The sequence below is a fragment of the Diabrotica virgifera genome, chromosome 6 (assembly GCF_917563875.1).
Source record: "Diabrotica virgifera virgifera chromosome 6, PGI_DIABVI_V3a".
NCBI classification, from domain to species: domain Eukaryota; kingdom Metazoa; phylum Arthropoda; class Insecta; order Coleoptera; family Chrysomelidae; genus Diabrotica; species Diabrotica virgifera.
In genome coordinates this window covers 188,536,821-188,658,716 of record NC_065448.1, presented here as the reverse complement: position 1 = coordinate 188,658,716, position 121,896 = coordinate 188,536,821, and the positions used below count along the sequence as shown (strand labels likewise).

General features: G+C 32.4%; 1 protein-coding gene across 1 annotated transcript; it reads left to right on the top strand.

Annotated features, from left to right (window-relative positions):
• Nucleotides 1-4,244: 4,244 nt before the first annotated feature.
• Nucleotides 4,245-106,047, top strand: LOC114328049 (uncharacterized). Its single transcript, XM_028276792.2, has 6 exons — nt 4,245-4,527; nt 24,720-24,868; nt 45,104-45,253; nt 85,502-85,643; nt 96,898-97,092; nt 104,692-106,047. Exons 1-6 carry the CDS (start codon nt 4,407-4,409, stop codon nt 104,946-104,948), a joined length of 1,014 nt encoding a protein of 337 aa, XP_028132593.2. The 5' UTR covers nt 4,245-4,406; the 3' UTR covers nt 104,949-106,047.
• Nucleotides 106,048-121,896: the final 15,849 nt, after the last annotated feature.

Below are 121,896 nucleotides of genomic sequence, written 5' to 3'. Positions count from 1 at the left end.
GTAGCACCTCCCAGTCTCTCCTGTAGCAACTCTAAAGTCTCTTTTCAGAAATCATGATTTGTCCCTTGGTACCAAAATCTCTTTCATCATTTGCTATGTATTTTCTACGTTATTGTACGGAGTGGAGGCCTGCATACTTTCCGCTCATTAGATCACCGATCACTATTTCCGCCTGCATGTTCATTAGGTCACCGGCTAAAAGAGTAAGAACCAGTATAATTAGTCAAAGTTCATTAGTTAATGCAAAAATGTCGTAATTATGCTTGTAATACTGCTTGGGATTTTGTTATTGCAGGAATTGCACTCCAGGTGCATACGTAAGATTGTGGGAGATACTCCAGCATACCATGTTACCTAGGACCGGCTAAAATCGAAAAAACGGAGCAAATATCCTGACCATATCCTTAAAAAATTGACAAACACGTGATATTTTAGTTTCATACATAAAAAAGCTGAAATAGGTAAAATACTCAATTATTATAAATACATCAAGGATGAAAGATGAATAGTATCTAACAATTTAGTATTTTCTGTGGGAATAATCCACAATAAGTTTAAAATTATGTTTATTTCAGTGTCGAATTCCACTCAAGATATCGTTATCAAAATACAAAACCATTAATAAATTAAACAATTTTTTTGTTGGTAAACAAATTTTAAAATCTGTTTTAGTAAAAAATGATTATCCTTTCTCTTTCTTAAATAGGGACTTTTCAAGAATATACCAAATGAAACAGAAAAACTTAAAATAAAATGATTATCGGAATAATATTGGCATATAAATATTCATAATAAATATATACACTATACTGTAATATACTGTACCTAAGTTGTAACCATATGGAAAACTTTTTTATTGTTGATATTACGAAAAAAAGTTATTGTTTGAATATTATACGAGGTATGTCAAAAAGTTTGAATTTCACTCAAGAATAAAGTAGCTTTATTTTTCACAATATTGAAAATTTCTATTATGAAAAGTTGTTTGGAATTAAAAACTATATTCTAGTAGGCAATTACATCCTTCTTTTTGAAATTTTTTTTTTTGAAAAATTATGGATAACTCACATTATTTTCAGTTAGGTACTTCAATTCAGATAACTCTTTTATTATCAATTTTACGAAAAAAGGTGATTCTTAATAAAAAGTTTTGCATGGTCTAAAACCGAAAATACAACCATCTTACATAATATGTCAAATTTTATCAATTTTATACGAGGTATGTCAAAAAATATGAATTACGCTCAAGAGTAAAATACGTTTATTTTTCACAATATAGAAAATTGTTATTACGAAAAGTTATTTAGAATTAAAAACTATGTTTCAGTATGTAATTACATCCTTCTAATTGAAATATTCTGAACTATAAAGGTACTTTACTTTTGGTCTAAATTTATCTTTTTTGACATACCTCGTATAAAATTTATAATATTTGATATAAGATGGTTGTATTTGAGGTTTTAGACCATCCAGAACTTTTTATTAAGAAACACTTTCTTTCGTAAAATTAATAATAAAAGAGATATCAGAATTGAAATAACTGAACATAATGTTAGTTATCCATAATTTTTCAATTTTTTTTTAATTGGAAGTATGTAGTTGCATATTAGGATATAGTTTTTAATTCCAAACAACTTTTTTTAATAGCAATTTTCAATATTGTGAAAAATAAAGCTACTTTACTCTTGAGTGAAATTCAAACTTTTTGACATACCTCGTATAACATTCATAAAATTTGATATCTGATGGGTGAATCTTGGGTTCCGGACCATGCAGAACTTTTTATAAAGAATAACTTTTTTTCGTAAAATTAATAATAAACAAGCTGAAAATGCGAGCATTATCATAACGAAAACTTATTTTATTTACGTATTTTAATTCATAATATGGAAAATTGCTATTATGAAAAGTAGTTTATAATTAATAATTATGTTTTAATGTGCAATTATATCACTCTAATTTAAATGTTATAAACTATAAAGGCAGTTCACTCTTGATCGAAATTCATATTTCTTATATACCTCGTTTAAAATTAATAAAATTTTACATATGACGGTTGCATCATAAATCTTAGAACATGAACAGCTTTTTATGAAGAATAACTTTTCTTCGTCAAATTAAAAATAAAAGAGTTATAAATGAAAATGTTGCTGGTATCCATAATTTGAGAAAAATCTTCAAATATTTTTTTCCATTAGAAAGATGTAATTGCACATATGCACATATCAGACCATAATAATTGTTTATACCAAACAATATTCTTTCATATACTGTCGGTTCGCTAAACTCAGACACAACTGGTTAGTGATTTTAGTCAATAATTTTGCCAATTTGGCAAAAAAATAATTACTAATTAGTTAATAATTACTAAATAATTAGTAATTTTGTCAATTTTGGCCAAATTCGCAAAAACAAAAAAATTACCTACTAAAATCACTAGCCAGTTGTGTCGAGTTTAGCGAACCGACTATATTTTAATTTCATAGCAAATGGAACAGTCCATTTACCATAAAGGGGAGGCCGCAGCATACTCGTATAAACCTTTTTGAAGCTGTTAATAAATTATTGCTTTTAAAATATACCCAAATTGTATTTTTGAATATCTTATTTATTTTATATAATAATTAAATTCGCTATCAAATGTCATTAATGTTTTATTAACACTTAATTTAAAATTTAGTTTGACATTCACGAAGTGTCAAACTCAATTGTAAATAACCTATTATGCTTTGCTTAACAAATCGAGATTAAAAAACTAGCCTACTTAATAGCAACGATTTCAGCTGGACGTGTAGTGTGTCGGAAGAAAATAACCCGATTGTGACGTCACATTTTACACTTTGGGGTCGATTATCTCGAAGACGGTTAGAAATACCGAAATGCGGTTTTCAGATTTGGATTCAGAAGAAAAAGCTACATAAGGATCCATCGATAAATCTGATCTGAGTATTGCAGGAGCGGCAACGCAATAACACACAGACTTTTGCGAATTTATTAACGAAATGTTTTCGTTGAAAAGTTTTCCATATGGATACAACTTACAGGGTCATACTGTATATCGGCAAGTCATAAATATTGACATCATTTAAAGCCATCTAATATAAAAAGTAAAATATATGTCTGAGTTTTCAATAGAAATAAGTCAGATAAAATTAGAGACTGAATAATAGGGAAAAAAGATGTGACTAAGAGTCACTAAGAGACTAAGTAGAACGAAATAATAAATTTAAAAAAAATTAAATGGAGAAGATGTAGTAAAGAAAATAGAAGTACAAAGAGCCAAATGACTGAGTCATATATGGAGACATACGGCCCAGAATCAGTATCAAAAGCTATGATATTATGACAGCCATGAGGAAAAAGGAGACGTGGTCGACTGTTATCGAAATCGTTAACTGAAGTAGAGGAGGACCTAAGAGAGACAGGAATTACAAAATGGAAAGAGAAGGCAATAGACCGGAAGAAATGGAGATATATTACTTATATTAGTGAACAAAAATACAATGATAATGGGGACTGATCCACCCCGTAAAATCGATGGATGGGGTGTTAAGCCAAGTTTATACTATACTATTTTAATGACTATTTTCAAAGTGAAAATCTAAAGATCAAATAAACTTAATTTTATCCCAAAAATTGTGGCTTATTCCCATCAAAAATACTAAAGTGTATTAAGATACCATAAGAAATGCATGAAAAAAATAATTTGGAAAATATATCGGAAGGCAAGCCCAGAGGTAAAAAATGCCTAAAAATATATATTTTTTTTAATAATTGCACGAAAGTAAAGGCAAACAAATCATACCATCAACCGGTAACTTAAATGCTTAACATTTGAAGTGAAATAAATAAAAAAAAAATATTTAACAGTACGGAAAGAACTAGTTTTTTAAATATGTACACTAATGATTGATTGCTAGAATTTAGAAGTGATAAAATAATTTATGAGTATTGGATTACATAAAACTCGTATGCATAATAATATTATTATGTAAGAGATTCTCCCGCCAAAACGGATTCTGATATAGTTCTCAAGTTTACTACCAAGAATAGAACAAGGTTACTGAACGAAATGATACCGCAACAACAACACGCTGCATCACTTTCTCTGGGTATTGCCCCTCTTACCTAACTATTACCTAACTGGAGAATCCAAGACCAAAAATTGCACACAAAATTAAACCCCTCTAATATCTATATATAAAACACGAACGACAAGACACCGAATTAATGTTACTGGAGTACTCGGGAGCGCCTAATTTGGGATCTCTTGGTAGACAGTACTGGACAGTACCGTTAGTCGTACCCGTTCGCGAATTCTTGAATCGACACGCGTCTTCTGAAACTCTCTTTAGAAATAAACACATTTTGGGTGTTAATTGGTGGTTCTATTAGTACTTTCAGTGATGTTTGGAGTGTCTAAATGGGTGTTTTTACTATCATATATGTCGCTAGTGGCGCTACAGTCGATCGGCCAAGACGGCAATTTCCGATCTCAAGAAGTTATCGATAATAATGGACCTCAAGGTGAGTGAACTTGACCAGTGGCGTTACGTTTGACCGATAGATTTTTATTGATATAAGCATCGTGTAACTATTTTGTGATAAATTCGTGTAGAATGTAAATCTATTTGTAGTAGGTATATATGATTTTATTTAATATTGAAAAACTAGTTTAAAAAATACACACTAATCACAAAAAGTATTGCATGATTTTTAAAACAGAAAAAACTTTAAAAATAATTTTTAATTTTTAGCAGAATGTTATAGTACTCGTCTATCGTCTTCTTCTTCTTTACGTGTCTACTGGTATACCCATAACTGGTATGGTATACCCATATACCTTCTATATATACTGGTATGGTATACCCATAACATTCCAAGTAAAAGTGTGTTTTTTCAGAAAAAAAAACCCTAAACAGAACGTTGTTAAAAGAGAATAAATACATTTATTTTGGACATTTATGTTCAAGAATTTGATCTGTGCACTATGTCTGCTTGAGTTTTCAATGATGAGGTGCGTTCACACAAAAAATGAGTAATATAACGTCAGAACAAGCAGCCCAAATTGTAGGTTTAATTGGAGATGAACGATCGCCGTAATATCTTGCTAATTTTATGGGAATCGACTCATCCAGAATTTCAAGAGCTTTAAGAAAGTATAGAGAAAGTGGATGAAGACCAGGTCTAGGACGTCACAGGTGCACGAACACCGCAGATTAACGTTATTTGCATCTGAAAACTTTGCGAACACATCATGTTACAGCTAGACAACTGCAAAATGATCTTTCCACATCGTTTGGAAAGTAATGTTCGGTTCGTGTAAAGTGCCAATTCAGTTAGATACAAATTAAGGGAATTTGGAATCAGATCCAGAATGCCTGCGACTGTTACACTGGCAATGAGGGTACACGGTATAGCACGTTTAAGTTTTGCACCGGAATATATCGATTGGGATATTAACGACTGGACTATTATACTTTTTACTGATGAGTCAAGAGTTGTACGTTGTGGATGCGACAGTCACTTTGCACTGTCGGATCAACAAAATGCAAGTCTTGACTCGTCAATTCCGTCAATAAAAAGAACCTAGTCGTTAATATCACAATCGCATTGTTCTGGTGCAAAACTTAAACGTAACATACGGTATGCCTCGTTAACAGTGGAGCAGTAGCAAGCATTCTGGCTCTGATTCCAAATCCCCTTAATCTGTTTCTAACCGAATTGGCATTTATTCAAACATTAAGTGCTGTCAAAAGAACATTGCGCAGTTGTCTGGATATAACATGATGTGTATTCAAAGTCTGCAGATCCAAATACCGTTCATCTGCGGTGTTCGTGCACCTGGGACGTCCTGGAACTGGTCTTTTTTGTATCCTCCACTCTCTCTATATATTCTTAAAGCTCTTGAAACGTTTGGACTGAGGGATTCCCATAACACCAGGAAGATAATGCTGCGATCGTCCATCTGCAACTAAACCTACTTGGGCTCTTAGCCAAGTCGGGATAGCATTTGGCCTTGCATTACGTGTTGCCCCAAATTTTATTTTTCTAATCTTTAGGGGGGGTCAATAATAGTATAAATTTAAAATCTCGACTGAATTTGACCGTTGCGTTAGCCGCCATCTTAATTTTAAACGAGAACCGTTTTTGTTCAATATCTGCGCCATTTTCAACTTTTCGACAAAAAGTGTAGAAACTGAAATTGTTGAAAATGCGATTTTCTATAATTTTGTTTATTATAATTTTATTCGTGCGGTCGATATTTTTCGAGTTAAGGGGAAAAATAGTGACAGTTAGAGCATAATTATTGATTTATTGAATTATCTCGTTAATTATTAGTTTTACAACAAATTTGAACCTATCAAAAAAAAATAAAGAGAATTAAATTTTGTACAATTTTGATATCTTTCATTTTTTTGATAAAATCAATATTTAAGGTAGTACGTATGCGGTAAAGGCGCAAGCGTAACACCTGATTATAACAATTGTTTTTGTTCAATATCTCTGTCATTTTCAACTTTTCGACAAAAAGTGTAAGGACTGAAATTGTTGCAATTACGATTTACTACAAATTTTCGAAGAGAACCAGTGGCAGGTCTACGGGGGTGGGATAATTCCCCCCAGCAGGTTCCAAAATAAAAAAAAAATGTTGAAATATTAAAATATGTTAACTAACATGAAACTTACTTATCAACAGACAAATTCAACCAATAAAACCCGCTAGTTAATAAAATTAAGTGAACTTAATGCATATAAGTTATTATTTATGTCTCTTATGTACTTAGTTTGGTTGGTGTTTCATTGGAAGTTTCAAAAATTTTATAAAATATAATTCCCTTTATTTTTGTTTATGTACAATTATGTCGTAAAGTTAATAATAAATCAGACAATTCAATAATTATGCTTCCCCTCCGCTTCCACTATTTTCCCCTTAACTCGGAGAATATTGATCGCATAAAAAAATTGTGGAAAAGAAATTGTAGAAAATTGCATTTCCAACAATTTTAGTTTCTACCGTTTTTGTCGAGAAGTTGAAAATGACGGAGATATTAAGCAACAACTGTTCTCCTTTAAAATCAATACGGCGGCTAATGCAACCGCGGAATTCAGTCGAGATTTTAAATTTACGATACTATTGATCTCCCCTAAAGGATAGAATTATAAAATTTGGGGCAGCTCGAAAACAAGATTCAATTCAGTAATTATGCTTCCTCCACCACTTTTTACAATTTTCCCACTTAACTCTGAAAATATCAACCGCAAGAAAAAAATTGTTAAAAAGAAATTGTAGGAAATCATATTTGGAACAATTTTAGTTGAAAGTGGCGTAGATATTGAACAAAAACAATTGCTACAAAATCAAGCAGGTCTTACTCTCGCGCCATTATCGCATACGTAGTACCTTAAATATTAACTTTAGAAAAAAAAATTAAAGAGATTAAATTTGTGTAGAATTTAATTCTCTCTATTTTTGTATAGGAACATTTTTGTCGTAGGACTAATAATATACCAGATAATTCAATAATTATGCTCTAACTGTCACTATTTTCCGCCACAACTCGGAAAATATCGATAGCACGAAAAAATTGTAGACATAGAAATGATAGAAAATTATATTTTCAACAATTTTGGTTGTTATACTTTTTATCGAAAAGTTGAAAATGGCGGAGAGATTGAGCAAAAACGGTTCTCGTTTAAAATCAAGATGGCGGCTAACGCAACGGCGGAATTCAGTCGAGATTTTGAATTTACACTACTATTAATCCCCCTAAAGATTAGAAAAATAAAATTTGGGGCAGCTCCTAATGCAAGGTTAGGCCTGTTATTTGTCTAACCCGACTGGACTATGTTCTGACGTTATAATACTCATTTTTTGTAAGAACGCACCACCTTACTGAAAATTCAAGCAGATATAGTGCACAGATCAAGATCTCGAACACAAATGTCCAAAATAAATATTCTTCTTCAACAAAATTGTTTTTTACTGTTGTTTTTTTTTTTCGGCGAAGACACCCTTCAACTTGAAATGTTATGGGTTTGCAGATACCTCAAGGAGACGATAGACAAATATTACAACATTCTGCTAAAAATTAAAACTTATTTTTAAACTTTCTTTCTGGTTCAAAAATTATGCGATACTTTTTGTAATAATTAGTGTATTTAACTACATCGTCAATAAAAAAATAAGATATGGCTAAATGCTTAAAATCGTCAATGTTTAGCAAAATTTATGAAACAGGAAGATACCACCAATTGTCCTTCACATAACATTTCGAACATTTGTACTTATGGTAGTGGTCTTTTCGGGCCGCTGATCACAGTTTAAAGAAGCAGAAGAAGAAAAAGAAGATTATTAAGCTTCTTGACAAGTGACGTCCGCGCATCACTGTTTTTTTTCTGTGCGTGTACTGATCACAAGTGCTTTCCAAATAGTTTTATAAAAATTATTAGACAGTGTTTAAAATACCACAAAAGTCATCAGAGAATAATTGTGTATCCCGAAAGAGGCGGAAATATGAAAATTTGCAACAGAAACTGGTAGAGTTAAGGTATTTATATGATATTTTTGGGTTTTATCCCAAAAGACCAAGTTATTTATAAGATATTTTTGAATCATTTTATGTTAGATAAATTAAATTATGTGTGAATAGATCGAACTATAAATATTTAATATTTACGAAATGACAATTTTAACCAAATTCAAACTTGGGGTCCTTTTTTGTTGTTATCAATATATTTTCTCTGTTGTCATAGTTACTATATCTCGCCTTCTTCCCTATTCGAAATACTCAAAACGTCAATAGTATTTGTCAAAACACACAGAGATGTAACAGGCGCTATGTTGCCACACTGCACTGGTTTTCCTATTAATGTTTATTTTGTAGCAAAATGTCCGACAGACATGATATTATGCAAAAATTTATATTTTTTGTGTCAATAAGGATACCTTAAGGTAGCCCAAAGTATACAGACTACATTATTAGGGGTTTAAAAATAAAATTATAGCCCAAAGGTTTAAAATAGAACAAAATAAAGGGTTTACCAATAAAATTAGAGCAGGGGTGCTTTTAAGCAGCCCAAAAAATCTTTATGATTATTTGACCTGCCTCTATTTCAGAGGTACTCTACAGTAGTCCAGAAGTTTAGAATAGAACAAAATATATTAGTTTAACTGCTTTTGTAAATTTTACTTCGATTTCACGTTACAAGCAAGTTTACTTGCACTAAATTATTTGTTTGGTTTTGTGTTCAAACAATAAAACTAGAGCAGAGGTATTTTTAGTAGCCTAGACAATCTTTATGATCATTTTATCTGCTTCTATTTCTCAGAGGTATTTTTACAGTAGCCCAGCAGTTTGGAATACAATAGAATTATATTTATTTCACTACTTTTGTAAATTCTACTTCGATTTAAGATTACAAGCAAGTTTAATTACACCAAGTTTTTTGTTTGGTTTGTCTTCAAACAATAAAATTACAGCAGAGGGTACTTTTTTAGCAGCCCAGACAATCTTTATGATTATTTTATCTGCTTCTATTTCTCCGAGGTACTTTAATGTAGCCCAGAAGTTTAGAATACAATAAAATGTATTTATTCAACTACTTTGTGCACATTTTGCATAGATTTCATATTACGAGGGTAGTAAGTTTACTGCTTACATTAAATGTTTGTTTGGTTTGTCCTCAAACAATAAAACTAGAAGAGGGTACTTTTTTTTAGTAGCCCAGAAAATCTTTTTTTTTTGAGCTACTCCTATTTCGCAGAGTTACTTATAGTAGCCCAGAAGTTTAGAATAGAATAAAATATATTTAACTACTTTTTGCACATTCTGCATTGATTTTTATCGTCTACCTTAATATTACAAAGTTAGTAAGTGTACTTACAATAATTTTTTGTTTGGTTTTGTCAAAAATATTAAACAAAGATACAAAATCAGCTTTATTAAGTCATCTCGAAGTCATTACGAAGCCACAAAAGACCACTGTTTATCCAAAGACTATACCACAAAGCCAAGCTGCTGTTTCCACTCAGCATCCATCAAGAGTTCTTTCAGAATCTAGCAACTTTAATCAGCAGCGTTTAAACTTCAATCCAACCTTGAGCAGACCAAGAATTGGACAAAGTCAGTACTCAAATCACCCTCTACTAGCATCGAGATGCAAACAATCGAACAGACAGCAGTACCAAAAGCAAATGAGAACAACCAGGATGTCATACTAAATGTCAATAAAAATTAATAGGGTAATATGGCTAACTGTATTAAAATATGGAAAGGGATTACTTCAGATAAGAAATTTTTAAGTTTGGTCTAAGGTTTTAATATTTTATTTAAAACAACGCCCTCTGAAGAGAGAGCACCAAAAGTTCTCATAGACCCAAACTGGTCGTATGACAAAAAAAAAAAAAAAAAAAAAATTACTTGAAAAGTAATTAAAAATTACTATTTCTCCTTCTTCACATACAAAAGGACAATTTATTTTTCGTAGTTTTTTGTGCCTAAAAAGACGGAAATCAGAGATTTTGTTTTGAATTTAAAACAATTGAATTGCTTTATAGAAGCCACATATTTTAAGCTGGAAGACTATAATAGGTCAGTCCTCAAGCTCATTTTCAAGGGTTATGGCAAAAATAGATTTAAAAGTTGTCTATTTTGCTATTCCTGTTCATTAAAATTCTAAAAAATATTTAAAATTTAAGTACAGAACTTTTTTATATTAATTAAACTGTTTACCGTTTGGTTTGAATAATATCTAGGCTTTTATATTTACAAAAACTTTAAAACCAGCCCTAAATAATCTAATAACAGGAGGCTTTACTTTTGTCAATTTTTTAGAGGACCATTTACCAATTTCAAAATCATATTTAAAATGTAAAGAAAATATTGTTTAAACATTTTCTATGTTTTTTCTGCTTGGGATTTACTATAAATAAAAAAAAAGGAAAAGTATACTTTCACCCCCACAAAATATAACTTTTCTTGGTTTTACGTTTGATTCGAACCTGATATATTTTGCACCTGCTGACTAAAAAAAAAATCTAATAGTATTCAGAACATCAAAAATAAAAGTACATGTAAAATAAGATCATTTGCAGCCTTAATCGGTCAGTTTGTAACAGTTCGTCCATTTATGGAAGTTAAATATGGAAAATTATACTAAAAAAAACAATATATAAATAAATACAAAAGAAAAGTAGCCTCTTTCTTAAACTAATAGTTATAACACTAAAATGGCCAAACCTAAATACTTAAAAATGATTACAATTGGTGGTTAAATAACATACCAATTAGTGAGCAAAATATAAAATAATCCAATTATGTACTTGAAATATTTTGCGATGCATATATCTTTTAGCATGGCGGGTATGCTGCATTGATAACAAAACTCATGGTTTTTGGAGTCATGAACAACAACTACATATAAATGTACTCCAGTTACTAGCAGCATATAGTGGCTTGAAATCCTTTTTCAACGAATATAGGAATTGTAACATTTTGCTAGGAATAAATAACGCAAGATGGGTAGTGTACAGTACTCAACATTTGCAGATATGTTTAATAATTCTGTGAAAATAGGAATTTAAAAATTATTTTTGCATCTGTAACAGTAAAAAAAAATGCTTTTGCCTGACTCGGAATCAAGATCTTTAAAAATAGAAACAGAGTAGGTATTCTTTAAGTGATAATTGTGTTGCTATAATTTTTGAGCAGCTTCTTATTCCAGAAATCGATATGTTTGCCACATATCCTAAAAAAAAAAAATGTGCAAGGTATGTAATTTTGAACCCTGACCCCGGATCAGAGAAAGCCAATGCCTTAACTCTAGATTGGCATGGATTTAAATTTTATGTTTTTCAGCCTTGGTACACAACCTTTGACCACCATATCTTACACAACCAAAAAGATAATTATGGACCTGATAAAAATTTAATCTAGAATTTTTTTTGGGGTTTTATATCCAGGACATCCTTTGGGTTTCCATATTCTTGTCAGGCAAGCTTTTTAAGAAAAGGCATTCCTGAGGATTCCATCCCATCTATTACAACAAATCACTAAATCTGTATGATACAGTTTTCAAGAGATGGTGACGGTTTAGTATAAAATAATAACCATTTTGCTTATGAATTATCAAATTTTAATTTTATTAAATCTATCGTAGGACCGGATTATAATAATTATAGCTCGTATTAACATTCACAGTGCTGCATTGGCGTTGATAGAAGATATCCTAGAATATTATAAAAACATTTTTAAATTTTTTTACAAATGTATATATAACCTCAAACCTGAATTGCCCAAATATTAATTAACTTGGGACCCTCTACCAGTATTACTTTATTTAGAAACATTATTTCGTCTCACAAGCCTTTCCCTGAAAGGTCTTACTTACAAACTTGTAATGTTGATTGCACTCACTTCAGTTCAGAGGTTGCAAACCCTGTACCTAATAAAAATTCAGAATATTTTCATGGATCAAGATAAAATTGACATTTTGATATAACATAGGATAAAGACTTCCCCAAAAAATAATAATAATAATAATAAATAAACAAATATCAACCTATTTAAAACAAAAAACACAGTTAAGAGTGTTTAGAGATTTCTAAAACATTCGTCCTCAATCGGAAGACAATTTGTTTATAACTAAAAACAAAAAAAAAAAAAGAGACGTATAAAGCAACATCTACCCAGGCGTTGAGTAGATAGATATAACATTTTTTTAAATTAAAAATATAGACACTAATATTTTTAAAGTGTATAGTGTCAGACATGCATCTACCTCAGCGGGAGTTAGAACTGGATTATAGAAGATATTAGAGAGACGGCGAGATGGACAGAAAATTCTCAAGTATTCAATATTTTTTATAATAAACCTCTAGCAAAAGATTACGGACTCTTTGCAAAACCGTATTGTCTGGTGAGTCCATGTAATTGTATGTAATTGTAATTATATTACATGTGTAGGTTACTAATATTAGTAAGAATATTAATTTTCTTATTATGTTTATTTGTACCTGGTTGAAAGTACACATCTCATATAATTAAAATATAAACATGAATCTTAATTAATAATTGCTCTAATATATTAGTTAGGTATACATATTATATATTTTGTGTAAAGTTTCTAAAAAAAAAAATTGCTAAGTACTATTCATTTTTGGATTGCAATGTACTTTTGTTTATTTATCGCACAATATTGTTTAATCTTTCAACAGCCTACCATAAGTACAAATGTTCGAAATGTTATGTGAAGGACAATTAATTGATTGGTTGACTTACCTGTTAAGGAGGGACAATCATAATTGTCCTATCTTACATTTCGAACATTTGTACGCTCCCCCCCATTGATTCTTTTGAACCCACCCATGTCTTGTGCGATAAAAATAAAATAAAAAAAAAACAGTGATGCGCGGACGTCACTTGTCAAGAAGCTTAATAATCTTCTTTTTCTTCTTCTGCTTCTTTAAACTGTGATCAGCGGCCCGAAAAGACCACTACCATAAGTACAAATGTTCGAAATGTAAGATAGGACAATTATGATTGTCCCTCCTTAACAGGTAAGTCAACCAATCAATTAATTAAGTTGCATGTTACGATGGTTGTATGGTACCTATATAGTTTTTCCATTCAGCAAGCTTATTAGTTATTTCGCGAAAGAAACGATGGTTGCTCCTACATTTTATCTTGCACAGATTTTTGGAAAAACCACAATACGGTTTGTCTGAAACGGTTTCTGAATGCAACAGACTATCACGATATTATTCTCGAACATATTGTTGTACCCGTTGCACAACAATCTGGTCCCCAATTTTAATCAATGTACGACAATGCGCGTCCGCATACTGCCAGGGTCGTGCTAACATTTCTCGAAGATAATGAATTTTACCATGGCCTGCACATTCACCAGATTTAAACCCAATTGAGCATGTATGGGACATATTGGGGAGATGCATATTGCAACAAAATTCAATTCAACAACTGTTTGAAGGCCTTTCAATGCCTTCAAATAAGTCATTGACCTAACAGCTGTAGAAAACTAGTCAACAATCGTGAAGGTCATACCTATACTAACTTAACCTAAAGACTACTTTGTTGGGAGTTGAGGGGCAACAAATTAGTTTTTTTTTTTTTTCGTTAGCATTGTTTGACTTATGGAGTTCCCTTTTAATTTTTTTAAGAGCTATTGAAATAATTCTAGGAAAAAATGTTTATTTTATATTCGGGACACTTGTTTCTAACTTTTTTTTTAGTATTTGAAATGAATAATTTGAAATCCTGTTGTAATATCTCTGCATTTTATTTTTGTCGCCTAGATTATTTTGATTTGTGTATTTACTTTCTGGAGCATTCTTCACTTAGTTAATTTAATTTGTTAAAAGCAGTTTAGTTGCCGTAATATTTTAAGTTAACCTTATTTCTTCACACAATGGAAGCATATGTTGCCATTTCTTATTTACTCTAATATTTATTTTCCAACTATATTCAAAAGGAAGTCGACTATGGCAGTCGCTACATAAACTTGCAAGGAAAATTTATATAAACCGATAATATCTACGCTTTGGTTGGCCCAGTTTAGCAAGAACAAGTTGCTGCTCCGTAGTTTTAGTTCATTTACTATTTTAAATTTTCCTGAGGGAATTGGTGAAGAGAACGATTCTGATTCCCAACTTACCACAACTCTATTACTACATAAACTTGTAACTTAGAATTATAGCCAGTCGGGTTTAAATTTCCGTGCTCGGTTTCATATCTCAGATTCTACAATATGCATTTGACGATTAAGTTTGAGAAAGAGTTGAGACAAATTGTTGGGAATTAAAAATGATGGTCTAATTTGAAATTACATCATTGTATGGTTTATTTTTTAAATAGAAGGAGTAAACGAAAATGACAGATTTACACCCAATAACGTCAATAGAAAAATAATCAGATTCATCTTATTTTTTGGTTGATCACGTCGTCTTTTGACGGTAATACATAAATATTATATTGTACTAATACATCGCTAAAGAGTTTTAAAAAAACTGTTTTTTTATATAGGTCATCATTATCATCAGTGGCATTACAGCTCTTTATAAGCCAAAGCCTTCTTCAGAAAAATCCTCCATTCGCCCCTGTCTCTGGCAACTTTTCTCCTAGCTCTATTTCCAATAGATGTTAAATCATTTTCTAAGTTGTCTTGGTACCTAAGTCTCGGTCTTTCTCCTTGATCGTTGTCCTATCGACCCTCTTCGGCCAAAAACTTTTCTGACTATGGCATCTTACTCTCAACTGATTACATGACGTTGAAACCATCTAAGACGTTGAAACAAAAACGACAAAGGCGAAAGACCACCCCAGCTAATTGAAAATACCATCCGAAAATAATACTTCAACCAACTAAGATAGCTATCGTTCACCCCAGCCTAGCTCAGTATCTCAGGGTGTGTGCTCGTCTTGTCCTAATCTTAGATATGAACTCTGAATATTTAGAATGAAAGCAAACAAAACAGTACTAATCATGTTTATTGTTCATAAAGATATAATAAAAATATGCCTTATTAAATGCATTAATAGATAAAAAAAATCCGTAAGGAAAATTCCCTGTAACTGTCTGTATACCATTAATTACAAAAATTGAAGAAAATCTTCTGTGTAAAAGGTATATTTATTTAAAACCCCAATAAAGGGCTACATTAAAAGTCAAGAAGAAAAACTAAAAACGAGCCCTTGCCGAATAATCGTAAAAAGTAGTAATTGACAAAGGATAACTTAAATGGAATTAAGATGAGGGGAATAGTTAAAATTTTATTTACACGTGCATTTACGAAATTTAGAAAGAAATAGGTATTTAAATCTGACCATGTGCTCGCAGACATGGAAGATTAGGTTCGATACGTAAAAATGATATTATTGTAATTAATATGATAAGAATAAGAACTCACCCCAAGAGAATATGTAGTGTTGATGGAAAATAAATCTAATATTCAAATTACATGCCTATTTAAGGAATAATTTTCTCTTTTAATGTAGCCTTTTATTGGGGTTTTAAATAAATATACCTTTTACACAGAAGGTGTTCTTCAATTTTTTAACAAATACATTCAAATTCTTGCCAAAACTAACAATTATGGATTATACTTATGGCTTTTGGTATCTGGTTCGATGGTAATTTCTTTATGTCGAATGGTACCGCTGTAGACTTCTTGTAGACCTGGGCAGATGTTCGGCCCTAGGCCCCTGCAGCTGGAGATGGTAGTCGTTGCAGTCTAGATGTCATCTTGTCTTCGCCTTATATCACCAGTGATGTTGACGGCTTGAGGCTTCCGAAGGGAAAATGGTTGATTTATTCCCAAAAACTATAAGATAAAAACACATATCAAACATCGAGAAGAAAAACTAAAAACGATCCTTTGTCAAATAATCGTAAAAAGTAGTAATTGACAAAGGATAAATTAAATGGAATTAAGATAAGGGGAATAGTTAAAATTTTATTTACACGTGCATATATGAAATTTAGAAAGAAATCCGTATTTAAATCTGACCATGTGCTCGCAGATATGGAAGGTTAGGTTCATCATCATCATCATCATCAACCCGTACGCGTCCACTGCTGGACATAGGTCTCCCTCAGCTTTTTCCATTTATCTCTATTTTGTGCGGCTTGCATCCAGTTACCGATAACATGTTTCAAATCATCGGCCCATCTGGTTATTGGGCGTCCTCTGCTCCGTAGTGCTTCTTCTCGCGGCCTCCACTCGACAATACGTTTTGTCCATCGGTTGTCTGGCAATCTGGCGACGTTTCCTGCCCAATTCCTTAAGCGACGCGATTTTTTCGACAGCGTCTGTTGTTTTTGTTCTACGGCGTATTTCTTCGTTTGGGATTCGGTCTCTCAGGGAGATACCCAACATCTGGCGCTCCATAGCCCTCTGAGTTACGCGAATCTTGTTCACTACCTTTTTTGTTAGTGTTAATATTTCGGCTCCATAAGTGAGTACAGGCAACACACATTGGTCAAAGATTTTCCTTTTGAGGCATATGGGCAAGTCCGATTTAAATACATAATTAAGTTTACCAAACGCTGCCCAGGCTAATCCTATGCGACGTGGGAGTTCGCACGTCTGGTTATCTCGTCCCAACCGAATTTCATATCCCAAGTACTTATAAGATGCAGTCTGCTCAATATTCATTCCATCAACAACAATATTACGATTTAGCACCAGATTAGTCATTATTTGCGTCTTGTTGATGTTAATCTTTAGTCCGACCTCTAAGGAAGCGTAATATAATTTGTTCAACATTATTATTGCATCATCCATACGATCGGCTATAGGGACGATGTCATCTGCGAATCTCAAATGACTGAGCTTCTCTCCATTTATATCGATACCATATTCGTTTAGATCAGCCTTCTTAAATGTGTGTTCTAAAAGGGTTGTGAACAGCTTTGGTGAGATGGTGTCTCCCTGCCGTACTCCTCGCTGTATACAGAATGTATTTGTTTGTTGTTCAGACAGTCTTACGCTAGCCGTTGCCGTTTGGTAGATATATTTGATCATGTTAATGTAGCGATGGTCTATTCGGCATTCTGTCAATGCTTTTAACATTTTCTCCTGGCTTATGGTATCGAATGCTTTCTCGTAGTCCACGAATATCAGTGCCAATGGTTTGTTGTATTCCGCAGAGTTCTCTATTAGGTTTTTTATTACCAGTAAGTGGTCGTTAGTGCTATATCCAGATCTAAATCCAGCTTGTTCTCTAGATTGATAGAAGTCTAACTTAGCCTCCAGTCTTTTTTTGATAATTTTTGTGAAAAGTTTATATATGTGTGATAGCAAACTGATAGGACGGTAGTTTTTCAGATCTGTTATGTCACCCTTTTTGTGTAATAAAACAATTACTGCATTGTTCCATTGAGAAGGAGTTTTTCCTTGGTAAATGCATTGGGTGAAAAGTTTGGCCAAAGCCTGATAATTTTATTTCCATCTTGTTTGATTGCTTCGATTACTATTCCGTCATCGCCAGGGGATTTATTATTTTTCATTTCTGAAAGTACCTTTTTAACTTCATGTGGTGTTACTTCTGGCATTAATTCTGATCCCTGGTTTGTGATTTTGGGCAGGGGCTGATCTTGCGTTTCGTTGGTGCTCTTATACATTTCGCGATAAAACGATTCGACAACCTTGACGATTTCGGCTTTATCCGTGGAAATGTTGCCATCTTTGTTTCTGATTTTGTACATATTTTGTTACCGATGTTATTCGTATTACGCCTCAAAACTTTTAAACCTTTGTTTTCTTGAATTATGTGAGTTATTTTTCTTGTGTTGTTTTCTCTTATGTCTTTTCGGATTGATCGGTGGATATCTTTATTTAATTTCTTCAGTGTTGTGTAGTTGGAGTCGTATTTTTCCGTCAACTGTCTTCTTTTACTTATTAACTCTTTGGTACTTTGGCTTAATTTTTCTTTATGGGTCACGACAGTCGGGCAGCACTCCCTTTTTGTTTCTTTTAGTGCTTTCGTTATGACATTATTTGCTTGTTCAATGTCTTCTATGTCGTTTTCAAGGTCTTGTATACGTCTGGTTAGTACATTTTCATAGAGGTTGTTGTTTCCTGGGGGAATCCATTTCGTCTTTAGGGGAATCCATTTAGGTTAGGTTAGATACGTTAAAATGATATGATTGTAATTAATATAATAAGAACTCACCCCAAGAGAATATGTAGTGTTGATGAAAAATAAATCTAATATTCAAATTACATGGTTTTTTAAGGAATAATTCTTCCCTTCCATTTTCAGTTTGTGTCAGAGAGTAGGGATGAAGTGTCACTGTCATTGAAAACGACATTTGAAATGACGACCAAGTACGTATGAAGTAGCAGGCATGTTTCATATTGAAAAACAGATACTTAGAGATTAAGGATATACGGGGTACGTTTAGTATGTTCAGTTGATGATTTAAATGAAAAGAGATATAGTAAATAGAAGATAATTAAAAAGAGCGCCAACGAGTTTTTAACGAAGAAAACTGGTAAAACAAATAGAAGAAAATTATTGTTAATGAAATAAAAAAGAAAATAAAGTAAAATAATTATTGAAAAATAAAATAACATAGATGTGACATTTGTACCGTTACACACTCCTCTCACCCATCAGAAAAATTTTGAACACAAGTGAAAAATTTTTCTCAAAGAAATCAGGAACGTTACGTGCTACCTTAATGAATTTTGCAACGTCAGATTCTCCAAAACTTTTATACAACTCAAAGTGTAACGCCTGCGCCACAAACCTTGTTCTTTTATGCCTCCATATATTCGCCTTAGCATTTTCCGCTCAAAATGTTTGAGAAGTTCTTGGTCATTCTGTGTGTGTGACCAAGTTTCTGAACCATATGCTAGCACTGGTCTTATTAGTGTTTCGTAGAGAGTCAATTAAATTTTTCTAGGTATTTTTGAGGCCATATGTCTTCTTAAGCCACAGTAACACTTATTGGCGAGCACTATTCTTCTTTTAATTTCTTCACTAATATTGATATCTTTAGTTAGCAGCGAACCTAAGTACAAGAAGGTGTCGACACCTTCCAGTTCTAGGTCGTTAATTATTATTCTTGTAGGTGTTGGGTTGCTTGACCTAGTGCAACACATATATTTGGTCTTTGGAACAATTATATTTAGTCCCATTCTCTGTACAGATGCTCTTAACAACCGAAATGCTTCAGTCAGACATTCTGTGGACCAACCTGTGTTGTCCATGTCATCTATATATCCGACAAGTTGTACTGATTTGTTAAAGATAGTACCATTCATATTAATCTGGGACTCTCTAATAATTTTTTCTATTGCCAAGCTAAATAAGAGACACAATAGTCCATCTGCCTTATAGCCCGGCTACACGCACCGTCTTGCCTGTGCAGTCCAAAACTGTGCAGGCATGACGGAACAAAATAACTGTACACCGTACGTTGTCCACACGTGCAGGCCACGTAAAAAATTGGACTGCGCAAACTTCAGTCTTTCAGAGAATTCGACAAGATGAGCAGCACCGAAGAGGTTTTTTTAATGGAAGCGTTATTGTATTGTTTATTAATAAAAAAGCAACAAACAAACAAGCAACGACGCTGTAGAAGTAAGTGGAGTAAAAAGTGGCTCCTGCGGAGAATTTCTTAATTAACTACTGTTTGACGTGTCGATTTGCACTCTGGAAATTGTCCGCAGAAAAAATTGAAAGAAAATTAAGTTTGAAAATTCTAGGAAAATTTCTCATATTTAATTGTCTTTTAATTTTTTCTGAGGACGATTTCCAGAGTGGAAATCGAAACGTCAAGCAGTAGTTAATTAAGAAATGTAATTTTCATTACACATACAATTATTATGGCCCAATCCCATACAAACATAATACCATTGTATAACTAGACAGTTAAACAATGATAATACTACATTAAACATGCCGCAGGAAAACATTTCAGTATATTATATAAGTATATAAACTTTTTTCAGCGGTAGTATACCAATATTGGAAAAAAATAGTTATTCTTTAAAAAACGGTAAAAAAATTATACGATTTTAAAGAATTCCCCATTATAGAATCAATTAAAAATAAAAAAATAAAATATTACGTAATAAATAAAAGCGTATGCTTCATTTTCCTTATTCCTGTCGGAATATTCTCTACTCTACACCTTCCATAATGCTGGCAAAGATTTGTATAACTCTATAAATTCAGTTAAAAACTGTTTCGTAACACTTCTTATGTCGCTCATCTTGGTCTATCCACCTCGAAAACTTTTGCGGGACTGAAGACCGGACTGAACTACCGTCCACACGTGCAAGTAAAACTGTAGAACCAAAAACTGCACAGGTAAAATCTTCAGCATGTCGAGGAGGATAAAGTCCGCGCTTGGAGGCCTTTGCGCGATACAGTCTTGCCGTCCATACGCACGCTCTTACCTGCACAAACCAGACTGTGCAGGCATGCTTTCAGGCAAGACGGTGCGTGTAGCCGGGCTATTACTGTAAATATCTGGTCCGTTGTTGATTTATTTGGATTTATTAGGACGGAAACCGCACTGATATCCTCCCACTATTTGTTCGGCGTAGGGGAGGAGTAGGAAATGTGCAAAGCAATCTCCAGTGGTGTATGTCCGTCTGATCTTTCTTTAAAAATTACTGGAAATTAACTCATTCATGATGGCTTACGTTGGCCAATCGCCTTCTTCGGTTATATGTTGCAACAGAGAATGTTGTAACAGTCCTTCCAATAATCTGAAAACTTTAGCTATGTATGTGATGAAGGTGTACGTCCCAGTCTGGTTTCATATCAAACTGAAACCATTTTGTGTAAATGTATCAAAACATCTATGGAGACTCATCAAATTTTCACGTTATCTTTGTGAGGACCATCTCCAAATAATTGATCCAGTAATTCAAAGGAATGGTTGCTTCTCTCACCCAGAAAATGTGCTTCTCTCCATGTTATGTGACAAGAAAACACATAAGGGAGCTAGGTCTGCCGCAACTTTTGAAGGCAAGATCGGAACTCATAGATTATGTAAGGAAGTTTGTTGTCCCGAAGCTTAACTTTAATGAAAATGACTACATTCATATAATTAACTGGTCGGAAAAAGAAATTACTGATCCTCCTACGCCAAAACATATAACAGACGAGGACTTAAAAATGTATATAAGTGAAGACAGAGACCGTAGGTGTCAGGTGTAGTGTGTGAATTTTCCGTGTTTTCCCTGTCATGCACAGGCAGTGAAAAGAGTCATAAAGCTCGTGACTGAGTTATCTCTTAGTGTCTGTGGTCTTGAAGCAAAAATGGCTTTGTTAGAGCAAAGATTTCTTCCCAAAAGGTTATGACCAATTTTGAGACACAAAAGAGTAAAGAAATCTTATAGCAATGTGTACATACAGCAATGATAGCAATGTTAAATGTTATTAGAAACAATATTTCACTAAGAAATGTTAGCTATGGCACCAGGTTAAAAAATATTTAAAATTTTCTCTATTTTTTGTTAAAAACCTATATTTTCAAAGCTTTTGCGGCACCTCAAGATGTAAACCTAGAACAAAAATATTTCGTAGATTTATTGTAGACATAATAAGGCAACTTTCTTTGAAGTTCTTTGAGAAAAATTTTTTTCCTATCCTTTCGTTCCACCATAACCTACATACGGTATTTTCAGTATACAGGGTGTTTCATTAAGAAAGTCCAATTTCTAAGTTGTAGATTCTAGACTTCAAAATATTAAGATTTAACCCAAATCACTTAAATAAAATGTGACTCATGATTGAGTCACATGTTTTTGGCTCAGTATTTTAAAACCATTCGACGTATCCCTTTTATACTTGGCAGAAAGTGTAGGTACTGTACACTCTACTAAATTATGATAAATAAACGTTTCTGGCTACTAACAGAGGCATACCACAGTGGACAGTGAATGGTTGACCCTTCCCGCTTTTTGGATTCTCCAATACTCTCTATGTAAATAATATATACTCCACTCGTAACGATAAAGTCATTAACTTTCGAGATATTTGAAGTTAAACATGTAACGGCACAGTTGTTATTGTGATTAATGTATTGTGCTGCTAAATTTGTATCGTCAAATATCTCTAAAACCAATGATTTTATCGTTAATAATGAATAATATACTCTTGAGTCTAATATTCGCTTCATATTAATATGACCTAGAAAGTTAATTTTTTCAATCTTCGTCTTGTAGCGCTGTCTCCTTTGGTGGAGGTTAGCGACTACACTGGCAAATACGTCTCTGTTTAATGCAGCTATAATCAAATATGTTGAAAAAATGCCGGTCCAGGCTCTGATATTTTTAAGCCATAAAATCTTTCGCCTTCCGGGACCCCGTTTTCCTTTGATAGCCCAGTAAATGAACGGGAAATTCGGCGATACCGTGTAATTTTCAGGGGCAACTCCGAATTGCATGAAAATTTGGATTTAGGTTCTACTTACCCTCCACTTCAAAGTTGAAATTGTGCCGTTGATTGCTTTTACTTGGGGGGTGACAGTCACCCCTTCTCGGGGGTGAAAAAACATACGTTCAAGATAAGACCGGAATTGGATAAATTGACTGATTTTAAGCAACTTTTGTTTTATAGAGTTTTTTACGTAAGTCAATACTTTTCGACTTATTTGCCATTGAAAATGTTGATTTTTCGACAAAAAAACTACGTTTTCAGACGGTTTTTCGCAAATAACTCAAAAAGTAAATATTTTATCGAAAAAAATATCCTTACCAAAAGTGTAACTTATAAAAAACCCAAAAAAATGGTGTGTCAGTCAAGTCTATAAATCAAATAAAAACAAAGTTGCAGCTCATGAAATATACGTTCTTATTCGTCTAATTACAAATCGAATATTTCAAGGTGAAATCACCGAAAAATTAAGCACTGTTCGGGAAAAACCCATTTAAACTTTTTTTAAAGTGTTTATAAAAAGCTTTGGTTTAATTGTTAAAAAAGTTTTAGCATTAAAAATAAGCGAGTTACGCTCAAAATAAAGTTGGCCCTCTTTTTTTTGTAAAAAATCATGAAAATCTCGCCGTGTTTAGCTCCCCAAATGAAATTAATCGCTACCGCTTTACAAACAATTTACTTACCTATCTATTTTTTATATGATCTGTCAGGCTCTCCGGTTTAAAGTGTTTATTTTTGAAAGGGTTATAATTGAGAAAGCTTGAATGGGTCACTAATCACGAGTGTATGCAAATTTTGAACAGCCATATCTTAACCAATTTTCGTCTTACGGAGAAACAAAATGAAACTAGCATATTTATAATAGCAAAATCTAAATTTTTTTACTCTTTAAGATTTTTCTTATCAATAATACTTTTTAAGTTATTTTGAAAAACTGAAATTTTTAAAAAAATTTTAGAAATTTTTTTAAACCAATCAAACTTACAGATCATATAAACAATATAGGTACATCCAGTTAAAATAGATGGTAAAGCCAAACGATTAATTTCATTTAGGGTCCTAAACAGAGGGAGGTTTTCACGATTTTTTTTACCAAAAAAAGAGGCCAACTTTTTTTTCAGTGTAACTAGTTTATTTTTGATGCTGTAAACTTTTGTAAAAAACAAATAATAAGCTTTTTTTCGATACTTTAAAAATGTTAATAAGGTTTTCCCGAAAAACGCTTCTTTCTTCGGTGATTTCGCGTTGAATTATTCGATTTGAAATTAGACGAATAAGAACGTATTTTTCATGAGCTACAACTTTGCTTCTACTCAATTTGTAGACTTTACTGGTACACCATTTTTTTCGTTTTTTTATAAGCTACACTTTAATCAAAAATATTTTTTTCGATAAAATATTTATTTTTTGAGTTATTTGGGAAAAACGGTCTGAAAACGTAGTTTTTTTGTCGAAAAATCAAAATTTTAAATCGCGAATAACTCGAAAAGTATTGACTTACGTAAAAAACTTGATAGAACAAAAGGTGCTTAAAATAAGTCAATTTATCCATTTCCGGCCTTATTTTAAACACGCGTTTTTCACCCCCCGAGAAGGGGTAAATGTCACCCCCCAAGTAAAAGCAACCAACGGCACAAATTCAACTTTGAAGTGGGGAGTAAGTAGAACCTAAATCCACATTTTCATGCAATTCGGAGTTGCCCCTGAAAATTACACTCCAAATCGGTCATTTATTGGGCTATGATCCTCCATTCAAATTTTTCAATATATTCATATGAATAATTAATTTTATTACAGGTAGAAACTTACTAGACTGGATTGGATTTGGTACTGGCCCGGAAACTGATCCTTATTTAGCTAGGACCAACGGTGCCTGTTTAAATGGTGATCTAGCAGAATGCTTTAAATCGAGAGCTCTGGCGTCCTTTGAGGACTTCTTTACAAAAGTAAGTTTTAAAATGCAGTTTAAAAGATGTTACAATAAATCATTTTAATATAAATTATTCTGTAAATATACATACAGACAAATTTAAATTGTCGGTTTAAAGTGTAATTAAATTAAAGCTATATCTTATATTTACTTCTAGTGGTGTGTTTAGTGTTGCCCAAAATCGATCTTGGTCTTGCAGTCTTGGTCTTGTTCTTGCGTTTTCGCAAGACCAAGACCAAGACCAAGACCGCCTAATTTTAGCAAGACCAAGACCAAAACTTACCTTGCAAGACTTGAGCAAGGACAAGAGTAAGCCTGCGAGACTCTTGCGTCTTGCAGTTAAAACTGAGGGTCGTTTTAGAAAGGTATAAAAGTTCGGCTATATTCTTAGATACTCTGTGAGAAAATAAAAAATTAAAAAAAAATTGAAAATCGGATTTATGCGCATTACGAACAATATCATAAACATACATAGCGAATCAAAATATCCATTAAAAAACACTTGACACATTTGACATGTACTCAGAGGTCATTATTATAATGTAAAAATAAAATGTTTTGTACAATCTTTCCCAGCAGACCAAATTTTCGCTCTGAAATTAATTGTCCAGATTTTGAGAATAGTCGTCCTTTAATCATAACATAACATTCCTGGTCCTGCGTTGCGACGCCTACAGTAATATCGAAATTCGTATAGAAACTTTTTAAAAATGTGTCACCTTTGCAAGTAAATAGACTTAATAAGTATATAAGTAATTAATTTTTTTCATTATTAGTTTTCTAGGAATCCAAACACCAGAAGTCTTATCGGTAGTTATTATAGTAAGACTATTATGTATTGTTTATGCTGACTGTGCTATGAGGTCACTCAGCTAAACTAAATTTGCCGAAATAACGCGGCTATTATTTAAAAGTGTCATAAGATAATGATACGAGACAAAAGTACAACATATAATGCCGGATATCGTGTAAACAAAATACCGAAATATTATTTTAATGATATACACTTCTCCAAGAAATTAACGCACCACCTTAAAAACGGGTCATTTTTAATGTCTCAGATTTCCTAAACCTGTTGTCCGATTTAAGTGATTGTTTTTAATAATGTTGTCTTATTCTTTATAAATATATCTGCAATAATATTGTTGCTAGACAGGTCAATTATTGTGACTGTATACCGGGTGTACCAATCGAACTGTGTTTTTTCTCACTCTGTGGAGTATTCTAGCATTATGCTAACTTATTATTCAAGCATGCAATAGCATTCTGAAATTAAAACTCAACTATAGCCTCACATTTTCTTAGCACTATGTTTTTTAATTCATTCAATTATATTGCATAATAAAAAAGTTAGGTAATTTTTTAACCAGCCATGTTTTTAATCAATACAGGATGTTTTAAATAAGTATGACAAATTTTAATGGGTAATTCTGCACGAAAAAGTAATGACAGTTTGATTCATAAACGTTTACTTTATAAATGCTTCGTTTCCCAAGTAGGGGGTGTTGAAATTTTTCTTACAAACTGACAATTTATTTATTGCTCTAAAACTGGTTGAGATATGCAAATGAAATTTTGTGGGTTTTGAGAGGTAGTTTTAACTTTAGTTAGTTAGAACATAGGCAGGTATCACTTAGATCGTGGGTTCAAACCCCACCCGGTGTCAGTTGTTTAGGTATTTATTAATTTGGCTAGTCTTTACTATGGCTATGATATTCAAGCTTATAATGTACATCTCTGTTACGTTGTTCTAAGATATGCAATAGGCTAATGGGCAACTGCGAGACTTGCAAGACTCTTGCTGCAAGACCAATACCAAGACCAAGACCAGGTGTACTGGCGCAAGACCAAGACCAAGACTGTCTAAGTCTCGTCTTGGTCTTGCATTTGGGCCACACTAGGTGTGTTGGTGTACAGAATATTAAATTTATAAATTTTTTATTATTACATACATGTAGGTATATATTTATTTTTGGGGCTTAACAGATTTATAGATCTAGTACTGAAATACAAACATTCATTGCTAATTTAAAAATAACAGCATCATCATAATCAATCAGCCCTGATTTATCCATTGTTGAATATACCTCCTCCAGATATTTCGTCCTTTTTCTGTTCTGCGCCTCTTCTATCCAATTCATTTAAATGGTGACAGTTCTTTTGAGGTCGTCGTTGGTGTCTTCCTCGTCTTCACTTGTCTGCTCGTAGTCTCCACTCAAGCAATTTTTTTTTCATCTGTCCTCTTTCATTCTTGCCACATGGTGTTCCTTAACAAATAACATACTTCTTCTTCTTCTTGTGCCACTCCTATCGGAGATTGGAAATCATCAAGGCTACCCTGACCTTGTTTACAGCTGACCTAAAAAGTTCATTAGTGGTGCAGCCAAACCACTCTCTCAAATTCCGCAGCCATGACATTCTTTTACGGCCTGGATTCTGTTTTCCTTATATTTTCCCTTGCTTTATATTTTGAAGTAATGCGTATTTATGACCTCTCATCAGGTGACCCAAATACTCGAGTTTTCTTCGTTTTATCGTTAAGAAAATTTCTGGGTCTCTTCCTATCCTTCGTATTACTTCAAGGTTTGTGATTCTTTCAACCCAACTTATCTTCAGCATTCGACGGTAGCACCACATCTCGAAACTTTCAATATTTTTTATGTTGTTCTGTTTGAGAGTCCAGGCCTCAACACCGTATAATAGCGTGGTAAATACGTAACCTCTTAGAATTTTTAATCGTAGAGGGATGCTTATATCTCTGTTGCAGAAGAATTTTCTCATATTTTTGAAGGTGGCCCTGGCAATTTCGATACGTCTTTTTATTTCATTGTTTTGGTCTCCAGTTTCGTTTAATAAAGTTCTTGAGTATTTGTAACTTGATAATTTTTCAATTTGGATGCCGTTTATACTAATATGTGCTGGTTGTGTAATGGTTTTACTGAAGACAATATACTTGGTTTTTTTGATATTAATGTTTATGCCGTAATTGTTGCAAGCAATAGGTTTGTTCTAGCAAACAGTCAAACTAGTCAGAAACCGTCAGCAAACAGTTGGTCAGTGAGAGAATATATTACAGTCACCAGTGCTATTCCCTCTACTCGAGCTGGTCCACTATTCGCTGATGGTTTCAAACCGTTTGAAACTGATGCTAGAACAAACCTATTATTTATGTTTTAATAACATACTACCACCCATTTAACCCGGGAACATCGCGCTCTATTCTGTCACGTAATCGGCCGCGCGTTAGATTTTGTCTAACAATACGAATTTAGACGCGATATTACCACAAATCTTTATGTTAAATATTTTTATTTACATGTAATGTTAGAAATATTATTTCTAACAATTATTAATGCTAATTTTTTCTCACAAAGCCATAAATTCCAAAAAAGAAGAAAAAGAAGAAGAAAAAGAAAAAGAAAAAAAAAATTAATTTACGCATTACTACACCCTTCCTAGAGGCACTTACGAGTGGAAAGTTGTGTTGCAAAATTGTTCATCAAGTTATCACGAAAAAGGATAAACTGTTAGATGTATTCTAACGGCGCGACTGCTCGCGGGTCTGACATCCGATTTAAGTACGCTTTTTGTCTGCTAAATTAATGTACTATCATTCTCCATTTACTTTTTGTTGTTGTTGTATTCTCTCCACGATGGACTTTTATTTTTATGAAATCTTATACGTTTTCAAATCATCTTTGCCTTTTTCGTCCTTTTATGTTATCTAATCTAACTCTTTACGACTTAAAGAGCAACTGCCGCAAGTTTTATTTTACATTTTTTTTAGTTATTTATTTATCGTATGTAATCTTCCACTTATACAGGGTGTAACAAAAATAGAGGTCATAAATTTAATCACATATTTTGGGACCAAAAATAGTTCGATTGAACCTAACTTACCTTAGTACAAATATGCACATAAAAAAAGTTACAGCCCTTTGAAGTTACAAAATGAAAATAGATTTTTTCCAATATATCGAAAACTATTAGAGATATTTTATTGAAAATGGACATGTGGCATTTTTATGGTAGTAGTATCTTTAGAAAAAATTATAGTGAAATTTGGATACCCCATAAAAATTTTATGGGGGTTTTGTTCCTTTAAACCCCCCAAACTTTTGTGTACGTTCCAATTTAATTATTATTGTAGTACCATTAGTTAAACACAATACTTTAAAAACTTTTTTGCCTATTAGTACTTTTTCGAAAAGTCAGTTTTTATCGAGATATTTTGAATATTTGTCAAATCCACCACATACTTGTATATGGCTAAGTACGATTATGGAGACTTGGTAATAATATGAAAATTTATTTATGATTTACATTTTTAGGTATATTTTGAACCATATTAAAAAAGAAGTAATATCTCGATAAAAAGTGCATTCTCGAAAAAATACAAAGAGGCAAAGAAGTTTTATAAACACTGTATTTAACTAATGGTACCGCAGTAAAAGTGTAATTGGAACATACACAAACATTTGGGGGGTTTAAAGGAACAAAACCCCCATAAAATTTTTATGTAAACATATTAAAAAAGAAGCCGCAACTCGATAAAAACTGCCTTACCGAAAAAATACTAAGAGGCAAAAAAGTTTTAGAAATATTGAATTTAACTAATGGTACCACAAGAATAATTTAATTGGAATGTACACAAAAGTTTGGGGTGGTTTAAGGGAGCAAAACCCCCATAAAATTTTTATGGGGTGCACAAATCTCACTTTAATTCTTTTTTAAGATGTTCCTGCCATAAGAATGCCACATGTCTATTGTCAATAAAAAATCTCTAATAGTTTTCGATATATTCGAAAAAATCGATTTTCATTTTGTATCTTCAAAGGGCTGTAACTTTTTTTATGTGCATATTTGTACTAAGGTAAATTAGGTTCATTTAAACTATTTTTGGTCTGAGAATATGGGATTTAATTTATGACCTGTATTTTCGTATTTTCGTTACACCCTGTATATTTGATTCCATATAAAGCTCTGATAGTGGAGTCACTGAAGGTGACTCCACTTTCCTCCGATTTCGTTGAACCTTCACCGATTTTCATGAAAATTGGCGAGTAGTTAGAAGATACTTCAAGGAACAAAGGTGACATGATGCCAACTTGTGCTTTTACCCTGGGGGTGGATGCCACCCCTTCTCGGGGGTAAATTTTTTTTTATTAAAAATAATTCCAGAAATCGATAGAGGGTCAACTTCTCAGCAAAATTTGTTATATAATGTTATTAACATAAATCAATACTTTTTGAATTAATAAATATCAAAGATTTTATTTTTCTTAAAAAAATGCATGTTTTAAAGCTGTTTTTCACGTATTAATCAAAAACTATAAGCTTTTGTAAAGAAGCTATTATTACCAAAATTAAAGATAATAAAATTTAATACACTCCCCACTTAAAGAACTAAACTTATGTTATTTCAAAGTGAGTTATGGGTAATTGAATGTATATTTTTTCGACGAGTACTCAAATCCAAGTATTCAAGCTTACATAACGGGAAAACGATGCATTTTATAGAATATACTTATTAAACACTTGTCAAAGCACTTCGGAATACCTATCAAATGAGCTCCAGTAGAAGTTAATAGCATCAAAATTAAGCAAGTTATGATGAAAATAAGAGAACCCTTTCGATTTTTTTAGGAAAAAGTGAAAAATAAAACATACCCCATTTCAAAAAAAATTAAAATTTGTAGTTATCCTCACAAGAATTTCTTTAGGTTAACATAGTTAATGATTTCAACAATTTTGACCGGTTTAGAATGCAATGTTTTTTTTTAAATATAATTTACAAAAATCAGAATTTTTAAAATTATTCTACTTTTCGTATAGTAAGAGGTTTAAAAGACTAATTTTGACGTTTTTTAATATTTCTTGGAATCACCTTTTAATTAGATTTTAGGTGAACCTGGTATCTTAAAAATTAACGGAGTTATTTACAAAAAAACAATAACATTTTTTTGGGACATTTTTAAAAGATACATTTTGAAACATTTTTGGTGCATAAATTTTAATACTATCAACTTGATCAAGGGCTTATTTGATAGATATTTCTATAAACTTTGACAAATGTTTAATAAGTTTATGTTATAAAATGCATCATTTTCCCGGTATTTAAGCTTGACTACTTAGATTTGGCCTACTCAACGAAAGAAATATACATTCAATTACCTATAACTCACTTTTAGTTAACACTGAAAGGTTTTTCTAGTAAGCAGTTTATTTAATTTTTATTAGCCTCAATTTTGATAATAACAACTTTTTTTAAAAACTTATAGTTTTTGAATAATTTATGAAATTTTTCTCACGAAAAATTAAAATCTTTGATCTTTAATAACTCAAAAAGTTTTGATTTATTTTAATAAAACAAATTTTGCTTATAATTTGGCCCTCTATCGACTTGTGGGGTTATTTTTAATAAAATAATTTTCACCCCCGAGGAGAGGTGGCATCCACTCCCAGGGTAAAAGCGCAAGATGGCACCATGTCACCTTTGTTCCTTGAGATATCCTCTAACCACTTATCAATGTTCATGGAAATCGATGGAGGTTCAACGAAATCGGAGGTAATAGCTCATATCCACCTTCAGTGACGGCACTATGAGCAATTTTGTTTCCCACGTTTCCAATGTCTTCACATCTCATATTTTCATTGTCTATACTTCGCTAATATATGCCACTGTGGGTATTATTATCGTCCTATAATTTTTTATCATTCCTTTTCTCGATAAATATTTGGATGTCATCAGCGCTCTCAGTGCATTTTTTTATTTCTTCTTGCTAATCTGGTTTTTAGCTCTACTACGAAGAATCAGGAAAGAAAGAGAAGTAATGTATAGGATTAAAAGAAGAAAGTTGGAATATCCTGGACACACAATGAGCAACGGTACTAAATACAGATTATTGCAAATATTCTTTCAAGACAAAGTATTCGGAAAGCGAGTAATTGGGAGAAGAAGAATATCATGGTTAAATAACCCGAGAAATTGGTTCTCCACAGCAACAACGAAAATATTTAAAGCATCAGTAAATAAAAGAACTCAAATTTTTTCACAGAAATTGCTTGAAAATAACTCAAATAATAATATTTGAGTTATCCTTCCTCTCAAAAAGATCCGGAACATTGTTTAAATAATCAAAATGTCAAAAAATGAAGGAAAAATTCGATTTTTTTCTTCGTTTTTTGATTATAGCTTTAAAAGTATTCATTTACGAGAAAAGTTGTACTAACATAAAAGTTGCATAGTTAAATTTCCTACAATATAAAATTGGTTGCACATTTAAAAAATAGTCACCCTTGTTGCAAAATAGCAATAATTGCGAAAAAACCATACAAAAACAAGTATTCGCATTTCACGTTTTTGAACCATTTATGCTACACTTAGGACCTTCATATTTCACGATGAAAAACTTTATGATACAGTAAAACAATACTGTAAATTTCATTAAGATCGGTTCAAAAGATTTTGCAAAATAAATTTTGCAATCCAGCTTTCACAAAAAAAAATCATTTTTTCAAAATATTACAGGACTAAAAATAAAGCAGATATCAAGTTGAATTGTTTTTGCATATAGAAGTGTACTGTACCTTTCATTTGCAATTTGCAAAATTAAGATCGAGTAACTACAACGGCGTCAGGATTTTTTTTAAATAAACATTAATTATTGGTGCTACGCGCAGGACAGCGGATAGTTTGTTCTGATTGGGCATTCCAATGACCTTTGGTAATGATTGATACATTTTAATTTTTATGCATTTCGATATAAATAAATAAATTTGTTTATTGCAAAATAAAAACACATACTCTATCCTTTGAACTAACACTTTTTAGCAAAAACTTTTTTTGTTGATATATTTTAACATGGAGAATAAAAGTTTATTATTTTTAAACATATGCAATTGTTTAAACGATATTTCACAAACAATTATAAAAATTATTTTGATTTTTGTAGAATTAAAATATTAAAATACAACAAAATATAGTGTAAGAAAATAATATATTAGATAAAGATTGGAAGAAATTTTGGTGGAAATCAACCTGTGTGAATCGAACACCGCTGTCCTACGCGTAGCACCAACAATTAATGTTTATTTAAAAAAATTCCTGACGCAGTGGTAATTAATCGATTTTAATTTTGCAAATTGCAAATGGATGGTACGGTACACTTCTATAAGCAAAAAAAAATTCAACTTGCTATCTCCTATATTTTCAGTCCTGCAATATTTAAAAACAATTAATTTTTTTTGCGAAAGCTGGATTGCAAAATTTATTTTGCAAAATCGATTAAACCGATCTTAATGAAATTTACAGTGTTGTTTTACTCTATCATATAGTTTTTCTGGGTAAAATATGAAGGTCCTAAGTGTAGCATAAATGGTTGAAAAACGTAAAATGCGAATACTTGTTTTTGTATGTTTTTTTTTTCGCAATTGTTGCTATTTTGCAACAAGTGTGACTATTTTTTAAATTTTTAACCAATTCTATATTATAGGAAATTTAATTACGCAACTTTTATGTCAGTACAGCTTTTCTCGAAAGTTTTAAAGTTATAATCAAAAAACCAATAACAAAAAACGAATTTTTCCTTCACATTTTGACATTTTGATTATTTAAACAATGTTCCGGACCATTTGAGTGGGATGATAACTCAAATATTATTATTTGAATTATTTTCAAGCAATTTCTGCAAAAAAATGAGTCACCTCCCAACGTCCATCTCAAAACAGATGCGCCCTGGACTAATAATATACTTAGCTATTTCCTAGTTAATTTCCGACAAAATATTTTGCTCATTGCTGTGATTTTTTCCTTGTTTTCGTTAGTGTTACTTATCTTATTTTTTCTTTTCGTCTGTTATTTTAATGAATTCGAACCAGTATTATAAATTAATAATGGTTGAACATGCGTATGAATGTATGTATATGTAAATTTATAGGAAAGCGAAGAAAATATTTGTATACATTCAAACATACTTGCTGTGTTTCTGCATTTAAATGCATTCGAATCTTCTTTACGAGCTCTTTTTTTTAGTAATTACATTCACACTAGCACTGTCAATTTCTACAATATCAGCGTTATCGTACGCGATATTTACATTATCCCACGGGCGCCACATCACTATTCACATTAATTAAATTACAATAATTAACACTTGACACCCTCCAAACGAAATACTAAACCAATATTCAAAATAATTACAGCAACAAAACACTCGTATCACTTAACACACGTACACTCCAGTACTAACACACTGCTAGCTACCGAACTAAAACTAAGATTTGGCACGAAACTTGTGAATAGATATTATGCGGGAGGTCTGACAGTAAAAACACAGAGATGCTTTCAAATGGCCGCTTCTTAAACGTTTGACCTAATATCTATATTTGAAGAATATCATATTTCACCGGCTTAAAGCTATTCCACAGTATTTTTTACTTGGACAATATAATACCATAAAAAATGATATTTTTCAATCGACCTATTAAACATGTTTACCCGAGTAGAAACATTATTATTGCTGTCTGCACACCCTAATTCAGATCTTAAATTAATCACGTCAAAATTTATACATGGAAAGCAAACATGATAATGAGCATTTATAAAACAATCAGACGAACTTATTGGAAGGGAATGTTTTCAGTTTAATTAAAATTAATTAAATTCGAAATTTATTAGCTTCTACTGCGTGTCATACTTCATTTATCAAAATTATTAGTGAAGCATGCTTGACCACATAATCAATAAAATTTCGTATTTGGAATTAAATTCATAATTCATACTTTATTATAAAACTCAATTATTTTATTGATACAAAATTTAAAATATCATTTCAATACAAATTTGTTCATTGTTCCTTGTTCGCCATTTTCTTTTACTTTATTTAAAATATATCGGGTAATTAATTATCAAATAGACCATAGAAAAGAAGGAAGACAAAGACACCTTTTGTCGCCTATTAAAAAATGAACCAAATATTCAAAATTATAAGATTTTTTCGAAAATGAGGTCTAGGTAAATATAAAGGTCTGTTTTTTTTGCACCGTTTTTCTATGAAAAAAAAAATAACTTTTTTTGGACCTGCTACAAGAAGAGCTTTTACCGAGACTTGCAGAAGAAACTTCGGATGAAGAAGAAATTTGGTTTCAAATAGATGTCATGTTATACGCAAAATTATTGTCCTGAGAAAAACAGTTTTAATAATTGTGTAATTGAACCTAACTGTAACATAATGTAGCCTGCGTGATTGGAAAATCTACCTTCAAATGATTATTTTATCTGGGCTCATCTAAAATCTAATAAGCTGCCCAAAAATGTGAATCAATAAAGAGTAAACAAAAATAATATCCCCACGCATTCTGGTTAATGTTATATTGACAATTTTACATTTGATTGTACAACATTATACCAAAACGCCACAATGCGTGTAAAACTACATGATACTACCAGAGAAATTCATATCAAGCGAGGTGTGAGACAGGGCGACACTCTCTCACCTAAATTATTTATAGCGGTCCTCGAATACGCCTTTAAAATGCTAAAGTGGGAAAATAGAGGAATAAAGATAGATGGAGAAATGCTCAATCATCTGCGTTTTGCCGACGATATAGTACTTATTACCGAAGATCTGGGTGAAGCACAACAAATGCTACTAGAATTAGAAAACGTGTCTTCAACAATAGGTCTAAGAATGAACATCAGTAAGACCAAATTTATGACAAATTTAGTTCCCAGCGAACACCTAACCATCCAAAATCAAGTGGTAGAATTGACAGAAAAGTACATATATCTCGGTCATGAAGTCAGAATAGGCAAGGACAATCAGACCTGCGAATTTCAACGACGAATAACACTTGCTTGGGCGGCGTATGGATCACTAAGAGACATCTTTAAGAGCAACATCCCGACAGCTATGAAACGGAAGACATTTGACCAATGCGTTCTTCCTATTATGACATACGGAGCAGAAACTCTCACGCTCACAAAAACAACAGCACTAAAAATGCGAGTGGCACAAAGGCGCATGGAAAGATCGATTCTCGGCGTGACAAAAAAAGACAAAATAAGGAACCAAGACTTAAGGAAAAGAACAGGTATCACTGATGTCGTTGAACGTATAGCCAAGCTGAAATGGAATTGGGCAGGTCACATAGCGCGACTGAAAGACTCACGATGGACCAGAAAACTAATTGACTGGCGCCCAAGAGAAGACAAACGCAGCAGAGGACGACCACCAACACGCTGGATGGACGACATTAAACGAATATCCAAGAAATGGCAACAAGAAGCACAGAACCGTGAAGAGTGGCGAAGAATGGGAGAGACCTATGTCCAGCAGTGGACAGAAGAGGTTGTATGATGATGATGATGACATTTGATTGGGATACTGCTTAGTACAAGCTAGTGTGAGCTCCACACTCTCACCGAAGTCGATTGAGGTTCAACAAGTACGAGAGTGTATACGGCCAGCTTGTGCAACTTTGCCTCACTTCGTTCTATTTCCATCCTCTGTCGGTCTGGCGCGTCCCAGTCAAAGGGATCTTTGTCGGTATAGCACCGCTTGAATGTGTTCCTCGCGAAGTAGAACGAATGTGTAGAGTTGTTGTACTTCGGACTTCGGTCAATTTTGGCGAAGTAACTTCGCCGAGAGTGTGGAGCCCGTTTATTACTTAGTACTCTGAAAATTTGTTATAGTTTTGTGTTTAGAAATTATCATAAATTATTCTTTATTCGTACTTTAACATCTATCTTAACATCCATTTTGAATTTCCTTCCGTCCTTGGTCAATTCTATAATTTCTCTCACAATTTTCCCTTTTTTTTGTTTCTTTTTGGTTTGTTTATCAGACTAATATTTCATTCTGCAAATGTTTCCAACTTAGCTGGATATCATTCACAATAAAATATATCTACATTATGGGCTCCTGTTCTAATTCAGTTTTTATTTCTTCATTTCTAATTCTATCAAATTTGTTATTTCTGCTATACTTTTGAGCTATTCCTTATGTTTTTCATTTAACTTACTGTCGTGTTTAGACTGCCTTATTTACGTATGTTTCACTTAGACCGGGCAGTATCGTCGCCCCCGCTAGCGCAATTATTCCGATTCGATTTTTTTTAACAAACTTACTCAAAAAGAGGTCCTTATAACATATCCACAGGGTGCCGGGCGGTGCCTTGGTCGAAAAATTTTTTAAACAATTTTTAACAAATTCACAAAAATAATTTTTCTATTTCCAAAAATTTTTTTTAGATAATTTGGGTCATTCTGAGCAAAAAAGGTCTCTTGTCATTTTTCTCTAAAATTGACTGTTGTCGAGTTATACGCGATTAAAAATTTGAAAAATGCGAAAATGGCTATTTTCAAGTCTTCATAACTCGATCAAAAATGATTATTATGAAATTAAAAAAGTGAAAAAATCAAGACTCAAATAGCTTCTTCAGCGTTCTGAAGAGATTTTTGCCATTAATTTATTACAAAGCTGTTATTTTTAGTTATTAACAATTAGCGCTATAGTCTAACTGTATCGTCGCCCCCGTTAGCGGAACAATTTCGATCAGATTTTTTTGCACAAAATTACTCAAAAAGGGGTCCTCATAACATATCCACAGGGTGCCTTGCGGTGCCGTGGTCGAAAAATTTTTTAAACAATTTTTTTTAAACAAATTCACAAAAATAATTTTTTCATTTCCAACAATTTTTTTTAGATAACTTGGGTCATTCTCAGCAAAAAAGGTCTCTTGTAATTTTTCTCTAAAATTGATTGTTGTCGAGTTATATGCGATTAAAAATTTGAAAAATGCGTAAATGGCCATTTTAAGGCTTCATAACTCGATTAAAAATGATTATTATGAAATTCAAAAAGTGACAGAATCAACATTGAAATCCCTTCTTCAGCGTTCTGAAGAGATTTTTGTCATTATTTTATTAGAAAGCTGTTATTTTTAGTTATTAACAATTAGCGGTATAGTCCAACTGTATCGTCGCCCCCATTAGCGAAACTATTTCGATTAGATTTTTTTGCACAAACTTACTCAAAATAAATAGGTCCTTATAACATATCCACAGAGTGCCGGCCTGTGGTTGAAAAATTGTTTAAACAATTTTTAGACCACGGACCGGCCGGCACACCGTGGATATGTTATAAGGACCTCTTTTTGAGTAAGTTTGTGCAAAAAAAATCTAATCGAAATAGTTCCGCTAACGGGGGTGACGATACAGTTGGACTATAGCGCTAATTGTTAATAACTAAAAGTAACAGCTTTGTAATAAAATAATGCCAAAATTCTCTTCAAGACGTTGAAGAAGATATTTGAATCTTGATTTTGTCACTTTTTGAATTTCATAATAATAATTTTTAATCGAGTTTTGAAGCCTTGAAAATGGCCATTTACGCATTTTTCAAATTTTTAATCGCGTATAACTCGACAACAGTCAAGTTTAGAGAAAAATGACCAGAGGCCTTTTTTACTCACAATGACCCAAATTATCTAAAAAAAGGATTGTCAGAAATGAAAAAATTATTTTTGTGAGTTTGTTTAAAAAGAATTGTTTAAAACATTTTTCGACCACGCCACCGCCCGGCACCCTGTGGATATGTTATAAAGACCTCTTTTTGAGTAAGTTTGTGCAAAAAAATCGAATCGAAATACATAGTTCCTCTAACGGAGGCGACGATACAGTTGGACTATACCGCTAATTGTTAATAACTAAAAATAACAGCTTTGTAATAAAATAATGACAAAACTCTCTTCAGGACGCTGAAGAAGGTATTTCAATCTTGATTTTGTCATTTTTTGAATTTCATAATAATCATTTTTAATCGAGTTATGAACCCTTGAAAATGTCCATTTTCGCATTTTTCAAAATTTTATCGCGCATAACTCGACAACAGTCAATTTTAGAGAAAAATGACAAGACACCTTTTTTGCTCAGAATGACCCAGATTATCTAAAAAAAATTGTTTGAAATAAAAAAATTATTTTTGTGAATTTTTTTAAAAAAAATTGTTTAAAACATTTTTCGACCACGGCACCGCCCGGCACCCTGTGGATATGTTATAAAGACCTCTTTTTGAGTAAGTTTGTGCAAAAAAATCGAATCGGAATAATTGCGCTAGCGGGGGCGACGATACTGCCCGGTCTAACTTGCGTATAGTATAACTGGTTGGACTATAGCTTTATACACATTATACAATTGCGTATTTCTTCCCTTGTTATTCCTTAGTATAGTTTTATTCATGGCATACCTACAATATTTTGTTCGCTTTCCTTTTCTATTTGCTATGCGAACATCAATTTTTCCTCATTTGTCATCATAACACCTGAATACTACCAGTGTCGACCTACGGCTTGGAGACCGTAGCCCTTACTAGAAAATCTCACAAAAAAACTAGAAACAATATAAAGGGCAATGAAAGAAATAATGCTTCGAATATAACTATAAGACAAGATCAGAAATCCCAGGATAAGACGAAGAACGTCAAAGATATCGTGCAGGAAATTAAAGAAATGAAATGACTCTGGGCCAGCCACAGCTATACAATGTTGATAACAGATAAACACGCAGAACCTTAGAATGGAGACCAAGAACAATGAGAAGAAGCATGGGAACACCTCAAAGAGATGGGTAGGTGACGTAAGAGCAGTGGCAGCCAAACAGTGGATTGGAATGTCCGAAGATAGAGAAAGATGGAAGCAATGGTGCTTTGCAGGAGAATTTATTATTCTCATTTTCTTTTGTTAGGTGTGTGTTCATTATAATTAATTTGGTATATTGTCTATTTATTACCATCTTCATTAAATTTGTTCTATTTCCTTGATCCATATGTTTAGAATTATATATCTTATTCTGTCATTAGTATGATATAGTCCGCATGTAAAAATGAATATTTATATGTATTGTATTGGGCAGCTAATTTGTGTATCCCACAGAATTGTGTAATAATATAGTTTTTTACTTCATTTTTTTTATCTTATCTAATATATATTTGTTCTGTTCATTTTTCCACATGAAATTTATTTGATTTTTCTCCATTCATTTGTCGCCCTCTTACTGGTTCATATATTTGCTTTTGATTGTTTGTATTTTTTTGTCTTGGTACTTGTAGTTGTTCTAGAGAATTCCTTATAACCTCTCTTCTTCTGAAACCATAAGCTTTTTTCAGATACACAAACGCCAGGAATAGTTTTTCTTCTATTTCTATTGTTTTCTCTATTATGTTTCTTATTAAGAAAATATTATCTGTTGTAGCTATACCTTTTTTGAAAGCTGCGTGTTTCTCTTCAATTTTGTTCTCCACTATATTATTTATCAGTCTAGTCTAGAATTCTACGATTCTAGAATACGCTGTGAGCTCGTACGTAGAGGGGATATTTACAAATTCGCGAGCGCCAGTAGTGGCAAGTCTGTAAACGTTTACCGGAAATTTGACATAAATGTCAAAGTGATTAATTTAAAATTAAAATTAAAAACATTAATTATAAAAAATATTAGTTGGTCAAAGCTGTGGTATATATTTTTACCTTAAATATACTTACGTTTTAAATACTGAATTTAAGTTTTTTTAATGTTCCGTAATATGTAATTATAAATTAATCTTAGCGCCATCTACACGATAATTGTGAAAGTATCCGAAGTAAGAAATTCATATTTTATCAATAGAACGTCAAAATGATTAGCAAAATCTTAAAAAAATCAATTACAATTTAATTACTTTTTTGCGTTGTAAATATTAAGCGATAACAATTAAATAATAAATTTAAAAATTACCGGTGAAAGTTGAATTAGTAATCCGCCAGGAGCGACACCAGCGAAGCTCAAAGCGTATACTCGATAATAATTCTACTATATATTTTAAAAAGAACTATTTACAGGTAAAGAGTTCTAAAATTTTTGTATTTGTTTATATTACCTTTTTATGGATGGAACGAAACAAATTCATTTCCCATTCCACCGGTATTATCTTTTGACACCAAACTTCTTATTTAGTAACCACTTCTTTCCTTTTGGTCCAATGAACTTTACTAAATACAGGTCAACATTATTACTTCCTAAAGCCTATTTATTGCTTCTATACTAGTCCACACTATAATCTTCCTAGAATAAAATTAAAAGGTAAAAATTAAAGAATACATTTCTTTCACATGTCGTACATGTCATTTCTATTTTTATAATCCGGCAACACCGCCTAAAATTTGAGCAGAGTTTCGCTACGTATTTATTAACTTTATGATCGCCTCACTTTTTATATGGGTGCAATGTTTTATCCCTTATTTCAATGTAATGTTTTTAGTCGATTCTTTCACGGTTTTTGCTCTAAATTTTAAAGAACCGCTTGGATTGACATTAAATTTGTCATGGGTATAGCTTACATGTCAAAGAAAAAAAGTGATATTGTACCGATGTGTGCTTTTGCCCTGGGGGTGACTTTCACCCCCTCTTGGTTGTGAAAAAATATATGTCCAAAATAAGTCCGGAAATGGGTAAAGTATCTAATTTTAAGTAACTTTTGTTCTATACAGCTTTTTCGCCAAGTCAACACTTTCCGAGTTATTTGCTAGTGAATATGTTCATTTTTCAACAAAATAACCACATTTTTAGACGGTTTTTCGCATATAACTCAAAAAGTAAGTATTTTGTTGAAAAAAGGTTCTTAGGAAAAATATAGCCTATAAAAAAGTAAAAAAAATGGTGTACGCGTTAGGTCTCTGGATCTCGTAGAACTAGAGTTATAGCCAATGAAAAATAGATTCATATTCACCAAATTTCAAAAAGAATAATTCGACGTAAAATATCGAAAAAATTAAGCACTTTTGGGGGAAAACTCATTAAAACTTTTTTAAAGTGTTTAAATAAAGATTTATTTCTGTTTTTACAAAAAGTTTCTAGCGTTAAATTTAAGCAAGTTACGCTCAAAATAAAGTTGGTCCCTTTTGTTTTTGCAAAAAAAAAATCGGGAAGACCAACCCCTAATTAACAACTTAAATGAAAATAATCGTTACCGCTCCACAAATTATTTTACTTATGTTGTGTTTATATGATGTGTAAGTTTCATCGATTCAAAGTGATTATTTTTGAAAAAATTTGGTTTCAAAATAAAATTTTTAAAAATTTGAATTTTGAAAAATATGCTTTTTTCAAATTAACTTAAAAATTGTTAGAGATAACAAAAATCTCGAAAAACAAAAAAAGTCAGATGTGCTTTTGTAAATATCATGTATTTTTTTGTTTTTCTGTTAGACAAAAATTGATTAAGATTTGGTGTTTCTAAATTTGCATACATTCGTAATCAGTGACTCTTTCAACCCATTTTACCTACAGCCCTTTCAATAGTAAGGACTTTGAACCGATGAAACTTACAGATCATATAAACAATATATACAACAGTCAAGAAACTTATAAAGTCGTAACGATTAAGTTCATTTAAGATACTAATTAGGGGGTGATTTTCTCGATTTTTTTACCAAAACCAAAAGGAACTAACTTTATTTTGAGCGTAATTTGTTTAATTTTAACGCTAGAAATTTTTTTTATAAAACAAAAATAAAGCTTTTTTAAACACTTTAAATAAGTTGTAATGAGTTCTCCCCGAAATGTGCTTCATTTTTGGTTATTTCACGTTAAAGTGTTCCATTTGGAATTTGACGAATATGAACCTATTTTTCATTAGCTATAACTCTGCTTCTGCTAGGTGTAGAGACGTGATATATACATCAGTTTTTTAAATTATTTAGAGGCTATATTTTTCCTAAGAATGTTTTTTCGACAAAATACTTACTATTTGAGTTATCTGCGAAAAACCGTCTAAAAGCGTGGTTATTTTGTTGAAAAAATGAACATATTCACTGCCAAATAACTCGAAAAGTATGGACTTAGTGCAAAAACTCTATAGAACAAAAGTTACTTAAAATTAGCCAGTTTATCCATTTCCTGACTTTCTTTGGACGAATATTTTTTCACCCCAAGAGGGGGTGAAAACCACCCCCAGGGGAAAAGCACATATCGGCACAATATCACTTTTTTTCTTTGACTTGTTAGCTATGTGTATGCCAAATTTCATGTCAATCCAAGCGGTTCTTAAAATTTAGAGATTTTGCAATATTTTACCGTTAAAGAACGGACTATTTTAGTTTATTAAATTCCGATTTGCGCCACGTAGTGCAGTACTGAAGGGGGATATGAGCTATTACCTCCGATTTCGTTGAACCCCTATCGATTTGCATGAAAATTGGTGAGTGGTTAGAGGATATCTCAAGGAACAAAAGTGACATGTTGTTAACTTGCGCTTTTACCCTGGAGTGGATATCTCCCCTTCTCGGAAATGGAAATTATTTTATTAAAATAACCCCATAATTCGATAGAGGGACAAATTGTAAAAAAAATTTGTTATAATATAAAGTTATTAAAATAAAGCAAAACTGTTTGAGTTATATAAGATCAAAGATTTTAATTTTTCGTGAGAAAAGTGCATGTTTTTAACCGATTTTTCGTAAATAACTCAAAAACTATAAGATTTAATAAAAAAGTTATTATTACTAAAATTAAAGCTAATAAAAAACTAAATAAACTTCTTACTACAAAAACCTCTTAGTGTTAACTAAAAATGAGTTATAGGTAATTGAATGTATATTTCTTTCGGCGACTACCCAAATCTAAGTACTCAAGCTTAAATAAGCGGAAAAAGATGCTTTTTATAACTAGTCCTGTCGCCAGGGGGGGTACAACGGCCTCGTTAATTCAGATGGACTTACCCAAGTTTTTTTTATGTATTTTGACCCGTAGAACACGAATTTTTTGGGTAACAGTTGATCCGGATGTCGATAAGATTGTTATAGACCAAGAACTTGAGGAATCAAATAACAGCGATTTTTGGCAAAACAAAACAATATTTTGTATTTTTTTGGGTCATTTTAAGCAAAAAATATTTCTACAAGTTTTTTAGTAGGATGCACAGTTTTCGAGATAAACGCGGTTGAACTTTGAAAAAATCGAAAAACTGCAATTTTTAAACCCGAATAACTTTTGATTAAAAAATAAAATAGCAATTCTGCTTAGCGCCTTTGAAAGTTCAAGTCAAATTATGTCGGTTTTGATTATTTGCATTGCTAAAAATTTATTGTGTTATTGTTAAACAAAGCTACAAACAACTAGTGCGTGAGTGATGTTTCTATGATTTCTCATTTAAAATCGAACGAGTAGGTAGAATAGGTACTAGTGCAATCAAGACTATTTCTACGTTACATGCGTTAAAACGCATGTAAAAGCACGGGAAACCCTACGTGTTTATAGCTTTGTTAAACAATAAAAAAATAAATTTTTACCAATGCAAATAATCAAAACCGATATAATTTGACTTAAACTTTCAAATGCGGTAAGCAGACTTGCTATTTTATTTTTTAATCAAAAGTTATTCGGGTTCAAAAATTGCAATTTTTCGATTTTTTTAAAGTTCAACCGCGTTTATCTCGAAAACTGTGCATCCTACGAAAAAACTTGTAGAAATATTTTTTACTTAAAATGGCCCAAAAAATACAAAATATTGTTTTGTTTTGCCAAAAATCGCTGTTATTTGATTCCTCAAGTTCTTGGTCTATAACAATCTTATCGACATTCGGATCAACTGTTACCCAAAAAATTCGTGTTCTACGGGTCAAAATACATAAAAAAAACTTGAGTAAGTCCATCTGAATTAACGAGGCCGTTGTACCCCCCCTGGCGACAGGACTAAACATAAAGTCATATTTGTCAAAGTATTTAAAAATATCTATCAAATGAGTCCCCTAACAATTTCGTTTAACCTAAAATCAATGTTTATTTTTCAAATAAAATTTTGGTCTGTTTTCTGACAGCAGTAAAATACATTTAAAATTAAATAAATTACATACATTCATCTTTTTGTTTTAATTTAATTAAAAATAAAAATATTGGCCGGATACAAAGTTTTGCATTTTTTTGCAATCAGTATATTTATTTTATAAAATTACCAAGACATTCTTCTTTGAAAGGCTCCTAATAGTTCGAAATAAAGTTAATTGCACTTTTCTTTAAAATTCCAGCAAAAACTGCACTCCAAAATTGGATAGAAACTATCGATAAAACTAGCGCCTTGCTTGATTTGTTCCGATTGGAAAAATAATTTACTGATAGCACTCTCTTTAATTACACTTAACCACAAAGAAGTATCAAAACAGAAACTACTCAAAGAAAATAAACAATAAAAGTCTTTCTAAACACGACTGTGTATTTTAGCCGGAATATTATCTCAGTGAAAATGCCCGGATTAGAAGGATGCCCGAAACTCAACTTCGACAGTTATCTCAAGAGCCTTACGAATATTCGGAGAGTCCCAGAGCAGACGAGCCAGAGTGGGACCAACTACTTAAATTTGGCAAGAGAAAGGTAAGACAGTTTAAATTATGCTATATCGAGTAACAGTCTTTATTATCTTTGATCAATTTCTGCAATGAAAACTTACTTAAATAAGCATCTTTTTAAGACCTTTTTAAGCATTTTGATGCAATGTGTCACTTTGCTCTTAATTAACAGTATCTATTACTATATCAAAAGCAGCCAATATTTTTATTATATATATATTATCGGTTTACAACGTTCTCCGTCTTCCGATACCCGTTCGCCATTCCTCTCTGTCCGCACATTGATCTACTTGCAGACCTCTTTCATCCATGGCTTTGTTTATTCCTGCCTGCCAACTTTTCCGCGGTCTACCTCTTCTTCTTCTACCTTGCGGTTTCCAGTTTTGTATTTCTCTTGGAATTCTGTCTTCGTGCATTCTTTGTACGTGACCAAACCATCGCAGTTGTATTTCATTGATTTCGTCATTTATTGTATGTGTGACCTTCATTATTTCTCGTATTCGTTCATTGGTGACATGTTCTCTTCTTGATCTTCCTGCAGCTCTTCTCCAGAAATCCATTTCGGTGACCTCTAACATTCGTTTTGCTTTTTCCTTCATAGGCCATACTTCGCAGCTGTATGTTATGATGCTTTTCACTACGGCGTTATAGATCTTTTTCTTGTTTTGGTATTTTACCTGCTTGTCCCAGAGTACAGAGTTTAGGAGCGTAATTGCTTTCCTGCCCTGAGTATTTCGTACTTTAATGGCTCCGTCCAGTGTTCCATAATTCGTGATTTTCATACCCAGGTATTTATATTCGTTACATTTACTGATTGTTTCTCCTCCTTCTAGTATCAAATCCTGCTGCATTCCACCGATATTCATATATTTGGTTTTTCTGTTGATCTCTAGTCCCCATTTCCTGTATTCCTCTATAAGCTTTCTTGTCATGTAACATATTATATCATCGTAGTCTTGTGCTATTAGTATTTGGTCGTCTGCGAAACAAAGAGTATATTGTATATGGTCATTTAGTGGGAGTCCCATGTTCTTGCATTTCCGTTTCCAATTTTTAAGAGCTTGTTCTAAATATATTTTAAAAAGTGTTGGAGAGAGGCAGCATCCTTGTTTGAGCCCTTTATTTGTCAGAAATCCGTCGGTGAGTTTGTTTCCTTGTTTATTTCTCGTGGTCGTGTTGTTATAAAAATTTTTAATCATTTTTATGATTTCTATGTTTATATTTGTATTCTTCATTGCCTCCCATAACTTTACCAAAGGTACGCTATCGTATGCTTTTTTCAGATCAGTATATACGAAATGAATCTCTTGGTTAACCGCTGTTTTCTTTTCCATGACTTGTGTGATTGCAAAAAGGTGGTCAATTGTAGATCTTCCGGCTCTAAATCCTGCTTGTTCTTCTGCCTCCATTTACTTGTATTCGTCTTCTATTCGGTTTTTTAAGATCCTTCCGTATATCTTGCTGATTGTTGGTGCAACGGAAATACCCCTGTAGTTATCACATTGTTTTCGATCTCCTTTTTTGTATATTGCTGACATGTACGGTAATTTCCATTCTTGTGGGACTTCTTTGTTGTCGATGCATCTTTGTAGTAGTTTCCTTATGTGCTCATAAAGTCTTGGAGTTCCGTTTTTTAGCTCGGCTGGAATCCCCCCAGGTCCTGGTGCTTTACCGCTTTTTAGTTCGGTACATACTTTCTTAATTTCATTGGTGGATAGCCTTATTGGAGATCCTGTTACTCCTACTGTGTCCTGGGATGACTCTAATGTTTCGAATTCATTTCTTTTTTCTGTCAGTAGGTCGCTGAAATACTCCTTCCACTCATTCGGTGATATTGCAGTTACAAGTTCTTTTCCTGTCTCTTTGCGTAGATCTCTAAGAATTTTCCAGCTTCCAGTGGATTTCCTACCTCCGATGTATGTATTGATTCGTGTACACTGTTTTTCCTATTTTTCGTTCTTGCTCTGTCTAATCATTCTGCGTACGTTTGCTTGTGCTTCCTTATAAGCTAGTTGGTCTACTACATCTCTTGTACTCATGTATTTCTGGTATTTTCTTCGCTTTTCTTCTATTTCTGATTCGACTTCTTCGTCCCACCAATATGGTTTGTTTTTTGTGTTCTTTTCTATCTGTCCTAAGGCTTCTTCTGCGGCCGAGTGTATACATCCTTTCAAGTAGATATATGTTCTTCTATAGATTCGTGTTGTAGATCTTTTCGTTTTTGGTCGAGTCTTCTTTTGTATAAAATTTTCACACTTTCATGTTCTAAACTATTTAGGTTGTATCTTATTTGTGTAATTTCCTCTTCATATTGCTCCACCTTCTTCTGTCTGTTTTTCATACTTGTACGGAAAGATGAGTTTTATACCAAGGAAATGGTGATCGCTACCACAAGTTAATCCTCTATATGCCCTGACATCTGGAACTATTATGTGAGATTTTTGTTTCATTATCGCGTAGTCTATAATTGATTTTAGTCCTCGTGTGTTTTGTGTCCAGGTGAACTTGTGTACGTCTTTTTGTTGGTACCAACCATTTAGTATTTTCAATTCCATTTGTTCGCACAGGTCTATAATTCTTATTCCGTTATCGTTTGTCGTATCTTCACCATATCTTCCAACTACTTTATGATTTTGTCTATTTCCCACTCGTCCGTTTAGGTCCCCTAGTATAATGATTTCTCTTGTATTTCCTATCTGCTCTATAGCGTCATTTAGATCTATGAAAAACTGGTCTTTAATATGTACTGGATAATCATCGTTTACCGCATATACTCCTATGATTGTTAGTCTGTGCCCATATATACTCATGTTAAGTTTTATTATTCGCTCGTTTACCGCTTCCCACGATGTGATCCGTTTACGAAATTTCTTGTGTACCACAATAGATACACCTTTACATGCTCTTTGTTCCTTAGGGACCCCGCTATAGAAGTGATCGTAACTGCCTATATTTTCCGCTCCTTGGCTCTTTTTCTTGGTTTCTGTTAGTACCGCGAGGTCAATTTTTTGGTGTTTTAGTTCACTAAGCACTTCCGTTTGCTTTGTTGAGATTCCCTGAATGTTCCATGTTCCAAATTTCAGTGTCCGTTTTCTTTGCCGAGTTCGTTTCCGTATTTCCATCCTTGTCCGAGACGATTTGGGTTCTTAACATTTTTTTTATTTTCCGAGTATCGAGGAGTTAGCCCGATGTCTCAACTCCCTCAATATTTTTATTATACAAAGGATTAACATATCCAAAGACATCGGGTCTTCTTCTTTTTATACTTGTTGTAGATCTGACGATGTGCTAATTCCGGCGTTTAAGTATTTCTTGAGAGGTAGACTGCCAGCTATCTCTCAATCTTTTTGGTGGTCTCCCCGGTGAACGCTTGCCTACTGGTTTTCCTTCTAGCGCAATTCTGGGTAATCGGTGCTCCTCCATTCTTTTTAAATGACTGAATTATTCGCTCCGTCTTTGCCTACCCCATCTGACTACACATTGTATGCCACATTGCTCCCTGATGATGTTGTTTCGTATTATATCTCTTCTTGTCTTCCCTGCTATTGCTCTTAGTATCTTCATTTAGGCTCTTCGTAGCATGTATTTGGTTTTATTGGTATCTTCTCTTGATTCAATGCCATAGGTCCTAACAGGTCGGATGCAAGTTTTATAATTTATAACTTTGCTGTCCATTCTCATATATATGGGTTATTCCAGACCACATCTCTCAAGCAACCGGACAAGACAGCGGCCTTGTTAATTTGTCCTCTTAGGTATCTGGCTTTGGCCATGATAACTTGATAAGTCTACACTTAGATATTTGAACTGATTTAGCTCTTCTATGGGTTTCTCCTCTACCACGAGCTTGCATCTAATTAGATCTTTCGCAATGGTAATGCATTTTGTTTTCTGCGTGGATATGTTCATGTTGAGTGGTCGACATGCTTAGGAGAATCGATGAAGTTGTCTTTGTAGGTCATCCTCATCCTCTGCAATCACGGCTGCATTATCCGCATAGCACGCTGTACTGATTCTACTGAGACCGAGTCTGTGTCCTAGTTGCAGCGATTCCACATCTTCCATTATTTCATCCATTAGCAAATTGAAGAGAAATGGGCTGAGGCTGTCTCCCTGCCTGATTCCCCCTGGTGTTGGTATGTTGGCCGTAATGGTGTCGTTTGTTTTAATTTTTGTCGTGTTGGTATTGTTCATTTGTTTTATGACTGCAACAATGTTTGCCGGTATCTCTTTTTCCTTCATTTTCTGTAATACATATATCGCTAAGTTTGATTTTGTGAAATGCTTTCGTTAGGTCTACGAAGCAAATATATGTGGTTCTGTTATATTCTATCGACTTTTTTCTCACTTGTTTCATGAAAAATATTGCGTCCGTCGTACCTGTCTTTTCTAAATCCTTGTTGTTCTTCTCTGTTCTTTATCTTTGATTCCAATTTATCCTTAATTATGCCTGTGAATAACTTCATTGTCGTATTTAAGAGAGTTATTCCTCTGTAGTTGTCCGGACATGATCATATAGGTTAAGTATTTTAATAACTTCTAAAGGACGACAGTTAATATTTTTATAAATTTTTACTGACTTTTTGCAAATAAATAATAATAGTAAGGTATAGTTTGAACCAAACCCAGACATCCAAAGTGAAAGTTATCCTCCAACACCAAATTGTTCTCTATGGTCCACATAATGTTCAGAAAAAAGTCACACCATTTTGAGCGTCGGGTTTTGGGGGGGGGGGGAGAGAGTGGGAGAAATCTGCAAATTCGTAGTTTTTTAAGTTTTTCGTCAATATTTCTTAAACTAAGCGGTTTAGCATGAACAACCTTCTACACAAAATTGTTCTACATTAAATTTTAAATAAAAAAGGCCCTATGCATAACCCTTCTAAAATGAACGATTCCAAAGTTACGTAGTCCTGTCGCCAGGGGGGTACAACGGCCTTCTTAATTCAGATGGACTTACCCAAGTTTTTTGTATGTATTTTGACCCGTAGAACACGAATTTTTTGGGTAACAGTTGATCCGGATGTCGATAAGATTGTTATAAACGAAGAAGTTGAGGACTTACATAACAGCGATTTCTCGCAAAACAAAACATTTTTTTGTATTTTTTGGGTCAATCTAACCAAAAAATGTTCCTACAAGTTTTTTCGTAGGATGTATAGTTTTCGAGATAAACGCGGTTGAACTTTCAAAAAATCGAAAAATTTTGAATATTTGCATTGCTAAAAATTTATTTTTTGATTGTTAAAAAAAGCTATAAACACATAGTGTTTCCCGTGCCTAATATATGCGTTTTAATGCATGCTACTTAGAAATAGCCCCGCTTGCACTTTTACCTCCTCTACGTACTCGTTCGATTTTAAATGAGAAATCATTGAAACATCACTCAAGCACTAGGTGTTTATAGCTTTGTTTTAACAATAAAATAATACACTTTTAGCAATACAAATAATTAAAACCGATATAATTTGACTTGAACTTTCAAATGCGGTAAGCAGAATTGCTATTTTATTTTTTAATCAAAAGTTTTTCGGGTTCAAAAATTAGAATTTCTCGTTTTTTTGAAAGTTCAACCGCGTTTATCTCGAAAACTATGCATCATACGAAAAAATTTCTAGGAACATTTTTTGGTTAGAATGGCCCAAAAAATACAGAAAAATGTTTTGTTTTGCGAGAAATCGCTGTTATGTGATTCCTCAACTTCTTGGTTTATAACAATCTTATCGACATTCGGATCAACTGTTACCCAAAAAATTCGTGTTCTACAGGTCAAATACATAAAAAAAACTTGGGTAAGTCCATCTGAATACAGGAGGCCGTTGTACCCCCCTGGCGACAGGACTAACGGAGGTAGTATAGTATAATTGGTCCAAAAAAGGCCTAACCCAAACATCCAAAGTAAAAGTTCTCCTTCAACACCAAATTGTTCTATATGGTCCACATATTGTTAGTAAAAAGTTACAGCATTTTGAGCGTCCGGTTTGGGGGGGGGGGGAGATGGGGGAGAATTCGGTAAATTAGTAGTTTTTTTAAGTTTTTCGTCAATATTTCTAAAACTATGCTTTAGCGTAAGGAATGTTCTATAGAAAAATGTTCTACATAAAATTTAAAACAAAAAAGATTCTATACATAATTGTTATAAAATCAACGGTTCCAGAGTTACGGAGGGTGAAAAGTGGAGGTTTTCGATACTTTTTATATTTACCGATTTCTCCCCCCCTCTCTCCCCCCCCAAACGCGTCGCTAAAAATGGTGTGACTTTCTTCTGAACATTATGTGGACCATATAGAACAATTTGGAGTTGGAGGATAACTTTCACTTTGGATGTCTGGGTTTTTGGTATAGTTATATCATAAATATTGCCCAGAAAATATAAAAAGTATCGAAAACCTCGACTTTCACCCTCGGTAACTCTGGAACCGTTGATTTTATAACAATTATGTATACAACATTTTTTGTTTTAAATTTCATGTAGAACATTTTATTTATATATTGTTTACGCTAAAGCATAGTTTTAGAAATGTTGACGAAAAACTTAAAAAAAATACTAATTTACCGGCTTCTCTCCCAGCTCCCTCCCAAACCGGACGCTCAAAATGGTGTAACTTTTTACTGAACAATATGTGGACCATATAGAACATTTTGGTGTAGGAAGAAAACTTTTACTGTGGATGTTTGAGTTAGGCCTTTTTTTGGACCAGTTATACTATACTACCTCCGTAACTTTGGAACCATTTATTTTAGAAAGATATGCATAGGGCCTTTTTTATTTCAAATTTAATATAGAACAATTTTTTATAGAGGGTTGTTCATGCTAAACCGCATAGTTTTAGAAATATTGGCGAAAAACTTAAAAAACTACGAATTTACCGATTTCTCTCTCCTCTCCCCCCCCCCCCCAAACCCGACGCTCAAAATGGTGTGACTTTTTTCTGGACATTGTGTGGACAATATAGAACAATTTGGTGTTGAAGGATAACTTTCACTTTGGATGTCTGGGTTATGCCATCTTTTGGATCAACTATACTATACTATAAAGCTGTCATCATTTTATAGTCCCGCAAATTTCTGAGCATATTCGCATTACTAAACTAAAACTAATATTTTTGGGAGCTTTATGTTCTTCTAGAAGAAGATACTCTTATCTATTTATCAACAAAGAAGGTATATCTTCCATTAAACCGCTAACGCTAGGCAAGGCTCCTGGTTCTGATTTCATCAAAGATGAGTTTTTCATTCGTTTTTGGACTACCACATTTTAGTTGTCAAATTTGTCATACACTGAAGCATACTTAATATCACCCCATTGCTCTAGTGAACAAGTTATACAAACCATTTTAGAGGTTAATATACAATATAGAAATGTAATTCTAGACGCAATTTCTATAGGATAAGCAGTTTTCCACTAAGATAGAAGCTAAATGGAAGAGATCACATCACTGTCGACCTTTATTCGATCGTGGTATACAAATAAACTTCGGTAGCCTTTATAGACCTGACAGCATACGATACGATATATTATTATACAGAGTCACAAAAAAAGATGACAAATACAAAAACACCTACAATATAAGTATTAGGGTGGGCCGAAAAAATTTTTTATTTTTTTTTTCTTAATGCTATACCGAAAAAAACTTGTCTCTATTATGGGTTATCAAAATGCAAAAAAGAAAAAAAATATATACCTAACCCCCAGCTAGCGCAACGCATCTGAACTTTCGAAATTTCACTAAAATCACAGGATTTTACCATTTTTTTTAAATATCCAAACAGCTAGATATTGAACTGCTATAGTGAAAATCATTTATATTATAGTTATAAAAACACAATGAGTTATTGAAATATTACTTTTTTTTTTTAATTTTAGGTAGCGCAAGGCTTTCAATATAGTTAATTGATCACTTTTCGAGTGCTAACCACTTTTATAGTGTAGTGCAGCAACTAATTTTTTTAAACCCACTACTCATGTGTTATTTTTAGAAATATAATGTTGATGGAACCTGTAGGAAAAATAAATAAATAGGCAATTTACATTTATCCAAATGAGTTTATTAAATACAAAATTACAAAATTTACGAATTGTCAATTCCCAGACTCACAGAATAGTCCGTTAAATGTTTGGAACTTTAAAATCTTGCTTGCTTGAAAAACTTGGCATTGAAGCTCTTGATAGCAGCGTTGTTCTTATGAATCCATCTCTGTTCTTGGCACCAACGAGTTTTGAGGAGGCTTCAGTTACCAATTTCACACAGCGCTCCACCGCTTGCGTGTGACACGGAAATTTATGGAAATTCCATTCTTCTGGTGTGTTGGTAGTTGAAATTTTGGCCCACATTTCTTCGTCAGATACTCTTCGCAACAACGGTGGTGGAGAAATAGCAGTAGTAGTCCAATCAATAATTTCATAATATTCGTTTGCCTGGAAGTTGAGTTTTGGGGGTTTAAAAGTTCGGACTAGCTTTTTATTGGAAGCTACGGTCCTTGATTTTACGATTCTTCTAAGCCCCAACTCTCTGATATGGGCCCTTTCATCAACAATCATACTGAGGAGCAAGTTTTCTGGATGCGCGAAAAACGCATTCCTTTCAATTACTGGATCAACCACCTTTATCAAGTTTTCTGGAAGGAATCGTGAAGATTTTATTAAATTAAAAACATGTTTTGGTCCATCTGTAAGGTACTTACTTTTTTTTATCTTAAACCATACAGGCATGTAAGATTTAAGTATAAATTGTACCAAAATAAGATGTTCTTCAGAGGGACTTTCAACGCTCATATAAAGACGAAGAACTCTGTTCGCTGTTGTCAGCCATCGGGAATGGGAGATAGGACCTGGTTCACGAATTGCGAAGTCTATTGTGCAGGTGCCTGACTTGATAGCCAAACTTACATCCAGGAGATATTGTTGGTCTTTACTTAAGATTTTGCTATCGATGTCTGGAATCTCGCAAGCAATGATTTGAAATTTTACTACTGGAAGTTTTTCACAATTTCTGAGTTGTGAGCCAATAGGACCACTAAAAGATTTTGGGCCAGTCGTTTCACCGTCCAAAGTTTGAAACAAGTGCCTGAACGGCAATTCGTTCAAATGCAAAAGGCAAACTCCCCACTGCAGCGGTCTTTTTATTTTTTCCTCGATTGTGCGAATTACACCGGTTTTCCAGCCTGTATTTGTGACGGTACCATCGCATCCAATTACATCAAGCTCATCGAGCGAAAAATTTGACTCATTCAAGTAGTCCAATATAGCACTAGCAATGTCCTTCGAAGTTCCAGTAGATGGCGTCACATGGCCAACATAAATCGAGCCAGGTTCTTTAATAATTGAAAAGTGTTCCTCTTTTGCACTTCTTCTGAAACACTTGTTATTAACTTCATCAATTTTTAAAGTTTTATCCTTTCGACCATCAAAGTATAGCCCTTGTATCAAGTTTGGTTCTTTTTTTATCGTATCTTGGAGATTTGACCTGCATAAATTTTTTTCCCTCCTAACCTTATTCTTATCAATTATGAGGGAATCATCCTCTTTCGTTGCAAGACCAACGTCATGCATTACACTGGAGGCAATAGCAGCTGTTGCCCTGTCCGAAACACCAAATCGGTCACTGGCCAACGCGGTATTTTTTAATTGTATCCGCATTTGCCACGGTTGTTTGCTCGGAATAGGAATATAGTTGTCACCGGAACTATCAGACTCTTCCTCTTCCATTGAGCTTCCATCTTAAGCTATTCTTGGTTTTGTTGCATCCTTAGAGCATGAAGGCTGCGAATGTGAAACTAGTGGGATGTTAGACGACATAACCTGATTTTTTTTTCTTTACGTTGCAGTCTTTTGGTAATTTTTTTCGACTCCTTCTTGTCTAAATTTCCAATTTTTCCTTGTCCAAGATTTCTTTGGAAATACATAAACTTAAGTTCAAGCACCGGAATTTTTTTATCTTTTCACATTTACATGAAATTGATATAGGGCACTCACAGATCTCCGGGACCTTTTTGCAGTTGCAGGAGTATGCTATTTTACATTTACATGCAGATACATCAAAGAGTGATAAAGCCTTTTGTTTGAATTCCTCAATTTTCTCTTTGTACTTGTCTTTTTCCTTGTCACGCTTAAAGGACTTCATTAGATTACGGTAGCTAACGTGATATGAATTTATTAATTGAACAATTCTGTAGGGCGTCACTGTTGGTATTGATGCTTTGTCAAAGACGGCTTTTACTTTTGGAGCGACAATATTAGATATCTGAGAGAAACTTACAGGCTTGTTACTTTCTAATGCTAGAAGGTACTGTTCGTGGAAACAGCTCCGAAGGACATCTTGGAAAGTTGGAAGCTTACTCACAGGCAATTCCCTCGGGTAGCCAAACAATGGGCAATCAAAATCACTGCGAGTTATTTTCTTGGCAGCCATCACGCACGTGAATTTAAACTCAAACTTCACTCAAAAAATTATAAAAACAGTTTGCACTATCAACTCACAGCTAATACACGTAAGTTTAAACGAATCTGCTGACGTAAACTGCCGAGTAACAGAGAACATGAAAAAACATGATCGTTGAGGCTGCTTCCAGTGTATTGTGGGTGTAGAGAGTATAAGTGGGGGAAGCTCGGCTCAGTGCCAACCCATTCCCCGAACGCACAGCTCATCTGCACTCGACTGTAAGATGCGTCATTTTCGTGTCCGTTGCGCTACCTCAGATTAATAAAATTATACTTATCCAATTATTTATTGTATTTTTAAAACTCTAATGTAAAGGGATATCACTATAGCAGCCCAATATGCAGTTATTAGGATGTTCAAAAAAAAAATTACAAAAACTCATGATTTTAGTGAAATTTCGAAAGTGCAGATGCGTTGCGCTAGCTGGGGGTTAGGTATATATTTTTTTCTTTTTTGCATTTTGATAACCCATAATAGAGACAAGTTTTTTTCGGTATAGCATTAAGAACAAAAAAAATAAAAATTTTTTTCGGCCCACCTTAATAAGTATCTAATTTAAGTATTTATTGGTATACATGTTCAGTGTCTCTCAGTAAAATAGTAAAGTTACAGAATCGTTAAATTTTCAGATTAAATCGTCTTACGATTCAAATGTCTGAATGCCTGAGTCTGTATCTAAACTTACTGTAGGTAGAAGCTGGTTCAATAATGTGTTGAGGATCCACGATTTCTTGACTCCACACTCATTGACATTCCTGTGCATCGATCTAAAAAGGTGTTTCATATCCTATAGTGGAGTCTCATTCCAAGCTACTGCAACTTCGCGAATAAGAACAGTTAAAATCTGTGGATGGTGTTGCAAATTCTAAAGCCTGTGACTTATTATATCCCAGAAATGTTCAATTGGAGACAGATCAGGAAATCGTGATGGCCAAGATAAATGGTTAAAGTTATGCTGATCCTTGAAGGGTATCAATTATCTAGTATAAGCTCTGCCACAATTTTGCTCAAAAATCGCGTTTTGGATGGTGCTTAGGTAAGAAACAAGATGAGGCTCCACTGCTTCTTGAATATAGGGTCGGGCTGGTATATTGCCTCTGATGAAAATTGCATACGCAAACAAAAGTGAGATTTGTCATTAAAGTCTTTCTTAAGATTCGGTGATATGTGGTCCCTCTGCGACGTCCAGAATCTCTCGTTCGGTCTCCTTGGTCTTCCTGAGACAAGTTCGTCCACGTTCGTTCACAATATATACTGCTAAAAGCGTCTACCGGCCTTCCTAGAAACTTCTCTTATCAATAGACCGGCTTCTCGTAACCTAACAATTCGAACCCTCTCAATTTCACTGAGATAGGAAAGCGGACGAATTCTACGCACTCTATATGAATTTTGAGCAATAGAAAAAAGCTTTTCAATCAGTTAAAAACAATTAAACATTTAACTGGCAACGTAAATTCACGAAATCTAAATAATTCTTTATCATCAAACAATTCACACAGCGACCAGAGAAACTAAACAGATAAACCTGAAAATTGTATCACTTGTTTTCCATGGCAAATACATAGTTCTTAATAATATTCAGAATCAAATTATTTTGTTTGTAAAAATAAAAAAATAGTTTAGGAAATAAAGAAGGTTCTTGAAAATCACAATAGTTACAGTTTATTCAAACCCTTCTTTTAGTGCGTTATAGTTTGTCGAATTCGCTCTAATGCATTAAGCTCGAAGTCTCGAAGTGACAGAAAAACACTTACGTCTGTGATTACTATGCATAGAACTTCGAAAATTATGTACCTATTTGTTGAAGGTTATTTGCGTATTAAAGCGACTTATATTTTAGATGTACATATAATTGGTTGACAATTACAATACTTTAAATAGATAACCCATCCATGATGCGAATAAAGATAATTTAGAACAAAAGTAATCTATCCTGACAGTTTTCATCATGTTAACAGATAAAATGACAATTGTGATTCTAGATTAAAAATTTGTCAACTACGTAAATATAAGTATTTTACGTCATTGGTATATTCGGATATTGTATAGTGAAATTGTATTCTAGATTTATTTATGTTTTCCTTAAAATACTTTAAATATTAATCTTATGGCAAATAATTATATAAATATTAATATTTATATAAAATAAATGTAAATATTCTGACAACTGTCAGATTTAACTAAAATGTCATGCATTGATTCACGACATTTTTAAAATCTTTATGTCGTCAAAATTAAAGACTCACTGAAAAAAGGGTTTAGGATAAACTGTAGGTTTAATTATAATTCAGACTACATTTCGTAATGATCGAAAGTCAATAAAGACCTAAATAAAAATTTTTTAGTGCTTAGAAGAAATAGTCATGTAACAAGGACACGAATAACATGAAAAAGGGTGAGTGCGGACCTGTTCCAATCTAATGTTTTAGCGTCTTGGCCTACCATTTACTTAAAAAATTCAGATTTAATGTGTCTAATCTTAAAAAGGCAGGCAAATAGGCTATTATCGTGATATAAACTTTAAGAAAAGTACTTTTAATATTCCATCTTTTATAAAAGAAAATTTAACTTCGCTAATGATTTTAACAAACTAATCGCTTAATTACCATAAAGGGTTTTCCAATTTTAAAATATTAAGTCAAGTTTAACTAGGGCTTACAAGTATGGCAAAAAGAGGTTCGTGTAATAATTAAGGGGAAAGGCGCAAAATGTCGCCTGTCAAAATTTTTCATGTGTTTTAGATGTATAAATTTTTTTCGAAACCTGAGAAAGCTGATAAGTATTTTTGAAAAATTTAAACGCAGAATGAAAGATAACGTTATTACCGAGGGCCGAAAGTCCCGAAGAATAAATAAAAAGTGTCTTTTGAATGAAATATTTGCAATAAAAATCACACTTTTCTCTTTTTTTTTAACCCCTGTAACTAGTTAAAATAAATATTATAGAAATTTTCAGGGACTTTCGACCCTCAGTAATAATGTAATCTTTCTGCATTTAAATTTTCAACGAAAATTTTTCGTTTATAAATTTGCAAAAGTCTGTGTGTTATTGCGTTGCCGCTCCTGCAATACTTAGAGCAAGTGTATCGATGGATTCTTATGTAGTTTTGCCTTTTGAATCCAAATATGAAAACGGCATTTCGATATATCTAACCGTCTTCGAGATAATCGACCTCAAACTCTAAAATGTGACGTCACAATCCGGTTATTTCCTACCGACGCACTAAACGTCAGCTCAAATGGTTGATTAGGAAGTAGGCTACTTTTTTAAAATAAATCTCGATTTGTTAAACCATTGTTAAACATAACATACAGTTGAGTCCGCGAATCTTTACCCGTGCGTCATCATTGAAAGCATACGAAATAAGTCGATGATAAGTCGGAAATTGAAATTTACTAAACGCAACGACAAGTGACAGTAAGTGACTTGCTGTTGCGTTTAGTAAATTTCGATTTCCGACTTATCATCGACTTATTTCGTATGCTTTAAATGATGACTCACGGGTAAAGATTCGCGCACTCAACTGTAGGTTAATTACATTTGAGTTTGACACTTCGTGAATGTCAAACTAAATTTTAAATTAAGTATTAATAAAATATCAATGACATTTTTTGATAGTGAATTTAATTATTATATAAAATAAATAAGATGTTGAAAAATACAATTTGAGTATAATATTTTAAAAGCAATAATTTATTAACAGCTCTAAAAAGGTTTTTACCAGTATACGCCCTCCCCTTTATGATAAATGGACTGTTCCATTTGCTATGAAATATGAAATTAAAATATACCTATACCCCAGGCTGTGGGTGAAAAATAGGTCGATTTCATGATATAATTCAGGAATTTTTGAAACCTATCAGGTGTTGTAAACGACGATGTCAGGAATAACTTCTACTAAAATGTAACCAAAAATATTGTGCGCTTTTTTTATATTGCGATTTTCATTTGTTAAATTTGCAATTTTTAGAGATTTTTAATTTTGCAGGTTAGGATATTCATTTTAGAGAAAAACTTTTTAATAGAAAGTTGTAATAAATTAAAAAACCTACAATTTGAGCTATGGTAACTTTAATTTCGTGTATTGGTTATTGCAAAACAGCCTGCGAAAGGTCCAAAATGGCCGTTTTTTAAAATTGCATTATTTATTGTACAAATCATTTTTTTATATCTTTTAAAGCTTTAAAATGAAGATCTTTTAATTCCAAACATAAAAAAAGTTGTAAAGCCAGATTAACGAATTTGTTGCTTAGATATTATAAATTGTTTATCCCAAGAGGTCAAATGTCGAAGGCTATACCTTTTTTAAAAAAATCGTAGAGAGTTGGTGAAACATCCAATCTCCTTCTAAAGAGTTATGTTTTCATATTCTGATGTAAAAAAATGCGTAAATAATTTTTAAACCTCTAATTTTTGGGTTTGAAAATAAGGGGGCAAATTTCGTTATAAACATTTAGAGCTGAAGCGGCCCTGTATATGCTATGAGTTTTTCACTTACAGATTATTGTTGCTGAAGATGAAATGAAGATTTATAAAAAAATAAAAATGATCTACGACCAACTGAAGCCGAGATAATTTTTGGATTTGAAAATAAGGGGGCAAATTTCGTTATAAACATTTAGAGCTGAAGCGGCCCTGTACATCCTATAAGTTTCTCACTTACAGATTAAAGTTGCTGAAGACGAAACGAAGATTTATAAAAAAATAAAAATGTTCTACAACCAACTGAAGCCGAGATAATTGTTTTTCTTTCTTACCTCGTAATGCATTTATTTATAACAATTAAGAAATTATTTTATTCATTAACTAAAGAAAGACTTATATTATCTTAAAATAAAAATTATTATAAAATATAATTACATTTAATTAGTAAAAATTATTTTTAAAATCGCTGCTTTTGCAAACGGCCGAATTTTGCAAATCGCCTGGCTCGCTTCAAATTCGCGCGCTTGGAAAATTTTTACGTAACTTGTATTACATTTTGACAGAAAACAATTTAATAATATTTCCATTATAATATACAGTCTGTTTACCACTGTATTTGCTTTTCTTAATAAACTTTTATAATTGAAATCTCATTTCTGAAGAAATAATATTACAAAAATGATACATATAATAATATATGAAATATATAAATATTTTTAATTGTTTCATTGTTATATAAATATAATAATAATAATGTTACTTCTTTTTATACAATATAAAATTTTTCTTCTTTCAGTGTCTATCCTTTTGGATGTTCGCCAACATCCAAAACGGATAGTCACTACAAGAAGAAAAATTTTATATTGTATAAAAAGAAGTAACATTATTATTATTATATTTATATAACAATGAAACAATTAAAAATATTTATATATTTCATATATTATTATATGTATCATTTTTGTAATATTATTTCTTTTAGAAGATTATTATTATATTTATATACCAGTGAGAAAATTAAAAATATAGTTATATATATTTCAAAAGATGTAGATCTTTGAAACACACTCAGTGATCAAAAGATCCAAAGTTACTGGTTTAACGACCACTCGTACGAAATCAAACAAATGAAATAGAGAATGCGGAAAAACCCCCTATTCATTATATATGTATAATATTTATAATATTACGTTATATATTTCATATATTATATGTATCATTTTTGTAATATTATTTCTTCAGAAATGAGATTTCACATAAAAAAAGTTTATCAAGAAAAACAAATACAGTGGTAAACAGACTGTATATTATAATGGTAATATTATTAAACTGTTTTCTGTCAAAATTTAATACAAGTTACGTAAAAATTTTTCAAGCGCGCGGATTTGAAGCGAACCTGGCGATTTGCAAAATTCGGCCGCTTGCAAAAGCACCGATTTTAAAAATAATTTTTAATAATTAAATGTAATTATATTATAAAATAATTTTTATTTTAAGATAATATAAGTCTTTCTTGATTCAATGACTGTAAAATAATTTCTTAACTGTTGTAAATAGAGGCACTACGATTTAAGAAAAAAAAAACAATTATCTCGGCTTCAGTTGGTTGTAGAAAATTTTTATTTTTTGATAAATCTTCGTTTTGTTTTTTTTTCATTTTTTAAATCATTTTTTTATATCTTTTAAAGCTTTAAAATGAAGATCTTTCAATTCCAAACATAAAAAAAGTTGTAAAGCCAGATTAACGAATTTGTTGCTTAGATATTATAAATTGTTTATCCCAAGAGGTCAAATGTCGAAGGCTATAACTTTTTTAAAAAAATCGTAGAGCGTTGGTGAAACATCCAATCTCCTTCTAAAGAGTTATGTTTTCATATTCTGATGTAAAAAATTGCGTAAATAATTTTTAAACCTCTAATTTTTGGGTTTGAAAATAAGGGGGCAAATTTCGTTATAAACATTTAGAGCTGAAGCGGCCTTGTATATCCTATGAGTTTTTCACTTACAGATTATTGTTGCTGAAGATGAAACGAAGATTTATAAAGAAATAAAAATGATCTACGACCAACTGAAGCCGAGATAATTTTTGGAATTGAAAATAAGGGGGCAAATTTCGTTATAAACATTTAGAGCTGAAGCGGCCCTGTACATCCTATAAGTTTCTCACTTACAGATTAAAGTTGCTGAAGACGAAACGAAGATTTATAAAAAAATAAAAATGTTCTACAACCAACTGAAGCCGAGATAATTGTTTTTCTTTCTTAAATCGTAATGCATTTATTTATAACAATTAAGAAATTATTTTAGTCATTGACTAAAGAAAGACTTATATTATCATAAAATAAAAATTATTATAAAATATAATTATATTTAATTATTAAAAATTATTTTTAAAATCGCTGCTTTTGCGAACGGCCGAATTTTGCAAATCGCCTGGCTCGCTTCAAATTCGCGCGCTTGGAAGATTTTTACGTAAGTTGTATTACATTTTGACAGACAGAAAACAATTTAATAATATTACCATTATAATATACAGTCTGTTTACCACTGTATTTGCTTTTCTTAATAAACTTTTATAAGTGAAATCTCATTTCTGAAGAAATAATATTACAAAAATGATACATATAATAATATATGAAATATATAAATATTTTTAAATGTTTCATTGTTATATAAATATAATAACAATAATGTTACTTCTTTTTATACAATATAAAATTTTTCTTCTTTTAGTGACTATCCGTTTTGGATGTTCGCCAACATCCAAAACGGATAGTCACTACAAGAAGAAAATTTTTATATTGTATAAAAAGAAGTAACATTATTATTTTTATATTTATATAACAATAAAACAATTAAAAATATTTATATATTTCATATATTATTATATGTATCATTTTTGTAATATTATTTCTTTTAGAAGATTATTATTATAATTATATACCAGTGAGAAAATTAAAAATATAGTTATATATATTTCAAAAGATGTAGATCTTTGAAACACACTCAGTGATCAAAAGATCCAAAGTTACTGGTTTAACGACCACTCGTACGAAATCAAACAAATGAAATAGAGAATGTGGAAAAATCCCCTATTCATTATATATTTATAATATTACGTTATATATTTCATATAAATTATATGTATCATTTTTGTAATATTATTTCTTCAGAAATGAGATTTCACATAAAAAAAGTTTATCAAGAAAAACAAATACAGTGGTAAACAGACTGTATATATTATAATGGTAATATTATTAAATTGTTTTCTGTCAAAATTTAATACAAGTTACGTAAAAATTTTCCAAGCGCGCGGATTTGAAGCGAACCTGGCGATTTGCAAAATTCGGCCGCTTGCAAAAGCACCGATTTTAAAAATAATTTTTAATAATTAAATCTAATTATATTATAAAATAATTTTTATTTTAAGATAATATAAGTCTTTCTTTAGTCAATGACTGTAAAATAATTTCTTAATTGTTATAAATAGAGGCACTACGATTTAAGAAAAAAAAAAACAATTATCTCGGCTTCAGTTGGTTGTAGAAAATTTTTATTTTTTGATAAATCTTCGTTTTGTTTTCAGCAACTTTAATCTGTAAGTTAGAAACTCATAGGATGTACAGGGCCGCTTCAGCTCTAAATGTTTATAACGAAATTTGCCCCCCTATTTTCAAACCCAAAAATTATCTCGGCTTCAGTTGGTCGTAGAATTTTTTTATTTTCTTATAAATCTGCGTTTCGTCTTCAGCAATAATAATCTGTAAGTTAAAAACTCATAGGATGTACAGGGCCGCTTCAGCTCTAAGTGTTTTTAACGAAATGTGCCCCCTTGTTTTCAAACCCAAAAATTAGAGGTTTAAAAATGTTTTACGCATTTATTTACATCAGAATATGAAAATATAACTGTTTAGAAGGAGATTGGATGTTTCACCAACTCTACGATTTTTTTTCCAAAAGTTATAGCCTTCGACATTTGACCTCTTGGGATAAACAATTTATAATATCTAAGCAACAAATTCGTTAATCTGGCTTTACAACTTTTTTTATGTTTGGAATTGAAAGGTCTTCATTTTAAAGCTTTAAAAAGTATAAAAAAAATGATTTGTACAATAAATAATGCATATTGTAAAGAACGGCCATTTTGGACATTTCGCAAACTGTTTTGCAATAACCAATAAACGAAATTAAAGTTACCATAGCTCAAATTGTAGGTTTTTTAATTTACTACAACTTTCTATTAAAAAGTTATTCTCTAAAATGAATATCCTAAGCTGCAAAATTAAAAATCTAAAATTGCAAATTTAACAAATGAAAATCGCAATTTAAAAAAAAGCGCACAATATTTTTGATTACATTTTAGTAGAAGTTATTCCTGACATCATCATTTACAACACCTGATAGGTTTCAAAAATTCCTGAATTATATCACGTTTTTTCACCCACAGCCTGGGGTACTAGTCGGTTTGCTAAACTCGACACAACTGGTTAGTGATTTTAGTAGGTAATTTTTTTTGTTTTTTGAGAATTTTGCTGAAATTAGCAAAATTACTAAATATTTAGTAATTATTAACTATTTAGAAATTATTTTTTTGTCGAATTGGCAAAATTATTGACTAAAATCACTAGCCAATTGTGTCTGAGTTTAGCGAACCGACAGTATATGAAATAATATTGTTTGGTATAAAATGGTCTGATATGTGCAATTACATCCTTCTAATGAAAAAAAAATATTTGAAGATTTTTCTCAAATTATGGATACCAACAACATTTTCATTTATAACTCTTTTATTTTTAATTTGACGAAGAAGAGTTATTCTTCATAAAAAGCTCTTCATGTTCTAAGATTTATGATGCAACCATCATATATAATATTTTATTAATTTTATACGAGGTATATAAAAAATATTAATTTCGATCAAGAGTAAACTACCTTTATAGTTCATAACATTTAAATTAGAATGATATAATTGCACATTAAAACATAGTTATTAATTCCAAACTAGTTTTCATAATAGCAGTTTTCCATATTATGAATTAAAATACGTAAATATACAAAGTTTTCGTTATGATAATGCTCGCATTTTCAACTTGTTCAAAAATATTTTTATTAGTTTTCTCAGACTTCGAAAAGAATTAATAGATTTAAAATACATTGAACATTTTGACAGGCGACATTTTGAGCCTATACCCTTAAGTAATAGCAGCATAGCTAGGGAGACTAAAAAACTGTAAGCAGTTTTTCTTCATAAAGTCCCAGCTTCTGTGGAAGATTGGAGGCTTAGCCCGATCAAAGAACAATCTGACCCCAAAAAAATAAAGGAAGGATGAAAATCTGGGAATAGGTAGTTGAAATTGTCTATTATTATATAAGAAAAAGTTTACAATTATACATCTAGTCCATTTTACAAAAATGGAGGGGTTCACCCCTCTCGAAGGTGAAAATATACATTCAAAATAAGACCGGAATTGGATAAAATCACGAATTTTGTTCTATAGAGCTTTTTCGCTAAGTAAATACTTTTCGAGATATTTGCGACTGAATATGTTCATTTTTAACAAAAAAAAATCATGTTTTTGGACGGTTTTTCGGAGATGCCGGGCAGCAAAAGCTGCTTATGTCAGGCCTATTTGTCTTGTATTTTATGTGTTTGATGGTGTCTGCTTCTTTTGATCTCAGACATTTTTTTGTAATTGCCCGTTTAGTGTATTTCATAATTGCCAATAGTTATAGATATTTCCGCTCATTGCGAGCGGATTATAACATAAAAAAAAGATAAAGAAATTATTAACGCCACCAAGAACATAGAATTGACTTACTTTGGCTACATTATGCGTAATATGTAGTAATTACCAATTTCTAGAGTTGGCAAATTGGGAACAAAGTTGAGCGTAATAGGAAAGATTAAGAGCAAGATAGGCCGTGGATGTAGATGTATATCCTGGCTGTAAAGTCAACTACTGATCTATTTCAAGCTGCTGTGAATAGAATAAGATTGGACAATGTGATCTCCAACATCACTAGAAGATATGCACCCTTAAAAGAAGATGATAATGCTTATCTTTCTCTTAGCGCATGTTTTAATCCTAAAGTAGGGTGAACTAATGTCCCGTAAAAACGGGATTGTCTCGTTTTCTAAGCTGCAAAATCGGTGTTTTTATTTATTATACGCCCCACATTTTAAATTTAATTACATAGTCATAGATAAATTGAAAAAGGTTTATGGCTCAAATTAGCTCAAAAGAGCATGTTTCAATGATTACGTCTCGATGAAGCCCCTGGAGAGTATCGCCCCCAAACCCTCTTTGGATGTGTCCCGTTTTTCAAGTTTATGATTTGGTCACCCTACCCTAAACTAGAGTTTTTGTCTTTTGGCGATCAATATGGTGTTTGGTTAATTTAGTCCTCTTTATTAAAAATGAATAACCATTTCAATCAAAAATGAATAACCATTTTCAATTTAGTTGCAACACGAAAATGCAGCCGCACTATATTCTAGTTCAATCAGAGAGTGCAGCAAGCACCTCTACCGGTTTCTAAACTTATTAGTCTCTCATCAGGCACATATGCTGCTTTCTCTGACCCAACCAGGACAAACGCAGGCGTGCTGTTACGGATTGCAACGAACGAAATGGCAGGGATGCCCTAGCGACAACTGCTAGCAAAAGACTATGTTTTGAATCTAATAGCACGCAAAATAATACCGAAAATATTACTTTATATCCCACCAGATTAAAAGCAATGGGAAACTTCTCTGGTTACACCTACGAGGATTCTAAAATTTGCAAGCCATAACGGATGCTAGGACTAAAGAAGATGAGGGAATTTTAAAATTTATAATCCACGTCCCATCTGCTCAGCGCGGTTAAGTTCCAAAGAGAGATGAGATGAGACTAGTCTCCTCCTTATTATTTATACTTTTGACACCGTTGCTCTGCGTTATAACATCAATATACATAAAAAGTAAATTACTGCAATGCTTGTATGAATTGTATGCTTGTATGAGCCGGCAATGGGATAAGACAGGGGGATTCCTTAAGTCCTTTATTGTTCAACCTGATCATGGACGAAATAATAAAAAAAAATAAGAACTAAATAAGGATATCAAATGGGAGAAAAACAATTTAAAATAATCTGCTATGCGGACGATGCAATAGTAATCTCTCAAAGTGAAGACGATTTACAACGTATGTTGCACCAATTCAACATAATCGCCAGAAAATTTAACATGTTAATGTCCTAACAAAAGAAAAAATGCATGCTTATAACAGCAGATCCAATAATATGTAAATTGGAGCTGGAAGGTCAGATAATAGAACAAGTGATGGAGTTTAAATACCTAGGCATCACACTATCTAGCTACAAAAGGCTCGAAACAGAAGTGGAAGATCAAGTAAATAGAGCAAAAAGAGTCGCAGGTTGCCTGAATGACACAATATGGAGAAATAAAAATATCGGAAAAAAAATGAAAGGCAGAATTTACAAAAGAGTCATCATACAAATAATGACATACGCGGCAGAAACACGGCCCGACATAGAGAGGACAAAAGATTGCTCGAAACAGCGAAGATGAAAACCCTTCGAAAAATCGATGGTAAGACTCTATGGGACAGAGCTTGAAGTACAGATATACAACGAAGATGCAAGGTGTATAACATTAATCACTGAGTAAGAAACAGCAGAACGGAATGGAATGACCACATAAGCCGAATGACAACAAATAGGATAATCAGGACAGCGAGAGAGGGTTCCCCAATAGGAAGACGATCAGTGGGAAGACCACGAAAACGATGAAACGACAACTTTCTAGAGGCACATTGAAAAAACAGACAGAGTCATGTCTATACAAAAAGAAAAAGAAGAAGCTTGTATGAATTTGTTTATTATGAAAATTATTTATTTCAAATATGTAACAAATTTTCCAATAAGGGCATCCGAAAGTGGCAGTTGGTAGCGGTTATACTGTTCAAACTAGATCTGTCAAATCAGCTGTAGTATAGTTACGAACTGTCGATGTTGCGAAGTTTCGCTGTTAAGAACTGTCGCCGTTACGAATTGTTCGTTACCATTTGTCGGGTTACGAACTGTCGTCGCGTTACGAGATGTCATGGAAACCTTTTAATTTTTTCCTATCGCCTGTGAGAGGTTTATTCCTACTTTGATTGCAGTTTTAATTCATATTGATTAGTTTATGTTTCTTTTTTAATATAGAACTATTTGTGTAGTGTAGAGGCTTAAAAATATAATTTCTGGTTAGACCACTCTTTTACTCATTACAAATTCTTTAGGAGTTATATCCGCTTCTCTCGCTATAGTAATCTGGCAACAACGACGATAACGATAATTCAATTACCTGAAATATGCCAACAGTATACGGCTCCGTTTGCCTAAAATTCCATAGTCGTTCCTTTCTTTCCGAAAGCAATTATTTTGAAGTAGGGAAAGAATTTTTGTTTACCCGAACCTTCCCAGAATATTAAGTAGCAAACATATGGCTAAAAAAGGGTTTGGTATTATACTAAAAAAACGTCTGTACTCTGAGAAGAGATTTGGGGTATAAAGCAGACAAAATAACTTTTAAACTCACATAAAAAGGGCTTGGAGTTATTTACAACGGATGTCATAAAATCTTAAGTTTAACAAGGGCTGTATATAATACTGATGTCTAGAAAATAGCACGGAAGATAACAGTAGGAGTATGTACGTATTAATATAGGATGTAAAAAATGGGATGTATTATTTAAAAGACAAATCTTATATTGAACACTGTAACAATAAATAGATCATGAGTGAAATAAAAAGCACAGCAAAAAACACTAGAAACACAGGAACCTAAAGTAAATTCTTCTCTGTTTTGTTCTGACGGGTTGTTGATCCATGCCATTCTGGCGGAGTTTTATAGTTTTCTGTTTCGCAGTCTTGATTGTACGTAAATTACACATACAAAAGTAAATTGAAAAGAATTTATAGGTCCCAAATTAGCTAAAAGACCATGTTTTAATTTCCCCTGTCTGTTTAGGTATCGTTTCAAACTCTCCTTGGCAGTGGCGCACCCAGGGGAGTTTTGGGGGTTAAGCCCCCAAGGGCATATGAAAAATATACAAAAAATCGTAAGAAAATATAACATGTCTTTCACAAACAATACAAAAAAAATTCGACGCCCAACCAACCCTCTCCCCCCAGAGAAAAATTCTAGGTGCGCCACTGCTCCTTGGATGTATCCCGTTTTTTCAAGTTTATAATTTGATCACCCTAACCTAGTCTCCTCTCCATATTCTGTATCAAAGTCAACAGTATAGAGTTAGGGCAGGTTCTTAGAGAAGACCTATGCAGAATCCTATTGTTTATCATGATAGGCAAAATCGTGGCTTGCAAAGGAACTAGAAGGAGATATCATGGCTCAGAAACACTCGTGATGTGGGAATACGTGGAATGGTTTTTCCAATTTTTCTGTTCTCATTATATCGTATACCTGAGTGAATGAGGAGTGAAACTCATTTAACGATAAAAATAAGCGTCATCAGCATCGTACAATTCTTATTTTATCCTGCACAGTTATCATACTACATACTCAAATTTTTATACTACCGTAAAATCTATACTACCCTAAAATTTATACTACCCTAAAACTTACAACTAAAAAATCTTACAAGACGTAATGAATCAGAGGATAAGTTTAGCAGATGAACAACAGGGTTCTCGTACTGGAAAATCGTGTACAGATGCAATATTCGTCATAAAGCAAATTACTGAGAAATCACTAGAGTATAATAGACCGGAATTTCTATGTCTGATTGACTTAAAGAAAGCATTTGACAGAGTAAGACTCAAAGATGTAATCCAACTTCTGTATAATAGAGAAGTCACTCTAGATATCATAAAAATTATTGAGAACATCTACCAAAACAACAAAATGGAAGTAAGAATAGATGGACAACTCACAGATTCTATAGATATAGGCAGCGGAATAAGACAGGGAGACTCATTGAGTCCTATGCTTTTCAATTTAATCATAAATGAAATCATCAAAAACGTCAACAAATGAAGAGGATATAGAATGGGGAACAAAGAAGTAAAAATACTCTGCTACGCAGACGACGCAATATTGATAGCCCAAGATGAAGATAGTCTGCAAAGATTAGTCCACAGATTTAACATAAGAGCAAAAGAATTCAATATGACAATTTCGCCTCAGAAAACCAAAACAATAGTAATCAGTAAAGAACCAATCAGATGCAAAATAGAAATTGATGGTATCAGTATTGAACAAGCAATGGAAATAAAATACCTTGGAATTACATTGTCAAGTTATGGAGACCTAGACAAAGAAGTGAGAAATCAAGTCAAGAATTTATAAAGCCAGTGTAAGACCAATAATGACATCTGCATCAGAAACAAGACCCGATACAGCCACAACACAAAGACTACTGGAAACGGCAGAGATGAGAGTATCGAGAAGAATTACAGGAAATACACTGAGAGATCGAAAGAGGAGCGAAAATATTAGAAGGCAATTTAACGTACAGTGTATAAACGAATGGACACTAAATAGAAAAGAAGAATGGAACAACCACATAACCAGAATGAGGGAGACACGTGCGGTCAAAATAGCACGAGATAAATCACCAATCGGTAGAAGAAGTATCGGCCGACCGCGCAAAATATGGAGTGACAACCTTCCATAGAGGTATCAATCCGCCAATGAACAAGCAGAATTGCTTATAAAGAGGAAGAAGAAGAAGAAGAATATTCAAATTTTTTTAGTGTAAAATTTGGTGTGATAGCTTAATAAACATGATGTCACTTTAATAAATCGCCAAAACTGAAACAAATACAGGTATCACAATTATTATTGTGTACGTTGAAACCAAAAAGGCAAGGAATTGACTCCACTGGTTAGACGGATTGGTTAATCTAACTGTTTTCATTTTGACTCAATTTTCTTCATTTGTATGCTAACTACAATGGTGTTATCACCAGCGCTACCTCTTTTTTTAGAACTAACGTTGCCAGAGACACTGCAATCCAACATACTGTCAAAGTTAAAACAATATGGCGACTGGGAGGCAAACATAAATGCTATTCTGTTAGTTTTTAATGTGTTTTAAATCATTTTAGTTGCGTTTATTTGTATCTTTGTTTTGTACAAGGATTAATTTAACACTTTCACTGAAATAGTCGATTTAAAAAGATAATATGTCTCATTTTTGTTGTGTTTTGAAGTGTGGAATGCGAAGTAATCATGATAAAATTCAATTTTATCGGTTACCGTCACTGTTACATTTTAAGCATAAAACAACTAACTAAGTTACCATCTCAGAAACGAAAACAATGGTTAAATGCTATAAAACGCCCTATAAAAATGCTAAATAACTACCCAGGCAACCAAACGACGTTTTTATAACGTAGATAACACGTCATAAAAATGACCAATTGACGGGTTTCTATGACGTAGTGCTGACGTTGAAAATCACGTGTATTTGTCTCATCGATTTGACGTCATACTTGTGACGATTTTAAAACGTAATCGTATCTACGTTTTTTTCACGTCGAGATCGTGACGATTTTCTAACGTCAAAAAGATGACGACCTTTATACGTCGGTAAAATCACGTCTTTAATACTATTAAAAAGTGACCTCTTTCAGATGTTTCAAAATAGTATAAAAAAATAGGTAACATGAAACCTATAGGCCTACTTTCCATGTGTCGAAGATATACTACCACTTGTTTAAGATCGCTTGTGCGCTAGAAGCAATACACTGATTCTGCATGATTGTACCAGCCCTCACATTATAGAATTTTCACTAGTTATATATACCTACTTACTGTGTCAAAACTGAAACAACATAATAATATATATGAAACTAATAAATAATTTATTAACAAATTATCCAGCATACTTAATATCTTAATTTAACGCTGTCTTAATATCTTCATTTAACGCTTAATTAAAAATAAATAAACATAACCTCAAATAGTTGTCAAGAAGAATTACTGCATTAAACTAACTTACTGGGCAAAAACGCATAAAAAGCTCTTAATTAACACGTTTCTTCAACTAAATATCTAAATGAAAAGTCCTAATTTACCATTCAAAACACAAACCGCTTAAACAATAAATGAGAAATTTCTTATGAACATTTAGCGTTATACCTAAATATAATTGTTTGGAGTCAATACAAACAAGCAAACTCCTCCCAATTTTCTGACGTCAGATTTAGGCTGTCTGAAATTAAAACGTTTTTTAAACGTAATTTTAACGTCATTAATCTTACGTATTTAAAATCACCTACAAAAGACGTCTATATGACGTAATGTTCAAACACGTGTTATATTCAACCAAAAACTAACGTTTCCTCAAAGTTATATGACGTCACTTGGTTGCCTGGGTAAGTATGCCCATGTTACTTACGCTTGGAAAACTGTATCCACCGTAGGTTAACTCAGACTCCTTGAGGGAAAGTGGACTTATATTATTTATTAGCCAATGATTTACTTGTACCTACAGCAACATCTGCTACTAGGAATATCTGTATTGTTTACAAACAACTTTCGAAAATATTCTTAAATATTTCTTAAAACTTATGAAGTTGTTCAAGTACTTCTACAACTAAAAACTACACAAAATCTACAAAAAAATGTTTGAAAAATACAACTAAATACCTGCTACCGGTAAAAAACTTAAATGAAAAGGCGCAAAATGTCGCCTGTCAAACTTTTCAATGTGTTTAAAATGTATTTATTTTTTTCGAATCCTGAGAAAACTAATTTTTAAAAAAGTTAAACGCAGAACGAAAGATTACATTATTAATGAGGGCCGAAAGTCCCTGAAAACTTTTATATTGTTTATTTTTATAAGATACAGGGGTGAAAATGAAATATACCTTTTATTTTTAATTGCAAATATTGTATTCAAAAGAAACTTTTTATTTATTCTAAGAGATTTCGGCCCTCGGCAATAACGTCATCTTTCATTATGGGTTTAAAATTTTCAAAATTACTTATAAGTTCTCTCAGGATTCGAAAAAAAAATAAATACATTTAAGACACATTGAAAATTTTGACAGGCGACATTTTGTGACTTTCCTCTCAAGAAACAATGTGTATAAACAAACACAGTGTTTGACAGTTTGACTCCCAGCAGTTTCACAAACGTCAAAGTCTTGAAATGTCGTATTGATGTTGGTTTAAACTTCTTCTGCTTCTTCTGTCTCTTTTTTTGACTTGCATACTTGTACATTTGCCAGTACATTTGGTTGTATTGCAAGTAGTCTTGCTCTAATCCAGCGGTTCTCAATCTGTGGTACATGTATCACTGGTGGTACATATTATCACCTTAAGCTCCACGTGACACAGATGCTGTCTCACGGTGCTGGGATCTTGGCGGACCGCGGGACCTTACCGGGTCTCTCACAGCCGTATTAAAATTAATTTCCGGTCCCCAGATCTCACAAAAAAATGCATGCCGGGGCTTAACGTATTTATTTGTGGTGGTACGCAAAACTCAAAAACTTAGCCAAAATCAGCACTATTATAGTTGTTAATTAGATGACCTAGGTAGATAGATATTTCAGTTAGGTGGTACCAAAAAATAAATAAAAAGTATTTTGTGGTACATCACACAAAGAGGTTGAGAACCGATGCTCTAAATGCTAAATGCAATGCTAAACGCTACAAAACGAAAAGAAACTGAAACGATGAATACTGGTACGTTTCATTATTATGTATTTTTTCCATTTGTATTATTTAAACTACACTACAATTTAAACTACAATATATTTTGAACCTACATACTTCTATTTTCTATTATTTTAAAATCATTTTATTATTTTTTAGGTAAAAATATTTCAAGCAGACATGGCAACTATGTTCATTTCGGTTAAAAAATGTACTTTAATTTAAATCACAAAAATTTTATGCTAAATTACTTTTCTAAATACTTCTTCAAATCCTCTTATTTTGTTTGAAAAATAGGAATTGAACAAATAACTTTTGATAAATGTCACCGTAATACGTCAAAGAAAAAAGTTTTAAGCCCCTACGTTTAGTCATCTCATCCAAATTATTTGGCCGAGACGTTTGTTAAGCACAGTTTTGGAGATGTTTTTAAGTAATTTTATTCTGATTAAACCAGAATGTTTCTGGCGTAGAAATATTTTTGAACTTCTGTAATTCAATCAAATGAGATTACTTATTAAAGTACGCCAAACAACGTGAACCTTTTGTAATTAATTATTTAAGTAAGTATGTACACCAAAAAATGTGAGCGTGAAAATCTTGCAGCACTTTATCAACGACAGAATTAGAGAAAACCTATATAAATATCGACAATATATTTATTACTAAATAATATCACTTCATCAATAAAACAAGTTAATATTTTTATCATTATTCTCTTACATATTATACAGATTTAGCCACAGGTACGGCTCGCACTCCCCCAACGGAGACAATTCACTAATAGTCTGGGCTGATTATCGGAGAATAGGCCATTTTTGGGAAAAGTTATTTACCAGCAATTTTATTGCTGGAATCGAATCTTATAAATGTACATATTAATAATATAGATATGCAAAGTCCGCAGATAGTGTGCTACTTTTTCTATAAACAAAATGGCGCCCGAAAATCGTGTTTTTTTCAATTTTTGCTCTATAACTCCAAAGATTTTAAATTTAGACCAAAAATACCCAAATAAAAATTCACCGCAATTAAATTTTGCATAGAGATGTGTTTTTTACGATTTACTTCGATGAAAAGTTTCCCCGGAAAAAGCGGGTTTTTCCAACAAAATCTTTAATTTTCAACTAAACTTTTAGATAAGTAGTTGTTAATGAATAATTAAATAACTTGGTAACGTAAAAGCCCTTTCCGTATATATTATAATTCCAGAAGCCGATGGAAATTGAATTAACAATTTAGCAACAATTGAAATGTTAATTAAAAATTTACGGTCGTTATAATAACGACAATAATTACGATGCATAAGAATAACTATGATTTTTTCATAAAAAGATGCCATACCTATCTAATGTACTTTACAGAATTAAAATTGGAGTATTTAAGCGCCCTCAGGAATATTTTAAAATTATAAACAATTTTTTGGCTTAAAACAAATAGAATATCTCGGGAAATGTTAAACTAAGTTAAATTTTGAAAACGGTATTCAAAAGGCAGTGGCAGGACGCTTCTTTTAAAAGAAAAAACTTTTTATTATGACGAGTGGTTCCTGAGATACAACCGGTCAAAGTTGGCCGAAATTTACGGCAAAGATATAAAAAATAGTATCATAATTTTCAAACCATCGCCTTTTTATTTTTGTCCTCTTTCTTCACACCAATTTTCATATCTTTAAAATCTTCATAACATATATTATTATAATAAAAACTATCGATAATACGTGTGACAATTGCCAAAAATAGCAAAATTCCAATCAAAAATTAGGTTGGAGAAAATGTAACCCTCAAAGTTCAAAATCGGTATACGTAAAAAAAATGCATTTTCTCGGCTTCCCATTGAGCAATTTCTTTCATTCTTTTTATGTTACCAAGTAACTCGAGTAGAGCCATCGAACTAACGTATTATTAAATGTCAAACTTGCTTTTGTTTTGTTATAATAAATTTATTTATTTATTATAACAGAATATTTTAATTTGTTTAAATAAAAATTGTTTAAATAATTATACAGCTTTCAAATGAGAATATTTATGTTTTTAACTTTAAAAGGTACACTTGTAGTAACTTTGTCTAAAAAAAGCCTACACCTGGAAAAAATATGTAATTTTCTGTTATTATAAATAAATTAATCTATTATAACAAAACAAAAGCAAGTTTGACATTTAATAATGCGTTAGTTCGATGGCTCTACTCGAGTTATTAGGGAACAAAAAAAGAATAAAGGAAATTGCTCCATGGGAAGCCGAGAAAATGCATTTTGTTAACGTATACCGATTTTGAACTTTGAGGGTTACATTTTCTCCAACCTAATTTTTGATTGGAATTTTGCTATTTTTGACAATTTTCACACGTATTATCGATAGTTTTTATTATAATAATATATGTTATGAGGATTTTAAAGATATGAAAATTGGTGAGGAGAAAGAGGACAAAAATAAAAACGTGATGGTTTGAAAATTATGATCCTATTGTTTATATCTTTGCCGTAAATTCCGGTCAAATTTGACCGATTGTATCTCAGGAACCACTCGTTATAGTTAAACGTTTTTTCTTTTAAAAGAAGCGTCCTGCCGCTGTGTTTCGAACACCGTTTTCACAATTTGATTTAGTTTAATATTTCCTGAGATATTCTATTTGTTTATAAACCAAAAGATTGTTTATAATTTTAAAATATTCCTGAGGCCGCTTAGATAGTCCAATTTCAATTCTGTAAAGTACATTAGATAGGTATAGTGTCTTTTTATGAGAGAGTTGTAGTTATTCTTATGCATCATAATTATTGTCGTTATTAGAGCGACCGTAAATTTTTAATTAACATTTTAATTGTTGCTAAACTGTTCATTCAATTTCCATCGTCTTCTGGAATTATAATACATACGGAAAGGGCTTTTTCGTTACCAAGTTATTTAATTATTGATTAACAACTACTTATATAAAAGTTTAGTTGAAAATTAAAGATTTTGTTGGAAAAACCCGCTTTTTCCGGGGAAACTTTTCATCGAAGTAAATCGGAAAAAACACATCTCTATGCAAAATTTAATTGCGGTGAATTTTTATTTGGGTGTTTTTGGTCTAAAGTTAAAATGTTTGGAGTTATATAGCAAAAATTGAAAAAAACACGATTTTCGGGCGCCATTTTGTTTATAAAAAAAGTAGCACACTATCTGCGAACTTTGCATATCTATATTATTAATACATACAATAATAAGATTTGATTCCAGCAATAAAATTGCTGGTAAATAACTTTTCCTTGTATTTTGCTAATTAGCCCAGAGTATAATCCCAGATGCCTACGGCATTGAAAGAATTGATTTCTGGTGGAATTCTTTCCGTGTTGTCGAGACCTAGGTGACTTGGTACGTCGGGGTATCTCCCAAAAAATGTATTACAGATATGAAGTTTGATAGTAGTATCGTTTTCTGAATGGATTTATATATATGTGCATTAAGACCCAGCTGTTTTATGTTCTCTAAGGCAGGCCGCACATCAAAGAAACATGAAAGGTAAATTACGTTTCATGGAAATAAACCACTGCTATACAAATATATGTCCGGCCATTTATGAAACTCTCCGAAAATAAAAATGTGTCATGAGCATGAATCACACTCGTTTCATTGGTAGGCGGACTTTGAGATTTGTTTAGCAGTGTTTTCTTTTCATGAAACATGTTTTTCGTTTCATGTTTCATGTTTTTCGTTTCATGTTTCTTTGGTGTGCGGCTTGGGCGGCTTGACTAAGCCCGACCGCACATCAAAGAAACATGAAACGTAAATTACTTTTCATGGAAATAAACCACTGCTAAACAAATATACGTCCGGCCATTTATGAAACTCTCCGAAAATAAAAATGTGTCATGAGCATGAATCACACTCGTTTCATTGGTAGGCGGACTTTGAGATTTGTTTGGCAGTGTTTTAGTTTCATGAAACATGTTTTTCGTTTCATGTTTCATGTTTTTCGTTTCATGTTTCTTTGGTGTGCGGCTTGGCTAAGAGGCTACTCCGAATGACTGCAGTGGTAGACAGAATAATACTGCAGTGGTAGACAGAATAATAGGTATCGTTTGGGTACTTTCTATTCGCCATTGTGTGCTTATTTTTGATTTATAGATCGCTATACTTGGTCATCTTTTCTTGTATTTTGTACGTAGACTATTACTGTTATCGCTAGGTATCGCCATATCTATTAGTGTTGTTTGCGTAGTCAGTTTATTAACTATGTAGTATGAAATCCTGTCTATTGTGAGTTAGACAAATGGCTGTTCTGTGAACACGTGCGGTCTCAGTTTAGCTAGTAGTTCTCATTTTCAACCATTCTATCAGGAACGTGTTAATGATAAAAGGGTGGTTCGTTTTCGAGAAGTTCCAGTTTGTTTGCTAGTTCTTGGTGAATAATCTTTCCGACTGAGTCAAGGCGTTCTCTATAATCAGTTTCGATAAAAGCCTGGCGACCCCCTGTAAGATGTTGGATAGTGTCTTGGGCATCGACATCGGCATTTGTCGTTTTGGACCTGAGTGTCTTTGACAATATACTTCAGGTAATATCTAGTTGGAATAATCTGATCCTGAATGGAAAGCAGAAAATCCTCTGTCTCGGGAAACATTCTCCTGATATCAACCAGTAGTTCCACGCTGTATTGTCGGCATATTCTTGGTGGATCTCATTCCGATGCAATCTATGCAGAGTTTACCATCCAGGTGCGCATTTTTTTTGCTAAATTAGCTAGTTTATGTGCATTTCTTGTTCTCTCAGATTAAGCGGCGTTGAGACATCTACTGTTGCACGATGTAAAGTAGATGTCTCAGCCTGCATCTGCAAATAAGTTCTTAAATTAGCAACCTGCTTACTTATCCAATAATTGTTTACTTCTTCCCCCAGATATCCCCATAATGTTGTTCTCTCTACTGCGTGGATGATATTTTTGTGCCTTTATGAGAAGTGGTCTTACTTTTCGCTGAAGAGTTTCTATATTCATCTTTGACCACTTTATAATACCAAATTAATTAAAATGTACCGGGTGTCCCAATAAGAATGGCTCTCGGCCATATCTCAGGAACCGTTTATAGTACAGCTTTAAAAAAAATATTTATAACAAAAGCTGTCACGGGAAAAGCCTGGAAATTATTTTCATAATTGTAGGTCCACCGTTAGAGTCCCTAATCGAATATCAAAAATAAAAAATCAAAATTTTACAAAATTTACCTAAGGAAATGGCACTGGAAATCCAATCATCGTATTCTTCATAAAATTCTGTGCATATTTGATTTCACAAGTTTAAGTCTACCTTTGAACCTTCTTATGAAAAAATGGCTGTAAGTCCGGTTCTAATAAATCGAATTTTTCATACTTGGTCTTGGTGAAAACAGTTCTTTTTTGTCAATGTAAGTGTCTTATGTTCGAAATAGCCTAATAAGTAATATGCCAGCTAGTAGGCGTTATTTAATTATTTTCGAAACTCTTGTTTTCTTTAGAGAATATTAAATACAAGTATGCATTTTTAATCCAGTATCACAAAACTAGACCAAATTAGAAACATAATACCGAAAACCGCATATTTATACCTTTTTTCTATCTTGAGATATCTTAAGAAACGTGTAAATTTTAAACAACTGTTAATCTCACCGGTAAACGAAGTTAAGGAACAGTAGTGTGCTATGGAAAAAACAAAGAAATATTTTCCAGAGATGTAAACGTATATAATTAATTAAAACAAGACTAAGACAAACAACACTATAAAATATAACAAAGAAATAAAAGCAACTACTTACTTAGTGTCGACCTAAATGTTTAAATTGTTGTCCATCATTTTCGATGCAAGCATTTACTCTTTCAAGAGTGGATTGAACAGCAGCCTCAATTTCTGCTTTCGCAATGCGTTGAATGGCGTTTCTTATTCTCTAGATTCTAGATCATATTTTCTCGAGTAGTGGGCCATGCGGCAAAAACAAGGTCTTTAATCCGTCCCCATAAATAAAAGTCTAAAACAGTTAAATCTGCTGCTATTCAATCTATTCTTGAAAGAGTAAATGCTTGCATCGAAAATGATGGGCAACAATTTGAACATTTAGGCAGTCAGTAAGACTAAGTAAGTAGTTTCTTTTATTTCTTTGATATATTTTATAGTGTTGTTTGTCTTATTGTTGTTTTAATTAATTATATACGTTTACATCTGTAAAATGTTTATTTGTTTTTTCCATAGCACACTACTTTTCCTTAACCTCGTTTACCGGTGACAGTAACAGTTATGTTTAAAATTTACATATTTCTTAAGATATCTCGAGATAGAAAAAAGGTATCGACATGCCGTTTTGTTGCTAATTTGGTCTTATTTTGTAATACAAGCATAAAAATGCATATTTGCATTTAATATTTTCCGAAGAAAACTAGATTTCTGAAAATAATTAAATGACGCATCCTAGCTCGCACATAACTTATTAGGCTATTTCAAAAATAAGACACTTACATTGACAAAAAAGAACTGTTTTCACCAAGACCAAGTATGAAAAATTCGATTTATTAGAACCGGACTTACAGCCATTTTTTCATAAGAAGGTTCCCACTCACCCCCACCTCTTATTTGCAAAGGTAGACTTAAACTTGTGAAATCAAATATGCACAGAATTTTATGAAGAATACGATGATTGGATTTCCAGTGCCCTTTCATCAGGTAAATTTTGTAAATTTTTGATTTTTTATTTTTTTATATTCAATTACGCCCTCTAGCGGTGGACTTACAATTATATAAAAAATATTTTCCAGGCTTTTCTCGAGGCAACTTTCGTTATAAATATTTGTTTCTTAAAGCTGTACTATAAACGGTTCCTGAGATATGACCGAAAGCCATTCTTAATGGGACATTGGGACACCCGGTACATATAGGTTTGTATTATAGAGAATTTAAAGTATTTGAATTAGATACCTACACTGTATTCCCGTTAACCACTTTATGGTGGATGCGGTAAATTTTTCAATAAGAAAAAAATCAAAATTGTTTCTTGCACGAAAATTGTTGATGGTTTCGAAAAAACCCCATTTCGAAAAATTATTCTCAGTCTAAAGTTTTCTTAGAAACACTATTGATTAAAAGAATCATTTCCATAAGTTATAACATAATCAATAATTAGTTACAATTTTAACAGGATCTCTATTTATTCAGAGGATTTAAATATTGTTTCAAAAGAGCAAAATAAAACTGAAAACCTACAAACGTAGATCTTTTGAGAGTTTATAATATGAAAGAAATTTCAACCAGCTTTTGTCTACTCTCCTAACTTTGCATATCTCCATAATAATCGTTAGTTTATACCAAACTTCTACGTACTTCCATTATATCCGGCTAACATTCTAATATAACTATTTAACTATATTGAAACTCTGGTATATGAACCGTAAACAACTACATCAAGTATGCTCAAAGTTGAATAGCTCTGGAAACGTTATTTTGTTGACAAAAATGTATATTTTTTAGAAAATAATTTAGAAGAAAAATAGGTAAATTTACTTAGAAAATGTATTTGCTTTGAACATAGGCATGACAGCTTTTTAGTCTGGGTTGCAATGCTGAAAATCGCGTCCTAGAGACTTACTAGAAACTAATTCTGCTCTAACTTAAATCAAAATGTTCTGACCTGTATTTAGTCCGTTCGTTGACGGTAAAATATTGCGAAACCCCTAAGGTTTAAAGAACCGCTTGGATTGACATGAAATTTGGCATACACATAGCTGAAATGTCAAAGAAACAAAGTGATATTGTGCAGATGCGTGCTTTTGCTCTGGGGGTGCGTTTCACCCCTTTTCGGGGGTGAAAAAATTTACGTCCAAAATAATTCCCGAAGTGGATAAACTGACCAATTTTAAGTAAATTTTGTTCTGTAGAGATTTTTCACCAAGTGTTAAGAATATGTTCATCTTTCAACAAAATAACCACCTTTTTAGACGGTTTTTCGTAAATAAATCAAAAAGTAGGTATTTTGTCGAAAATATCATTTTTGCTAAATATATAGCCTGTATAAAGGCGAAAAAAATGGTCGATGTATTAGGTCTCCAGACCTAGTAGAAGCACATGCTAATAAATAATAGGTTCATATTCGTCAAATTCCAAATCAAATAGTTTAACATGAAATAACCAAAAAATGAAGCACTTTTTGGGGAAATCTCAATACAACTTTTTTTAAAGTGTTTTTAAAAAAAAATTATTTTTGTTATGTAAAAAAAATTTCTAGCATCAAAAGTAAGCAAGTTACGCTCAGAATATAGTAGGTCCCTTTTTTTTAAAGAAATCGGGAAAATCACCCCCTACTTAGCATCTCAAATGAACTTAATCGTTACCACTTCACAAGTTGCTTTATTTGTGTATGTATTGTTTATATGATCTGTAGGTTTCATCGGTTCAAAGTCCTTATTTGTGAAAGGACTGTAGTTGAAAGGGCTTGAACTATTCACTAATCACGAGTGCATGCATATTAAGAAACACTAAATCTTAACAAAGTTTTGTCTTGCAGAAAAACAAGTAAATCCAAAATATTCAGAAAAGCAAAGCCGACTTTTTTTGGGATTTTTGGTTTCACTAATAATTTTTAATTTATTTTGAAAAAAAGCATTTTGCTCAAAATTAGATATTTTCAACTTTTTATTTTAAAACCATTTTTTTAATAATCACTTTGAACCGTTGAAACTTACCGACACATCAAATACAGGGTGTAACAAAAATACAGTTCACAAATTAAATCACATGTTCTGAGATCAAAAATAGTTCGATTAAACCCAACTTACCTTAGTACAAATGTGCACATAAAATAGTTATAGCCCCTTTAAGTTACAAAATAAAAATCGATTTTTTCCAATATATTGAACACTTAGAGATTTTTTACTGAAATTGGACATGTGACATTCATATGGCAGAAATATTAAAAAAAATAAAAATGAAAATTGTGCACCTCATAAAAATTTTATGGGGGTTTTGTTCCCTTAAACGTCCCCAAATATTTTTGTACGTACCAATTAAATAATTATTGTGGTACCATAAGTTAAACAAAACGTTTTTAAAACTTTTTTGTCTTTTTATAATTTTTTGATAAGCCAGTTTTTATCGAGATATTTTGAACATTTGTAAAATCCAACACAAATTTTTAAATGGTAAGTAAGATTATAGAGACCTCGTAATAATATGACAATTTATTTCGAATTCACATTTTTTTGGTATACTTTGAAACATGTTAACATCTCGATAAAAAATCGTTTATCGAAAAAATACTGTGATGCAAAAAATTTTAGAAACATTGTGTTTAACTAATGGTACTACAATAATAATTTAATTGGAACGTACACAAACATTTGGGGCGTTTAAAGGAACAATACCCCCATAAAATTTTTAGGTAAAGGTATTAAAAAAGAAGCCGCATCTCGATAAAAACTGGTTTATCGAAAAAATACTTAGAGGCAAAAAGTTTTAAAAACATTGTGTTTTAACTAATGGTACAGCAGAGATTCTTTAATTGGAACGAGCACAAAAGTTTATGGGGGTTTAAAGGAACAAAACCGTCAAAATCTATTTTTCAATCGAACTATTTTTGGTCCCAGAATATGTGATTTAATTTATGACATGCATTTTTGTTACACCCTGTATAAACACACCATAATAAAGCAACTTATGAAGTGGTAACGATTAATTTCATTTAAAATGCTAATTAGGGGTTGATTTATTTTTGCCAAAACAAAAGGAAACAACTATATACTGAGCGTAACTTGCTTACATTTGATGGAAGAAACTTAAAAATAACAGAAATAAAGCTTTTTTTAAACACTTTAAAAAAGTTGTAATGAGTTTTTTCCAAAAATAAGTGCTTCATTTTTTGGTTATTTCACGTTGAAATATTATATTTGACGAATATGAAGCTATTTTTAATTAGCCATTGTACAACTCTGCTTCTACCAGGTCTAGAGACCTCATACATACACAATTTTTTCAGTTTTTTTCAGGCTACATTTTTGGTAAAAGTTTTTTTTTTGTTGAAACATTCACATATTTATTATATTCACTCGAAAATAACTCGAACATTGTTGACTTAGGGAATTATTTTGAACGTATGTTTTTTCACCCAGTTTTTAGGTGAGTTTCACCCCGCAGAAGGGGTGAAACTCACCTACTTGTAGAAGCACATCAAGACAATATCACTTTTCTCTTTGACATGTGAGCTATGTGTATGCTAAATTTCATGTAAATTCAAGCAGTTCTTTAAAATTTGGAGCAACAATCGTGATTCAATATTCAATGTACTAATTATCAATCTGAAAATTTGAAAAATTTGGTTTTATTATATAAAAGCTACAATTAGAAATTAGACACATTTTAGTCAAAACCCGTTTATTTTGACGTTTTGAGTTCCAATTCGAAAATCGTTCTCCAAATACAAATTTCCCAATGACCGAAGTGAAAATCTAACGACAAAATAAACGTATTTTCAAATTAAACTGTGGTTCATTCCCATTAAATACAGGATGTCCAGAAACTCTACCGAAAAACGAAGACAGGAGATTCCTCAGATAATTTTAAGACAATTTAACCCAATTCACCTAGTCCGAAAATGCTTCCTAAGGGAGCTAGAGCTCTTTGAAGATGGCGTCATGTAATTAGTTTTTCTTAAATACCTCCAGAACTCTTCTATTTAGAAAAACGAAAATTTGTATGCATATTTACTTTCTAGAAATGAATCGATTCCATCCATTGCGACTTTCTAGTACCGGTCATAGGCGTCGGTTTGGGTAGGGCAACGGTTATTTTATTGCCTAACTTTTTTGTCTTTAATTTTTAAGCATTTTTGACTCTGAATGATTAAATCGTGAGGTGTTCTAGTCCTAAAAGGCACTCTTACTTTAAGTCGATAGGATACACCGTTTTCTAGAAAAATCGATTTGAAAATTTTTCGTTCTTTTAATTTCAAAAAAAAAAGATTAAAAAAAACTATTTAGAAAGATGAAAACTGGTACATTTATTTATATTCCAGAGATTAATCGATTTCATTAATGGCGATTTTCTAGTACCGGTCATAGGCGTCCGTTTTGGGTAGGTCAACACTTATTTTATAGCATAGCTTTATTGTCTTTAATTTTTAACTATTTTTGACATTAGATTATTCAATTATGAGATATTTGAGTACTAAAAGTTACTCTTGCTTTAAGTTGGTAAAATACATCGTTTTTATTTTTAATTTTTTTCATTTTTTTTTCAAATTCCCAAAACTAAAAACTTTCAAATCGATTTTTCTAGAAAACGGTGTGTCGTACCGACTTAAAGTAAGAGTAGCTTTTAGTACTAGAATACGTTACAATTTAATAATCCAGTATCAAAAATGCTTAAAAGTTGAAGACCAAAAAGTTATGCGATAAAATAACCGTTGCCCTACCCAAAACGGACGCCTATGACCGGTACTAGAAATTCGCAATGAATGGAATCGATTAATTTCGTAAAAGTAAATATGTATACAAATGTTCGTTTTTCTAAATAGAAGCGTTCTGGAGGTATTTAAGAAAAACTAATTACTTGGCGCCATCTTCAAAGAACTCTAGCTCCCTTAGGAAGCATTTTCGGACTAGGTGAATTGGGTTAAATTGTCTTAAAATTATCTGAGGAATCTTCTGTCTTCGTTTGTCGGTAGAGTTTCTGGACACCCTGTATATATTAAATACGAATAGTTCCTTTCCTAACTTATACGCTGCTTATGTTATGTTTTAGTTGGAAAAGTTCTTAAAATCAACCGTATTTGAGCTTGATTTTGATGAAGAAGTTACGGAGAGAGGAAGGTACTCACCAAGATTTATTGACGAAATTGCTGGAGAAATTGACATTATAGAAGATAAAAAAGATACTTTATTTAGTAAGTATTTTTATATTTTAAATTAATACCTAACCAAAATGTGTGAACCTTTTTTTATTTTTTTGTTGTTTTCTTTTATTTTAGCTCTTATTTTGAATATATTTTTAATACAGCTTATTGTTATTAATCAGCCCTGTGATGAACCACTCACGTTAAATAGAACAAAAGTTATCCTGTAGTTAACTTATAATCCTCAAATTGGTGTGATGTATCATATAAATAAACTTAACTAGTTGAGTTCTTGAGCTATCTGATACATATATCAACTGTCACTTTATAACACGACGTTAAACCTCAAGTTATAAGATAACTCTGTCGTTTTGTCAGTTATGTTAAGGATTGTAAGATTGGGTTTATATTTTGATTTGTTTTTAGATAGAAATCAAGTAAATATTTAACGTAGAACGCTGCTTCAGGTTGTCCCAGGATCTTTTGCGGCCGGGGGCGTCATTTGAAATTTTGATAGGGGGGGGGGCAAGCATTATATATTATACAATATATTATATATGATGTAATGATGAAAATTGATGTATTTTTTTTAAATTTCAGTAATTTTCAGGGTCAGGGGGGGCATTACCCTCAAATGACGCCCCTGTGTGCGGCATTTTATTAATTTAATAAATCATTTTTAATATCAAATATAAAGCAGCACATAATTATCAGTCACATAGATCTAAGATAATTAAAAACACTTAGGTAATAAAATTAAAACAATAATAAAAATGAAAAATAATTGATGGATTAGACCGTTACTTGATGAAAGTTCATTTTATCTAAGAACACACCGAAAGCGTTTGTTTTCTATACTTCCACAAAATTTATTATAACTATGTTACTATGTGACTATATTTTGTGGAAGTATAGAAAACAAACGTTTTCAGTGTTTTATTGTTAGAAAAAAATGAAAAAGAGAGCTAATAATTTAAAAATAGAAGGGTAATGCAATTTTAAAAATTATACAAAAATCAAATCGAGAGAAACAAGTTGAAATGTTTATTTATAAACATCGAAGGGTTTTATCTACTGTTCTTTCTATCTACTTTTACGATTCACCACCGAACCACACCGAACAGCGAACAGCTGTTCGGTCATCGGTAGCCGGGGGTAGGTATACCAACTTTTCGTGATTCTCTTTCTCGCTCAAACTTGTACTGATTCTACATAAGGTTCTCTTTTTAGGCAACTTAATATTTTCTTCCTTGTATAACGTCTAAGAAATAACTTAACTCATAACGGGGGATGATCCATCACATGGAATTTACGTTTTAAATTATGGAGTTAGTAATATGCCATAGTTATCATAACTTTAACGCAAACGTTAAAAATAACTTCGATAATTCATCACAGGGCTGAATGTTGGGTATTTCAGAAATAAAAATATGACTGCGATTAGGCCCGCCGCAAATTGAACCTAAGCCAGACACAACCTGCGCCGGCGAACTGCGTAGACAGTTCTGCGCATCCTACTATCAGTTCATTCGTTCGCAGGTCAAGCTTGGGAACGTTTGTCATCGGCGTACAGTTTTCTTGGGTCGTGGGACGCGTGACTCATTGCCAGATATTTATTTTTATTTGTTTTTGTTTGCGAGATGGACATACCTGAAATGAATACCGATGGTATTACCTACAGTCGGAAAAATGAAAGAATACCCATGAACGATCACATCAATCACATATTTTGTATTTGCTGTTTTTTTTTTCTTTTTCACAAATATCAAACGAGAGAGATAGATTATTAATAATCTGAATAATATGTGATTGATGTGATCGTTAATGGGTATTCTTTAATTTTTCCAACTGTAAGTACAATTTATTGTGATAAATAAAAATATTAGCATAGCCAAAACCCCGAGTGAAAACTGCTTTGTTTTCATCATTAAATTCTGATAACTTTTGGTAGACTAAATAAGCTTATACTAAATAATGTTGGTAGACGAAATTAATAATCAAAGTTATGCCTTTACAAAAACACATTATTAGAAAATATTCATGTTACTTAAAACCGTGATCGATAAAAATATCGTATTACCCTCAAATTCAACTTGTCGGCATATTACATGTTTGTTTATTGCAGAAAGTGATATTTTTTTATGACCGATCAGTAGAGGAGGGATTATGAACTATGACCTGCAGTAATTGTAAATGATGGTGATCCGAGCAGTAAATTGAGGAATATGAGTTATGACCGAGCAGTAGGAGAGAGATTATTTTAAATATGTAGGTTTTATGTGCAGAAATAAAATACTCAGTGTAAGATATCTTTTTATGCACCCGCTTATGATCAAATTTGATGTTTTTGAAAGTCATACCGCTACGACTACTAGGGACGTGTAAGATATTTTTAAAATGTTACTAGTTACAAGTACGGAAATACCGATTTTAACTTTCCTACTCAATTCAGTACAAGAATAAGATACATCAGTATTTTGTAATAAATATTTGTACTCAGTACCACTGAGAACCGGTATCAAAAGTAACCGTTACATGTCCTCACTGATTTTGCCCGTCTCTATTCGTTACAGCGACAGCCAACGGTTCGGTTGGGTTGTGATCAGGTTGTGATCAATATGCGGTGCGCTAAAAAAATAACTGCACGGGTCACCCGTCCCTCCGGCGCAGGTTGTGTCTCGCTTAGGTTCAATTTGCGGCGGGCCTTAGATGAACATTTATGGTCTTTCAAGACTATACCTAATTAAATATATCCCGATAGCCAATTAGCTATCGAAATCTTACAGCTTTGCCAAAAAGGCACCAAAGCGTATAATCGTAAAGACTATATATACATTAAAATTCTTAGGAGAGACTGTATCGAGAAGTATCACCGAGCCCCAAGATCTGATTTCTTGCCGTAGTGCTCCCCAAATGCGGATCAGATACATCAGCATATTCCAATTAAAGCTACAGATTAATTTTTACAATGCTGCGTTAGCTTTTTAGTTATCTGTACACAGAAGCAAGATTCAGTCTAACGTACTTCCACTAGACCCATTTCGGTAGTCAAGCGAAATGAGGTCGACCACCTGTACAGGCGGCTGCACAATTGACCGGGAACGGGAACGGGAACGGAAACGGGAACGAGAACGGAAACTGAAAGCATCAGCAGATTCACAATTAAATGGTAAACAGCTGTTTTGTGTCACTGTCACTTGTGCTATTAATTATTTTTCTTCTGAAAATAAATTTTGTGGAACGATATTTTTCTAATTTTATTAAAAGAACATGTCTGTTAACTCTAAAAATATGGATTTATTTGATGACGAGCTTTTAATATTTTCGTTTTTTATGATCTTGGAACTAATTTACACAATATGTGTACAATCGCAAAGGTTTGTCAGCATAAAGATAAAAAGCATATCATTCAAATATTTATATTATTATTGTATCTAATTACCATATAAGTACGTACTATGATCTACATCAATCATACGGATGAGGACATTTTTCCAATAAAGAAATCAATCGTTCGTCATTTATTTTAATGCAAAATGTATAAAAATTGTCACTAAAACTTGGTCACACACTTCTAATAACAAATTTTTATTGGGCATTTGACAGTATTTTTAATACTGCCTTCTGATTGGTTCCGGGAATACAACGGGAACGAGAAAGTTAAAACATGGTCAACTTTCCCGTTCCCGTTACCGGACAGCTTCTCGTTCTCGGTTATTGTGCATCTACAACATTAATTTACGTAGAGGTTAACTTTTTTCCCGTTCCCGTTTCCGTTCTCGTTCCCGTTCCCGGGCAATTGTGCAGCCGCCTTACCTCTTAGCTATTCGACTGACACTTTATGTAATTAATCACCAATAACTGGTATCACCTACGAAATAGTCTTTATAGTATTTATGTACTATCAAAAATTCTTTAAAAGAATAAACAATCAAACTGTGATTGACGCACTCTCAAGAAAATTGACCTCGATAGAAAGGATCTCCAGAATATTCAAAATATTATTTTAAATAAAAAGCTATAGATCATCAACTACTTGTCAACTCAAGAAATGTAAATAACAAGAGGTGTACGCCAGGTCGGTCTTTTATCTATTCTACTATTCAATATAATATATGGAGAATACATTTCAAATACCGTTTCACAAACAAGCCAAAAGGGATAAAAATGCATGGAACACATTTCAACAACATACGTTATGATGATGATTGTCGTACTCACAGTTACAGTATTTTAGTTAAGAATTTCTAAATAATGTCGAAAAATTAAGACAATTATTTGGCTTTAAAATAAAATACTTATTAAAGAAAGTTTATGATTATGGGCAGACGATAATATATAAGCAGGCTGAAATATAAATATATAGTAAACAATTAAGTAAAAAACAGAAGTAGGTTATCTATTGTTTAAATTCCGACGACCGGTTTCGCTGTCTACAATATGCAGAGCATCATCAGGTCAACGGTTCTTCTCTGTTTCAATTATGTAATAAAGCAATTTTCCTTTCTTACTTTCAATTAACTTTTTCAATTGATTCTGATATTATTATTTTTTCACTTATTTTTCCCGACTCCACAACTGAAGCTATTGGTTTCTTTCTTTTCTTTTCAGTTCTGGTTTTTTCAGTTTCATGTTCTAAATCCCATCCTATTATCATATGACTGCTGATATAATCATTTAGTTGTTTTTAACTATTTTTTTCCTGTTTACAACCACTGCCCCTAGCTTAAGATCATCTAGGAGCAATAACCTTAACATTTTGGTTATAATTGCATAACCAGGGTTAACACCAATTTCAGTTATTAACTCTTTTGATCCAAATGTTGTCAGTCTTACAATCATTAACACATAAATAAATAAAAATATTTTAATAAATAAAAATAAAACATTAAGACCGTTACATATTAAAAATTAAATAGATGACATTACTTTTTATTCCATTTCACAAATAAAATATAAAACGCAGATTTGTTGGCTGTCTCTCGTCATTTTTCTCTCTACCCTCAAGAACTTACCCATATACTTGTTAACCTATGTAGCATTGTCCGTACATCCAATCAAATCCCCATTAGCATAATTTGAGCAAAAATCATATTATTGAAAATTGTAATAGAAATAACTCCTTGTAACGGCATACTTTAGTTTACTGGTAACCGTTGACCTGATGATGCTCTACATATTGTAGAGAGCGAAACCGGTCGTCGGAAGTAAAACAGTAAATGATTGCGAGTACGTCGGTTTTTTCATCATCATCATCATACAACCTCTTCTATCCACTGCTGGACATAGGTCTCTCCCGTTCTTCGCCACTCTTCACGGTTCTGTGCTTCTTGTTGCCATTTCTTGGATATTCGGTTTATGTCGTCCATCCAGCGTGTTGGTGGTTGTCCTCTGCTGCGTTTGTCTTCTCTTGGGCGCCAGTCAATTAGTTTTCTGGTCCATCTTGAGTCTTTCAGCCGCGCTATGTGACCTGCTCAATTCCATTTCAGCTTGGCTATACGTTCAATGACATCAGTGATACCTGTTCTTTTCCTTAAGTCTTGGTTCCTTATTTTGTCTTTTTTTGTCACGCCGAGAATCGATCTTTCCATGCGCCTTTGTGCCACTCGCATTTTTAGTGCTGTTGTTTTTGTGAGCGTGAGAGTTTCTGCTCCGTATGTCATAATAGGAAGAACGCATTGGTCAAGTGTCTTCCATTTCATAGCTGTCGGGATGTTGCTCTTAAAGATGTCTCTATGTAAACCATACGCCGCCCAAGCAAGTGTTATTCGTCGTTGAAATTCGCAAGTCTGATTATCCTTGCCTATTCTGATTTAATGACCGAGATATATGTACTTTTCTGTCAATTCTATCACTTGATTTTGGATGGTTAGGTGTTCGCTGGGAACTAAATTTGTCATAAACTTGGTCTTACTGATGTTCATTTTCAGACCTATTATTGAAGATACGTTTTCTGATTCTAGTAGCATTTGTTGTGCTTCACCCAAATCTTCGGTAATAAGTACTATATCGTCGGCAAAACGCAGATGATTGAGCATTTCTCCATCTATTTTCATTCCTCTATTTTCCCACTTTAGCATTTTAAAGGCGTATTCGAGGACGGCTATAAATAATTTAGGTGAGAGAGTGTCGCCCTGTCTCACACCTTGCTTGATATGAATTTCTGTGGTAGTATCATGTAGTTTTAAACGCATTGTGGCGTTTTGGTATAATGTTTGCACTAACTTTGTAAACCGGTAATCGGGTTTGTAAACCGTCGGTTTTCTACTTCATTCAAAATGAACCCGTATGCAACCCATTCAACATAATATAGTAAACATTTGAAACGATTTGACAAGCTAAAACATCATGGATGTACTAGAGATAAACTGGAGATCAATTTGTAAATAAAAGTAAGAACGACAATGGAAAGATCAGCAATGGTTAATGTACAAGCTATTGATCACAGTTGCCATGGAGAGACTGAAGTATTTTGTATAAGTCAAAACAATATTTGACGTTTGCTCACAAAAGTGGTGTAACAATTATATTAATGATGGTTTTAAGTGCTCAAGAAAACTCATTTATTGTTGAGACCTATTTTCGCTCATACGGAGCAGGGCGAAATGATGGGCCTAGTTTAAAATTTGTTTCCACTAGGTTTGAAGAACGTTTCAACAAACGATCTCCTACAAAGCGCAGCATGTTGTTGCTTGTAATGAAATTTAGACGTACTGGTCCCATACTTACCCAACAAAAAGGAAGATCTGGAAGGAGGAAAACCTCTAGGGACAACTACAATATGGGAAGGATTCTTGATAAAATCTTGGCTTCTTGTGAGAAAAGTCAACAGCGAATTTCAAAAGAGCTTGCTTTAAGTAAGTTTACTGTCCACCGAGCAGCAAAGGAGTTGGGAGCTTTTTCTTGTCGCATTCAAGTGGTTAATAAACTAAGGGTGGCTGATAAACGCGAAAGAGTTGAATACTGCGGGAGAACATTGAGAATGGTTTACGATAACGAAAGTTTTCTCATGAATATTTGGTCCTCAGATGAAAGCCATATAACATTGAGTGGATATATTAATAAACAAACAACACGATTTTTGAGATTTGAAAAGCCACAAGAGTTTATTGAGAGACCTCATTATAGTGAAAAGTGACAGTGTGGTGCGCCATATCAAGTCATGGGATAATTGGTTCATACTTTTTAGAGGAAAATGGCAGAAGTGTAACTGCTAATCAGCAGCGGTACAGAGAACTCATTGTAACACCTTTTTACCAAGATCTTCGCCGGTTTTGCCGTGCTAGAAATTTACCATTCCGCTCACAGTGGTTTCAACAAGAGGGGACCACAGCGTATACTGCGGCAGAAAATTTAGCTTTGCTGCGACGCTACTTCCCAGGGCGTCTTATATCATGACGAAGTGACTACCCCTATCCATCTAATTCACCCGATCTTACACCACCTGATGCGTATTTGTGGGGGATTCTTAAAGAAAAGATTTACAGGGATCCAATTTCGCATGATCTTAACACATTAAAAGATAACATTCGTCGAGTTATGAATGAAATTTCAAGTAATGTTTGTAAGGTAATGATTAACAATCTTCAAGAGCGATGTGAAAAATGTATGGTAATCTAAGGAGGACATACTTAACACATAATGTTTACTTAATATAATGTTAGCACTCTAGAGACATAAGTTATAAATTATTTAATTGTTTAATTATATATTTCATTTTCAGTATACTTTATTTTGGGGCATACTGTATGACAGACGGACATTTTTCTAAGCCTAAGATTCTGCATAGTGAAATGTTATACATATTAGAACATAAGCGACCGAAACATGCACCCTCAAATTATGATAATAACAATATAATAAATCAGCAGCATTTCTAATGCTTCGATGCATAGAATCATGTGGACATTGTTTAAACTTCTGGGTATCTAATGGGTTGATTAAAGTGACAAACGAGGAATTGCTAAAAAGAGCTATAACTAATGCATTTAAACCATAAAACAACCAAGAAGTTTCCTATTTGACTAAAGAAGTGATAAATATGAGACATTAAGATTAACCTTTAACTACGGGCGCCCAACCATGAATCTCAAATACGGGCGCGGTGTACTCTATTCACCAGTTACATGTAGCTACAGAAACAACATTTCTTTAATAATTAGAACTATATTAAATTGCACAACTTGTGTTTAATCAATAATTAGTTATTATATAATGAAAAAATAAAACTAAAAAATAATTCAAAATGGTAAACCAGTGAGAAAAAACGAAAACAGTAATTTATTACATATTGAAACACCAACCTAAAAAAATATGTGAAATTTTTTAAAATTTTAACATTGTAGAAAAATAAACACATACGAGTCTTTATTCACTTTCGTCTTCTTCCTGGTTATTTGAGTTATTACACTCAGGACAAATAATGGTGGAATGTTCTTTGCAAACCCTTCTCCTGCATGTCTGACACGAAATGGTTGTCACTCTATTTTTACGCCTTCCGCAGCAATAGCACTTTCCTCGTATTTTTGCTGGTGGTTCTTCTTCTTCTTGTTCCACTACAGTAGCTTTATATTTCTTCAGGAATAGTTTTAAATCTAAGGGCAAACTCAAAGGTTTCTGAAAGGTGTGGTCTCAACAAAGATAAAGATAATTCCTTTAAAACTATCCTTCTATATTTTTGAGGATTGTTTATATTTGCAGCATTATACAGGATTTGGCTGTTAATTCCTGCGATGTTTAGGAGCTGAAAAAATTTAACCATCGGCCACCTTTGCGTTCTCCTTGATACCGAGTATGTACCGCGCATTTTATCTACTGTGTCGACACCTCCTTTGTGAGAATTATAATCTAAAATTATATTTGGCTTTTTTTTCTCCGGATCTACTGCAGAATCATTATGCATGGTTGATATCAATGGCACAGCTTTATTTTTTGCAGGGATATATGACACTCTAGTTACCTCTTTTTGAAATCCGAAAAGGGACGATCCAACTTCTCTTTCTTTATGTGGTAGGAACTCCAACGGCAGCTCCAGTTTATTTTTCTTTAGTGTTACAACCATTTTTACTTTATCTTTCAAAAGATCATTGGCCAAATGAGTAACTTGTGTACCAATTATCAAATGTCAAGTTCCGGTTTTTCCCTTTCTAGTCTTGAAGTAAACGATGTACAATATCAGCAGGTTTATTTGATTTGTTGTAAGGTCCTTGTGGCTGATTACCACAATACACCTCTAAATTTGTACCATAAAATGTCTGGGCATCACACAATACAAATACTTTTAACCCATACTTTGCAGGCTTGGACGGGATATATTGAATAAAACTGCATCTACCTCTGAAAGGTATTAACATTTCGTCAATTGTTACTTCTTCTCCTAAACAGTAGTTATTGTTGCAGTTCTCCACAAAACGATCCAGTGTAACTCGAATAGCAGCAAGCTTATCAGTTTCCTTGCGTATCCCTCTACTATTTTTGTCATCAAATCTTAGAGCAGCAAGCAAAAATAAAAATTGATCAGCGCTCATGCACGCTCTAAATATTTCTGAGCCGGTTCCGTCTTTAGTCCACAATTTAAGAAAATGTGTATGGTTTTGCTTTTTAGTTCCTGCAAGAAGCAGTAGTCCGATAAATGCCATAATTTCTGTTTTTGTTATGTCTTTAGCCCGTCTCGGCCGGTTATACTTTATTCGCAATTTTCACGTTTGTACACTCAAGTATATTTATTTTCAATAATGTCGTCACTAAAAATTTTTTCGAAAGCACTTCTCTCATTGGTAATATCTCTAGCACTCAGCTTTGGCCCAGGAAGTATTTTTACAATATTTTTGCTGGAAGTTTTGCTAAATTTGCTCACCACTGAATTTTTATACCACTTTGTTTGTTTACCTTTCGCTATAAAATACTCATCTCCATCGCTTTCTAAACTCTCACCATCGCTCTCGTTATCTGAATCAGAAGACTCTTTATCATTTAGTTCTATCTCCGTAAGTTCTATCTCCGTGTTCCGTAAGTTCTATCTCCGAGTTCTATCTCCGTGTTATAATCGTTGTCTTCCGTAATTTCTTCCTCTTCTTCTGACGAACTAGCATCCTCTTCTCCCCTAACTTTTTCCTCAGGTTTTTCTTCGAACAATGCTTTAGCCATAGCTCTAAGCTCATCTTGTGTGAGACTTTTAGGGTTCCTAACACGCACTCGATCCCTATAAAAAATATTTCTTCTAAGTTTCCATTTCACATATTTGTATAAAAAGTACAATGTAACATTTACTACACAGAAAATAACTCGTTTGCAGGTAACTTAAAGTTTAACATTCGTTAAATTTACTTACATAACTATGTGCGTGGTGTACTGAAGGCACCGTTCGGGAACTCACTTTGATATTTTTTATCACAACTCAACTATTCGATCAAAAATCATGTATCGACTGTAACAGACAATGGTTGATACTATACTGATAGGTTACGTCGAGCGCCGTAAACGCAGAAAATAGTTTTAAGAAACGGCAACCAACTTAACACGCATGGTGTACTGTGTACACCGTAGCCCGTAGTTAAAGGTTAATTTTAATACGTAGAATCGAATGAAGAAAAACCACAAGGAGTTTGTGACTGTGATAATTAGAATTGCAAGTTGTTAGACATTTTGGAATTATCTATGGGATTCAGTAGATAGAGAGCCTGTAAAGTATAATAGGCTCTACAGAAAAACATTCATTTTCAATTTTGACTTTTTTATATGTTTTTATGGAAGTGTTAATCTCTTTCTCGTAGGCAATTTTCAATGCGTCACAGTTTTTCGATTTCTTTCTAACGCATTAAGTTGGAATTGACAGAAAAAAGCGTACTTCCGTGATTACAGTAATTTTTAACATTTATTCTAGCTATTCATAGATGGAGCTATAATCGAACAAAAAATGTTTTACGAATTATATACACGCCTATAATCTGTACAATTTATAAGACAATACAAATCAAAGAAAATACCATTTTATAAATGCAATAAACACAATTGATTTGTTTTTATACCAAATTGCAAATAAAAGGGTTATACTGCAATACCCTTTTCATATTTGGCTGATTACGATTCTCACAACTGTCACTGTCAGATTTAACTAAAATGTCATGTTATAAATGTGTATTATCACGGAATTACCTTTTTTTCTCTCACTTGTGACGCACTGAAAAACACCTGTGAAAAGGACCATATCTGGTATTTTATCGACTCTATAAAAATCAGCTAATATTTATATTTCAAACAAGATATTATACCTACGTGCATGTATATTATTTTTTTATAATTTTAGAAAGAAAACAGTTGAAGAAGCTCTTCATTCCACTACTTCTGGTTTTGAAATTGTTTAAACTTAAGTTGCTGCTTTTCCTTCCGCTAATTTTGGGACTAGCTTCATTCAAGAAACTACTCGGCTTCCTTGCACTTATTATTCCAGGAGCAATTGCATTCTTCAATTTCTGCAAGCCAATTCTGAAACAAAATGGAGGTAAGCAACTTAGCAGCAGTAACTCCACTGATGGAATATTTATATAATAAGAATAAATAACAACTACTGAAACACTACTTATTAATATTAATGCAGCGTTTCAATATATCTCAAAATATATCTTAAGATACCTTAAAATATCTCAATAAATATATTTCAAGGTATATCCAGATATCTCAAAATAAATCAAGAAAGATATTTTAATATATCTCAAGATATTTCACTGTATATCACCATATTTCAAAATATCTCAATATATCTCAAAATACCTCAAGATACCTCAAAATATCTCATGATATTTCAAGATATCTTATGATATCTGTGGTAGAAAGGTAATAGAGAAAAAGTTCCCGCCGACTCTGTGACGAGCATGAGAATTGTGCTTTATTGAGTAACCACAAGTGCTCGGATAAATATGGAAAATATCGATATACTTTGGTTATTGTATTTGGAATTTTATCTTAAATATCTTGATAGGGAAAATGGTTGACTATGAGATCTTGAGATTTGAATTTGATTACTAAAGTCAGTGAAAGACTCCTCATATTTTAGAAAATCCCCATATCCCAAATCGTCCACTAGTCGACTTATGTCTGAATATAATAAGCACATTTGGTAAAAATAAACGAGAGAAGCGGTTAAAGCCTAGCTCGGACGCTGTTATCTGCCTAAACCTAAGAAATCGCAGACTATATAAGACCCTCATCCTGCATATTCCGCTATATTCCTAAGCTGCAGAAGTAACATACACTCCTTGCCAAAAAAATCGGGACACCTTAAAAATGGGTAATTTTGATGTCTCGAATCTCCTAAACCTGTTGTCCGATTTTAGTGATTTTTTAAATATGTTATAGCTCGTAACACCCTGTAGAATATTCTAGCAATTAAAACATATTGAAATTAAAGCTAAATTGTAGCCTTAGCCTTTCTTAACATCTTGCTTTTTGACTCATTCACTTATGTTGGATAATGAAAGAGTTAGGTACTTTGACAACTAGCCATGTTCTTCATCAATACAGGGTGTTTCTAAATAAGTGCGACAAACTTTAAGGAGTAATTCTGCGTGAAAAAATAATGACCGTTTGATTTATAAACATATGTCTGCAAATGCTTCGTTTCCGAGATACCGGATGTTGAATTTTTTCTTACACATTGACGATTTATTTATTGCTCTAAAACCGGTTGAGATATGAAAATGAAATTTGGTGGGTTTTAAGAAGCAGTCATTGCGCATTTTTTGACATACATGTATTTTAAATTCACCATTGGCGTGCATACGGGTCATATTACCCGAACACATTACCTGTATGCACGCCAATGGCGAATATAAAATTTTTAGTTGTATGTTAAAAATGTGAAATAATCCTACCTTAATCTTAAAACCTACCAAATTTCGTTTGCATGTCTCAACCGGTTTTAGAGCAATAAATAAATCGTCAGTTTGTAAGAAAAAAATAAATATCCCGTATCTCGGAAACGAAGCATTTGCAGACATATGTTTATAAATCAAACGGTCATTATTTTTTTCACGCAGAATTACTGCTTATAGTTTGTCGCACTTATTTAGAAACACCCTTTATTGATGAAGAACATGGCTAGTTGTCAAAGTACCTAACTTTTTCATTATCCAACATAAGTGAATGAGTCAAAAAGCAAAATGTTAAGAAAGGCTATGGCTACAATTCAGGAGCTTGGAAGAGTAACCCACATAACAATTTCATGTTCTTAGTATATTCATAGAACATACTTTTCAGAAAAAGTATATGCTGAGAATATGCGTAATTACCATTGGGAATGTGCAGAGCAGATGCTGAGTATATACTACATTACAGTACTTAAACGTTCTATGTATATACTTAGAATGTACTACCGCACTTCTTTTCAGTATATACCAAGAACATCCGTTTTAGAACATTCTAAGGAGGTGCTGTAAACCTTCTATTTATATACTTAGAATGTACTACCGCACATCTTTTTAGTATATAGGAAGAATGCACTTTTTAATATATGGGAAGAATATTCCAAGGAAGTGCTATATATTGCTCAGAAGTATGTTTTCAGCATCACCGAATCTCATCCTAGGTTCTACTTTCTACTAAATTTATATATTATATATGAGAATGTAGTTTGTACATTCTACAGTATTACTTAAAAAGTAAATATGAAATATATAAATTTTTGTTAGTTATATAAATATTATATAGGTAAGTAGGTATATATATTTAGGTATATATTATATTTAGTTTATTTGCATATAAAAATAAAAATGCTGAATATACCTATATAGTACCCAAATATATATTATTATGTAAAATATGTATGTAAATAACTAAAATTTATATGTTGTTTATATGTACCTATATACATACTTACTATTTAAGTAATATTGAAGTACCAAAATGAATTTTTTGTTTGTAAGTTGACCGCAAACAAAATAAATAGGTTAATTATGCATGTTCCTATTCCTTGTAGAAATACTCGGTCTTCCTCATAACACAGCACAGACCAAAATACACATCCCGCATAGACAGTGATAGTGTTGAGTGTAGATACAAATACAAATGCCAAATGCCTTGCCTAACTGTTTTTCATATTTTGTATTTTGCCTTTGTTCCCAACCCCTTACCCCTTATGCAGGTATGAAGCGGTCGTTTCCTCTTTGTTTGTGGGTTTTCGCTCAGCTTATCTGAATGTCAATTCCATATAAAAATAAAATTCTAAGAATACTCATGATAAACTTATTAAACCAAAATAGTAAATGCATTTCAATTATGAAAGTGAAACGAGAATTTCTCCTTTTTCGTTAATACAATTAATTTTTAAACATTTTTACCATACAATTAAAACAATTTTAAATAATGAATTCGGTAGTTCAATAGTACTGCCTACATACATATATTTTTAAATTTTATTAATTATTCATAACGAAGTTGATAATCTGTTAGCCTATATATATATATATATATATATATATATATATATATATATATATATATATATATATATATATATATATATATATATATATATATATATATATATATATATATATATATATAGGCTAACATTATTCTTCCTATCCATACACATATTCCTTTTAAGATATTTTAAAAGTACTTATAAGTATGTGTCAAGTATACACTTTTATGTAATATTCGATAAAGGTATATTCTAAGAATAAACTTTTTTGAATATTCCGAGATACTACTTACACGAATGTACTCAGTATATTCGGTACGAGGATATTCCTTAAAGTATATGCAAAGAACATGAAATTTAGAATGTTTTTTATGGTATATGCTACGCTTGTACTACGCATATACTAAAAAGAATATACTCCGACGAATGTTGGTAGTATATGCTTTGAACATGATGCGAACATCATTGTTATGTGGGAAGGGCGAACTACAAAAAACATGTTTCGGTAAAACCGAGTTAAAGTGTACAAACATGTTAGAATAGTATAAGGGCGAACAACTAAAGCTACAGAAACACTGGCGGCTTATAGAGGAGAATCCGTGAACGGAAATGTAATGAAAGCCTGTGGGTTCGCCCTTGCTCTTCTAGATGATTATGCAGTTCAGTTTCGGACATGGATGGATTGGTATATTATTTCTTACAGAATTTTAGGGATATCAAGGGCGAAACAGACTGTTATAATTTACAGACCCATTCTTTAAAAGTATGTGAGGAGGATAAGACTGTTTTTGAAACAACCATTTTTCGAGTTCGCCCTTACTCTTCCAAGCTCCTGAATTGAGCTTTAATTTCAATATTTTTAAATGTTAGAATATTCCACAGGGTGTTACGAACTTTAAGGAAAAAACACAGTATTATTGTTACACCCGGGATACAATGACATTTACCTGTTCAGTAACACTGTTACTACATCCATATTCTTAGAGAATAAGGCTATAACATATTTAAAAAATCACTAAAATCGGACAACAGGTTTAGGATATTCGAGACATCAAAAATGACCCATTTTTAAGGTGTCCCGATTTTTTTGGCCATGACTGTACAATGTACAAACATAATAACACTGGTTGAATGTGTGTGCTTAGTACGTTTTATAAAAAGATTAAAGCTCCCCAAAAAGTGTTCCAGTAGTTTTGCAAAGCACCGTATTATTAATATGCTCAGATGGTTTTCCTGAGAAAATACATTGCCTGTAAATTCATCAAATTGTTTTGTTTTAAACTGTTTTATTTGCGCTTGTGGTGTCAGTCTCATTATAGATTGTCGTTAATCAAATACAGGTCTTTTATGCGGTCATTATAACGCTTTAATTATAATGTAAAGTCCTTCGTATGCAGCTTCTCGTAGCTAGCTTTGTGTAATCAATAGAATATTCATAATGCTCTATCGGTCAATGCAAGACTTCAGAAACAATAAGAGCAAAGCGTCTAGTGGCTTTGAGCGCTTTTCCAACAAATTGAAATCTGAAGTAAGATGGGAAAACCAAATGAGATTAGAGAACTCCAGACTGGCTTACAGATATAAGGAATAAGCAATTGTGTTTTTATGTAACTTAGGAGTATTCATCTTAGGTAATAAATAATTTATTTATTAGATACCTAGGTATTTTAATTTATACAGTATCAATTTAAATAAATCAGTTATTAATTTAAAATTTAAATGTAAAATGACGTTTGATATCGTTTTGTTTTATTATATTTGATTTTCATTATCATAAATGCATAATATATTATCAAGATATCTAGATTCATCATCATCATCAACCCGTACGCGTCCACTGCTGGATATAGGTCTCCCTCAGCTCTTTCCATCTTTCTCTGTTTTGTGCGGCTTGCATCCAGTTGCCGACAATACGTTTCAGATCGTCAGCCCATCTGGTTGGTGGTCGTCCTCTGCCCCGTAGTGCTTCTTCTCGTGGCCTCCACTCGACAATACGTTTTGTCCATCGGTTGTCTGACAATCTGACGACGTGTCCTGCCCAATTCCACTTAAGCGACGCGATTATTTCGACGGCGTCCGCTGTTTTTGTTCTACGACGTATTTCTTCCTTTGGGATTCGGTCCCTCAGGGAGACACCCAACATCTGGCGCTCCATAGCCCTTTGAGTTATGCGAATCTTGTTCACTACCTTTTTTGTGAGTGTTAATGTTTCCGCTCCATAAGTGAGTACAGGCAATACACACTGGTCAAAGATTTTCCTTTTCAGGCATATGGGTAAGTCCGATTTAAATGCATAGCTCAGTTTACCAAACGCTGCCCAGCCTAATCCTATGCGACGTGGGAGCTCGCACGTCTGGTTATCTCTTCCCAATCGAATTTCATGTCCCAAGTACTTATAAGATGCAGTCTGCTCAATATTCATTCCATCAAGAACAATATTACGATTTAGCACCAGATTAGTCATTATTTGCGTCTTGTTGATGTTAATCTTTAGTCCGACCTCTAAGGAAGCGTGATATAACTTGTTCAACATTATTATTGCATCATCCATACGATCGGCTATAAGGACGATGTCATCTGCGAATCTCAAATGACTGAGCTTCTCTCCATTTATGTTGATACCATATTCGTTCAGATCTGCCTTCTTAAAACAGTGTTCCAAAAGGGTTGTGAACAGCTTTGGTGAGATGGTGTCTCCTTGCCGTACTCCTCGCTGTATACAGAATTTATTTGTTTGTAGATCAGATAGTCTTACGCTAGCCGTTGCGTTGTGGTAGAGATATTTTATCATGTTAGTATAGCGATAATCTATTCGGCATTCTGTCAATGCTTTTAACATTTTCTGCTGGTTTATGGTATCGAACGCTTTCTCGTAGTCCACGAATATCAGTGCCAATGGTTTGTTGTATTCGGCAGACTTCTCGATCAAGTTTTTTATTACCAGTAAGTGGTCGTTAGTGCTGTATCCGGATCTGAAGCCAGCTTGTTCTCTAGGCTGATAGAAGTCTAACTTAGCCTCCAGTCTCTTTTTGATAATTTTTGTGAAAAGCTTATATATGTGTGACAGCAGACTGATAGGACGGTAGTTTTTTAGATCTGTTATGTCACCTTTCTTTTGCAATAAAACAATGACTGCATTGTTCCATTGAGAAGGCGTTTTTCCTTGGTAAATGCATTCGGTGAAAAGTTTGGCCAAACCTGAATAATTTTATTTCCACCTTTTTTGATTGCCTCGATCACTACTCCGTCATCGCCAGGGGATTTATTATTTTTCATTTCTGAAAGTGTCTTTTTAACTTCGTATGGTGTTACTTCTGGCATTAATTCTGATCCCTGGTTTGTGATTTTGGACAGGAGCTGATCTTGCCTTGCGTTGGTGCTCTCATACATTTCGCGATAAAACGATTCGACAACCTTAAGGATTTCGGTTCTATCCGTAGCAATGCTGTTGTCTTTATTTCTTATTCTGTACATATTTTTGTTGCCAATGTTATTCGTATTTCGCCGCAAAACTTTTAAACTTTTGTTTTCTTGAATTATTTGAGTTATTTCTCTTGTATTGTTTTCTCTTATGTCTTTTCGGATTGACCGGTGGATATCTTTATTTAATTTCTTCAGTGTTGTGTAGTTTCTATCTAGATTATCTAGATAGAAAAAGAACAATAAAACAACATAGAACCCAATATCCTCTTTGTAAACTTCAGACAAGCCTTTGAAAGTATTGAAAGAAATAAATTATTTGTTGAAATGAAAAATCAAGATATACTAGCAAATTTAATCAGATTAACAAAAATTACTACGGATGGATCTCGAGCTAAAGTAAGAACAGAGGAAGGTAGCACAAAATTAATTACAATAGACACAGGAGTGCGAAAAGGCGATTCCCTGTCAACCACATTATTCAACATATTACCTAGTAGAAGGAGCAGTCAAGGCCAGCAAAATTAAAGGAACAATAGCCCACTTCTCAACACAAATAGTTGCCATAATGTATATGCTATATTTCTTATGGGAAGAGACAAGGAAAGAAAAGAAGCAGTACCAATCCTCGCAAAGGAAGCACGGAAAAGAGGTCTAGAAATTAACGAAGGAAAAACAAAATGTATACTCTGCCCGAGAAGAGAAGATAGGACGAGAGAAATCCTGACGAGAGATGGCCCTGTATATTTAAAAATATTTTTAAATTATGGTCCTATCTATGCCCCAACTTTTACTTTACTGTATGACGTTAGCGAAACACCTAATATTAAAAAAATAATAAAGCAATAAAATTAATTTTTCCACAACTAATTAGCGACAAAAAACGACAAATTCAGCAGCAACTCGATTTGAATTTGAAACATAATTCGCTGTTGTGATTCGGTAAGATCATATGAAGTTAGCGAAACACTGGATATTAAAAAAAAATAAAAAAAGTGAAAAAATTATTGTTTCCACAACTAATTAGCGGCAAAAAACCCGGCAAATTCCGATTGTGTATTATTTGCGGGAAGTGATTCTTTAAGTTTGTATACATATTTAGCAACTAAAATTAGTCCAATGAAGATGAACAGATGGATCCGAAAACGTTCTAAAAATGTTTTAACCCATTTGTATTTTTAAATTCTAATTCAATTAATATTAATTGCAAAAGAAATATTTACTTCGATATTAAATTTTTTTTTTTTTAAATTTTTACAGGCTCTTTCTTCGGTCCTGTTGGTCCACAATATTCCCCAGCCGGAGTAGCTTACCAACAACATTATTCTCCCAATTATCATCACCAGCAATACAGCGACTATCCTCATCATGGTTACGGATCTGGTGTTCATTTCAGAAACGACGAAGACTCTGCTCAACATTTAGCTTACAATGGTTGGAGGGAATATAGAAGTAAAGATAAAGGAATAGAAGCAGAAGTTACACCTACGAAAAAATCTATCTTACCTGACTCGTAATCTAGTATAAGCAATATTAGTTAGACTAGTTTAGTTTAAGTAGTTGACAAAAATGTAGAGTTAGCGACAAATTGTAAAATAAAGTATAATTTTTTATATCTACAATTTGAGGTATTATCTAAAAAGTATACTTTATTTTGAGATTTTTAAAATTATAATTTTTTATTGATCGACTGAAGTATACATATCGTATTAAGAATACTCTTCCCCACTAAGTTACTTTTTGAAGAGTCACTACATCATTCAATCAGTTCCTAATATGATATAGAGATGGCGCCACTACTAATAAGTTGTATAGTTTAAAAAAATTAACCTTCAAACACCACCTGTCAAAGTTTTACTTAAATATGGGTATTAGGTATTTTGTAACGTATATATGTAGTAGATAATGTGACGTTACTTTTGCTAATCAACTGTTGTTAATGTGAATAAGCCACAATTTTACCAAAAAAATAATTTTATTAACATTTCGAAGCCCAAATCGGGTTTCATTGTCAAAATACAAAATACTACTAAAATAAACAAAAATGTTGTTGCTAAGTAAAAACATTCTTCTAATAATTTATTTAATCTGACTCATTTATATTGGCAATTCAGACGTATATTATACATTTTAAAGTAGAAGACTTAAAAATGATATCGCCAATATTTATGAGTTGTGTTCCTGGGACGACTTTACTAAAAGATAGTTCATTCGATTAAATGAAATCAATCCCAACTCAAGAATATCCGTCAAAAAAAAATTAAAGCATGTGATCTGTCTTTAACTCGCCGTTACACGCGTCTTCTATTGTGTCATGGTTGCACGCGTATGAGCGTCGCCCTCACCTACATCAATTCGACTTATTTCGAGGAAGAATGAATGTCAACATGTATAACTGTAAAATGGGTTGTACTCACATATTATAGAAGGTCTCGTAAACCAATTTTTTTTTATTAATTTAACAAAACAAAAGTAAAAATAATATAGATCAAAAGCAAGTTTTCCTTATTTTCAATTTCAGGAACCCACTGAAGTAATTGACGTTCTTTACGCGAATTCATTTTACTAAAAATACAAATTAAAATTAACAACTATTCTGGAGCTATTTCTTTGTGGCATTTATGTGATTAACTATTAATATTTTGTGTTTTGATAACGACGTCCGAGGTGGATTTCGAAACGTCAATAAAATCAATTTTTAAAGTTAAATTGTGGCTTATTTCTCAATTAGAATAGGTAAATTTAAAAATGGGTTCTTAACCAGTGACGCCCCTAGAATCTTCCTCTGGGGTGGGGGGTGTTGGCTTGGGTACCGAAAGTTTTTTGTATTATTTGTGAAAGACACTTTCCTAGGTTACATTTTCCTACTTTCTTTTATATATATTTCTGTATGCTCTGGGAGGGATTTTAACCCCCCCTCGGTGCGGCACTGTTCCTTACCTAACCTAAACAATAATATTTTAATTAAACCTACCCAAATATTAAACAAAAACCTAAAAGTTTCTTTGAGATAACAGAAACGTGATTTCACCGTGATTGCACGCGCAGTGAGGAATTCTCTCACTTGAAGAGGGATGTCACTTCTTTCAAGTATCACAGAGCACACTGACCGAACGATGCTAAAGGCATTCCTGGGTGCTCAAGGGTATCGTATTAGTTAAGACGATTTTATTGGTTATAAACAAATATGGTGAGGTATTCCCTCATAGCGCGTGTAATGGCGGGTTAAAAAGACAACCAACTGCAACGATGACAGTAAAATTCTCGTGTTAGAGATTCCATAGTAAATCACGAGGGAAAACCAGGAAAAAACCTCGTGATAATATCCCGACATCGTAAGTATTTGGTCTTACATTTAATTTACTTTCAAAAAACTAATACCAAATTCTGACTTTAATATGTTTAAATTTTAAATAATTTTAATAATACATAGATATACAATAAGTAATACTAAACTATAAAATTTGTACTAACTCGATATGTTATTGACTTACTAATCGTGGTATTTTCTTTCTATTGACTTCCTCTTTCAGTATGGGTAACCACATCCTACTGCATTCTACCGAGGGATTTGCGACACAATTGGTTTCATTTAGCATAATTAGAGCCGCTTCCTTGATTTTTCTCTTTTTACTATCTGATTCTTTCAGTACTGTACTTGAGTCTCTCCACTGAACTCTATGTTCATTATCCCATGCGTGTTGATATATTTGAGATCTATCAAAATCTCTATTTTTAATATAAGACTGATGTTCACTTATTCTAACGTTTAATGGTCTTGATGTTTCACCTAAATAAAATTGTTCGCATTCACAAGGTATTTTATAAATGCAATTCTTTGTACTTCCTTGTTCACTGTTAGGTTTAGTTTTAGATAGAATAGATCTCAATGTGTTTGTTGTTTTTAATGCTGTTGAAATGTTGAATTTATTTCCAATTGTTTTAAGTTTCTCGGATAGTCCTTTTATATATGGTATTGATATTTTCCTCGTATTATTTCTTCTGAATGTTGTAGGATCCCGTTCTAAGTTGTTCTGTTCCATTCGATCCAATCTTGACAATTCCTTATTTATTAACGATAAAGGATAATCACTTTTTAATAAAACAGATGTTAACAATTATTGTTTTTCTTCTAAAAATGAATTTTCGTTAGAACAAGTAATTTTGGCTCTATCATATAAGGATTTAATGATTCCCTTTTTAACGTTGATGTTGTGATTTGATTTGAAAGTAAAATATCTGTTGGTGTGTGTTGGTTTTCTATACACTTGAATCTCATATCCAGTATCCTTCTTTGAGACTAAAACATCGAGGAAAGGCAAAGTGCTATTGAATTCCTTTTCCATTGTAAATTTTATTGTCTATTCTTGATCGTTTATAATATTCAGAAATGTATCCAACAATTCTGATCTATGAGGCCATATTGAAAATACATCATCTACATATCTCCACCATACTATGGATTTTAAATTTTGTTTAGAAATGATATTATTTTCGAAATCCTTCATAAATATATTAGCCAATAATGGAGATAAAGAAGAGCCCATTGCTAGACCAAAATTTTGTCTATAGAATTCATTCTTTAGTTGAAAATAGGTATTGTTGGTAATGTCCATAACTCCATTATAGTTGATACATTTAGTCTTGTCCTAGTTGTCAATGTATTATCATTTTATAATTTCGTTTTAATTATGTTTAAAGTTTTATCTAATGGTACATTTGTATATAAACTGTTTATGTCAGAACTTACTAAAATATTATTTGGATTAAATTGGAGTGGAGAGATTCAAGTATAGTCCTGAAAGAATCAGATAGTAACAAGAGAAAAATCAAATAAGCGGCTCTAATTATGCTAAATGAAACCAATTGTGTCGCAAATTCCTCGGTAGAATGCAGTAGGATGTGGTTACCCATACTGAAAGAGGAAGTCATCAATTTTACTGTCATCGTTGCAGTTGGTTGTCTTTTTAAAGACAGATCACATGCTGTATGTTTTTTGTTTTGTGACGGATATTCTTGAGTTGGGATTGATTTCATGTAATATAATGAACTATCTTTTAGTAAAGTCGTCCCAGGAACGCAACTCATAAATATTGGCGATATCATTTTAAAGTCTTCTACTTTAAAATGTGTAATATACGTCTGAATTGCCAATATAAATGAGTCAGATTAAATAAATTATTAGAAGAATTTTTTTACTTAGCCTCAACATTTTTGTTTATTTTAGAAGTATTTTGTATTTTGACAACCAAACCCGATTTGGGCTTCGAAACGTTAAAAAAATGATTTTTTTGGTAAAATTGTGGCTTATTCCCATTAAAAATAGTTGATTATAAAAAATCAACTTCAGAACAACGTTACTTTTGCTGTTTTCTCTCTCTTATTCTCTCTCTTTGTAACATGACATCTTTTTCCAATTTTATTTTCTCACATTGTTTAACCTCAGGGTTCTGTGAAGATCGTAATTTACAGTTTATTATTTGAAGAAAAAAATCCCTTTGTAAAAGGTACCTATATTCATTTAAACCCCAATAAAGGGCTACATTAAAAGAGAACGTTTTCGCTATAAAGAGAGCATCATCAGTGTTCTAAACCTAAAATAAGTATAACCATAGTTAGTTAAGACAAGAGTAAAAAATTTAAAGGTTGACCAAGATAAAAAATTAGGTTATACTCACAAGCTCTACATGCTAAGCCACCAAAAATACATGGATTAATACCCTTAAAATGCCGACCAAAAGTCTTACATTGGCGTGTTATATATTAAACCCTGGGGATGGGTGAAATTTAAAGAAGATATACCTCAAAGCCTTATATGGCTATACCACGAGTATGTGGGTGGTTGAGTTGATTTCTCTGTTTTCACAAAGAGAAAGATGAAAGCCAACTGACTACAGGTGACAGGTGTGAAAGCGTTTCTGACTGATGGCAGTACGAGACAGTTAGCTTGTAGAGCTTGTGAGTATAACCTAATTTTTTACCTTGGTCAACCTTTAAATTTTTTTACTCTTGTCTTCACTAATTATGGTTATACTCATTTTAGGATTAGAACACTGATGATGCTCTCTTTAGAGCGAAAACGTTCTATTTTAATGTAGCCCTTTATTGGGGTTTAAATAAATATACCATTTACACAGAAGATGTTTTCTTCAATTTTTTAATTAATTGTATACAGCCAGCTAGAGCAAATTTTTCCTTATGGAGTTTATTATTTGTTGTTTCCGGTGGTGGACAATATACGCCACGATTATAGTAAATAGGTAGTAATATAAGTATATATTTCAGTTGTTTTTTAGTCATTATGGCACAAACTATATTTTTCTATATAAACAATACTTTTTGTCATGCAAACAATTACAATTTTATTTATCATGGAATCAGATGCCAGTTATAAATCCCAATTGGCTAACTGAAAAGGAACTCCAAGTACTCGCTGATGCCGATTAAGGTTTATAACAAACAACTAAGTTTATTTTTTCAAAAAAATATAAAAAAATCTCTGTTTTTAAGTGTATTTTCTTGTGGTGTATAAAGTACGCCACGCGTGTAGTTATGTTAAAACTTGATGCACGGGTAGTTAAAGGTTAAATCTTTAAAGAAGTTATCCCACTTTTGAGTCTATCTAAGTTATCCCTAACGATTTCTTGCCAACTGAGTTCATAGTTAGCCATTTGTCCTAAACTCTCAGCACACATGCTGCCAACTTCAACCTTTCGGTTTTTATCCCGTTGATGATATTTTGTTGGCCTTATATGCTTGTATATTTTTTATAGGTTCTAATTCGATGTTATCTGATTGTGTTATCATGCAAAATCCATAATGTGTATTTATTAATATTTTGCACTTAAATACAACTTGTTAGTGGTTTTTTTTATGATAGTCCAGGTTTCTGAGACGTATACTATATTTGACATGTCAGTGTTATGTATATATATTCGGATATTTGATGTTTTAGATGGCAAATTTGATTTCAGTAGATATCTTGTAGTACTTATATAGAAACGTTTGTTACCTTTTTTTTGAGCCCTATAAATCTCTATTCATTTTCTCATGCGTGTTTACATATTTGAAATTTATAAGTTTCTCCATTTTTAGTATTAAATCGATGTTAATTTATTCTAACGTTTAACGGTCTTGATGTTTCACCTAAATAAAAATATTCGCAATCACAAGGTATTTTATAAATACAATTATGGTTTCATGCTTGTTCATTGCTAGGTTTGGCTTTAGATAAAATACATTTTTATCAAGCAACACAAACATTTTTTTTATTATCTATTTTGTATTTTACCATCGATCTCCGAAGTGGAAATCGATACATTTATAAACTTAATTTCAAACAAAAATTGTGGCTTTTTCTCAAATAAAAATGTAAACTGAAAAAATGTATTATGTAAAATCACAAAAATACTTGGGAAAGTATTCTGATAACATAATAGGTCTATTGAATAAAAAGAAGTCTTTGCTTTTACTTCCTCGTATTTAAGTATTTTTACTTAATAGTAATTGAATAAAGCATTAAAGAAATGACTTTATTCATTTAGTATTAAGTAAATACATAAATACTTGTAAGTAAAAGCAAATACTTTTTTTATTCAATAGACCCATTACATACAATATAGATTATCTCTTCTTTTTAATCATACTTATTTATAATGGATGTACCTATATTTAAGTTTGTAAATTATATTTGTTAAATAGTTTAAGATACTTACCATGTATAGAATATTTATTTTTAGCATATTTTTATAATAAAATAAATTTTATAAATGATATTAAGAGTAGTTAATCAATAGATTAAACTTTTCTGCTTTATTAGACAAAATCTTTTCTCTAAGTTTTTATAGATTTTCCATAAAACAATATTATCATCATGAAGGTCTTGCAATCTCTGGGAATAACGGCTAACGGTACAGCATTTATAGAATCCTATTCTGACGTAAGGTGGATCTTTCCTCTTTTTAATTTATACATTTCTGCTTGCTTTTGCTGTTGTCATGATTATGTTTCTTCCTGTCTCTATTGGGCGTTCATGTTTCTACTATCATGTCACTATCATGTTTAATATGATAGCTAAAATTTTGTAAGTAGCATTTAAAAGGTTTACTTTTCTGTCACCATATTTGTTATATTAGTGGTTTTATTTTTATTTATTTGTATCATCGTCTTCTTGTTTCGTCGTTCTACGGTACTTTTGATCATTCTTTTTCGACACAGGTTGCTTTCTCTCTCGAATATAGAATTTTTCACTATTCTCTTTATCTTACATCTTATTAATCCCAAGTTAAGTTACTCCTTTTTGGTTTCTTACTCCTTTATAGACCCCTTAATACCCCTTTGTAGACTATGGCAAAAACCTACTGGAAAGCTAATCTAATAATACTACACGTGTGAAAGCAATACAAGGATTCTACAATGATCTTCGATCAAAAATAAACACATCATAACAATCAGTTCCCCGAGAATTTTTCGGTATGTAAATAAGGCGCTAAAGCAAGGCTGTAGTGTATCTGCAACACTCCTCAAAAACTAACTGAATGAGGCACTGAGGAAATGGAGGAGATCATACTCTGGAATGGGTATACCATTAAACGACGAGGAAGATCTGCATTCACGACAAAGCGATGAATACCAGAACACAAGCGACGGGATCTAAATGTTAACTCAACCAAAATGAAAGCCATGTGTATAGAAGGAGTTGAGAACGATGACCTAACACAGAAGATAAAGAGGTAACTTCATCATGTTCCGAACATATCTATTTAGGGGCAAAAATGAATACAAATAGAAGCACTAAATCATAAGTCGGAGAACGAATCACAAAAGGGAAGTAAAGAATAGGTAAACTCATTATTCTGTTCGAGTTATAGATCGGCTTTTTGAAATTATTTGGCCTCCTTAGTCTCCAGATTTAACTTCACTCGATCTTTTATTTCGAGGTTACCTACAGAAAAGATGACATGTATTTTCAATGGTAATTCAAAGATGGCACTTGGAAAGAGTCAATATAGAAACTGTTCAGAGTATTACACCGGCTATGGTTAGAAGGGCATTAAAAAACTTTCGTGATAGAACAATTACCTGTATTGAAAGAGAAGGCGGGTATATTGAGTGTTTAAGAAGGCGGAGACTTTTTATTAAGAATAACTTTTTTTCATAAAATTAGTATTAAAAATCTTGCATTATGTTAGCAACTGAAGTAAACATGCTGTATACCTATTTTAGAAAGAATAATAATAATAATAATAATATATCATAATATTTTATAGTGAAATTGGGTCATGGATTGTGTATAAATATCAACTAAATCCATAATATTCCTAAAAATGTAGGTAGTGTCACGATTATCCAAGTCAAGGTTATGCTGAGTAAGCCATAGGGTGATTTGAATAATCCACTTTACATTCGTTTTACAAATCAGGGTAAACATATATATTCCGTCCAGTGAAGATGTCCTCAAAAAATGCCTGTTTCAGAATTATTACAGTCTACCGCCTGCATTAATTTACGATTTTCTTCCCTTTGTTAATAAGAAACTCTCGCCCAACCCATTCTAAAAGTTTGAGCTTGGCCATAACTAACATGCTTTTGGTTCTGCTTATATTGGCTCTAATTTTAGTATTATACTTGATAAAATGTCTCATGTATTGAAACTGTTTTTGAAAAAGAAGGTACTTGAGGTAAATAAGTGTATTATTGGAAATCACGACTGAGAAACCCTTTACAATTTGCTATATTGCAGGCCTATAATTATTTCTGAATGACAGGGAGAAACGCGTACTTTTCAAGTGTATAAAACATTTAATTCCTACCCGAGTGCTTTCGGCTTATAAAGCCATCTTCAGAGCTATGCTACAATAAAATAATTCATTATTTCTTTATTAAATATCATTGTATAAGAATATTTTTAATTAATCATTTGGCAACTTATTCTTCTTTAAAATCAGAAAATATTTCTCATAAATTCGTTCGTAGCATAATCTCCATCTTTTGATACAAACATAGTAACCCTCAATGTGACTTGTGACTTATTCAACAATATGATAAATTTCACCATCAAGATTCTTTACATCCTTTACATGTAAAAAGAATCGAGTTCTGTTTTTTGGGGGACAACTTGTCAATTGATTTATCTTGGACCTTCAGTCTTTTCTCAACATGTATTTAATTCTTAAAATTAGATATATGTAACTACAGACTTTGTTAAATTTTTCAATTTAATTATTCACTTTTCTCAAAATTTTCAATACTTAAATATTCAAATTTCAAGTAAAGCATCTAAGAGTCCTATCTGTGTCGGCTGTCAGTAAATGCCTCATGTGCGCATGCCTCCATTCTGCATGCTGCAAACGTCCGCTTCAGATGGTAATTTTTTTTTTGATCTTACCATGATCAAATTTTTGTAATGTGTTTTTTGTGCGAGTCCTTTGTACCTGTATTATATTTTTTCAATGTATCAACAACAATTTCACAACCGACAACAATACTATTTTTTCTAAACGTTAAACAAAGTTTTTTTAATAAAAACCTGTATAAGAAAAAGTTTTTTTTAATCTTACATGGGATCCCACTCTCTTCATAGTGGTATTTTGAAATTATTGACGTAAGTTAAACGTTTTGAATTCTAAGATCAATTATTATTCATTTGAGATCTTTTATTGTAGCATAGCTCTGAAGATGGCTTTATAAGCCGAATGCGCTCAGCTAGGAATTAAATATTTTACACACTTCAAAAGTACGCTTCTCTCCCTGTAGGCTATTGATTATATTCAAAATAAGATAGCTAAAAGGAACTACAACGTTAACGGTGTTTTATTATTTCATATCGTCAACGGACATCTATATATGAAAAAACCGCGGAGTGTTACCATTTAAAGGGGTGAGTTTTTGAGAAATGGTTGAATTAGTCCCGGGGCACAGGTTACATTAGGGTGAGTTCTATGAACTTTTGGTACAAACACGTCTACATGTAAATTGTTCCTGGTTAAATTACCTATCTAAATATCACTTTTTAAAGTCAAATGTACTTTTTTTACAAAAATATATACAAAAGAAAAAGCACAAAGAAACCCAAAAGAAAAAAATTTTGTTTTTTGTCACATAACTTTTCTCCACGAGAATATAGGTATAGACATTGGTTTACAAAAAAAAAAACTTTAACTTTTTTTCTTTAAAATGCTCTCTAGTAGAGGTCATTAGGATTCATAGTTTTCGAAAAATTATTTTTCAAATTTCTCCACTCAGAGCAATTTTGGGCAATGTTCCTTGTTATTTCGCAAATATTGTTCTGTAACTTTTTTCTACGTAATTTTAGGTATATGCAATGGTATGTAGTAGGAAGAGAAATCAATTATCTTTAAACTGATCTACGGTATAATGTTGTACGACTTTTTTTTAAGAGGTTCTGGTTTTTCAAGATTTCATACTTTTAACGATTTTTTATATTTTTTACGATTATTTTTTAAATCTCTCATTATAACTTCTTTTCTTCTACATTTAGGTATATATTATATTATTATATAATAAAAAAGAAATATTATTTTGTTTACTTTAAACGTTGTAATATAAAAAATTCTAGGATTATTTTTGAATAAGGTATGCTTTTTAAAAATGTAATAAGTACATGCAACGATTTTTGATTTTAGGATTATTTTTAAAATTTCTCATTATAACTTTTTTTCTTGTACATGAATATACCATATATTGCTCAATGAAGAGGGCTCACTTTCTGTTCTTTAAAATGGTGTCTCATCTATACTTAAATAATGGAAACCTAGTGATTCTTTGATATTTTTTTTACCTGTATTATTTAAAATTATTTCTTTTACAAAAATTAGATAAACATTAGTCTTATAAAACATCACTTTAATTAAAAATTATTTAAACGTTGACATTTAAAATTTTTTCAAAATCAAATTCCAACTCTTCGTTAGCATTGGCTTCAATATCTCCCTCTGATATCTCAGTTACCTTAGAGTTCTAACAATTAATACCCATGCACCCTTTGCAGAATATTGAACAACTAATTATTCCTATCTTCCTACAACCGCAGTTTTTTGTACATCCTTTGGTACATTTACATGCTATTTTTTTAAGCAAAGCTTGTGGTGCTGGAGCTTTAATAGTAAATATTGGAATTACCTAATCCATATTTTAAAGTTTACCAGCCACAGTAAAGTGGATCCAAAGTATTACCTATAAAAAATAAAATTTAATCATAACACACAATCACATACAAAAGTTATAATGAGAAATTTCAAAAATAATCTTAAAATCAATAATCGTGGTAAGTACTTATTACATTTTGAAAAAGCATATCTTATTCAAAAATAATCCTAGAGTTTTATATAATACACCATTTTAAAGTAAACAAAAGAAGCTTTTTTATTATATAATATATACCTAAATGGAAAAGAAAAAAAGTTATTATGAGAAATTAAAAAATAATCGTAAAAAATATAAAAAATCGTTAAAAGTAAAACCTTGAAAAACTATAACCTCTTTAAAAAACGTCGTATAACGTTATGCAGCAGACCATTTTAAAGGTAATTGATTTCTCTTCCTACACCGACAGAAAAAATTCTTGACATAAAGAAACTTTATTAATATTTAAGAAAGATCGACTTGGCATATTGCCTAAGAAATATATCTTTGTAAGTAAGATATAATTTTCTAAAATATTTCAAATAAATTCTACTATAGCCAAAGAAATATATCTTAAACATGATTGAACTATCACTTTCTGGCAAACTTCAAACCCATTTATCAGAAAGAAATTACACTTGATATTAATTAATTTTATTAGTCATAAAAATATATTTTCTACACATTAGAAAACTATTCTTTTTGAGCAATAATATTTCTTAGTAAGGAATATTATTATTTTACTATTAATAATTAATTTAAATGTTAAGAAATATATTTCGCAGAGATAAACGTATATTTAGAGTTAAGTTAATATTTCTTGAAAATAAAGTGATATTACATACGGCGAAATAAATCATTGTGTTAAGGTAAAATCAATATTTTTTAATAAAACAAGATATAAAACGTTATTATTACATACAAATATTTTCTCCACTCTTAAACCACTGGCTTCTACACAACAATAAAAAGATGGAGAGGCAAATCCAACTTCCTCAAATTTTCCTTCTTTTGTTAATAGCACTTTGTATATCAGCAATTTACTAAAACAAAATCGTTATGTAGAAAGAGTAAACTTACTTTAATAATTTTTTTTTATAAAGATATCAATATTTATTTTGACAAATTTAGGAAATAAGAAAAAACCAATACACGGCCCCACATAAGAACTATTAATACTAATAATAATCAATCATATTTATGTAGTTCAAACATGGCATTATTTAACCTACACATCTTTGTTTATTTTTTTCTTTTTGTTAATGAAATATTAATTATTTATCTGTATAATATTAAGTCACACAATAAACATTGTTTAGCTAAAACAAGAGGGAAAATACAACCAATGTAAAACATTGAAGCAGACATAATAATATGTAATTTTTTTAATTTTTATAATCTAAGAGACAGCATACCTAATCATTAAGAAATTTTATTACGGGAAAGTATTATTAGTTTACATCTAAGTCATTTAATACATATTAACTAATTCACGGTTTTCGGCAATAACATTTCTTAACCATAAACATATATTTCTTTTAGACTAAACGATTTCTTTATCTCAAATAAATTATCAGAAAAAATCCTCAGCGTTGCACCCGCCATGTTTGATATAGCGTTGTATTGTATATTTTTATAGAAGACGATACATTCAAGAAACCTATTATAGTTGATACATAAGTATACACATTTTTAAAAAGGTACTTACATGTATGAAGTTCTATCATTTTTGGAAGGCCCCGCAGTTGGTTAATAACTCATTTCTTAATATTGTTCTGAAGCTATATAATATATATTATATCATTCTGTCCCAGCTTTAAATTGTGGCATATTTCCCAGTTAGAATAATAAGCTCCTTTATTTCAGAGTCGTCCATCATTATACCTAAAAGCATATAAAGATACTATTATGTTTCTTTTTTAACCAATCGGATACGCAACAATATTATTATTACATCTTAAATTACTCAATTTACTTTTATTTAATAAGTATATATGTACGTACCTTCAAATATCAGTTAATTTTTAAAGTACACCAATAAATCCAACATCCATCTATATGAACATGAACATATCACGCCATCTTGACAAACACTGACGACTAAATCATAAATAGTTAATCTGCGCAATTCTTTTGTGGAAGAAAATCTATTTGCAAGTAATATTTCGGCATTAATGACAAAGTTTTTATTTTATAACCACAGTTACTACAGATGGTATTTCTGAAGAATTATTTCTTGTGGTTTAAAATATTTATTTGATTGCAAGAAAATTTCTTGTTCACAAATGTAAATATGGATTAACTTAACATTATATTTCTTATACTGCAAAATATTTGTAGTTTTCAATTTAGGAAATAAAAACTTTAGGATAAGAAAATTAAATGTAACCAATAATGCATTTCTTAGTACTAAAGAAATTATCTGTAAGAAATTATTAAGTTGTGTTTAAAAAACTCGTTTCTTTATGTGTGAACCGGTATGTTTAAATTAATAGGATATGTTTACTTTTAAGAAATATTGCTCAAATAAATCGGTGTTTTAGGAGAAAAGAAATTGTTCTCTCGGTGTATTACATGTACCATTGCATATACCTAAAGTTACGTAGAAAAAAAATTATAGAACAATATTTGCGAAAAAACAAGGAAAATTGCCCAAAATTGCTGTGAGTGGCGAATTTGAAAAATTATATTTCGAAAACTGTAAATCCTAATAACCTCTACCAAACATCAATTTAGAGAAGAAAGATGTAAGTATTTTTTCTGTAAAGCAATGTCTATACCTATATCCCCGTGGACAAAAGTTATAGGGCAAAAAACAAAATTCCTTTCTTTTGGGTCTCTTTGTGCTTATCCTTTTGAATGTATTTTTGTAAAAAAAAGTAACTTTGACTTTAAAAAGTGATATTTAGATAGGAAATTTAACCAGGAACAATTTTTGTGTAGACGTGTTTGTACCAAAAGCGCATAGAACTCACCCTAATGTAACCCATTCCCTGTGCCCAGGGACTAATTCACCCATTTCTCAAAAACGCACCCCTGTAAATGATAGGGGTGAAGTCGAGTTCGCTCCGCTTCGTTCAGGTATATTTTAGAAGGGTACGAATTGGCTCCCGCATGAATGCGGGTAGGCTCTCATATAATCGCGGAAACATTAGACATTGTTGCCAAATCGTGTAATATTTATACTGCTTAGGAAATTTACATAGTGATATAGACTTTATATAGGAAAATTATACTTTTAGACAAATACTTTTAGAGTTTGTTTTAGTTCAACATTGGCATATGTGGCAATTTTAACACAAATTATCGGTGTCGGCCGGTATGCGCTCGACCGTTTTGCGCTCTTTCCTGAAATCGGCCGGTTTGCGCTCTACACTCTAATACCCGAAAGTTAAGTTAGGACCGAAGGGTTAGGTCTTCCTCCTTTCCCATAGATATTTCTAGGAAGGTACCTGTTTCTAACAAAAAGAGAAAATTTGAAAGAAGTGACAACGCTGGGTGATATTTTCGACATGTTTAGGTAAAATAAATTTTGTCTATGGGAGCCAATTCGGACTCTACCTTTTTTAGTTCAGGTAAAATTCTTACCATTGGGAGCGAACTCGACCCCGTCCAATGATAGCACTCCACGGTTTTTTCATATATAGAGATCCACTCACCATATGAAATAATAAAACCCCATTAACGTTGTAGTTCCTTTCTACAGTACATAATCAATAACCTACTGTCATTCAGTAGTCATAAGTGTGTACAAAACCATCTCATTTTTTAAAACTGTAATTATTTGTAGATTTCCACCCAAAATCTGAGCAGAACTCATATTAAAAAGAATTAAAAGATATGAAATAATCCGTAAAATAGACACAATGTAGTTTAAAGAACCCAACGTAAAAGAATTCATTTAACACGAACTGAACATGAACTGTAGCAAACTGAAGTTATTGACACAAATGAAATCAAGCAACACTGTGATCGACTGAAACATTGACTACTACTTCTTCTTCTTCTTCTTCTTCTGGTGTTATTTCCGCTACGGAGGTTGGCAATCATCGTAGCTATTTTAATTTTTGAGGCAGTAGCTTTAAATAGTTGTTTTGAGCTGCATTCAAACCACTCTATCAGATTCTTCAGCCATGAAATTCGTCTTCTTTCGATGCTTCTTCTGCCATCTATCTTTCCTTGCATTATGAGTCGCAAGATGCCATACTTCTCGCCGCGCATCACATGTCTGAGATACTGTAGCTTTCATTCGTTAATTGTAAGTTTAACTTCCGTCTCTTTACCTATTCTTCTCAGTATTTCATTGTTTGTGACTCTAGCTACCGAGGAAACCCACATAATTTTTCTATAGGTCCACATTTCAAAGGCGTTAAGTCGTCTCATTGTCTCTACATTTAACGTCCATGATTCCACTCTATAGTATAGTACAATGTACAGGGTGTAACAAAAATACACGTCATAAATTAAATCACATATTCTGGGACCAAAACTAGTTTGATTGAACTTAACTTACTGTAGTACAAATATTCACACAAAAAAAGTTACAGCCCTTTGAAGTTACAGAATGAAAATCGATTTTTTCCGATATATCGAAAACTATCAGAGATTTTTCAATGAAAATGGACATGTGGCAATCTTACGGCAGGATCATCTTAAAAAAGAATTATAGTGAAATTTGTGCACCACATAAAAATTTTGTGGGGGTTTTGTTCCTTTACAAGATTTTTAAAACTTTTTTGCCTTTTAGTATTTTTTCGATAAACCAGTTTTAATAGAATTGCGGCTACTTTTTTAATAGGTTTGTGTGAACCTCCCAAATGTTTGTGTACGTTCCAATTAAACTATTATTGCGGTACCATTAGTTAAACACAGTGCTTTTAAAACTTTTTTGCCTCTTAGTATTTTTCCGATAAGGCACCTTTGATCGAGATGTGGCTTCTTTTTTTTTAATACGGTTCAAAATATACCTCAAACTGTAATTTATAAATAATAAATCATATTATTATCAGGTCTCCTAAACAGTATACAAAAATATATGGTAGATTTGACAAATATTCAAAATATCTCGATAAAAACTAGCCTTTCGAAAGAGTACTAGGAGGCAAAAAAGTTTTAGAAACAACATGTTTAACTAATGGTACCACAATGATAATTTAATTGGAACGTTGACAAAAGTTTGGGGGTTTAATCTGGGAGTAGTCGCGCTCACTTCTGTAACGTGAATAGTGGCGTGTTAGATTCTAACTCAAAATACGAATTTAAATATGAAATTACAACAAATTTTTATTTTATAGTATTTTTATTTACTTGTTGTCTTAGATATATTATTTCTAAAAATTATTAAAGCTAATTGGCTCTAACCTCCTTCTTCTTCTTTCTCATAATCCTTAGTCCCTTCAGGGTGTCGGATGTCGGGTTCCGCCTTTTATCCACTTCTTCCAATTGCTTCTATTGGTGGCCAGGTTCTTCATATCCCTCATACTGATGCGTCTCCTTTCACCTATATCTTGGATCTGGTCCATCCATGTCTTCCTCGGCCTTCCCTTTTTTCTTTTGTTTCCCATTTTGGCTTCATGTACTTTCTTTGTAAGTCTATTTTGCTCCATTCGTTGTATGTGTCCAAACCAGCTTAATTGTTTGTTTTCGATCTTCCTAATTATCGGTTCTTGTTCCAGCTCTCTTCTTATATCTTCATTTCTGAATCTGTCAAACTTCGTAACTCCGGCTATTCTTCTCATATATTTCATCTCGGTCACGTTTATCATTGATTCATGTTTCTTTTGGACAATCCATGTTTCCGCCCAATCCAGAGAGAGAGAGAGAGAGAGAGAGAGAGAGAGAGAGAGACAGAGTTCGTACTCCCTACTACACCTAACTATTTTAATCATGAGCCTTTCCAGGTTTTGTAAACTATCGGTTATTATTACTATATCATCTGCATATCTGATGTTAACTAAGACTCCATTTACTCTTAGGCAAGCCGCACACCAAAGCAACATGAAACGAAAAACATGAAACATGAAACTTGAAACATGTTTCATGAAAATAAAACACGCTAAACAAATCTCAAAGCCCGCCTACCAATGAAACGAGTGTGATTCATGCTCATGACAAATTTTTTTTTTCGGAGAGTTTTGTAAATGGCCGGACGTATATTTGTTTAGCAGTGTTTTATTTCCATGAAACGTAATTTACGTTTCATGTTTCTTTGATGTGCGGCGGCCTACCTTATGCCGACTGTTTCGTCTTCCAGAGTTTCTCGTATTACCTCTTCTGAACAAGCGTTAAATAATAGAGATGATGATGATAGTATGCAGCCTT

Coding starts and splice junctions, on each gene's coding strand:
- LOC114328049 (XM_028276792.2), top strand. CDS start 4,407: ATGTTTGGAGTGTCTAAATGGGTGTTTTTACTATCATATATGTCGCTA. Junction 85,644..96,897: donor TAAAAAAGATACTTTATTTA/GTAAGTATTTTT, acceptor TTATAATTTTAG/AAAGAAAACAGTTGAAGAAG. Junction 97,093..104,691: donor AATTCTGAAACAAAATGGAG/GTAAGCAACTTA, acceptor AAATTTTTACAG/GCTCTTTCTTCGGTCCTGTT.